Consider the following 144,179-nt stretch of genomic DNA (forward strand, 5'->3'; position numbering starts at 1 on the left):
CTATAGTTCCGGTCACTACAACTGCCTGGTGTCGGTCTAATCTTTCTGAGTTCAAAAAAATAAAAATAAAAACTTTTTTTTGAAAATCTGAAAACGGGTAGGGTTTTGTTGGGTCGATCCGGCCCAATTCAAGACTTCTTGGATGATCAGATTTCACCAAAAAAATAATAAACAAAAAAAATCAAAAATATGATAAATGAAAAATTTTCAAAAAAAATATATATATAAGTGGGGTGATGTAAAATTTGAAGTGTTCAAATTTGTTTTTCATTTGCATGATAAAGGACATTTTCAGGTTCATTGGGCCTCATTACCATGTTAGCTTTCTTTGGACCCGATTCTTTCTGAAATATAAATTTGAGTGAAGAATTATTTTGGCATGTTTGTAATTTCACATCACACCATTTTGTTTGATTTTTATTCCTTCTTCTTCTGCATTTTAAAAAAAAAAAAGGAAAAAAGAAGGGAATAGTGCTCGAGCCCATTAGGCCCAATGGCCTTCGTGGTTTTCTCTCGAGCCTACTTCTTTTGAAAAGATGTCAAAAATATTTTTGTTTTCACGTTTTTGCTGTTGAATGTTGTTTGTACTTTTGTTCAAATTGTCTTGTGTGATTTTCTTTGAATTTGTAACAAAAAATCTGAGAATGAAAGATGAACAGTTTTGAGCCCATTAGGCCCCGTTGTCATATGTGGTTTCTCTTAAACCAGTGCATCTGAATTTCTGAAAAAATAAAAAAGTGCTGTTTATGTAGGTTTTTGTTTTCAATTCATGATTTCCCTTTCATTTGTGTGAACAATTATTTGTGCAAAAACAAAATTCTTTCTTTGTCATCTTCTTGTGACAAGTTCACACGGCTCAGGTCATCTGATCCATTGGGTCAATGTGCCTGGTAAGTCCAACTTCCTTCTATGTTACTTCTCCTCAGGGCAGATCCGATCTGGATTTTCCTGTGTCAGAAAGTTGAAAAAAAAAACATTTTTCAAACGTTTTTTCTAAATCATATTTTCTCATATCATTTCCTGCATTGCTCACCAAGCCTAGTTTCTGCACTGATTCCCAAGCCTTTATTTCCCCACTGGCCCCTAAGCCCAGCTCACACTGGCCCCCTAAGCCCAGCTCACACTGGCCCATTAAGCCCAGTTCTCACACTGGCCCCCCAAGCCCAGCTCACACTGGCCCCCTAAAGCCCAGCTCACACTGGCCCCCTAAGCCCAGCTCACACTGGCCCCCTAAGCCCAGCTCACACTGGCCCATAAAAGTCCAGTTCCCACACTGGCCCCCAAAAGCCCAGCTCACACTGGCCCCCTAAGCCCAGCTCACACTGGCCCATTAAGCCCAGTTCTCACACTGGCCCCCTAAGCCCAGCTCACACTGGCCCTCTAAGCCCAGTTCCCACACTGGCCCCCAAGCCCAGTTTTCACACTGGCCCCCTAAGCCCAGCTCACACTGGCCCCCTAAGCCCAGCTCTCACTGGCCCCAAAAGCCCAGTTTTCACACTGGCCCCCAAGCCCAGTTTCCATACTGGCCCATTAAGCCCAGTCTTCACACTGGCGAATATTTTTCAAATCACAAGTTTCAAAAACTCTCAAAATTCAAAAGCCCAGCTCACACTGGCCCGTAAGCCCAGCTCACACTGGCCCCCTAAGCCCAGTTCTCACACTGGCCCCCTAAGCCCAGCTCACACTGGCCCCCTAAGCCCAGCTCGCACTGGCCCCCCAAGCCCAGCTCACACTGGCCCCCAAGCCCAGTTTTCACACTGGCCACCATACGTAATTTTCTCTTAAAAAAAAAAAAAAAACATGTTTTTCAACTAGTATCATCATTTTCATTTTACTTTTCTTCATGCATAAAACAAAAAAATATGCGAAAGCTTGAGTCATTTGTTTTCAATGCAAATCATCCATTTTATGAGATTAAAAAAAATGTAATGGATGTCATAATCTCCTGGAGTCAAATGATCAAATCACATATTCTTAAGAGGTATTTGTGTGTGCATTGCTTGGAATCATCGTCTTTCAGCCTTCATTAAACCAAAATTGACCCAATCATGTTCTTGAGCCCAATTGATAAACACCTAGTTTTACACTGGGGCAGATTTTCCTTTACCTTCACTAGCGTTCATTTGGGAGATTCCTGAATCCGTTAGGACAAAACAAAAACAAAAAAAAAAAAATGAATAAAAAAAAATGACTCTATTGAGATCAGTTAGTCTTTGTCTTCTAATTAATCTTTTGAAAATAAGGCAATCAAAATTTGAAATGATGTGTGGCCATCCTTCTTCATCCAAAAAAAATAATACATCCTTTGATACCCAATTTGAGCCAATAAGAAATTTCTTTTCAAAATTTTACCCAAGCAAGGGTTACCATCACAGTAGAAGTCGACTCAAATTGCAAAGGAACACGCTTAGTGATCAAATGAAAAAATTTTTTTTTTCAAAAAGTGAAAAAAAAAAACACAAAGAATCACAAAGTGATGGTGAACAAAGAGTGAAATTTGTAAATTAGCAAGGAAAGTCAACAGTGTTGACAAATGACTGATACAAAGTGCAGATGGTAACTCTTGTTTCAGATTACCCACAAAAATTTATTTGAGCCTTTATATCCTTTCTTTCAACACCCTTTAGCCCAAGCCACATTACAAGCCCAATAAAAGTCCACACAGATTGAATGATGGTTGTTTAATTTTTTCATGAAGCTTAATTTCGAGACAAGACAAAAATGACGCACAATGCAGTCGAAAAAAAAAAATAAAAAAATAAATGTCCTCGGATGAAGGGAACTCCCTTTTGATTAAGATTTTACAAAGGAAAATCAAACCGTTTGGGGCAATCTTTTCAAGCCAACCCTTTCCATATCCATCATAAATTCCTGAGCACATTCTAATCCAATTCAAACTCTTCCCTCGGATCCCAAAATTGGGGCAACTTTGTTTGTCTTAGATTTGTTACATCTGTATTCAGTTCGTACCAAGACCGGGGCATCCATCGTTGGGCCTCTCACATTTGTCCGTACTGAAATTCATGAATCCACCCTCAAAACAGGGGTAGACACTTTGGGGCTTTGTTTGATTTTGAGTCCATCTTATCATTCGTAAACCCCAAAATGGGGGGGCAGCCTTTTGTTGAACCTCGCTTAATTGACTCATACCCAAAACCAAGGCACCTTTGTGACTTTCAAATGTTTCGACCCATTCAGAGTATTGAGCAATTTTGTTAAATCTCAAAAATTTTCATCTGAACATTCAAAGCTCATACAAAGACTGGGGCATCCCTTGTTGGGCCTTGCATGATTTTGGTTCGCCCCGAACTTCAAAGATCTACAAACCACCAAAATTGGGGCAATTTGCAAATCCCACATGATATTCTCACTCCTTCATTCCTGACTTATTCCCTCTCATTTCAGATACATGTGTCCATACCAATACTTCTACCATGTTCCAGAGCAGTTTCTGGGTATCTACTACCTCACATTGGCCTTTGTAGCCGTTTTAAGGAGTAAGAGGCTCAAGTAGCCATCCCGGTACTCTCCAAATCCTTCCAATCATCCTCCACATATTTTTCCAACCCCTGATATCAAGCATGTACACACTAGTATCTCGTCAAGAAATGCGTGGCACACAAGCTTCATTTTGCACAATTGACTTTAGAATTGGACATCCATTGAAAGGAAATTGAAAGTCTAGATCGTCATAAATTTGATGATTTCCAAGAAAGCAAATTGACTCAGAAAAAAAATGTCATAGTTTCATAATATACCCATACATCATGTACATATTTTCATCAAACTTTGGATTTGCCTCCATGTATATTCATCAAATTTTCTTCTTCAAAAAGACAAAAAAAAATGCATCAAAGTTTTCCTCTCTAATTTCAAAATTTCATCAATTTTTTCTTCTTCAAAAAGACAAAAAAAATCAACATGTATCAAAGTTTTCTTCTCATTTCAAAATTTTCATCAACCAAGTTTCTCTTGCATATCAAGATTCCATATACTTGTACAAAAATGCAACACCTTGTTTCTTAATTTCAAATTTTCAAACAAAAAGAAAAAAAATCAATTAAAAATCAAAATCAAAAATCAAAAAAAATTCAAAAAAAATTTCTCAAAATTTCAACCAATTCCAATTTTCAAATTCAAAGCAATCAAACACTTTTCTCTTGTTTTTATCTCGGCCATCTGCTAGATAATGGTCGAGCGCACTTTTCTCTTGTTTTTATCTCGGCCATCTGCTAGATAATGGTCGAGCGCACTTTTCTTTTGTTTTATCTCGGCCATCTGCTAGATAATGGTCGAGCGCATTTTTCTCTTGTTTTTATCTCGGCCATCTGCTAGATAATGGTCGAGCGCACTTTTCTCTTGTTTTTATCTCGGCCATCTGCTAGATAATGGTCGAGCGCACTTTTCTTTTGTTTTATCTCGGCCATCTGCTAGATAATGGTCGAGCGCATTTTTCTCTTGTTTTTATCTCGGCCATCTGCTAGATAATGGTCGAGCGCACTTTTCTCTTGTTTTTATCTCGGCCATCTGCTAGATAATGGTCGAGCGCACTTTTCTTTTGTTTTATCTCGGTCATCTGCTAGATAATGCTCGAGCGTACTTTTCTCTTGTTCTTATCTCGGCCATCTGCTAGATAATGGTCGAGCGCATTTTTCTCTTGTTTTTATCTCGGCCATCTGCAAGATAATGGTCGGACGCACTTTTCAAATTTTGTTTTATCTCGGCCATCTGCTAGATAATGGTCGAGCGCACATTTCAGTTTGTTTTATCTCGGCCATCTGCTAGATAATGGTCGAAAGCACTTTTGAATTTTGGTGTCTCGGCCCTCTGTAAGACAATGGTCGAGCCCATTTTTTACTTTTTTCAAACGACCCTCTGCATGGCAATGGTCAGTACTTATGTTTTTATTTTCTCAAATGACTCTCTGCATGGCAATGGTCAAACCAATCAAATTCAAATTTCTCATTTCATTTAATTTTGTTCATTTTATTTATGCACTCAAAAAAAAAAAAAAAAACAAATGAAAAAAAATTCCATGTTTGATCCTGTTTCCTTTTCATTGAAATCCGAACGAAATTAATATTTCTATCTTTACTTATCTTTTACTTTGATAATATGAAAACATTGTTTATCATATGATCTAGTAAAATCTAAGTAAAGAGGGGCATCACTCAATTTCGTCCGGATTGATTAATAAATTTCTTTCATCAAAAAAATAAAAAAATATATTTCCTCGTTCACTGCATGTGTAGCTTTAGTGGACCCTCCACAAGGTTGTCACACTTCAATTCTCAGTTTTGTTTGTTTGTTTCATTCTCTGTTTGTTTCTTGTTTATCTTAAAATCCAGACGAAATTAGTATTTCTATCTTTACTTATCTTTTACTCTGATAATATGAAAAAAACTTTGTTTATCATATGATCTAGTAAAATCTAAGTAAAGAGGGGCAGCGGTCAACACTCAATTTCGTCCGGGTTGTTTAAATAAAATTTATTTTCACCAACAAAAGGAATAAATATCAAAAATACAAAAAAAAGGGTATATAATAACAAAAATTAAAAAAAAAATAATAATAAAATAATAATAATAAAATAAAAAAAAAAAAAATAAATAAAAATGAAACGTTCGTCCTCAACTGAGGGCGTTCGTCCTCTTTCGGAAAACGTTCGTCCTCAACTGAGGGCGTTCGTCCTCTTTCAGAAAACGTTCGTCCTCAATTGAGGGCGTTCGTCCTCTTTCAGTGACCGTTCGTCATTCCCTACTGTTGCTGCGACCGTCCGTTCTCACCTATTCTTACCTTCAACCGTTCGTCCTCAAGAGTTCATGATTTGACCGATCGTCCATTCAGACCTTTAGGACGTTCGGTCATGCAGAGGGTAAACCGTTCGGTCATAGAGTTTTAATGAACGTTCGGTCCTGGTATTGCTACTCTCTTTTGAACGCTCGTTCATCCATGATCAGCCTTCAGCCATTCTCATTGACGTTCGGTCATGCCGGGAGTCAACCGCTCGTCCTCAGGCGTTCGACAATTCTCACTCTTAGGTGTTCCGTCGTTCAACCATTCAGCCTCTCAGTTGAACGTTCGGTCTTGTGTGGTTTAATATTCGGTCTTGTGTTTCTTTAACATCCGATCTGAGCGTTCGACCTACAGTGTGAACATTTGGTTACAGCGTTCGGCCATGTAATTTGGACGAACGTCCAGGAGTTGGGGGCTGCATTTTTAAAATGGTCTGAGCCTTCCACCAAAGATTTCCACCTTCAGCTGCTGCCACTGTCCACCATTAACCGTCTGAAGAACAACTGGCAGTATGGGTTCCTGCAAGAATAGTTTTGGCTGGCTTTCACTTTTGAATTTTTTAATTTAGAAAAAAGTTAGATGCATGGCTGGAAGCAGACGCAATCTGGAAGCATGGTGGCAGCGACGTGGGCAGCTCCATATTCAAGGCCTGGCTGGAAGAGAAGCACACCAACACATCACAGAATTGCTGGGAGTACATGATCAAGCACTCCACGTGGCCATGTGAAAGCTGCCGACGGTATTGGGCTTCGCGATTTTAAAAAGGAGAAACAGAGAATATTCTTGGCGGACTCCTTCTCTTCTGTTTGCCACGGGTGCCCATGTTCTGAAAAGTCTGGCGAGATCACTTCCTTCTCCCATGTGCTTCCTCTGGAACATGCGGCATGAGGTGGTGGTTGGACGTCCATGTGCAGGATGGGCCTTTTCCATTTGAATAATTCAGGAGGGATCATTTTGAACCAGATTCATCTGCCTGGGACAGGATACTACGAAGAGGTAACCAAATGGACATGGGGGAATATGGACACAGAGCCAATATCATCACTTTCATCTCCAACATGACGGGACTCACCATCATTTTCATCCCCATTCCACTAGCTCCATTTCTCATCATCATTCACCTTTATCTCCTACTCATCTTCAACTCCCATGGCCATCAACCTAAAAACTCCATTGCCTGCAACCATCATGCAGAGGCATTGACCACATTACTGAACACCATGACCTTCAACTCCAACATCGCGTGACCACCACCCATCACCAACATCTCACGGGTCAGCCACCCAAAGGCCACCTTCACTTCCATATTCATATCCTCACGGCCCACATCACCATCTTCAACATCTTAACTTCACGGTTTTCATCCCTACCTTTCGGCCATCACCCTTACCACCAGCCACCGTGAGTGTCACCATCATCCTCATCCCTCTCCATTCTCTGTCAATACCGAAGAGCCCCAAGAAACAACTCACGATCTAACCTCCGAACGGCCAACATCACCACCAGCCACCGTGAGTGTCACCAACATCCCTATAGCGCCTCCACTGTCAAACAACAGAGACTCCAACCTTTGTTTCCCTCCCTCTCAAGCCACCATCTCCAGCATCTCATCCCTATCCTCACAACAATCACTAACTCCATTGCTTCCAACCCATACTCGACATTCAATCACTACCTCCACTACATTTCCCGATACCATCACTCACCATACTTATCATCATCACCATATCCAGCATCTTGACCTCACAGCCAACCTCCATCATCCTCACCGGAACGAAACTGAATCTCCAGCAAAGTCACCGGGGCATATTCAAACTGAACTCCACCACCAACATCATTATCCATTCACGCCAATCCTTCAATCACGACTTACTCATCAGTCACCGAGTTGCACCTCCACGGGACCACCAGGAACCCATTTTTGAGTCACAGCCGTCATCATCCCAAGCCCCCTCAGCCGCCATTGCCATCCTCAATACTACCGTCTAGCTCCTTCATCACCGTTGCACCACTGTAACTCTCCACCACCCATATTCACCCACTGTCACGGAAAAACCAGACACAAGCTTCAGCTTCGTCACTGCTGATATTCCTCTCGAACCCCATCCACATAGCAACTCCAGCTCCATCACGCTTATCTTCATCCAGCAAGCATTCATCCATATTGAAAACGCTTTACAACATTCCAGCAGGGAGCATCCAACGGCTAGAGGAGTGCTCGGGAAAGGTGTTGCCAGCAGCACGTTACGCCGTCACTCCCAACGACCAACAGACCACTACAACACTCCACATTCAGAGGGAGGAGCACTTTATCGAAAAAGGCAAGCCAGCTGCGATGAAGAAGAAGACATTGGACGCACGGGATTAGCAAAGAGTGAACCAAGCTTCAAGAGGTAAGTAATGTATTCCGCTCCGTGTTTTACTGAGTTTGGTTAATGGACCTTGAACATGTCTCTGTCACGTTACCCTTGAAAATGTCTCTGTTATGTGGTTGCTACGTTTGCATGTGGATAAGTTTGCATGTATTAAGTTAAATAGATGTTGTGTGAATATTCGTACCAATCCATTGTTACCGAACAACCATCTTGACACCCACGGCCACTGCTAACACCCACGGCCAAACACCCATACTCGTCCACTCCAGCCCACCAACTTCATCATTACCATTCGACCAACTGCATCACTTCCATCTCCAACACTGTTCCAACACTGGACCTATAACTCTTATACACATCAACATCATCATCTTCATCCGGAGACCTCACGGCCATACCCCCTTCCCTCTTCGTTTTCACAGACAACGCCCATTCTCAGCTTCATCCATATACCAACTCCAACATCATCTCTTCACCCTTACCCCTTATACACAACCAACATCACAATCTCCATCCTTACACACGGCCAGCATCTTCAACTTCATTTCCACCTCCAACTCCACTGCTACTGGGAACACCCATCATTTTCATCCTTTCCTATTCATTTCCACCCCCAACACTTGACCTTCAAGCCACCACAACCATCGTCTACACCACCTTCAAACCAAATCACCCAGCCACCTTGCGCCATTATCACTGAGACTACTGGCTCATCACCATTACCTCCCACCATACACCAACCATGAAACCCGATACTGTCGGCCACTAACGCCACCATTGGAAGCCGTCAGCTTCCTTGCGCCACCACGGCCTCACATGCGCAGATAAGAGAAAGAAAAAAAAAAGGGCAGTGTGCGATCAGAGGTGACTCCCTCTCGGCTGGGATGGGAGAAGAAAGAGTTGGTTTGAGTTTGGCCAATGAGAAGAAGAATGGAGGTGTAAGCAGACCCCTAACAGATCCAAAGTTGGAGAAGAAGAGTATTGGCCCAATTAAAGAGGGCCCCCCTTTTTTTAATATTCTCTTGTTTTATTTTTATGTTTTTTTTTTGTGTGTGAAATTTATTGGTTTTTATTGTGTAATCCCCTTGTAAGATAACCCCATCCCTCTGTATTGTATTTGTCTTGTTTATTTGTTAAACACTGCACACACTCACTTTTCTTTTTAATTGAACTGAAATCACAAAAAAAAATGAATAAATAAAATAATAATATTTCTCTTTCTTCAAAATACCAAAAATACGTTTTAAAGGTTTAGGCACATGTGTGATCGCACGCATCGTCCTTGTGCCAAAAACCTTTTCTCCTTTTTCAAAATACCAAAAATATGTTTTAAAGGTTTAGGCACATGTGTGATCGCACGCATCGTCCTTGTGCCAAAAACCTTTTCTCTTTCATCAAAAATACCAAAAAATACGTTTTAAAGGTTTAGGCACATGTGTGATCGCACGCATCGTCCTTGTGCCAAAAACCTTTTCTCTCTCTTTCAAAAAATGCCAAAAAATATGTTTTAAAGGTTTAGGCACATGTGTGATCGCACGCATCGTCCTTGTGCCAAAAACCTTTTCTCTTTCTTCAAAATACCAAAAATACGTTTTAAAGGTTTAGGCACATGTGTGATCGCACGCATCGTCCTTGTGCCAAAAACCTTTTCTCCTTTTTCAAAATACCAAAAATACGTTTTAAAGGTTTAGGCACATGTGTGATCGCACGCATCGTCCTTGTGCCAAAAACCTTTTCTCTTTCATCAAAAATACCAAAAAATACGTTTTAAAGGTTTAGGCACATGTGTGATCGCACGCATCGTCCTTGTGCCAAAAACCTTTTCTCTCTCTTTCAAAAAATGCCAAAAAATATGTTTTAAAGGTTTAGGCACATGTGTGATCGCACGCATCGTCCTTGTGCCAAAAACCTTTTCTCTTTCTTCAAAATACCAAAAATACGTTTTAAAGGTTTAGGCACATGTGTGATCGCACGCATCGTCCTTGTGCCGAAAACCTTTTCTCTTTCTTCAAAAATACCAAAAAATATGTTTTAAAGGTTTAGGCACATGTGTGATCGCACGCATCGTCCTTGTGCCGAAAACCTTTTCTCTTTCTTCAAAAATACCAAAAAATATGTTTTAAAGGTTTAGGCACATGTGTGATCGCACGCATCGTCCTTGTGCCGAAAACCTTTTCTCTTTCTTCAAAAATACCAAAAAATATGTTTTAAAGGTTTAGGCACATGTGTGATCGCACGCATCGTCCTTGTGCCAAAAACCTTTTCTCCTTCTTCAAAAATACCAAAAAATATGTTTCAAAGGTTTAGGCACATGTGTGATCGCACGCATCGTCCTTGTGCCAAAAACCTTTTTCTCTTTCTTCAAAAATACCAAAAAATATGTTTCAAAGGTTTAGGCACATGTGTGATCGCACGCATCGTCCTTGTGCCAAAAACCTTTTCTCTTTCATCAAAAACGCCAAAAATATGTTTTAAAGGTTTAGGCACATGTGTGATCGCACGCATCGTCCTTGTGCCAAAAACCTTTTCTCTTTCCTAAATAAAAATAACAGAAATATAAAAATCCTCAAAAGCCAAAAACATCAACTTTTTCAAAACTACAAACAATATCGCCTTGCAGAACTACGTGATCCTTGATTCTCCACCAAAAGTGGAGATACGTAGGAGCAAGGCCAGTCCTTGTCAGGCTCACTTTCCCAAAAAATCCAAATCATTTTCCAAACAAACATCTCAAACAGTTTTCAAAAGAACTACGTAACCCTGATTTCTCACATGAGAATACGTAGGAGCAAGGTCAATCCTTGTCGGGCCCCAAAAAGCTAAAAAATATTGTTTGTTTCTTTTGAGTTTTATTTTAAGGGAAAGTTAAATACTTTGAAAACCACATCCACATTCGCACTTTTAGTTAAAGGTACTGCCTTAGGGCAGGCGTTGTAGGGTGCTGATACCTTCCCTACACGTAACCGACTCCCGAACCAAGAATCTGGTTCTATTTGACCATGCCTTATCATTTTATGGTTTTTCCGTAGTTTTCCAGAATAAACTATGGTGGCGACTCCAAATCTCTCTTTTCAAAATGATTTATTCTATTCTTTTTATTGGATCGTCGTCCCGTCGCGATTCCGGTTGCGACAGATGGCGACTCCACTGGGGAGTATGACAGAGAGTCAGGCCATTTAATTAGATGTGCGAATTTAATGTGGTTTTTCTTTGTGTTTTTCTTCCCTTTCTTTTTCTTTATCTTTGTTTGATTTTTGTCATAATTGTATGTGTGTTTGTTTTGTTTATATTGAACCCTAGGGTAGAAAACATGTTATATCTGCCTGGGATTTTTCTGGTTGTTTTGCAGGTGAGGGTTTGGGGTGTATAATTGCATTCTCCCTTCACACACACACAATATGCATATCATGAGTGGGGCCCTATACCCGGGTCTGAGCGCAACTTAGAAATAGAGGGGTTGTGTAGCGGTGTCATTTGGGACATACTTCCTGTTTGGCTATCGTGAGAACCCCAGCCAGAGTCTGTTCTCTTCATTTGTGTCTCCACATCTAGTTGATTACTCTGACTGTTGTGGAGAAACAGTGAAAAGAGCCATAGCTCTGGTGGCCTGATTTAAGCATTAGGAAGCTATCCTTGTGAGTGCATATATTTGGCCTTAGAACTTCAGTCATCCAACCTTTGATAAGGCACAAAAGGGAGAAATGTGTATTCTTATAACCCTCATGTTCGCTTAATAAAAATCACGCACCTTGTACATATCCTCATATCTCTTTATCTTCTTTCTTTCTTTTGCTTTTTCCTTTTTCTTCGCTCATTGTTTTTCTTCATAGTCTTGTCACGTTTTGTGGATTCTAGTCAAAAATTATAAAGTTGTGATTAAGGCCTTAAGCTAAAAAAAGGGGAATTAACATGGAATTTTGAGTCAAGAGGTATTCGAGTTCATAGATTTTGACGAAAAGATGCACGTCGAGTAAAGGAGGATAATATTGGTGGGGTATAAGAATTTGTTGAGTCTGTTAGAGGTGGAGGTCCAAACATCAGCAATTACTACTTTAGCCCAGTACTATGATCCACCACTAAGGTGCTTCACTTTCCAAGATTTCCAACTAGTTCCACCAGTGGAAGAATTCGAGCAAGTCTTAAATGTGGAAAAAGCTACATACAACTACCTTGAGCAGTATATCCTTGTCTTGCAGTTAGCGAGGATCAGGAAAGTACACCCAATGAAGTTGGAAAGCGAGTTCACAATCAAAAGCAAAGTGAGGGGCCTTCCTCAAAGATACTTATAGGAATACCTACATCGCTTGGCTTAAGAGGAAAATTGGGAAATGTTTACAGATGTATTAGCCCTTCTCCTCTATGGTGTCATGCTTTCTCCTAAAATGTTAAGAACCTCGTCGATTATGCCGCTATGAATGCATTTGTGGGAGATAAAGAGCGCTGTGAGAATCTAGTCAGTGCCATCCTGGCTGAAGTTTATGGGACCCTTAATCGTTGTTACGAACTTAAAGAGGGAAAGATGTTATGTTGTCTACCAGTGGTGTATTTGTGGTTCATTTCCCGTGAGACTGGAGACGCCTTAAATTCCCTGTACCCCATGGACGAATTATTGTAGTATGTAATCGATTACAAGGACATTGTAAACGATTACCCGAGAGAAAATTGGATTTTGTACAAAAAGTCCATCACAGGTACTCAGTCAGGTGAACATGGGTCACCATTGGAAAAAGAAGTGACTTTTAGGCACTTTTGCGCTTGTCTTAGGCTGTTCCTTGTGAACCACATGTGAAAAGAGTAAATGAATGGGCGCAACTTTGTGCAGTTTAAATCAAGAACAAGTTAAATGGTGTGTCCCTTGGGAGCATAGATCGCAGATTACATATCATTCCGGGAGGTATCCTAATGCACCCTCATGGGTATTATCCTGTGTTAGCGCAAAAAAAAATAATTTGAGTATCCTGAGAGGATCGCTAACACCTGCATCTCTCGCCACATTGCAGATCATATGAGGCATGAATCTTTTGCTGAAATGTTTCATCAAGTTAAAGACACTCGGGGAAATGTTGTTCGTTTCAAAGAAAGGTCCAAGATCATGGACTGTTAGTGGAAGTTTCCCTTAGCCAATGAATCACAGAAAGGGTTAAGACAATCAAGTTATAATTAATTTCCCTTACCCAAATTGCGAAAAGAAATTTCAAAATAATGAGCAGTGGATAGAAGCAGCAGTGACAAAACTAGAAGGAATGTTGCCATTCAGCTAAAAGGGGACATAAAGATTGATGAGTCAGATGAAGGAATATGTCGTTGAAGAAGGACAAGTCACTCACAATTAGCTTTCTTCATCAATGAAGTCATTGAAAATGTTCCTAAGCTATTAGCTGATGTTGGGTCTGTAATGTCAATCATCAACCCGCCTAAGGGGATTGAAACATTCCTCAATTGCTGCGAGAAACTGATCAGACAAATGAAGAATGTGATGACTAAAGCCTGCGATGGTTGACCAAGAATTCCTATGTCTCGCATTTTGGGAACTTCTGAATGATGAATCACCTTATTGACTCTGTTTCGTGTTAATTTCCAAAATTATACCGGGCCAAATATTTTCACAGCTTTATAGTTTCTGACTAGAGAATTTGAACTTGGTTTTCTTTTCTTTTCTTTTCTTTTTTATTTTTATTTTTATTTTTTTCTTAATTTGTTTCACAAAAAAAAAATACAGTTAAACATCTAAGACACCCTAAAGGACACGAACCAGTGGCAAAATCATGGAGAACCAAGTAGAAGTTCAAGAGGGAATGAAAGCCGATATCCAACAGCTGAAGGAACAAATGAGACAGGTCTTAAAGACCCTGGATGCCTTACAAAGTCCTGGATGTTTATGCACACAACGATCACAACAAGGAGTTCCAGAAGACACAAACTTTCCCTTCCTATGGTCTTCCCCCGAATTATACTCCACCCTCAGAAATGGACTCGAGACATCTTGACGCTCAAAAAAGTCAAAGGGGACATAGTTGAAGTAGGAAACGAGTTTGGGGGGCAACCGTTTGGATGGTCCTTAGGAGAATTATTGTAAGCACTAGGAGGACAAAGCCACCTGAGTTGAATAAATCTGGTCACCATGTCATCACATCAATGTTGAGGTTGTCAGGCACAAATTTGAAGAACTGTAAAAATTGTGAAAGCCATAGAAGGTGGATGAAATGCCAAGTTTGAAAATGTTGCAAAGTTTGAATAGGCTCAGATCTGATGGTACTTCCAATATTCAAGTTTCCAGAGTTTGACAAATATCGGGAAAGAGCTTATCCCCAAAGCCATCTATGGCAAGAAAATAATGGTTCATGCATGTGATGGAAAGTTATTAATTCTTCTGTTCCGAGAGATGAGCTGGCATTGCCTCTAATGGGAGTACTCATCTCGAACCTTGATGCATCGGCCTAGGGAGAATCTGGTGGATGGTTTTCTTGAGACAGCGCAAATATAACATGGATGAAACATCTCATAGAGCATGATAGAGAAGGAGTATGAATTATTCAAAGAATATGCCCAAGGTAGAGAGAAATTTTCTTCTCAAGTAGAACCACCTCTGAGCAACAAGAAGGTCACTACTGTACTCTACAACCATCATGAACACATGATAAGCAACGAGAGGTTGAAGGTGGAAGAGTCTCTGACAGGGTGCGGAGCTGAACCAAAGTACAGAAACGCTCGACACAAGCACACGGACAATCACCCTATGGACGACAGGGAGTACTTCGCTAAGAGCACAAGTGGACGTTCGCCCAGTGAACAGAAGAGGACGCTCGTCCACAAAGAAGAAGTGGACGTTCGTCCTGTGAAGTGGACGCTCGTCCTTCAGCTAGAAGTGGACGCTCGTCCAAAATGAGGCAGCCGCTCGTCCAACCAATGAAAGCGAACGCTCGTCCTTCAGCTAGTAGATGACGCTCGTTCAAGAAGCGCACGCCCGTCCAATACAGAGAATTGGACGCTCAAGTGGACGTTCGTCCACAAACTGAAGAAATGGAGGCTCGTCCAGCACACACAATTGGACGCTCGTCCGTAAAACTGAGTAGAACGCCCGTCCAAGAAGTTAACGCTCGTCCATAATGGAAGTGGACGCTCGTCCTGCACGTGATCGTCCAGGGCGTTCGTCCTATAAGTGGACGCTCGTCCTTCAGGCTGAAACGGACGCTCGTCTATGCTGAAACGGACGCTCGCTCGAGCACAAATGGACGCTCGTCCAAGCGAAATAGACTCGTCCAAGCTGAATTTGACTCGCCTCTAACGCGCTAGTCCGTCCGAACAGAAGTAGACGCTCCGCCTGCCTTTAGAAGAGAACTCTCATTGACGAGATGGAAGAGGACGCTCGTTCTCCAATGAGAAGATGATGTTCCTCGAGAGAAGCGCTCAATTGACGCTCGTCAAGATATCGGTCCGTTAAAATTTCAGTGAATTCTCGTGCGCGATTTTCCAGAGAGCTTCAAGCCCGGGCGCGAATGAGAAGGTGTCAGGCACGACGTTTGCAGATGTATCTATTTAACCTCAAAACGCGAAGGAAAAACGGGTCTTTTGGTTCATTAGAGGCGCAAATTTTATGAGAAAGATAAAGAGAAGAGCTAATTCACATTTTACTGCCTATCCTCAAATGTCGTATTGAGGAGGTTGCCAACTTCACTCCAATCCCTATGACCTATGCAGAGTTACTGCTAAATCTTCTCCGCAGTAACCTCATAGAGGTTTGTCCAACTAGGCCTACACGACCTCCGTACCCAATACATAAATGCGAGGTGTGATTATCATCGAGGAGCGCGTGGACACTCAACAGAAGCATGCAAGGCTTTCAAACATAAAATGCAAACTTTGATTCATTCAAGATATTTAAAGTTTGAAGAAAGTTAATCCAGCACTGTGGCGAGGCGTGAGTTCATCTCTACGAATGCCATGGACGAGTGAAGAGGACTCTCGGATTATTTGGAAAGCGTAAGCTATTGTCGAAGTTGGAACTGATGTTGTTTTACTCGAGCTTTAATTTGTCTCACTATGAGGTTTACGCTCATTGATATCACGCTTTCATCCATGTGAACTTTCATTACTTGGTATCTCCAAGGTTTACTGGAAATCATGTCCTAATAGGGTGTCGCCAAACAAAAAAATGATGATATAAAAAAAAAAAAAGAGGTTTGTCGAAATTTCAAATTGTGCAATTTTGTTTACGAGTTCTTTGTTCTTCTCCTCCCATTTCTTTGTCTCATATGCATAATGATTTCAAAATTGTGTTCTTCATGCTCATGGCGTTCATTTCATTCGAAGTCTTTTTTCCGTATTTTCTTTGTAAATAATTTTATTTTCTTTTGAACCTGGTTTTCCCTCATTTTGTTTAAATTAGAAATTTTGTTAGACTGAAATAAAAAGAAAAACCATAAAAATATTTTTCATTTCATCATTGGAGCAGAATTACAGTAAGGTCGGAGATATTTTTGAACAATGACATCATTCTGAATACACTCATACGATCTTAACTTTTGATAAGTGAAATAAAAATGCATAAAAAAGAAAAAAACAGATATAACAAAAGAAGTGCAAGGTCACAAATTCAAATAAAAAACAAAAATAAAAGCAAATAAAACAAAAGCAAATAAACAAGTTCAGGGTTCGATCACTGGTGATCGTTAATATTACAGACCATAATGCAAAAAAAAAAAAACATTCAGCGAAAATATTCCCGAGCTGGTTGCGGTGGTCTGAGGGAGAGCTCCGTCGAGGGAGCTCTGGTCCGGAATGTGAGAAGCATGGGTGGAGCGATTTGTCGTCCGTCCCTATCGTCGTCAATGATGATCGGAACCGGGAACAAGTTCAGCAGCCTCGGCGCCCTCATGATCACCCAGTCGTTTTCTTTCCAAAAAAAAAAAAAAACAAAAAAAAAAAACAAAAATTGTCAATAATAAGATGAGGAGAAAATTTTCAAAAAAAAAAAAAGAAAAAAGATGGAGGTGATCAGGATACTTACCATACATGTATAGCGGCAGTTGTGAAAACTGAGTGCCAGTAGGGTCTATCTCCGCTTGCCAGCGCCTGACCCGATTGCCGTGGTTGTTAAACCAGCAGTGCACATTGTATTCAGTAGCGTCTGCAAAAACTCTTAGTCGAGACGCAATCTCGACAACTTGGGCTCTGCTGGGATGTGTGACCCCGTAATTGTAGATATGGGTCATCATTTTGACCTGATCTTCAGTAGGTCTCCACCGCTGACTGGTGTACCTCTCCATCTCCATCTCGTTCATCTTTCCTCTCTAAGTTTTCTGAAACAAAAAAAATATGAAAATAAAAAGAACAAAAAACAAAACAAGCATAAAACAAAAAAAAAAGTATTTTCAGTGTTTTCTTTTTTCGTTTTTATTTCCTTTTAGTTTATTTTGTCCAGTTGGTCTTTGTTATTTCAGTGTCCGGTCTCGGATCTGTTTCACGGTCCTCGCAAAGGTTCCTAAACGGATCTATGTCCTTTTGTCCTTGTCCATATTGTCCATGTCCGGTTCATCATTTAAATTTATCTTTTTAAGTTTTCTGATTTTATGGGGTACGTGGCGTTGTTCTACCCGATTGTCTCTGCCATACCTTCAAACGAAGGGAGATGAACGTCTGGTTTCCAGCCTATATACCCCTTAAGTTTAAGACAGTTGTGTTTTTAAGTGTTTTAAGTTTTTAAAAATTAAAATAAAAAAAAAGAGAAAAGAGGACTCAGAAAGAAAGGCAGAGAAAGGCGAGAAAGAAATAAAAGCAGACAAAGCGGAAAGCATAAGAAAATAGAAGAGCTTGCAGAAAGGAAAGCAGAAAAGAAAAAAAAAACATAAAGGGGAGAGGGGAAGGAAAGAAAAAACAGAAAGCGAAAGCATAAGGAAAGGAAAAACAGAAAGGGAACAAGAAAGAAAAGGAAGAACAGAAAAACGTAAAGGAAAGCAAAAAAAAGGAAAGTGGGAAAGCATGAAGGGAAGTGAAGAGGAAGAGCAAAAAAAAGCCTAAAGGAAAGGAAGAGAGATTTAGAGTTCAGATGACTTACCTGGAAGGAGAAGGGCTTGCAGAAGCCTGTCGGAGGACTCAGACGCCTTCGAAGGCACACGGGGACAGAGGCTCCTAGCAGATCCAGACGCTCAGAGAAGAGAGAAGAGAGGAAGAGTGAAGGATAGACAGAGAGTAAAATCAGAAAATGTCGCCCAACGCGGAGGAACTCTCAACTTATACTTGAGCAAATCCACTGTAGCTATAGTTCCGGTCACTACAACTGCCTGGTGTCGGTCTAATCTTTCTGAGTTCAAAAAAATAAAAATAAAAACTTTTTTTTGAAAATCTGAAAACGGGTAGGGTTTTGTTGGGTCGATCCGGCCCAATTCAAGACTTCTTGGATGATCAGATTTCACCAAAAAAATAATAAACAAAAAAAATCAAAAATATGATAAATGAAAAATTTTCAAAAAAAATATATATATAAGTGGGGTGATGTAAAATTTGAAGTGTTCAAATTTGTTTTTCATTTGCATGATAAAGGACATTTTCAGGTTCATTGGGCCTCATTACCATGTTAGCTTTCTTTGGACCCGATTCTTTCTGAAATATAAATTTGAGTGAAGAATTATTTTGGCATGTTTGTAATTTCACATCACACCATTTTGTTTGATTTTTATTCCTTCTTCTTCTGCATTTAAAAAAAAAAAAAGGAAAAAAGAAGGGAATAGTGCTCGAGCCCATTAGGCCCAATGGCCTTCGTGGTTTTCTCTCGAGCCTACTTCTTTTGAAAAGATGTCAAAAATATTTTTGTTTTCACGTTTTTGCTGTTGAATGTTGTTTGTACTTTTGTTCAAATTGTCTTGTGTGATTTTCTTTGAATTTGTAACAAAAAATCTGAGAATGAAAGATGAACAGTTTTGAGCCCATTAGGCCCCGTTGTCATATGTGGTTTCTCTTAAACCAGTGCATCTGAATTTCTGAAAAAATAAAAAAGTGCTGTTTATGTAGGTTTTTGTTTTCAATTCATGATTTCCCTTTCATTTGTGTGAACAATTATTTGTGCAAAAACAAAATTCTTTCTTTGTCATCTTCTTGTGACAAGTTCACACGGCTCAGGTCATCTGATCCATTGGGTCAATGTGCCTGGTAAGTCCAACTTCCTTCTATGTTACTTCTCCTCAGGGCAGATCCGATCTGGATTTTCCTGTGTCAGAAAGTTGAAAAAAAAAACATTTTTCAAACGTTTTTTCTAAATCATATTTTCTCATATCATTTCCTGCATTGCTCACCAAGCCTAGTTTCTGCACTGATTCCCAAGCCTTTATTTCCCCACTGGCCCCTAAGCCCAGCTCACACTGGCCCCCTAAGCCCAGCTCACACTGGCCCATTAAGCCCAGTTCTCACACTGGCCCCCCAAGCCCAGCTCACACTGGCCCCCTAAAGCCCAGCTCACACTGGCCCCCTAAGCCCAGCTCACACTGGCCCCCTAAGCCCAGCTCACACTGGCCCATAAAAGTCCAGTTCCCACACTGGCCCCCAAAAGCCCAGCTCACACTGGCCCCCTAAGCCCAGCTCACACTGGCCCATTAAGCCCAGTTCTCACACTGGCCCCCTAAGCCCAGCTCACACTGGCCCTCTAAGCCCAGTTCCCACACTGGCCCCCAAGCCCAGTTTTCACACTGGCCCCCTAAGCCCAGCTCACACTGGCCCCCTAAGCCCAGCTCTCACTGGCCCCAAAAGCCCAGTTTTCACACTGGCCCCCAAGCCCAGTTTCCATACTGGCCCATTAAGCCCAGTCTTCACACTGGCGAATATTTTTCAAATCACAAGTTTCAAAAACTCTCAAAATTCAAAAGCCCAGCTCACACTGGCCCGTAAGCCCAGCTCACACTGGCCCCCTAAGCCCAGTTCTCACACTGGCCCCCTAAGCCCAGCTCACACTGGCCCCCTAAGCCCAGCTCGCACTGGCCCCCCAAGCCCAGCTCACACTGGCCCCCAAGCCCAGTTTTCACACTGGCCACCATACGTAATTTTCTCTTAAAAAAAAAAAAAAAAAACATGTTTTTCAACTAGTATCATCATTTTCATTTTACTTTTCTTCATGCATAAAACAAAAAAATATGCGAAAGCTTGAGTCATTTGTTTTCAATGCAAATCATCCATTTTATGAGATTAAAAAAAATGTAATGGATGTCATAATCTCCTGGAGTCAAATGATCAAATCACATATTCTTAAGAGGTATTTGTGTGTGCATTGCTTGGAATCATCGTCTTTCAGCCTTCATTAAACCAAAATTGACCCAATCATGTTCTTGAGCCCAATTGATAAACACCTAGTTTTACACTGGGGCAGATTTTCCTTTACCTTCACTAGCGTTCATTTGGGAGATTCCTGAATCCGTTAGGACAAAACAAAAACAAAAAAAAAAATGAATAAAAAAAAATGACTCTATTGAGATCAGTTAGTCTTTGTCTTCTAATTAATCTTTTGAAAATAAGGCAATCAAAATTTGAAATGATGTGTGGCCATCCTTCTTCATCCAAAAAAAATAATACATCCTTTGATACCCAATTTGAGCCAATAAGAAATTTCTTTTCAAAATTTTACCCAAGCAAGGGTTACCATCACAGTAGAAGTCGACTCAAATTGCAAAGGAACACGCTTAGTGATCAAATGAAAAATTTTTTTTTTTCAAAAAGTGAAAAAAAAAAACACAAAGAATCACAAAGTGATGGTGAACAAAGAGTGAAATTTGTAAATTAGCAAGGAAAGTCAACAGTGTTGACAAATGACTGATACAAAGTGCAGATGGTAACTCTTGTTTCAGATTACCCACAAAAATTTATTTGAGCCTTTATATCCTTTCTTTCAACACCCTTTAGCCCAAGCCACATTACAAGCCCAATAAAAGTCCACACAGATTGAATGATGGTTGTTTAATTTTTTCATGAAGCTTAATTTCGAGACAAGACAAAAATGACGCACAATGCAGTCGAAAAAAAAAAATAAAAAAATAAATGTCCTCGGATGAAGGGAACTCCCTTTTGATTAAGATTTTACAAAGGAAAATCAAACCGTTTGGGGCAATCTTTTCAAGCCAACCCTTTCCATATCCATCATAAATTCCTGAGCACATTCTAATCCAATTCAAACTCTTCCCTCGGATCCCAAAATTGGGGCAACTTTGTTTGTCTTAGATTTGTTACATCTGTATTCAGTTCGTACCAAGACCGGGGCATCCATCGTTGGGCCTCTCACATTTGTCCGTACTGAAATTCATGAATCCACCCTCAAAACAGGGGTAGACACTTTGGGGCTTTGTTTGATTTTGAGTCCATCTTATCATTCGTAAACCCCAAAATGGGGGGGCAGCCTTTTGTTGAACCTCGCTTAATTGACTCATACCCAAAACCAAGGCACCTTTGTGACTTTCAAATGTTTCGACCCATTCAGAGTATTGAGCAATTTTGTTAAATCTCAAAAATTTTCATCTGAACATTCAAAGCTCATACAAAGACTGGGGCATCCCTTGTTGGGCCTTGCATGATTTTGGTTCGCCCCGAACTTCAAAGATCTACAAACCACCAAAATTGGGGCAATTTGCAAATCCCACATGATATTCTCACTCCTTCATTCCTGACTTATTCCCTCTCATTTCAGATACATGTGTCCATACCAATACTTCTACCATGTTCCAGAGCAGTTTCTGGGTATCTACTACCTCACATTGGCCTTTGTAGCCGTTTTAAGGAGTAAGAGGCTCAAGTAGCCATCCCGGTACTCTCCAAATCCTTCCAATCATCCTCCACATATTTTTCCAACCCCTGATATCAAGCATGTACACACTAGTATCTCGTCAAGAAATGCGTGGCACACAAGCTTCATTTTGCACAATTGACTTTAGAATTGGACATCCATTGAAAGGAAATTGAAAGTCTAGATCGTCATAAATTTGATGATTTCCAAGAAAGCAAATTGACTCAGAAAAAAAATGTCATAGTTTCATAATATACCCATACATCATGTACATATTTTCATCAAACTTTGGATTTGCCTCCATGTATATTCATCAAATTTTCTTCTTCAAAAAGACAAAAAAAAATGCATCAAAGTTTTCCTCTCTAATTTCAAAATTTCATCAATTTTTTCTTCTTCAAAAAGACAAAAAAAATCAACATGTATCAAAGTTTTCTTCTCATTTCAAAATTTTCATCAACCAAGTTTCTCTTGCATATCAAGATTCCATATACTTGTACAAAAATGCAACACCTTGTTTCTTAATTTCAAATTTTCAAACAAAAAGAAAAAAAATCAATTAAAAATCAAAATCAAAAATCAAAAAAAATTCAAAAAAAATTTCTCAAAATTTCAACCAATTCCAATTTTCAAATTCAAAGCAATCAAACACTTTTCTCTTGTTTTTATCTCGGCCATCTGCTAGATAATGGTCGAGCGCACTTTTCTCTTGTTTTTATCTCGGCCATCTGCTAGATAATGGTCGAGCGCACTTTTCTTTTGTTTTATCTCGGCCATCTGCTAGATAATGGTCGAGCGCATTTTTCTCTTGTTTTTATCTCGGCCATCTGCTAGATAATGGTCGAGCGCACTTTTCTCTTGTTTTTATCTCGGCCATCTGCTAGATAATGGTCGAGCGCACTTTTCTTTTGTTTTATCTCGGCCATCTGCTAGATAATGGTCGAGCGCATTTTTCTCTTGTTTTTATCTCGGCCATCTGCTAGATAATGGTCGAGCGCACTTTTCTCTTGTTTTTATCTCGGCCATCTGCTAGATAATGGTCGAGCGCACTTTTCTTTTGTTTTATCTCGGTCATCTGCTAGATAATGCTCGAGCGTACTTTTCTCTTGTTCTTATCTCGGCCATCTGCTAGATAATGGTCGAGCGCATTTTTCTCTTGTTTTTATCTCGGCCATCTGCAAGATAATGGTCGGACGCACTTTTCAAATTTTGTTTTATCTCGGCCATCTGCTAGATAATGGTCGAGCGCACATTTCAGTTTGTTTTATCTCGGCCATCTGCTAGATAATGGTCGAAAGCACTTTTGAATTTTGGTGTCTCGGCCCTCTGTAAGACAATGGTCGAGCCCATTTTTTACTTTTTTCAAACGACCCTCTGCATGGCAATGGTCAGTACTTATGTTTTTATTTTCTCAAATGACTCTCTGCATGGCAATGGTCAAACCAATCAAATTCAAATTTCTCATTTCATTTAATTTTGTTCATTTTATTTATGCACTCAAAAAAAAAAAAAAAACAAATGAAAAAAAATTCCATGTTTGATCCTGTTTCCTTTTCATTGAAATCCGAACGAAATTAATATTTCTATCTTTACTTATCTTTTACTTTGATAATATGAAAACATTGTTTATCATATGATCTAGTAAAATCTAAGTAAAGAGGGGCATCACTCAATTTCGTCCGGATTGATTAATAAATTTCTTTCATCAAAAAAATAAAAAAATATATTTCCTCGTTCACTGCATGTGTAGCTTTAGTGGACCCTCCACAAGGTTGTCACACTTCAATTCTCAGTTTTGTTTGTTTGTTTCATTCTCTGTTTGTTTCTTGTTTATCTTAAAATCCAGACGAAATTAGTATTTCTATCTTTACTTATCTTTTACTCTGATAATATGAAAAAAACTTTGTTTATCATATGATCTAGTAAAATCTAAGTAAAGAGGGGCAGCGGTCAACACTCAATTTCGTCCGGGTTGTTTAAATAAAATTTATTTTCACCAACAAAAGGAATAAATATCAAAAATACAAAAAAAAGGGTATATAATAACAAAAATTAAAAAAAAAAATAATAATAAAATAATAATAATAAAATAAAAAAAAAAATAAATAAATAAAAATGAAACGTTCGTCCTCAACTGAGGGCGTTCGTCCTCTTTCGGAAAACGTTCGTCCTCAACTGAGGGCGTTCGTCCTCTTTCAGAAAACGTTCGTCCTCAATTGAGGGCGTTCGTCCTCTTTCAGTGACCGTTCGTCATTCCCTACTGTTGCTGCGACCGTCCGTTCTCACCTATTCTTACCTTCAACCGTTCGTCCTCAAGAGTTCATGATTTGACCGATCGTCCATTCAGACCTTTAGGACGTTCGGTCATGCAGAGGGTAAACCGTTCGGTCATAGAGTTTTAATGAACGTTCGGTCCTGGTATTGCTACTCTCTTTTGAACGCTCGTTCATCCATGATCAGCCTTCAGCCATTCTCATTGACGTTCGGTCATGCCGGGAGTCAACCGCTCGTCCTCAGGCGTTCGACAATTCTCACTCTTAGGTGTTCCGTCGTTCAACCATTCAGCCTCTCAGTTGAACGTTCGGTCTTGTGTGGTTTAATATTCGGTCTTGTGTTTCTTTAACATCCGATCTGAGCGTTCGACCTACAGTGTGAACATTTGGTTACAGCGTTCGGCCATGTAATTTGGACGAACGTCCAGGAGTTGGGGGCTGCATTTTTAAAATGGTCTGAGCCTTCCACCAAAGATTTCCACCTTCAGCTGCTGCCACTGTCCACCATTAACCGTCTGAAGAACAACTGGCAGTATGGGTTCCTGCAAGAATAGTTTTGGCTGGCTTTCACTTTTGAATTTTTTAATTTAGAAAAAAGTTAGATGCATGGCTGGAAGCAGACGCAATCTGGAAGCATGGTGGCAGCGACGTGGGCAGCTCCATATTCAAGGCCTGGCTGGAAGAGAAGCACACCAACACATCACAGAATTGCTGGGAGTACATGATCAAGCACTCCACGTGGCCATGTGAAAGCTGCCGACGGTATTGGGCTTCGCGATTTTAAAAAGGAGAAACAGAGAATATTCTTGGCGGACTCCTTCTCTTCTGTTTGCCACGGGTGCCCATGTTCTGAAAAGTCTGGCGAGATCACTTCCTTCTCCCATGTGCTTCCTCTGGAACATGCGGCATGAGGTGGTGGTTGGACGTCCATGTGCAGGATGGGCCTTTTCCATTTGAATAATTCAGGAGGGATCATTTTGAACCAGATTCATCTGCCTGGGACAGGATACTACGAAGAGGTAACCAAATGGACATGGGGGAATATGGACACAGAGCCAATATCATCACTTTCATCTCCAACATGACGGGACTCACCATCATTTTCATCCCCATTCCACTAGCTCCATTTCTCATCATCATTCACCTTTATCTCCTACTCATCTTCAACTCCCATGGCCATCAACCTAAAAACTCCATTGCCTGCAACCATCATGCAGAGGCATTGACCACATTACTGAACACCATGACCTTCAACTCCAACATCGCGTGACCACCACCCATCACCAACATCTCACGGGTCAGCCACCCAAAGGCCACCTTCACTTCCATATTCATATCCTCACGGCCCACATCACCATCTTCAACATCTTAACTTCACGGTTTTCATCCCTACCTTTCGGCCATCACCCTTACCACCAGCCACCGTGAGTGTCACCATCATCCTCATCCCTCTCCATTCTCTGTCAATACCGAAGAGCCCCAAGAAACAACTCACGATCTAACCTCCGAACGGCCAACATCACCACCAGCCACCGTGAGTGTCACCAACATCCCTATAGCGCCTCCACTGTCAAACAACAGAGACTCCAACCTTTGTTTCCCTCCCTCTCAAGCCACCATCTCCAGCATCTCATCCCTATCCTCACAACAATCACTAACTCCATTGCTTCCAACCCATACTCGACATTCAATCACTACCTCCACTACATTTCCCGATACCATCACTCACCATACTTATCATCATCACCATATCCAGCATCTTGACCTCACAGCCAACCTCCATCATCCTCACCGGAACGAAACTGAATCTCCAGCAAAGTCACCGGGGCATATTCAAACTGAACTCCACCACCAACATCATTATCCATTCACGCCAATCCTTCAATCACGACTTACTCATCAGTCACCGAGTTGCACCTCCACGGGACCACCAGGAACCCATTTTTGAGTCACAGCCGTCATCATCCCAAGCCCCCTCAGCCGCCATTGCCATCCTCAATACTACCGTCTAGCTCCTTCATCACCGTTGCACCACTGTAACTCTCCACCACCCATATTCACCCACTGTCACGGAAAAACCAGACACAAGCTTCAGCTTCGTCACTGCTGATATTCCTCTCGAACCCCATCCACATAGCAACTCTAGCTCCATCACGCTTATCTTCATCCAGCAAGCATTCATCCATATTGAAAACGCTTTACAACATTCCAGCAGGGAGCATCCAACGGCTAGAGGAGTGCTCGGGAGAGGTGTTGCCAGCAGCACGTTACGCCGTCACTCCCAACGACCAACAGACCACTACAACACTCCACATTCAGAGGGAGGAGCACTTTATCGAAAAGGCAAGCCAGCTGCGATGAAGAAGAAGACATTGGACGCACGGGATTAGCAAAGAGTGAACCAAGCTTCAAGAGGTAAGTAATGTATTCTGCTCCGTGTTTTACTGAGTTTGGTTAATGGACCTTGAACATGTCTCTGTCACGTTACCCTTGAAAATGTCTCTGTTATGTGGTTGCTACGTTTGCATGTGGATAAGTTTGCATGTATTAAGTTAAATAGATGTTGTGTGAATATTCGTACCAATCCATTGTTACCGAACAACCATCTTGACACCCACGACCACTGCTAACACCCACGGCCAAACACCCATACTCGTCCACTCCAGCCCACCAACTTCATCATTACCATTCGACCAACTGCATCACTTCCATCTCCAACACTGTTCCAACACTGGACCTATAACTCTTATACACATCAACATCATCATCTTCATCCGGAGACCTCACGGCCATACCCCCTTCCCTCTTCGTTTTCACAGACAACGCCCATTCTCAGCTTCATCCATATACCAACTCCAACATCATCTCTTCACCCTTACCCCTTATACACAACCAACATCACAATCTCCATCCTTACACACGGCCAGCATCTTCAACTTCATTTCCACCTCCAACTCCACTGCTACTGGGAACACCCATCATTTTCATCCTTTCCTATTCATTTCCACCCCCAACACTTGACCTTCAAGCCACCACAACCATCGTCTACACCACCTTCAAACCAAATCACCCAGCCACCTTGCGCCATTATCACTGAGACTACTGGCTCATCACCATTACCTCCCACCATACACCAACCATGAAACCCGATACTGTCGGCCACTAACGCCACCATTGGAAGCCGTCAGCTTCCTTGCGCCACCACGACCTCACATGCGCAGATAAGAGAAAGAAAAAAAAAAGGGCAGTGTGCGATCAGAGGTGACTCCCTCTCGGCTGGGATGGGAGAAGAAAGAGTTGGTTTGAGTTTGGCCAATGAGAAGAAGAATGGAGGTGTAAGCAGACCCCTAACAGATCCAAAGTTGGAGAAGAAGAGTATTGGCCCAATTAAAGAGGGCCCCCCTTTTTTTAATATTCTCTTGTTTTATTTTTATGTTTTTTTTTTTGTGTGTGAAATTTATTGGTTTTTATTGTGTAATCCCCTTGTAAGATAACCCCATCCCTCTGTATTGTATTTGTCTTGTTTATTTGTTAAACACTGCACACACTCACTTTTCTTTTTAATTGAACTGAAATCACAAAAAAAAATGAATAAATAAAATAATAATATTTCTCTTTCTTCAAAATACCAAAAATACGTTTTAAAGGTTTAGGCACATGTGTGATCGCACGCATCGTCCTTGTGCCAAAAACCTTTTCTCCTTTTTCAAAATACCAAAAATATGTTTTAAAGGTTTAGGCACATGTGTGATCGCACGCATCGTCCTTGTGCCAAAAACCTTTTCTCTTTCATCAAAAATACCAAAAAATACGTTTTAAAGGTTTAGGCACATGTGTGATCGCACGCATCGTCCTTGTGCCAAAAACCTTTTCTCTCTCTTTCAAAAAATGCCAAAAAATATGTTTTAAAGGTTTAGGCACATGTGTGATCGCACGCATCGTCCTTGTGCCAAAAACCTTTTCTCTTTCTTCAAAATACCAAAAATACGTTTTAAAGGTTTAGGCACATGTGTGATCGCACGCATCGTCCTTGTGCCAAAAACCTTTTCTCCTTTTTCAAAATACCAAAAATACGTTTTAAAGGTTTAGGCACATGTGTGATCGCACGCATCGTCCTTGTGCCAAAAACCTTTTCTCTTTCATCAAAAATACCAAAAAATACGTTTTAAAGGTTTAGGCACATGTGTGATCGCACGCATCGTCCTTGTGCCAAAAACCTTTTCTCTCTCTTTCAAAAAATGCCAAAAAATATGTTTTAAAGGTTTAGGCACATGTGTGATCGCACGCATCGTCCTTGTGCCAAAAACCTTTTCTCTTTCTTCAAAATACCAAAAATACGTTTTAAAGGTTTAGGCACATGTGTGATCGCACGCATCGTCCTTGTGCCGAAAACCTTTTCTCTTTCTTCAAAAATACCAAAAAATATGTTTTAAAGGTTTAGGCACATGTGTGATCGCACGCATCGTTCTTGTGCCGAAAACCTTTTCTCTTTCTTCAAAAATACCAAAAAATATGTTTTAAAGGTTTAGGCACATGTGTGATCGCACGCATCGTCCTTGTGCCGAAAACCTTTTCTCTTTCTTCAAAAATACCAAAAAATATGTTTTAAAGGTTTAGGCACATGTGTGATCGCACGCATCGTCCTTGTGCCAAAAACCTTTTCTCCTTCTTCAAAAATACCAAAAAATATGTTTCAAAGGTTTAGGCACATGTGTGATCGCACGCATCGTCCTTGTGCCAAAAACCTTTTTCTCTTTCTTCAAAAATACCAAAAAATATGTTTCAAAGGTTTAGGCACATGTGTGATCGCACGCATCGTCCTTGTGCCAAAAACCTTTTCTCTTTCATCAAAAACGCCAAAAATATGTTTTAAAGGTTTAGGCACATGTGTGATCGCACGCATCGTCCTTGTGCCAAAAACCTTTTCTCTTTCCTAAATAAAAATAACAGAAATATAAAAATCCTCAAAAGCCAAAAACATCAACTTTTTCAAAACTACAAACAATATCGCCTTGCAGAACTACGTGATCCTTGATTCTCCACCAAAAGTGGAGATACGTAGGAGCAAGGCCAGTCCTTGTCAGGCTCACTTTCCCAAAAAATCCAAATCATTTTCCAAACAATTTCTCAAACAATTTTCCAAACAAACATCTCAAACAGTTTTCAAAAGAACTACGTAACCCTGATTTCTCACATGAGAATACGTAGGAGCAAGGTCAATCCTTGTCGGGCCCCAAAAAGCTAAAAAATATTGTTTGTTTCTTTTGAGTTTTATTTTAAGGGAAAGTTAAATACTTTGAAAACCACATCCACATTCGCACTTTTAGTTAAAGGTACTGCCTTAGGGCAGGCGTTGTAGGGTGCTGATACCTTCCCTACACGTAACCGACTCCCGAACCAAGAATCTGGTTCTATTTGACCATGCCTTATCATTTTATGGTTTTTCCGTAGTTTTCCAGAATAAACTATGGTGGCGACTCCAAATCTCTCTTTTCAAAATGATTTATTCTATTCTTTTTATTGGATCGTCGTCCCGTCGCGATTCCGGTTGCGACAATTAGCATAACTCAGTGAACACATCAACAATCAATGCTCAATCAAATAAGCTATTTCCACACGTTCAATCACACACAGAAAGCATAACAACCAGATTTTCACACATCAACTCATACTGTCAAACCAAATGCATAAAAGATGTTTATGTTCAAAAATTTAAAGTACCTAAAAGTAAAATAACGACTGAAAAACAGAAGAAAAAAATAAAGAAAAAAAAAACGACTCCTGCTGTGATGGCCATCAGTCAGTCTGAGACCTCGTCCTCGTCTACCTCGTCATCGTCATCATCCTCATCCATAGCAGCAGTGCCAGCCTGAGGTCTACCCCCCCCAGCAGGAAAGGACTGGTCCCCAGGCCAAGCAACGAAGGCGCTGTATTGATCCGAAGTCATGAAACCTGGATGGGATGCTGCATAAACATGTCTCATCATCTCTGCATGGGCCTGGCCAATCCGGTTCACCGCCTCCAACTTGGATTCAATCAGTGCAAGTCTCATGTCCATCATCTGGTAGGGATCGGACTGAGGTGCTGGTGGTGGTGTCTGAGGACGTCTGGGGATAGGGCGCTGTCTAGCATGTATCCTCGGCGATCTGGGTGGTGGACTGGCAGTTCCATCATCTGCATCCAGACAAAATTGGGTATAATAACCCATATCAATAGGTCTCCTAGGATGCTCGAATGGTGGAATAGTGATGTCCACTCCTTCTTGTTTGCAGAGATGGGTGATAAGAGAGGGATGTCCAAGGGGAGCTTTTGTGGAATTTGCACAGTTGCGTATCTCATTAGCTATTAGTTTCCCCAGGTTTACAGAGCGTCCAGTGAGAATGGCATATAAGATGACAGCTCTGTTAACCGTGACATCAGAGACATGTGTGCACGGGGAAATGTTGGAATGCACAAGAGGCATCCATAGACGGCTGAGAGAACTGAGGTGTACCCTCTTGATATGAAGTGGTTGTTGCTGCCTATTTCTTTGAAATGCGCCTCCTGTAATACATAAGGCTTGCTCAATCTCCTCATGGTCTAGCTCAGTCGCCATCAACTCGGCGTAGCCACATATCTCATCATCATCTTCCCACTCCGTGTTGAGGAACTCATTTATAGTGTCAGCATCGAATGAAATCCGCTGACCACGCACATAGCTCCAGAAGGGTTCTGTGTCCGGAGAGAAGGATTTGGCGTTGGCATAGAATTCCTGGACAATGGCTATATTGGCAGGTTCTGGGTATGTGGTTAAATGGCTCCATTGCCTCTCCATAATCTCATTGGAGAAGTCTGGCACATCTTGAGGTAGAAGGGTGACTTTCCTCTCCATCAAAAGTTTTCTGTTCTGGACATTGGAGAAGTGCTTCTTATGGTCCTTGGTTAAGAAGATATCAGAGTATATCTTCTCTTTCCTTTTGCTTTCCCTTAGACCAGCAGTGGTCTTAATCCTCTTGGACCCAGATGAAGAAGCCATATCTGCAAAATAAGGTAGGATCAAAGAAGATAAATGTGTTTAGATTCATGAGTAAATTCATCATTAGCTTACATCATGATGTACCAAATGCTTTCAATGGTATGCACACAAACCACACAGTCAAAACATATCAAAGAAAAGCCCTGATCAACGAAGAAATGAAGCCAAAGCAGTAAAACAAAAAATTTCTGGTTGCTGTCAGGGGTGGTCACGCCAGGCGCCTCACAAGTCAGTAGGCGCCGGGCGTGACAGCATTTTATGCAGATTCAAGCTTTTTGGCTTCTCAGCTGCTGGCTCAGTTTGTGTGAATGAGATTAAGCTTAGATGATGTAATGATGCATAACTCAGTGAAAACAAATCATCAATAGCCAAGGCACAAGCAAAACTCCATGAATCAACACACTTTTGCTACTTTAATATAGGTCAAACTCAGATATCATCACAGCTCAGTCAAAATTTCATCAAAAACAACATTTAAACAACAAACAAAAGCTGCCGGACACACCACAACAAAGTTCCAAACATGGGCAGAGGAAGTCGCGCCCGGCGCCGCATCAGCCAGCAGGCGCCTGGCGCGACATGCAGAATTGGGGCAAACCCAGATTCTGCATTCCAACCACTGTGATTGTGTGTGTGTGTTCGAATCTGTCTATGAAAGCAAGAATTTGAGTCCTAACCAGCAGCTATCACATACAACACTCTAATTGAACCGAAATTAAATTACCCTAGGTCAAAATCAAAGCTTCTAAATGCTAAACAACCAAGATCAGGCATTGTGAAAATTATGGCCATAGTAAAGAGTGAACAACCTACTTGATATGCAGAGAAGATGATTAGCTAGATTTTGAGACTTTTGAATTTGGAGAGTGCTTGGATTGAGATGGCCCGAGAGTGGTTAGGAATGATGAGCAATGGAGGCAGTAGCAATTAGGTGTGGAGGTTGAAGATTTATGATAATGGAGTGAGTGTGGTGGTGGAGAGTGAAGAAATAGATGAGGCCGTGAAGTGGAGAAGAATTAGAAGGAGTGATAGTGTGTGTGAGGAGTTTCTGAACTGAGAGGAGTGTTAGGGTGAGTGTGGGGTGAAAAGAATTTGATGGGCCAAGCCCACTGTGCACTCAGACTTAACTGAAAAAATCTGCTGCAGAAGTCGCGCCGGGCGCCTGTTAGGTCATGCGGCGCCGGGCGTGGGGTCGTGACCCAGCCAGATGCTGAATCTGAGAGGTGATGGTCAGAGTGTGCAATCTGGAGCCAGGCGCCGACCAGCAGGAGGCGCCGGGCGTGAGTTTCTGCAGAATTATGCAGAAACTGGTTTTTAAGCTACCTAACTCGGGTTTTTGAGAATTTGAACTTCAAATCACTTGAGATGCTCCAGAATCTCATATTATCATTAAACAAACTTGTTCAAAACCTAAGGAATTGAATTTGAGCATTCAAGTTGCAAATTGAAGTCATTCTTTCAAAACTTTAAAATTCCACAAGTTAGGCAACATTTTTGGCTTTTGGCTTGAGTAAGGTATTTTGAAATCATTCCAAAACAGCCCAGAAAATAGCCAAAACAGTTTCACATCTCCTATTCACATCAATTCACTATAGCCTTCACATATTTAATAATCAACTCTACAAATCACCTTGGTTGTTCCTCACACAAACATGCTTCAAAAACAATTAAATCACACCACACATTACAACATACAATCACACAATCAATCACACTTAAAATTTGAAAAACACACAAAAGAGAAGGTTAGAAAGCTAGGTTGCCTCCCAGTAAGCGCTTGTTTAACGTCATTAGCTTGACACCATTTAGCTCAAGGGTCAGAGAGGTGGATGATTGAGGTGAGACGTTGGATCTCACCACCCAGGTAATGTTTCAATCTCTGCCCATTAACCACCCAACTTCTTGCTGGATCATCTGAAGTAGGGTCAACCAATTCGATTGCTCCATGAGGTTTTACCTCCTTGATGGTGAAGGGTCCAGACCACTTTGACTTCAACTTTCCTTGAAAGATCTTGAATCTAGAATTGAAAAGGAGAACTTGTTGGCCAGGTTGAAATTCTCTCTTTAAGAGCTTTTTGTCATGATACAACTTGACCTTCTCTTTGTAATTCTTGGAGTTATCATAAGCTGTCAATCTCATTTCTTCCAACTCCTGTAATTGCAGCTTCCTCTTTTCTGCCGACAAGGTAGAATCAAAGTTCAAGAACTTCAGGGCCCAATAAGCTTTATGTTCCATCTCCACCGGTAAATGACAAGATTTGCCATAGACTAGTTGAAAGGGAGTCATCCCAACAGGTGTTTTCATTGCAGTCCTGTAAGCCCACAGAGCATCATCCAGCTTTAATGACCAATCCTTCCTTGAAGAAGAAACAGTTTTCTCAAGAATCCTCTTGATTTCTCTATTTGATACTTCCGCTTGCCCATTGGTTTGAGGATGATATGGGGAAGCAACTTTATGTTTCACCTCATAGTGTTTTAGTATCTTTTCAAGCTGATAGTTGCAGAAATGTGATCCTCCATCGCTGATAAGAATTCTTGGCACCCCAAATCTTGAGAATATATTTTTCCTCAAGAATTTAATCACAGTGGTTGCATCATTCTTCTGACATGCTACTGCTTCCACCCATTTGCTGACATAGTCTACTGCAACCAGAATATACTCATTAGTATAGGATGAAGGTAGGGGACCGACAAAATCAATACCCCAGCAATCAAAAACCTCAACTTCCAGGATGCTTTGTAGTGGCATTTCATGCCTTCTTGAGATAGTGCCCACTCTTTGACATTTATCACAACGCTTGGCATGGGCATAAGCATCTTTGAATATAGTAGGCCAGTAAAATCCAGATTGGAGGATTTTGGCAGCTGTTCTTTCACCATTGAAGTGTCCTCCATAAGGTGAGTTATGGCAATGCCACAAGATTCCTGCTGATTCTTCTTCAGTAACACACCGCCTCAAGAGATTGTCAGCTCCTAGTTTGAATAAATAGGGGTCATCCCAAACAAACTTCTTAGCATCATTTAAGAATTTCTTCTTTTGTTGCCATGAAAGATCATCTGGAAGGATTCCCGCAGCTTTGAAATTAGCTATGTCAGCAAACCAGGGCCTTTGTTGGACCATCATCAGGTTCTCATCGTAAAACTCTTCACGGATTTCTCTTTCTTTAGTTGTAACTTCATCATTGACAAGTCTTGAGAGATGATCAGCAATGACATTTTCACTTCCTTTCTTATCCCTGATCTCCAAATCAAATTCTTGCAACATAAGAACCCATCTTATCAATCTTGGTTTGGAATCAGGCTTGGTAAGCAAATACTTGATAGCAGCATGATCAGTGTAAATAATCACCTTTGATCCGATGAGATAAGGTCTGAACTTCTCTAAAGCATACACTATTGCCAAGAATTCTTTCTCAGTTGTGGCATAGTTCAATTGAGCTCCATTCAATACCTTGCTGGCATAGTAAATGCTGTGAAACACCTTTCCTCTTCTTTGGCCTAGGACAGCACCTATGGCATAATCACTGGCGTCACACATCAACTCAAATTCTTGTTCCCAATTTGGACCAATTATCACCGGTGCAGAAATTAACTTGTCCTTGAGAACCTTAAATGCCGTTAGACACTCTTTATCCAACACAAAAGGAGTGTCTTTTACTAAGAGGCTGCAGAGTGGCTTGGCAATCTTGGAGAAATCTTTGATGAATCTTCTATAGAAACCGGCATGACCAAGAAAGCTTCTGATTCCTTTCACATTTGTTGGTGGTGGCAGTTTTTCAATAACTTCCACTTTAGCTTTGTCAACTTCAATTCCTCTAGAAGAAATCTTATGACCTAGAACAATACCTTCAGTAACCATGAAATGGCATTTTTCCCAATTAAGAATAAGGTTTGTTTGAATGCATCTTTTAAGCACAATATCCAGGTTTGATAAGCACAAGTCAAATGAGCTACCAAACACTGAAAAGTCATCCATAAATACTTCAATGCATTTTTCCACTAGGTCAGCAAAAATGGCTTGCATACATCTCTGAAACGTTGCCGGTGCATTGCATAATCCAAAAGGCATCTTCCTATAAGCGAAAACACCAAAAGGACAAGTAAAAGCAGTCTTTTCTTGGTCTTTAGGATCTACCACAATTTGGTTATAACCAGAATAACCATCCAAGAAACAGTAGAAAGCTTGACCAGCTAACCTTTCTAACATCTGATCCATGAAAGGAAGGGGAAAATGATCCTTCCTTGTAGCCTTGTTCAGCTTTCTATAGTCAATGCACATCCTCCACCCAGTTACTGTTCTCGTGGGTATGAGCTCATTTTTATCATTACACACTACGGTCATACCACCTTTCTTTGGCACTACCTGTACTGGACTCACCCATGTGCTATCAGAAATAGGATATATGATTCCAGCTTCTAGTAATTTCAGAACCTCTTTTCTTACTTCTTCTTTCATTACAGGGTTCAATCTCCTCTGCGGTTGAGCTACTGGTTTGAAATCATCCTCCATGAATATCCTGTGCATGCAGTAAGAAGGACTTATTCCTTTTAGATCAGATATTGCCCACCCGATGGCTCCCTTATTGGCTTTGAGAACTTCAATTAATTTCTCCTCTTCTGCAGGAGATAAAGAATTGCTGATGATGACCGGTTTGCTACCCACTTCTTCTAGAAACACATACTTCAAATGAGGGGGTAACATTTTCAACTCAAGTTTGCCATCTTTGACTTTTTCCTTGAAATTTATATCTTCAATCATTGCTTCATGAGGGGGAACTTCCTTCAGAGCATCCAAGTTAGTCAGGCATTCATCAATCAATTTTTCTTCTTCTTCATTAAGAACTTCACAAGCATCAATAAGTGTCTTCTCCAGAGGGGATGAAACATACGCTATTTTCTCATTATTTGAACATACCTCATCCAGAACATCAACTTGAAAGCATGCTTCATCGTCATTGGGGTGAGACATAGCTTCAAAAACGTTGAAATTCACTTCTTCATCCTGTACTCTCACCTTGAGTTTGCCATTGTCTACATCAATTAGAACTCTTGCAGTCTTCATGAATGGTCTACCCAGAATGAGAGGAACCTCAGTATCCTCCTCCATCTCCATTATAACAAAGTCCACTGGAAAGACAAATTTGTCAACTTTAACAAGCACATCTTCCACCACCCCATGAGGGTATTTAATAGATCTGTCAGCTAATTGTAAAGTCATCCTTGTAGGTTTCAGATCTAACTCTCCAATCTTCCTGAACATAGAGAGGGGCATTAGATTGATGCTTGCTCCCAAATCAATCAGAGCTTTCCCAATAGCTAGATTCCCTATAGTGCAAGGGATAGTAAAACTGCCCGGATCTTTGAATTTTGGTGGGAGAAGCTTTTGGATGATAGCACTACAGTTGCCTTGTACTTCAATGGTCTCTGCTTCAATATACTTTTTCTTCTTCGTGAGTAAATCCTTCATGAAGCGAGAATATGCTGGAATCTGTTGAAGAGCTTCAGAGAAGGGAATTTTTATTTCCAGCTTCTTGAATATATCTAAGAATCGCTCAAATTGCTTCTCCTTCTCCTTCCTTGTATACACCTTTGGATATGGAAGGTGTTTCACTATTTCTTTTTCTTTTTGAGGTATTTCTTTTTCTTGTCTTTTATTAGTCTCTTCTTCTTTTCTAACATCCTCTTCTTCACTTTCTCTTTCTTTTTGATTTTCTTCTTCTATCTGGTTCTTCTCTTCTCTTCTTGTACTTTCTTTCTCAGTTATTCTTATTTCCTTCCCGCTTCTGGTGGTTATAGCTTTGCATTCTTCCTTTGGATTTGTTTGAGTATTAGCAGAGAATTGACCACCCTGTTGATTTGCCAATTGCTTGGCCAACTGACCTACTTGCACTTCTAAATTTTTTATTGAAGCATCAGTGTTTTTCTGATTTTGGATGGATTGCTGTATAAACATCTGCAAAGCATCTTCTAATTTTGCTGTTCGGTCATTTTGAGATGCATACTGTTGCCCAGGTTGATAAGGATTTCTACTACCTGAAGCTCCCTGTGCTTGTCTCCATCCTTGATTTGCAGGATTAGGAAAAGAATTGTTGAAGAAATTTTGACGTCCTTGGTTCCCCATATAGTTGACTTCTTCAGATTGGGAACTACCGGGAACTTGACAATGACCATTAGGATGATCATCTCCACAGAAATCACATCTCATGACTTGATGATGTGGTTGTGAATTAGCTTGCAGTGCTTGTAACTGCTGAGGTAACTTAGCCATGCTTTGAGTTAACAGCTCCATTTGTTGAGAAAGAAGCTTGTTTTGAGCAAGTAATGCATCTTGAGCACTAAGTTCATATACCCCTCTCCTCTGTGCTGGAATCCTCCCATGTTGACTTCTCATGTCAGTAGAAGCCATATTTTCTATTACAGCAATGGCTTCCTCAGCAGTCTTAAAAAGTACTGAACCACCAAAGGATGCGTCTAATATCATCTTTGTATGAGGTTGCAAACCATTACAGAAAGTTTGCACTTGCATTTCTAGACTGAATCCATGGCTGGGACACTTTCTCAATAAAGATTTAAATCTTTCCCATGCTTCACAAAGTGGTTCATCCACTCCTTGGACGAAAGTAGCAATGGCAGCCTTCACCTCTGTGCTCTTTGATGGTGGAAAGAAGCGTGCTAGAAATTTATATTCCACATCCTCCCAGCTCGTAAGACTTTGATTAGGTTGTGACTGGAGCCACGCCTTTGCTTTGCCATTAAGAGAGAATGGGAAGAGTCTCATGTATAATGCTTCTTCGTCCTCCCCTTGTACACCCATAGTACCACATAACTCATAGAAGGTGACCAAGTGCGCATGAGGGTCTTCATTGTCCAGGCCAGAAAATTGGTTTGAACTGATGAGCTGGAGCAGAGCAGGCTTCATTTCTGCCAGCTTGTCACTCATAATGGGCCTCACAATGCTTGAGAAATTTCTCGGGCTTGTGTAAGTGATTGAGTCCCCTATGGTTCTCCTTGGAGGTGGTCCTGCGCCAGCCATCCCGTTCACAGAAGAAGAATCAAAAGACTCTATGTCTTGATTGTTGAAAGAAGATGAAGATTCAAAAGCAGCTTGTGCTACTAGAGCTTTTCGTTTCCTAGTGTCACTATTGTTCCTTCTAGCTGCTTTCTCAATCTCAGGATCTACAAGGAGTGGTTCAGATGACACAGTCCTCCTTGTACGGATGTTTCCCTGCATACACTAGAAATCAACCAAACTCCTGCGCCACAAGTTAGCCCAAAAATAAAGATAATAATTACAACAAAATAGAAAATTATACACAAAAAGATAAAGTCTAAAACGGTTAAAAATCACACAAAAGTCTAGTTTAACACGGGTCCCCGGCAACGGCGCCAAAAACTTGTTGAGACTTTGGCAAGTGTACCAAATCGTTCAAGTAATAAAACCGGTAAGACCGGATATCGTTTCCCAAGAGACTCGTGTCCTAGACAATCGTATAATATCTAACTAATTTAGACTAAAGAATGATTCCATGTTTTTGTGGTTTTAGTGCAATTAAATTAAAGAAAAAACATGAAGTGTAAAAATGATCTTTGATAATGCAAACACTTAGGAAATGCAAGATTAGAAATGATATGGAATGGTATTGTTGGGGATATGATTTCACCTACTTCACTCTTATGTATAGAAAATCACTTCCTCTTCATTAATTAGCCAATGTCAATCTTCTAATTTACTCAAACCCAATCCCTTGGTAGAGAGAGCCTAGACTTACTTCTTAAACTCCAATCCCTTGGAAAACCTAACAAGTTCATCTGCTTTAAGAATTGAGATTCAAGACAACCAAAGGTCCTAGTTCTATCCCTAGATACAATTTCCTTTAGGTGTTTAATCCAGTTCTAGATTCACCCAATATTTCCCAATATCAAGCAAACCCTAAAATCATGAAATGGTTGAATCAATCATACAAGCTTTAAGCAAAGGAATTAAACACTAACAATTAATCAAAGAGGCATATAATCATTCAAAACAACTGTAATTTACATAAGAGATCCGTGGTTACATCAATCCCCAACAATAATGAAACTAGCTCTCCATGAATGGAGAGCTTGATCTTACAACAAAGGTGGAAATGGAAGAAGGAGGAGGACCCAAGGATGAAGAAGGGCTGTTCCCACAGCTCCTAGCTCGCCTCTGGACGCTCCAATTGAGAGAATTTGTGTCTGGGATGCCAAAGATGCAAACCCCTTCGCGTTCCAGAACTAAATAAGCTGTTTCTGCCAGATCAGCAAAAGTGGCGCCCGGCGGCCCGACAGACAGGCGCCAGGCGCGTCCTCGGTCAGCATTGTCACGCCCGGCGCCGCATAGGTCAGTAGGCGCCCGGCGTGACTCTCTCCAGCAGCCTGGGTTCTTCATCTTTTCAGCTACTCTTCTCTCTTTTCTTGGGTTTTGGCAATGTTCTTTGGTGGGTAGCTTCTCCCAGCTTCTTTGAATGGGGATTAGCCATCAAAAGGGCTAATTACAACTTATGATGTAATCACTTACAAAAAACAAGAAATTGAGTTAAACAAGACTAGAAGTAAAGGAAGAGTTGACAATTTCCATCAATTTGATGTTGGATAATGAAGTAAAATTGGTCATTATCAGTTATGTAGACTCGTTGGGCCACCCATGTATGATTTCTGTAACGCCCCGGCAACTCACAGGGACCATCGACTGTCCCCACAGATCACCACCAGGCTTTCCAGTGTGCTTTGTCCTCACTCGCACACTTTCCGGGAAAACTTCCCAGAAGGTCACCCATCCCAGAATTGCTCCAGGCTAAGCACGCTTAACCATGGAGTTCTTATGAGTTAGGCTACCGAAAAGCAAATGCATTTTTTTTGGTGATATGAGTAGTCAAATCAATTCCTTTAAGCTATCCTTCAACCGTATAATCCCATACCTATACAGTCTCCAGATCCCTCTCATTCCGGTGTATGTTCGATTCGTCCATGTACCCCTTCCACTCGAAGCTGCCAGGAGCCGCTCCTTGTCTGTGCCCCCTGCACCATGCTTCTTGCACCGGCGTCACTCACCGCCCTCGTCTCCGTGCCCAGGTGTCACATGCCCACCAGCTTCCGCTTGGTTCGTCCTCGAACCACACCGTACTGGGAGAGGCTAGGCTCTGATACCATCTGTAACGCCCCGGCAACTCACAGGGACCATCGACTGCCCCCACAGATCACCACCAGGCTTTCCAGTGTGCTTTGTCCTCACTCGCACACTTTCCGGGAAAACTTCCCAGAAGGTCACCCATCCCAGAATTACTCCAAGCTAAGCACGCTTAACTATGAAGTTCTTATGAGTTAGGCTACCGAAAAGCAAATGCATTTTGGTGATATGAGTAGTCAAATCAATTCCTTTAAGCTATCCTTCAACTGTATAGTCCCATACCTACACAGTCTCCAGATCCCTCTCATTCCGGTGTATGTCCGATTCGTCCATGTACCCCTTCCACCCGAAGCTGCCAGGAGCCGCTCCTTGTCTGTGCCCCCTGCACCATGCTTCTTGCACCGGCGTCACTCCCCGCCCTCGTCTCCGTGCCCGGGTGTCACATGCCCACCAGCTTTTGCTCTGGTTCGTCCTCGAACCACACCGTACTGGGAGAGGCTAGGCTCTGATACCATCTGTAACGCCCCGGCAACTCATAGGGACCATCGACTGCCCCCACAGATCACCACCAGGCTTTCCAGTGTGCTTTGTCCTCACTCGGACACTTTCTGGGAAAACTTCTGATAATGCTAAATTATACCATATTTTAAGCATCATTTTAATGGCAAAATCAACTCCTTTCTAACTTATAACTTGCTTAATCCTCTTGTTTTGTCTTGTTTTCTATATATTTGTGTTTTTGGCTACCTTGATGTACTTTCATCAATAATCCCTTATTTTGTAGCTAAAAATGAGCTTGGAAGAGTCTCCAACAAATTATAGAGCAAACCAAAGCATGCACATGCAGAAACGCTCGTCGCCAGCAAGAGTACGCTCGTCCACGACGTTTAGAGGGGACGCTCGTCCAGAAAAAGACAAGAAAGGACGCTCGTCCAAAAGAGAAGAGAGAACGCTCGCCAGAGAAGTGGACGTTCGTCCAGCAAAGAAACAAGTGGACGCTCGTCCTGAGATAAGTGGGCGCTCGTCCAAGCTAACAGAGAGGACGTTCGTCCCAGGAAGAGGACGCTCGTCCAGAGGAGAGGACGTTCGTCCCAGGCAGTGGACGCTCGTCCAGCCAGGCAGAAGTGGACGCTCGTCCAGCCAGGCAGAGGACGCTCGTCCAAGTTGCAGAGAGGACGCTCGTCCAGCCAGACACGAGGGACGCTCGTCCATGCAGAAGAAACGAGAGGACGCTCGTCCATGCAGAAGAGGACGCTCGTCCCAGAAGCGGGCGCTCGTCCAAGATAAGAGGACGTTCGTCCAGCGAGATAAGAGGACGCTCGTCCACCCAGGACGCTCGTCAGTGGACGCTCGGCAGCGAGAAGTGGACGTTCGTCCACTTTCAGCTTCCAAAGAGTTTCACGCCCGGGCGTGAGAAATGGGGCGCCCGGGCGCGACTTTTCGCCAGTTTTCAATTTTTCCAGAGAGTCTCGCGCCCGGGCGCGACTAACAGAGGGCGCCCGGGCGTGACTTTTACTGATGTGGCAGACAGCTTATTTAACCCAGAAACGCGAAGGGTTTCGGGTCTTTGGTCATTTGGAGGCGCGATTTCACTGAGAGGAGAGCTTGGAGGGCTGCTAGGGTTCGTGGGAACACTCCCTTCTTCCTCTTGGGTTCTCCTTCTTCTTCCATCTTCCATGTTGTAAGCTTTAGGGTTCTCCATGGAAATGGAGAACCAAACCCATCTTGTTGGGATTATTTGTAGCCTTCGAATTCTTATGTAATTGTTGAATGATTTGATTATATATATGCCTTTTTTATCAATTGCTAGTATTCTTGTTTCCAATCTTAAAGCTTGCATGTAATGGGAACGTTCATGGCTTGATTTTGGGGTTTTATGGATTATGGGAACGTAAGATGAAACCCGGAACTGAAATAGGAGTCCTTGTGGGTCATTGATTCTAGGAATGGAAGATGATTCACATGTTGTCTTAGATCCCAATTCTTTAATGCGGGTTTTGCTTGTTAGATTGCCAAGGAATTGGGGTTTGATAAGGAAAACCTAGGCTCTTTCACCTAAGGAATTAGGGCTAGAGTGTTTTAGTGGATTGACTTTAGTAAATTGATAGAGAGGAGACGAAATTGGTTATACACAAGAGTGCATTGGTGAAAACTAGCCTTAACAATGTCATTTCATACCATTTCTAGTCTTTTCCATTTCCAAGTGCCTTCAATACCAAAGTCCAACCTTGTAATTATGTGTGAATTTACATTCCTGCACTTGTTCTGTATATTGATGTTATGTTATTGAGTCTATATGAGTTGTTAATCGCACAATTCTCTAGTATTACGAGTCTCTTGGGAAAACGATACCCGGTCTTACCGGTTTATTACTTGAACGATTCGGTGCACTTGCCGAAATCGAGCCCAACAAGTATTTTTTGAGCTAACAAGTTTTTAGCGCCGTTGCCAAGGATTTGGGGATTGAACCCGAGTCCTAGCAACGGCTAACAAGTTAAATTGGGCCTCATCAACTTCCCAGAAGGTCACCCATCCCAGAATTGCTCCAAGCTAAGCACGCTTAACCATGGAGTTCTTATGGGCTAGGCTAACAAAATGCATTTGCTTTTCGGTAGTGTAACATCCCGATTATATAATAACCAATATTATATAATAAAGACGTTAACATCCAAATATAGAGAACAGTCGGAGTATGACGTGTAATTAAATGTAAAATTACAATCATCCAAATTAAAGGAGTGAAAATTTAAACTTGAACAGTCGAAAGGATTGATCACTACCAGTGTTCAATCAGGAAATTTCTACGAAGACTACTCTGCAACATCAACAACCTCCAGCTCTTGCTCCAAGGGACTCTCCTCGACAACATCTGCTCCCATCTAAGCGGATGATCATCGCCAAAGAATCATACCCAAACAGCACATAACACAAACAATGCAAAGGTGAGCTAGATATATAAAAAAAACATGTTATACATACCGCACATTTATTTCATGCAATCATTCATATATTCATATAAAAGAACAATTAAAGCATACTCATTGATCCATATTTCACACCCTTCCATGATATGTAAACATTCATCCACACATGGTAAACTGACATCACAAGACTTGTTACTTTATACCCCGACTTGTTCCTTTATAGACTGACTCGTCCGGACTAGAATGATTACCGAGCTATGGCGGGTCTTGCACTCGTGGTGGCTTTATGAAACTTGGGCACTCCCACCCTGGCACTACCGCCTTGTGGAACATTAGGCACTACCGCCTGGTGAAACATTAGGCACTACCGCCTGGTGGAACATTAGGCACTACCGCCTGGTGGAACATTAGGCACTCCCGCCTGGTGGAACATTAGGCACTCCCGCCTGGTGGAACATTTGGGCACTCCCGCCCGGCCACAATCACGAGGTTAATCCGTTATTACTCACCTTGGATCATATGGAAGCATCCAAGACTAGGACCTCCTGCTACTCCTCACCACATGTTCAATCCTCTCTACATGAGAAGAAAGACCATTGGAGTTTCAGGATGACCCCCAAAACTGAGCTACCATGTAATCATTCTATACAACCCCAAAACACCACCATGTATCCTCTCCTTGAGGATCATGGAATTACGTCCATGAATCATATTGTTACCGACAATTACCAGATATCCCCATATATTACAGTAAATCCAACATACCTGATAAATTCACATAATTCATTTCATCATATAAATAATTTCCAAATATTGCATGTAATCCAATTCAAGAGAAAAAAACAATTTAAAACTCAACATTTTCAAATCACCAAAACGGACGAGCACTGTTCACTGGGAACAGTGAACGAACGTTCACTGGAAGTACACGGACGAACGCTCACTGGACGAACACGGACGAACGCTCAAACTGGACGAACGCGGACGAACGCTCACTCTGGACGAAAACGGACGAACGCTCAAACTGGACGAATACGGACGAACGCTCATTCTGGACGAAAACGAACGAACGCTCAAACTGGACGAACACGGACGAACGCTCATTCTGGACGAAAACGGACGAACGCTCAGTTTGGACGAATGGACGAACGCTCGCAGGTGAAATCAAGGACGAACGCTCTCTCACACTCACTCAAAGGCCGAACGCTCGATCGAACCATTTAGACGAACGTTCACAAGTTGAAGTCATGGACGAACGCTCTGAAGTCATGGACGAACGCTCACTCACAAAAGCAGGCCGAACGCTTAACTGAGAACCAAGGGCCGAACGCTTGATAGAGTAATTTGGACGAACGTCCAATGTGGCCCAATACGGACGAACGTCCAATTTGAGTCAAATTGGACGAACGCGCTCCGCAGCATCGCGCGCTCAGGCGCGAGAGATGCAGAATGCAGAATTCTGCAGAATGCAGAATTCTGCAGATTTGAGGTCATAACCTCTCTTACCATTTTCAACCCTTTTTAAATAACTTCTAACACCCTTAATTCATGTTTTATACCAGATTGAACTTACCTAATTGATTATAATCGTTCCTTATTCAATTCTTAAGGGATTCATACTCCAATTCAACCATAAAACACCAATTTTCACAACTTAGATACCCAAAATCCAATTCTACCACTTTACACCTATTTTGATCAATTTGATGGCTCTAACAAGTCATAATACAGTGGGTGAAACTGTTCCAAATGCTCAATAACACTCTAGACCCCAAATACTCAAAATCACTACCTCACTTCCTCTCCAAAAGACTAAAAAGCTATGAAATTCCAATTTCCTTCAATTCCAAAAACATACAAGATTACATACAGGAATCAACACATCAATTTCAATCCAACCATACATACAACCACAATTTTCCAGCATTCTACTCATGCAACCACTATCAACATCCAGAAAATCCAACTCCCCCTTACCTCTTGAAGACCTCCTAGCAAATCTTGAACCAATCTTTGCACTGTGTTCCTCTTCCCTCTGCTGTTCCAGTCCTCTGTTACAATGCCAGCTCTCCCTTTCCAGATTTTGCAGCAAGCCTATTGCTCCTCCAGATGCAGCACCGAACACCCCTCTCAGAGATATGGCCGCAAGAATTCTATTCTTCCCGAAGTTCAGAACCAACCCCCATGAATCCATGGCTTCTTACTTTTAAGGGAAAACAAATAAATTGGACCCTCCACTGCTGGAAGAACCACAACCGTTCCCTTCTACTCCTTGGTGCAGTGTCCATTAACGAAGGAGATGATGGTGTCTCCCTTAGTGGCTGAAGCACTCCAAAGTGGGAAGACCCACTACCCATTTTGATGCTGCCGAAAGAATGGAGCCCCCACCACTTACAGTTGTATCATCTGCTGTTAGGTAGCCGCCCCTCCCTCTTCCAGAAACGTGTAGCCACCCACCTGAGGCCCACCTCCACCACAATTCTTTTCCAAAGAATATACGGTCCTTACAGGTAGCCTAACTCATAAGAACTCCATAGTTAAGCGTGCTTAGCTTGGAGTAATTCTGGGATGGGTGACCTTCTGGGAAGTTTTCCCGAAAAGTGTGCGAGTGAGGACAAAGCACACTGGAAAGCCTGGTGGTGATCTGTGGGGGCAGTCGATGGTCCCTGTGAGTTGTCGGGGCGTTACAATTTCAATGTTAGTATTTGATTACCATGCTTGATGCTTGCTTTGGTTTGGCCACCCATGCATGATTTGTGGTTCTTAAGGTGTTGAAAAATGTCATTTGGACTTATACTTGAAATTGAGTGCCTAGCTGAGGTTGTATCTAAGGATAAAACATAATTCATTAGTAATCTTAAGAATCTTTGAACTTAATGCATGATTGTTTGTTGAGGATTTAAGTAATCGAAACTTGATAAATTATCATAAGCTCAAAGTCATTAGGAATATAATTTGAGTATTATTGTGAGTTGATTATGAAATTGAAATTGAAATGTTTGTAAATGCATAGAATAAAATGAATGAAATCCAATCTTTACAATTATATGTACTCTATGTTAAATTTTTTATGGACACCAACTATGCAAGAGTTTCTTTGTGTTTTTATTACCTATTTGAGTTGTGAATTGCAAGAGTTACCATGTGTTACACAAGTCCATGTGGAGAGAACAATATTTATTATTTTTTACATGTAATTCGGACAATTGTGGTTTTGTCTTAAGAATAACTTACAAGCAGGAATATGAGAATGTGTTTTGTTTATGATTTTTTTTTTGAAAGTATATTAAAACTTTTATATTTAGACTTTGAATTTGAATTTGTATATATACCTAATTTAATTATGTTGTTTTGGATTTGTCGACGTAAATAGAGAATATGATACTTTTTTGAAGAATAAGGTTTGGTTTGGGTGAAAAAAATGTTTTATTCATTTTGAAGTTGACATTGTTATTCGTTTGAATTTAGGATATGATTACATTGATTTGAAATTTGAAGATTGGTTGTGAAATAAAAAAAACTAGCATATTCTGTAACTTGGAATATGATTAGTTTGATACTATAAACCAATTTGATCTATGACTTGTGGAAATTATGTAAGATATACTCTGTTCACATGCATATGAAATTGATGTTAAAATAAATGTAACGTTTAAATAGAAATGTACGGGCTAGAAGGTGGCAAAGTTATGTAGGAAATTGAAATATTGTTTTTATGTGAAACATGAGTTTTGATTATTAATCAATATAAGCTAGAAGCATTTTATTTATAATAAAACGTATAAAATAATTTTATGTTAGAATTTAAGTTATATTGGAATGGTTGAGACCAATTTTTAGTATATTTGTTCAAACGATAAAATCTAGGTCAAGTGAAAATCTATATAAGACAACTCTCTTTCTTTTCATAAGAATTTTTATTTCAAATGATAAATTTGATCTAAAATAAAAATATCAACAGTACGAGTCTCTTATGATAATAATAATATGAAATAAAATTACTTTTTTTTTAAAGTACTCCATAAAATTACTTTTTTTTAATGAGACTCAATTTAAAAGGCCAAAATTTATAAAATACCTATTGAATCTCTTTGTTCTTAATTTAGTGACATTGTAAACCCAACTTGACAACATCATAATAAAGCAGATTTTAGACGAGTATTTAATTATATATTTAATTGAAAGGATTTTTAACCAAAAGTTCAAACAAATGTATTTAAGGAAACCCTAAGCATTTATGCCCCTTTTGCATTTACATCTCAACCTTCTACAATTACCTTTCTCTCACCCTTTTATTTGCATCGATAATACGTTTCAGCCTTTTGTCCAGTAGCAGTTTCAACGCTTTCGCTCCAACGCTTATTCGCCAAAAATTGTCAGACTCAGAGGCATACATTATTGCCTTGCAAAGGTGTGTTCATCTTTTTGTTCAAAAACACGTAACGGACGTTCTCCAATGTCCCCACCACGCATTCATTGCCTTCAATGTGCACTCATCTTATTATAAGATTTTACTCATTTATGCAATTTAATTAGTGGACTTTCTCACAATTAATAATCCACTCTTTCAATATTTTAACCTAGTCAATCCGACAACTCTAGGTTTTATCTCAAACCACTAACAACCTTAGACACTTTCCCACCATGGAAGCATACTTCTGCAATGTTTGGATATCCGTTTCCAACAACACAAACAGAGTTTTACACATTAAGGAAGTATTTTACTAAAACTAAAATTACATTTAATAGAAAATTTTGAATTATTCCTTTGTATAATTATGTTAAATAGAAGATTTAATAAATTAAAGTGACCCTATTCACTTTAACAGGATTGTCCTTTGTTAAAATGGTGAATGTGAATGTGAATGTGATTGTGAACATGGAACATAGCCCACCTAACCAGAAGTCAGTAGCAATACTGTCCCAGTTTTATTACAAAAGTAGAAACATAAAAAACGTGACTTTTACTGGTCTGACAATGCGCAAAGCATCAACTTGAATTAAAATAACCTTCCCAACTGCTTTCATTAAGTACATTTTATATTAAAGTCCATGCATTAATTTTATTTTAATGGCTAACCTCATGGAAAAAGATAAAGAAATAATTTTGTTGTGTGAACATTAAATTTACTAACTTTATTTTCTTCGACTTTGATCGGATGCATAAATGTATAATTATTAAACTTTGCAGACCCAGCCTGCACAATAAAACTTCCTCAGTAAGACACAGGAAACAAAGGTTTTTAGCCAATGAAACCAGATAAACACAGAGGCTCTTTTACCAAGGTGACCCATTTGTCTTACTCTTGGACTGTACATATTGGTTAGTTACACGTGTTTCTTTTCTCACAGTTCCATTGATATATATTTCTGTGGGCAGGGAAGGGTGAGAATGAAAATTGAATCATTCAAGATCAAGATGTTAAATTTCTTGACCAAAAGGGAGAAAGCTTGCAAGGCAGAACATCCTTTGGACCTTAAGGAAGCCTTTTCCAAGTTTGCGAGAGGAGGGAGCCAAATGAACAAGGATCAGCTTCTTCGGTTCATTGTGGAGCACCAGGGAGATAATATCAGCGGCGAAGAGGATTTGGATAAAATAGTTGAGAGTTTTTTAGTAGCACGGAGTTGTAGTTCTAGCTCTAGAACTAGATCTGCAAGATTTCCTGATGTGTACAGTAAACAAGGGTTAACTCTCAATGACTTCGTCGATTTTCTGCTTCTGCATGATTTCAATGCCGCCTTGAATGACAAGGTTTGCTCTTTCTTCAAGATGCCAACATTTTGTTTCCTACTTTATTAATTATTTGCACAATGCTAAAGTCTACCTTGTCTTGTCTTGCTTTGTTTATTTTCTGGTTTCTACGTATCTTTATTGAGTTTCATTTACATGTAATAATAATGTCAACATTGTCGTTCAATGATAGATTACAGTATATGGAGAGTTTGTCTGTTTTCTGTGTATTGATAGTGTAACAGTCTTTACACTGACTGTGTATGAAAAATTAACTCGGGTGATACCAAAGACTAGACAAACATAGATTGACAAGTGGAAATTTTTTTGCCATATATAATATAACTTGCTTGATTGCAGAAAATTGTCTGGTCACGGGAAAGTGTTTGGAGCACAGAAATTTTGCTGAACACAGAAACGTGTGCTTATTCAAAAAAATTCTTAAATCACAAAAGTTTATAGCAACATATGTTCTTTGTTTCATATGGTATCTTTTATTGTCAATATCTGTAGTTTGCATTGGACTTTATAAATGGGTTTGTAAATTTTAACCTTTCCTGACAATTAATAAGAAATCACATGTGTTTCCAGGTTCATCATGATATGAATGCTCCCATGTCACATTATTTTATGTATACGGGACATAATTCCTATCTGACTGGGAATCAATTTACTAGTGAGAGCAGTGACGAGCCAATTATTGAGGCTTTGAAACAGGGTGTACGAGTAATTGAACTAGATTTATGGCCATCTAAATCTTCAACTAAAGATGGCATTAAAGTGGTTCATGGAAGGTACTCGCTGGTTATTAAAACCATATCTAGTGAGAGTTCTTAGCAGAGGAAAAAAAGGAATAAGTAGTTCGTCTTATAGAGTTGGATGATTGTTTTCTTACGTATATTTTTCATCAATGCAGGACTTTTACCACTCCAGTCGCCGTACGCACATGTCTAAAATCCATAAAGAAATATGCATTTTATAAATCAGATTACCCAGTAATTCTTACTTTGGAAGACCACCTAAAACCAAAACATCAGGATAAATTTGCAGAAGTAAGCACTCATTGTCAATTACCCTCTAAATAAGAAAAAAAAAACTAGGGATCTAGACCATTTTTTATTGCTTTTTTTCTCTATTCATGCAGATGGCATTTGAAATATTTGGAGAAATGCTTTATTGTCCCCAAACAGAGTCTTTGACAGAATTCCCCTCACCAGAATCGTTGAAAAAACGGATAATTATATCAACCAAACCACCAAAGGAATTGCAGCAATCTGATAGTATCAGCAAAAGCAAAGCTGGGCCAAATGAATGTGAAACCCCTGACGAAGAATTTTGGGGACTGGAATTGTCAGATTCTGTGTCTAAACCAACTGAGGACAAGGTGAGTGAAAAAATACTTTCATCACTTTTAACCAAGGTGTAGTAAAAGTAGAAAAATAAAATTATATATGCTAAACCAAAGGTGAAATTTCAATTGTTAGTCCTTTGAATTCACGTTCTCTGGTTTGACAGGGGAATGCACGTGATGCAGATCAGGAAAATATAAACACAAGCAATAACATTCCAAACAAACAAGGTGTATTGCGATACAAACACTTGATCACAATCCATGGTGGGAAAACAAAAGGTTCCATCAAGGATCAACTAAAAGATGATACTAAAGTTAAACGGCTGAGTTTGAGTGAGAAGAAACTAAAAAGTGCTTCTGAGTCTCATGGAGCCGACCTTATTAGGTACCTATCAAACTTATTTGAGCGTTACCAGTAGCTGAAGAGATTATCAGCAGTTCTATACTTGACAATACCCATGGCACACTTACACACGGTTTGATAGAAATTGTTGTCCTTTCCAGGTTCACACAGAAAAATATCCTCAGGGTTTATCCTAAAGGAGAACGTGTCAAATCCTCAAATTTCAGGCCACATTTAGGGTGGATGTATGGAGCTCAGATGGTTGCATTCAATATGCAGGTTGGAAATTCATGATAGATCTAGAAAGCAAAGTCTCAGATAAAATTCTGTCTCAGCACATTTTAATTTGATATCATGGTGCTAGTGCTATACAATATGCATGCTGAAGTATTATCGTGTGATTGTTATAGAAAATGTGTCAAGGAGTAGTCTTTTTACCTAAAAGTTTAAGCTCTTGGGTTAAAGGCAGAGTCTTTATCCAAATATACTAGAAAGATCGGGAATATAAACCTTTCCGACATTAACACTTGTTGTCTTATGACAGGGGCATGGAAAATCACTCCGGTTGATGCAGGGAATGTTCAGAGCAAATGGAGGGTGTGGTTATGTTAAAAAGCCTGAATTTATAATCCGAACACTTCCACATGACGAGGTGTTTGATCCTAAAAAACAACTGCCAGTGAAGGAGATCTTAAGAGTAAGCACATGCCTATTCACTTTGCTAAAAGGAAATTGAGTTGTTTCATAACATTCGCATATTTTCATATTCAACAACAGGTAAAAGTCTACAAAGGAGATGGTTGGAATTTAGATTTCAGTCCAACACACTTTGATCGATTCTCTCCACCAGACTTTTACACAAAGGTCAGTTGCACAATTATTTGATAGATTTGGAGCACTGTTGTTGCAAACTAAGGTGAACCTAATACCATAAATGATCTTTTACCATCAAATTCAATGCTAGTTTTTCATAATTGAATATTGATCTTGACTACTCTTACTTATAACAAAGTCGACAAAAACATCAAAATGGTGCAATTTTTACTTCAAAATTACCAAAATGGTGTAATTTTGAAGTTGTACCACTTTGATACTCTACTCAACTAAAAAAAAATTATAACAAACTGAAGTCGTGTCGATTTGATACATTTAATTTATATACAATACACTGAAGTTGTACTAAGGTGACTCGACTTCAATTTATATTACAATACACTGAAGTCGTATCAAGTTAACATGACTTTAGTTTATATCACAATACACTGAAGTTGTGTTATTTTGGTACAACTTTAGTTTATATCATAATACACTAAAGTCGTATCAAATTGACACAACTTTAGTTTATATTACAATACATTCAAACCATACCAAGTTGACAAGACTTCAATTCATATCACAATACACTGAAGTCTTTCAATTTATATCACAATACATTGAAGTCGTACCAAACTGACATAACTTCACACAAGACGGGACTTAAATTGTACCAAAATGACATGACTTTTATAAAATGAAGTCGTGCCAGACTTCAAAATTACACCATTTTGATAATTTTGAAGTCAAAATTGCATCATTTTGGTGCTTCTGCCTAACAAAGTGTCAATGTTTGAACAAATTGTTGGACAGGTGTGCATTGTTGGAGTGCCAGCTGATTGTGTGAAGAAGAAAACAAAAGTAAATATGGACACATGGTATCCTGTTTGGGATGAAGAGTTTAAATTCGAATTGAGGGTTCCTGAGCTTGCTTTACTTCGGATAGAAGTGAAGGACAAAGATAAGGGAAAAGATGACTTTGCAGGACAAACTTGTTTGCCAGTATCAGAGCTCAGGCAGGGATTCCGGTCAGCCCCTCTGTTTGACCCCAAGGGAAAGAAATTGAAATCTGTGAAACTTCTAATGCGCTTCAAGATTGAAACTTTAAATAACTCGTCGATATCACTCATTTAAATATTTTGTATTGTTTTAAAACGCAATCCATGGAAAGAACCTTTAATCAGCTAGAAACAGTAGCAAATTTTAGGCAAATTTGTCAATGTTCAACATCACATGGTTCAGTGTTTGTAGTTTATACAGTTAATCAATGAATTATAGCAGGTTTCTAACTTATTTGTAGCTGTTTTTCATCAAATACTCAATCTCGCAAAAATAAACCAGACCCATGCGTTGTGTTGCATGAATTTGTTTGTAGTGATTTTTTTTCATAATATTATATATATATATATATATATATATATATATATATATATATATATATATATATATATATATATATATTATATTTAATTTGAAATATTTGATATTTTTTGAATTGAAATTTGGTTGAATATTTACCTATATCATATATAATATATGTAGTTCAGATTTTTTAAAATAAAATGAAAAAATAAATATTAGATAAATAATTAAAAAATTCATTTTGAAGTTGAAGTTTAAATTTATGTTATATGCATTGTTATGATCAATATAATAATTGCTTAAAAACTATATTTACAGCTATAGTACATAATTATTATATTAATATATATTTTTATTATGATGTATAACATGTTTTTGAAAAAAACAAAATATTCTAATTTTGAAATTTATGAATTAAAAGTCTTAAAATAAATTATATTTATGTAAATTAAAACTATTATGATCTCACTTGTTGATGTATACGTTTTTTATATATTTCAGCTTCAACTAAATATACATATATTTTTCAAATACTAACGGTTTATTATGATTTTATAGTATTTATAATTAAAAACCCGCGAAGAATGATTGTGACCAGGTTTTGTGGAGTAACATATTAGAAGCTGTCATTGTTACAATAAATATTACTAATTAATTTAATTCTCTATTAAGGATAAATTTGATTAAATAAAATCAAGTTATTCAAATCTCCTTAACATATAGATACGATGTTTTATTATACATAATATGTTATCTTCACTAATACAAAAGTATTATTTTATTGTTCATATATAGTTATAAATTATAATTACAGAGAAAATTGTAAACTTTTTTTTTAATTATACATTTTTTTTCAATAGTTCAAGTCTCTTTTAAATAAAAAAGGTGGAGTTATTTTCTAAAAATATATGGTTTACATGTATTAATTTCAAATATAATATATTAAAAATTTAAATAATACGTATTAAAGCTTAGACATTTAAAAACATTTATCCTGCTAACAAGTTAAAGTGTATACATTTATAACAAGTTACTCTGAGCATTAACTATAACAAATAATCTGTTAAATATTAATAAATTTAAGTTGTTTACTGGTTAAACATTATTAAGAATATAAATATCCATTGAACTGAGTAAACATAACAAAATTAAGAGATATTTAAAGAAAAATATAACACAAACTTGATTAGAAGTGTTATGATATCTTAGATAATTAACTTATAATTATTAGTGTTAAATCTTCCTATTATAAATCTTTTAAAAAATCAAACAAAAAAGTTAGACAGTTTAGATCTTAACAAGTGACTTAGTAAAATATCAGACGCATAAGAAAATCATCTAAAAAATAAATATTTGCTTTATATTTTGAGAAACTAAATTATAACATTGTAATATTTGTATTTAGTTTGCATAGACTTTGTACTTTTCTATTAAAAATGGTCTATTATTTATAAACTAACTTATAACTCACAACTATTATCAATAAATAATGTAAATATAAATATTTGTTTTGAATTTTTTATATGAAGAGACGATTCTATCGGTTTATAAAATAATTAAGTTTTGAAACTTCAAAATTGAATGGTGTAATAAATTGTATTGATGTGTATAGAGATTGATTATTTGTGTATGTTGAATATTATTAAAACAAATTTTTAGTTGTGATACTGTGTGTTCTTGAGTTGTAATCTTTATATTTAATTTAATAGTATGTAACTGATACTTTTACTTTTAATCTAGAATAAAATGTATATATAAATCATTTTAGGTTCTTGTTGTAAAAGGTTCAGAGAGAAAGAGGATTTTTAATGAATTTAAAATACTTTTAATGTATTAAAATGTTGTTTCAGTGTGCCTGAAACAAAAAGAAGAGCTTTTTGATTAGTTAAAAGCTCATTTTAATTAGTTAATTTCACTTAAAAGCCTTTTAATTTATTATACGTTTTAATGTTTCAATTTGCTTGAAATAAAAAGAAGAGTATTTTGATTAGTTAAAAGAACACTTTAATTAAATGATTTCACTCAAGCCTTCTAATTTACTGTATGTTTTAATCTATAAACTTTAATTTATTAAAACCACTAAAGACAACTCTTTTAATTATTTTAATGAATTAAAATCGTATTTGTTTTTAATTTTGAATTTGTGTTAGAATGAAAACTGCATATATCATGTAACTTGTAATTAGTCGTCTGAACCATAAGCTTTTATTGGGACCCCATCTAATTCCTATATTTGACCAAACGATGCTACTGAAAAGCACTTCTCTTCAACCTCCATTAAAATTTCTGACCACGACATGGCTCCTAAGCAATCAAACATCATGCAATGCATAATTGCGACCTAAAATGCTACATAAAAATAAATGTTTTTGACCAAAGAAATAGGATAGAAATAAATTACAAAGAAAATAGAAAACAAATAAGTTAAAAAAATAAAATAAATATTATTTTAATTTTTGAATTTTTTGATAATGTATAATTAAATAAAAAAATAGATAAAAAAATATTTTAAGAGTAATTTAGTTTGATTATTTTATTAAAAAATAAAAAGAGAGAGAAAAATATGAATAGAAGTAAATGAGAATTCTCATTCCTAATATATTATTTTAAAATTATTAAATTTTCATATTCCTTCAACCAAACAAACAAAATTAACCTTTTTTTATACCTCCTTCCACCCCTCCCTTGCTCTTTACCAAAAAGAAACTAGAACACAATATTTCACTTTTGCAAACTTTGTTTTCTTTATAAACAAGCTCGAAATAATTCGTTCATTTTTTAAGTCCAAAATTATGTTTGAAATTAGATAGTGGACTTGGGTGTAAAAAAAATCTTTTATTACGATTTTATGTTGAATTATTTGGCAAAGGAAAAGGTATGATGATTGATTTAATTATAGATTTATCTGCCGACACTAAAACCGATATTCAACGATTCAACATGTTAAAAATTGGTAGGACCAACTAATAAAATATTTTATATTTTATTGATTAGCTCAAGACTGGTTAAAATTCAAACCATAATATCTAGTCTAAATCAGTTAGTTACATATTTAGTACTCTTATTTTTAAATATAAAAAAATGTAAATCATTATTAAACATGCACATTAAATATATATATTTTTTATATTGTATGTGTTGAAACATTATCCATTATTTTAAAATTATAAACCAAAAGTAGACAAATTCTTTAAAGCTTTTAAACCTTTTAATAAATTAACTTTTATGTGGCGGAGAAAAAAATATTTGAATAGTAATTATAAATTATTTTGAAAATATTAAAAATAAATATTTTTCCATTAATGGCCGTGCGTGTCCTTCGTTTCTGTCCTGATGTAACCTTCACACTCACACGTATTATATTACAATTCCATTAATGTGATCACTCTGATCGCCATTTCTTTTCTGAAACACACCAAATCCAAGAACGCTCTCTCCTCTATTTTATTCATGCCATTAGATTAGGTTTCATTTCACCATGGCCACTCACAACTACAAAGTATTTAGCTGCTTCAACAGAAAGTTCACCGTCACCGAACCGGAACCACCGCCCGACGTCCAAAAAGCCTTTTCTGAATTCTCCCAAGGCGCCTCCTCCATGTCCGCCGACCACCTGCTCCGGTTCCTGGCGGAGCATCAGGGCGAAGTGGACTGCACCGTTTCCGATTCCGAGCAGATCCTCCAGCAATCGAGGAAAGAGGACGGGGAAACTGGATTCGATCTCCACTACTTCTTCCATTTCCTGCAAGACAGCGATTTGAACGTCCCCTTGAAATCTCAGGTGAGTTCTTGTTATTCCTCTTTGTTTCCCAGAAAAGTTAAGTTTCCAATCCTTTTCTTTAGGATCATACATTTTTGCCCTACTCAACGTCATGATTTGATTTATTTTACTAGCCGAAATAGAAAAGAACCATCAAACAAGAGAAAATAAATTAGACTTTTTTCTTTTTGAATTATTTATATTGTATTCTTTTGCATGATTTTTTAATTATTTAAAAATAATATTACTAATATGTGTATTGTCATAAATATTTTTTGTAATGTGCAATTTGAAAATATATAAAGGAATTAATATATGATCCAGATTAACTTGTGTTTGGGGGATGTTTGTAAAAATAATTTTTAATGAAAATAATTTTTAATCAAAATTTATTTAAAGGGAATAATTTATATTTAAATATTTTGAATTTAAGAGAATTCGATAATCTCTTTTGGATAATCTTCTTTGATAAAAAATAGGTTAAATTTATTCATAAATTAAAATTAATTTACGTACTTTGAAGAAGTTAAACAATGTTTAATGAAAAATAAATCAATCAATTAATTTAATATATATTAAAATCTCAATTTAATTTATCTCCGTGTATATATTTATTAAAAAGTTTATGCAAGTCAAGTCCAATTTATTTTTCACTATCCAGAAGAAATATGGCATCAAAAATCGATTATACTGTTGATTTTTTTGCACTTTCTTTTGCTTTGCATGAACAGCGCAATTCACACTTATATGAGCTAATATTTAAAATTTGGGTCCTCTTTAAAAAATATAAAACGATATTGTTTATTACGTCATACTTTGAATTATTTTCGCACAGTGAGCATACTACTCTTGTAGATAAGAACTGGGACCATGTAAACAAAATAATTATGAGTATGTTTGGAAAAAGTTGACTATGGCGTGATAGTTTGGTTTAGTACTTTTTATTTAGGAAAGTGCAAACCAACGTTCGTTGGCTTTGAAACGTAGGTTTTTTAACCAAAAGACAGGTTCATGTTTTTTTTAATGTTATACATCTGGGTTCTTTTAAACACGCGTTAGTTTTGAAGAAGTTTTTATAATAATTAAAGACTTTTTTATATGAAACTGAAGTTGAAAAAGTATATGATAACTTATCTGTAAATTAAAGTTTTGAAAAATTCATAAATTATGACAGTTTTCGTTTAAATTCAATCATATTGAAATTGTCATAGAAAATAATGAGTTTGTAGAAGTCGTTATCTACTTTGACAACTATTTTGACAACTTCATCCTGATTGATAATATTTTTAAAGAGAATTTAGATTGGTAATTCTGAAAAAAATTGATCCCGTTTGATTAAAAATCCTTAAAATATAATATAAAAGAATACATTTTTATCGATTGCTTAATGACTATCACTTATACAAAAATTAAAAGTGAAGAATCTAAATTTATTTATCTCATATTAAATATATCATATGACTAGTCTCTTCAAGTGTCATCAAATTTCATATATTTATAATAAATCTATTTAAGTGTTATAAATTTATAATAAATATAAACACAAATAAGTAATAAGATATATTTAACATCCTATTTAATTCAAGACTTAAATCATTATCATAATATAAAAATCAAGGATTAAAGTGAGTTAAGAAAAATTATATACATATACCGCACTTCATTAGGTTTAGACGAAAAAAATTTCACTTCCTCGTCTCACCACATTGATGACTTAGTTTACATGATTTAGACTATGAGATATGGAAAACATCTTCAATATATTAGATTATTCACTTGATACATATTGATGTAATTTTGGTTAACTCGATTAATATAATTAAAAGACAACATACCATACACTAAATCAAGTCTTATTTTAATTTATATACTAATTAATCATCATCACACAACATTTTCAAGATAAGCCATCAAAATTCATAGAATTTTATCACAAAATTTTCTTTTTATAAAAAATTATACTAAACATATGATTTTTTTTTTCGCTTTGATTTTTATTTTTGTTTGAATGAGAACTATTTGCTTGAACAAAAATCATATTAAAAACAAAGACTTGTCTTGCTTTGATTTTTACTTTAGGTCGAAATTTGAAACGTTTTTGCTGTAATATTTGTTTGAGTGAAAATTTAAATAGAAATCATATAGATCTTACACATAGCACACAAAACCTGCCAAAAAAATATATTAATTTATTAAATATACCATAAATTCAATAACAACATGATACTATATCAAATGATACTATATCAAAGCCAATCTATTTAGTAAAATGTCAATTCAATTTTATATAAATATTTCTTTTATAACAATTAAAATTATAGTATATTTTTATATCGCAACTCTTACAAAAAAATCAACTCAACTAAAATGAAGTAAATTAAATTAACTCTTTACAAATAAAAATACTTGAAGCTTTTAACTAAAAAAAAATAATAATCAAAGTACCAATTAAAAATAATTTTAGAAATTAGTTGAGATGATCAGATTTCAGCAACTAAAACTAGGAAAGATTGAAAAGATAAATTTTATTACAAAGCGAAAATGAACTTTGCTTCAAAAACCAATTAGACGTGTCTTCATGGTAGGATCATTGTGAAAAAGATAAGAATGGAAGTAAGAATTGGAGGAAGAGTTAGAAAAGGTAAGGACGATATCGGAGAGTGTATGTGTGTTTGATTATATGAGTATGAAATTTGTGTTTTGTTCCTGTCCTTGTCATATGGATACACTTCTATCGACTGTTGCAATGTCTCAGATATTAATTACATAATTTTTTTACAAAATTAAAATCAATGATATTATCAATAATTTAATATTAAATCTTAGTAAAGAGTACTACCAAATAATAATTATAAAATTGAATATTTTCAGTTGATAAATATATCCATGTGTTAAACAATAAACCATAAATAAAAATACAAAAGAAGTAAAAAAAATTAAATATATGTTTTAAAAACAATTTAATTCGATAAAATTGATAATTACCTTTCTTAACATACAATACATCATTTATATAATAAAATTACAGAAAGAAAAATATATATTTGATGCTCTGTTAACAGATAATGTATTGAATAATTTTAATCATATGTATCTTAGTAATTATATACATACATACATACATACATATATATATATATATATATATATATATATATATATATATATATATGAAAATGGAAATGAAAATTTGTGTAGCAAAAGAGACATTCTTCGTATGAAACAAAACAAGTGATAAAAGAAAATAGTGAAAAAGAATTATTTTAAATAATCTAATAAATTAAATATATTTTAATAATTTAAACAAAAACAAGAAATCTATAATATATACATACAGCTTACTATCCCGTATTGGATTAATTTAAAAGATTGAATATTATCTGTATTTGTGTTTAATCAATGGAAGGTTTCTTCCTAAACCAAAATAAGAAATTGAATCAATAATTATAAATGGGAGTTTATTTGGCATTCTTAAGTGAGAGAAATTCATGCAAAGATTTTGTTTTGAAGAAAATGAAAGAGAGAAAAAAAAGAAAGATTAAAAGCTATCTCTAGACAAAATGATAACTCTAAGATCAATGGGAAAATATTCATAAAGTACTCATAATATAATTAAATTATAATTTAAAATCAATTATATAACTAATTGTGTAAACTATATTATTAATTATAATTTTATAATCAACATATATGGATTAAATTTTTATAAGTTGATAATTAGTTATGTAACTTTTGTATATGTTTTTGCTTATTTTTTACTTTTATCTCTTTGTTCTTCGTAATTGATAAAACGCATTTTTACTAGAAACAAAATGAAATTACCTGACAACTTCTCAGCTCTTTGTTGACCTCTTTCGCAATTAGAAAAAGAAGAAGAAGAAAATATGTAATCGAGAGCATAAGTGTTCTCTAATTTATAATAGTATTCACACAGTTTTCTTCTGTCCATGCCCTGTTTTCAAATCCAGCAAATCCCCTGGAATATTTGGAAGAATTGTTGCATATACTGCGCACATCCCAATTAGTCTTAAATTGCCATCTACTGCAAGAATCTCTCATGAATTGGATCAAACTTTAGGAATTGTGGTGTTTCATTTGTTAATCTGACAATGTTAAATGAACAATCAACATGAACAATAAAATATGGAAGGAATCCATTCAATAAATATCAAGTACAAAATTAGTGGTGCATTGTGCATTTATTTATTTTGGTGAATTTAGTATTATTGTCTTATTCTTTTGCATATAGTACGCATATGTTTTGTCTTCCCATTTCAATGGGGAGTAATTTTGGGTTTTAATGCATATTTGCTACATGATATGAATACAACCTAACAATTCCAGGTCCATCATGATATGAATGCTCCAATATCACATTATTTCATATACACTGGGCACAATTCCTATCTGACAGGGAATCAACTGAGCAGTGACTGCAGTGATGTGCCAATCATAAAGGCTTTGCAACGAGGTGTGCGAGTAATTGAACTAGATTTATGGCCAAATTCAGATAAAGATGATATCGATGTAGTTCATGGAAGGTGCTAGCTGATCCTCTGTTCAATTGATTGTCCTTTCAAATATTTCGATCTTTGTAGTTTTTTGAGATATTTATTGTGCAACAATATAGTAAAACTACTTAATGCAGGACTCTTACCACTCCTGTCTCACTCCTCCAATGTTTGAAGTCCATAAAAGAGTATGCCTTTGTTAAATCTCAGTACCCACTCGTTATAACTTTAGAAGATCACCTTACTCCAGATCTTCAAGCCAAAGTTGCAAAGGTCGGACTCCTTTTTATTCTCTTCATCTACTTCACATCCCTATTTTATTATGTGTTGAATGCTGAGTTTCCATCTTCTTGTACGTAGATGGCCTCCCAAGTATTTGGAGAATTGCTTTATTATCCTCAGACAGATTCCCTGACGGAATTCCCTTCACCAGAATCATTGAAAGGTCGAATTCTTATATCAACAAAACCACCAAAAGAATTTCTTGAATCCAGTGAAAAGGAATCAGCTGACGAGGTTTCCTCATTGCGAGAAAATGCTAATGAACAAAGAACGGATAATGAGGTGAGCATATTGACAAAATTTGATTTATAGTTTTTTCCTATATCCATAGAATTGAGACATATGACCTTCTGATAAAATCATCTTTAAGAAAGCAGAGGAAGATAAGAAAAATTATTAAACTTTTCAAAGTTTCTTAAGAAATGTGTAGAGTCTCTCTCTACAAGGCTTCATCTTCTTTTATTCATTTTGTCAATAGTTCTGTGAGTTGATGGTTTCGATCACTTTCTGCCTAAATTTTAAGTTCCCAACTACTTGAGCTGTTATATTATATGTTTTGCATGTTTACGTAATCCTTCCCCTCCTAACTGAGGATGATTTGAATGCATATATGATGAAAAATCCCTTTACCAGAGTGCACCTGAGTACAAACGCTTGATTACAATCCATGCTGGGAAACCGAAGGGTGAAATACAGGATGAATTAAAAGCTGCTGGTAAAGTTAGGCGCTTAAGCTTGAGTGAGCAAGCACTTGAAAAGGCTTCTGAATCTTATGGAGCTGATATAGTCAGGTAGGTTTCTAACGATGAAGTTTCGTAATGGCAGATGCAATTATTTATATATTTGGTAGTTTAAAACTTCTGACTATACCACATACTTTTATGCCTTTTTATAGATTTACGCACAACAATATTCTCAGAGTGTACCCAAAAGGAACACGTCTCACCTCCTCAAATTACAAACCACACATAGGGTGGACGTACGGAGCTCAGATGGTTGCGTTTAACATGCAGGTTTGAGACTAATGATCATCGTGTCCTTTTTTCAAAGGGTTATTCACTCTATATAACTTTAATCCGTACTACATGTAGTATTTATTATATATGTGAACTTTAAAGCATGAAACTAACGAGCCAAAGTTAATTCTTTTGACAATTCTTTATTGTGAAGCAATCTTACATGTTTATTGAAATAGAATAAGTTGCGTACTGACCTTTGCTGATACGGTGTTGCCTTTATTAGGGGCATGGTAAATCACTTTGGTATATGCAAGGAATGTTTAGATCAAATGGTGGGTGCGGTTATGTGAAAAAGCCTGACTTTCTAATTCAAAAAGGTCCGCATGATGAGGTTTTTGATCCTAAAATAGCATTGCCAGTGAAACAAACATTAAAGGTGAGATATTATATTGAAAAGAAAAACATGTAGTTTGGTGACATGTTCTGAACATCTTCCTCTGCCTGTAGGTAAAAGTCTACCTGGGAAAAGGTTGGAGCTTAGATTTCAGCCCATCAGACTTTGATAGTTACTCACCACCAGACTTTTATGTTAAGGTGAGTGGGGCAATTATGCTAATATTGCAGATTGGGAAGTATGAATATCACAATGGAAATAGTTGAACTTTCGTTGGTGTGAGGAGACATTTTACAACTGGATTTCAGGATTTGCTTTGTTTATATTTGTTTTAATCTCCTCTACAACTGCATTTACGACTACTTAAGGGATTTTATATACTTCTGATCAGGCTACTTCGTAAAAAAATTTGGTTGACCATGACTAGAATTTTGATAGAAGCTATACACGCAAGTTTATTGTCCATATCCTAAGCATTTGGTCAATTCATTCACAGATTTGTATCGTTGGAGTTCCGGCTGATATGGTCAAGAAGAAAACAAGTGTAATTTCAAATAATTGGTTTCCTGTATGGAACGAAGAGTTTGATTTCCCTTTGACTGTTCCAGAGCTGGCCTTGCTCCGCATAGAAGTTCGAGAAGAAGATAAGCATCAAAAGGATGATTTCGGTGGACAGACGTGTTTGCCAGTCTCAGAACTGAAATCTGGATTCCGATCTGTCCCTCTGTATGATGAAAAGGGTGACAAATATAAATCTGTGAAGCTTTTAATGCGATTTCAGTTTAGATGAATTATACGACCAGCCTTACAATAATCTAATATAATGGATATGAGGTCGTTGTAATGATAATTATCTTTATCATTAGTCGCTTACTTGCAGTTGTATTTTTGGATTTACTGTGTCATGTTTTCTGCATCATCAAACATCAAGCATCGTAAATGAGTGTAACTCTTTTACGATGCACTACTGATGTACTTTTTTCAAGGTTACTGCGGTTACTGCAGTGGTTCCAAAGAGTGCTCTATTGCCAGTATGATTGCTAAAAACCAGCTCCCACGTCTTGACAGTATTTTGCTAACTTTTATCATAGATTCTCGTGATAATGGTTTAGAGTGAACACAGTTCATAGAACTTAGTTTTCTTTTTCTTCCTCCAAGAAAATATCACAGTTCATTTTTTTTGGTGGACATATCATCACAGGACTAGTATGATCCGAAATATAAATTTGATTTAGTGATAAAATTAGTTCAATAAATTTGTAAAAAAAGATGAGAGAGACTGTGAGTTCAATTGATAAATAATAACAACACTAACAAATATTAACAAAACATAACTAGTATGATCGCAATTATAAAATTGGATCGTGTGATCCTTCAAGACAATGTGTTGAAGGGTTGATCATGAATTGAACAAGAGAAAAAGTCACTAGAAGATTTTTCGACGCATATATATAAGTGTTATCTTGTTCACGAAAATTGAATTTATCATGTAATCCTTATCAATAAATGAGCATCTTTTGATATTTACTTAAAAAAAGTGTTGAAGATAACAATAAGATTTCATTCCATATTTGGTTTGATATGAAGAGTTGAACGAGTGAGCCAGAAGGAGACGGCAGATTTGAAGAAAATGACGGAACTGCCAAGTGCCAAACATCTAAAAGATTGGAGGTTGGAAGTGGGTCCCTCTCATGCATGCTGACTCTGGAAACGTATCCACGACAAGACAACCTTTTCATTGCCACCTAACACAAGAAACGTATTCATTCTCCGACCAAAGTGTTATCTTCTAGACACAGCTAACACGCACACGCACTCATATTCGTATCTACAAACTACACGCTCCGTTGGCGTTCACCCCATTAGTTATATCTTCTTCAAGGAGTTGGGTTGGGGGGAGACACACACAGAGAGTGAAGAAAAACAAAACATTGATTAAGACATGACCAAACAGACTTACAGCTTTTGCTTCTGCTTCCGCCGCCGCTTCAGTCTCCCCGTGTCGGAGGCCCCTCCGGAGATAAGGACCCTTTTCGACCGTTATTCCGATGAGAATGGAATCATGACAGCCTCTCACGTCCGCAGTTTCCTGGTTGAGGTGCAGAAGGAGAAGATTGTCACTGAGGAGGAAGCACAGGCCATCGTCGATGGCCACAAGCATCTCAGCATCTTTCACAGGAGGGGTCTCAATCTTGAGAGTTTCTTCAACTATCTCTTCAGTAGCAATAATAATCCACCTCTCTCGCCTTCTCTTGGGGTAAATTTATGGTTTCATATACTTGTGCTTTCCGTTTCTGAATGAATACATCGTTTTCTTGTGCTTTGCTGTTTAGATACTGTTAATCACGTCCTTATAGCAGCAAGTGTCTCAAGACTCTGACCGAGTGAATTTTTATATTAGAAATGTACAGTACACACTACTCTGTAATTTCTAATGCAATTCCAGCAATACAAACTTTTTATTTGATGATCTCTTAATTTAAAGCACCATTAAGCAGATTTTTTTTTTCTTTGTTTGCCCTCTATGTTCTATCCTTTTATAGTTTTGTGTGTTGGTATCATCTAAACACCTGCTGTTGGTCTACCAACACATTAGTCCCTATAGTTCTCAAGCTCAATTTTCAACAGTTAATATCGTCTCAGCTCAGTTTATCGAGTCAGTTTCATTTTGGTTATAATTCTACATCTTCCATGCTATAGAAATAATTAGCTTTGCATAGGTATTGGACTATTGATATTGTATCATGTATTAGATTACTGTGAACTTTGCCTTTTTGGCTGTAGTGCTTGTGTGATTATGTTCTTTCTGCTCTTCCATTTGCAGGTGCACCAAGATATGTCTTCACCGTTGTCTCATTACTTCATTTATACTGGTCATAATTCCTATCTAACTGGGAACCAACTTAGCAGTGACTGCAGTGACCTCCCCATCATCAATGCACTGCAGAAGGGTGTAAGGGTGATTGAATTAGATATATGGCCTAATGAATCAAAGGATGATGTGGATGTTCTTCATGGAAGGTTAGTTTACTGGCTCAGTTTTGCTGACTTCTAAAAGGGAATTTAACACAGCTCCCTTGTTTCCCTTGCTCCTTACTCCCCTTCCTCATGTATTGTTTTAAAGAAATCAATCCATCCAACTTAAGCATTCATTGCATGGAGAAAAAAAAATTGCAGAGGAAATGGTATTTCCTACAATAACATGAAGACTTATTTATGTATTTACTACTTGCAAACAAAGATGATCCAATATCGCTTGGCAGGAAAATGATTCTATTCTAATGTATTATTACTGATGACAATCTGAATTTATATTTTTCCCTAAACAGTTTGAAAATGTCTGTTATTTATTCTATTTTTTTGCAATACAGGACATTGACATCTCCTGTGGCACTCGTCAAATGTTTGAGGTCTATTAAGCAGTATGCTTTTGTTGCCTCAGAATATCCAGTTGTAATAACCTTAGAAGACCACCTTACTCCCGATCTTCAGGCCAAAGTGGCTGAGGTTAGTGACGTGGGGAAATCAAAATGCTTCTTTTTCTTATTCTTATATTTGACACTTATGAGTCCTGTTCAAACTTTTAGATGGTTACTCAAACATTTGGAGACATACTATTTTCTCCTGGTTCTGAAAGCTTGAAGGAATTTCCTTCTCCTAAATCGCTTAAAAGGAGGATTATCATATCAACCAAACCACCTAAGGAGTACATTGAGGCAAAAGAAGTTCAGGAAAAGGGGGAGGGATCACAAAAGGAAAAGCCTGTAGATGATGAAGAAGCATGGGGGAAAGAAGTCCCTAGTTTGAGAGGTGGCACTATTTCTGATCACAAGGTCTGAGACTCTAAGTCAACGTTGCATACTAATTAACACTGCATTTAATTCTGTAAGGGAGGGATTGGTTGATTCATAGTTTAGCTAAACATCTTTTGTAGAACATCGAGGATGAGGATGATCTTGACAATGAAGATGATACTGATGAAGCAGAATATTCACGTCAAAATGCATCAGACGAATACAGACGTTTAATTGCCATTCATGCTGGGAAGCCTAAAGGTGGATTAACGGAATGCCTCAAAGTGGATCCCGATACAGTGAAACGTCTAAGTTTAAGTGAGCTACAACTTGAAAAGGCCGCTGAAACTCATGGCAAGGAAATCATAAGGTATTGCCAACTTTTTCGGTTAGTCCTTACTCATTTGTGTTGTGAGTGCTTGGGTGCTCTCTATTTGTTATGAATTGGATATGACATACCTAATGGTTTTCCTATTTGAAACAAATCCATAGGAGGATGTTTTGTTTATTTGCAAATGAAAAGAGAAGTATTACTTTCTTGGTTGTTGGCAGGTTTACTCAGCGGAATATACTGAGAGTGTATCCAAAAGGCACTCGTATTGCCTCAACAAATTATAACCCATTGATCGGGTGGATGCATGGAGCCCAGATGGTTGCATTCAACATGCAGGTTTCTACTTCTTCCTTCCCCACTCGTTTTGCTTCATTTTTGTATTTGTAGGATAAATTGTACAATAAGTTCTACAAGAATGGGAGAAAATATAATTCGTGTGATAAATTAAACAATGTATTCTACAACAATGAGAGAGAAAGAGACAAAAGAGAGAGAAGTGTGAGATGTAATGGGTGATTTAATGGAGAGTGGTATAGAGAAAAGGTCTTAAAACGAGTTGTATGAATAACAGAATAAATAACAAGATACAACACTAAACATTTGAAGTCTATCTAGCACTTTTGTCTTTGAAAGTTGAGAAAAGCTTGTATGATAGGAGATAAAATGTAATAAAAGAGATAGATAGAGACACACAATAGTTCATATGGAGTTTCTGATATGTAAATACTTTTATATATCAGAACTATTTAAATTCTGGGGCTGTAGTTTTTAGGATGACTAGTGTTTCGCTGTATTCTGGGATTACCCCATTTATATGCATGAAAGTGGGTGATGTTGGATTGTCATGAAATTTTAGAAAGTAAAAAGGGATAGAGAGGTAGCAGAGGGAGAGTATAAAAAGAGTGAATATTTTCTTATTCAAAATTACTTAAGTTATACTGAAATGTAACATGATGCAGTGTGTTATTGACTAAATGATATTGAGGTCATGGAAGATTTTCACTAATCAGTTTAGATTCCATGACAGGGATACGGTAGGTCTCTCTGGTTGATGCAGGGAATGTTCAAAGCGAATGGGGGATGTGGTTATGTTAAGAAACCAGATTTTCTGTTAAAGACTGGTCTTAATAATGAGGTCTTTGATCCTAAAGCTCGTTTGCCAGTGAAGAAAACTTTGAAAGTAAAAGCTCTACTACCAGGAGAATTGAATGATGATCCTTTCTGTGTCTGTAGTCTAAAATATAGATCCTAATAAAGCTCATACTTTTGTTACTCTTATATAGGCGACCATATACATGGGGGAAGGATGGTATCATGATTTCAAGCACACGCACTTTGATCAATACTCACCCCCTGACTTCTATGCAAGAGTATGATATGATAATCTACTGAATCATTATGTTACATTGATTTGATATCCATATTTTCAATTCATTTTTCCTTTCTTGCGTGTGGTTATTATCTGAGAAACTGTGATGCAGGTGGGGATTGCTGGAGTCCCTCATGATACTGTTATGAAAAAAACAAAGAGCGTGGAGGATAATTGGTCTCCATCATGGAATGAGGTATTTGAGTTTCCACTTTCTGTTCCAGAACTGGCTCTGCTTCGTGTAGAAGTTCATGAGTATGACATGTCTGAGAAGGATGACTTTGGTGGCCAAACGTGCTTACCTGTGTGGGAACTGAGAAGTGGAATTCGCGCAGTTCCATTATATTCCCGTAAAGGAGAAAAGTACCACAATGTGAAGCTTCTGATGCGCTTTGAATTCATTTGATTTTTGCATCCTTCTCCTCCGTTTTTGTACAGTCTTTGAAATCTTATAGTAAGAGTCTTTACGTAGCTGTGTGGTGTAAATGGTGCTTATGTTGAATGATGATTTTTATTTATTTTGTCCTTCACTGAAAATATAAGGGTGTGAGTCAGAATGAGACTTGAATTGCTTGATTTTGATTCCTCCAACTAGATTATCTGTGCATCATATGTAAGGGAGACAAATTACAAACAACAAACATAAAAACCGAAAACTATTGGAATCATAAATATGGAAAAACTAAATGGAAAATTTATATTACAGTAAATAATCAGCTATCTCTAGTCAAATTTACCTTCACTTAGTACGGTAGTTTTATGTTTTTTTTATATAAATTATATATAAAATAATAAAGATTTTGGTATAAAATCAAGGTCAACTTTCCATTTTCAATAGATCGTGTAAGAGTTTATCAATATATTTAACTCTAAGTCTAATTACCAACTGTCTACTTACAATTCAATTATTAATAATCACATTTTATCTAAGTTGTTTATTATTAATGTTAATAATTCTGATGGTTGATCAATAGTTCAAACTCCTCAATAGTAAATTATATATAAAATAATAAAGATGTTTTGGGGGTGTAGGTTGATATCAATGTTGCATAAATTTTTTAAGAGTCCAATATTATTTTTAACTCCAAGTCTTCGTAATTCCAAATCGTCTTGTAATAGTTAATTTAAAACCTTTCGGATGATACAACGATATTTCGATGTCAAATCAGTTTGAGCGTTCGATAAATCGTATATTAATAATACGTTATCTACCTTTTCATGTTAGAATGAGTTTGTGATTTTATATTTATAAATGTTAGAAAGAGTTTGTGATTAGCAATTGTTTACTTATAGTTCAATTTATTCTAAATTGTTTACTATTGTTTTTTATAGTTAGCTAATCTATTAGACTCCGCAATCATTTAGGGTGTGTTCATTTGGGGTTGATTGGAGAAGAGTGATTGAATGGATTTGAGTGGATTTAAGAGTAATTTTTTTTGTGTTTATTAGAGTGGATTTGGAGGTAATTGAGAGTGGATTTAGAAGTAAAGTTTGTGAGAATTAGTGTAGAATTTGATTGATGTGACAGTTTTAAAAAATTTATTTAATTGATAGAAATTGAAGATTACCAAAATATTCCTAATTATTAAAGTAATATAAAATTGTAATTATTAAAGTTATATTTAATTGTAGAAATGTTTATAAAGAGTAAAAATTAAAATTAATTATTAAAGTAAATTTTAAAAATGTAAAAAGATTATAAATTAGTAAAATAATAATTGTTATTATTATTATTAATTATTATTATTATTATAATAAAAAAAATATAAAAAATATAAAATACAGTAAGGACAAAAATGAAAATTTGCTCTAATTCCTTGCAAATCATCGCATATATACGATGATTGAAAAAAGGGAGTATCTCCCGATTTCTCTCTTTTCCTTCCTAGCTAATCTGTGCATGTGAACACAAATAATCCCTTCTTTCCATCCATTCAAACAGTAAATTCCTCTCCATTCCTTTCAAGTGAACAGACCATTAGTTTTAATTTATTTATCTTATCGTCAATTAATTGTTTAATCTATGACTGAGTAAAAAAACACACAATACAAAAGATATACATTTTCTAATATCAAATATGAAATCTCATTGTTAAGCATAAAATAATAGTTTTTATTTAAATTGAAATTAGAAAATATAAAAACCAAAAATACATTTAATTAAATGTTATAAATTCATCTAAGAGAGCTGTGTGAGGAATGTTATCACATCTTATAAAAATATCATTGTGGATCTACTCTTCATTCTATAGAAAATTTTCTTTTATAATGATCTTCTTGACGTAATTTATCGAAAGTAGAGCTTTAATAAATTTTAATTATAAAAATGAAGTGTTAAAATAACCGCTTTCCTCGTAGTTGTTGTGAGGTTAATTTTATTTTGATTCTTTAATTTTGATTATTTTTGTTTTAATTACCTTTTTATCTCTATAATTTAAATATTTCTGTTTTGATCTTTGTAATTGTTTTATTAGTTGTGATGAACGGATCGTTTTTTATAAAACTGAAATTAGAAAAAAAGTTATGGAGATTAGAAATTTATTTTAATACTTAAAAGAGTACGTATTACTACATCTAGAGTAAGATCGTAGGATTTAAAAAACCATTGCACTTTTAAAATCGAAACAAAAAATGAAAATACAGAAAAAACAGTGTTGAAGTAAGAAGACAATAACATCAATAGCGTAAAGAATCTGAGGCAGAGTCCCATCAGACATCACTGCCAACATGACATCAGCCTGGACTCTTCCCCACTCTCATCCTTCCCCGCCGCCGCCAACCGTACTCTCGGACTCTGATTCCGACGCAGACGGCCTTTCCTCCGGCACGGAGGCACACCGCCACTCCGACCTCTCCGACTCCATATTCAAGCCATACCTCGAATTCTCCGGCCACTCCGGCGCCGACCTTTCGAAGATCCAATCATTCCTGACGTCCTCCTCCGCCGGTGCTCTCTCGTGCCTCATCTGCCTCGAACGGATCAAACCCTCGGATCCCACTTGGTCATGCTCCTCCCTCTGCTTTGCCGTCTTCCACCTCATCTGCATCCAGAGCTGGGCCCGCCAGGCATCAGACCTCGCCGCCGCACGCGCTGCCACTCGCCTCCCCATCTCCACCGCCACGGCCTCCGACACGGCCCTCTGGAACTGCCCCAAATGCAGATCGGAGTACCCCAAATCTCTCATTCCCAAAATGTATCTCTGCTTCTGCGGGAAGGTGGAGAACCCTCCCAACGATCCGTGGGTTTTGCCACACTCTTGCGGTGAGGTTTGCGGAAGACCCTTGAAGCACAATTGCGGGCACCATTGCTTGTTACTGTGCCATCCCGGGCCGTGCCCCTCTTGCCCCAAACTCGTTAAAGTAAGATGCTTTTGCGGGTGCATTGAAGATGTTCGACGATGTGGATTCAAGGAATTTTCATGTAATAATCCGTGTTCCAAGGTTTTGGATTGTGGGGTTCACCATTGCACCGAGGTTTGCCATCGTGGTGCTTGCCCTCCTTGCCGGACACGTGGCGTGTATGCTTGCCAGTGTGGGAAGGTGAAAGAGGAGAAGGAGTGTTGTGATCGTGTTTTTCAGTGCGATCATCCGTGTGAGAAGAGGCTTAGCTGTGGGAAACATGTTTGTGAGAGAGGGTGTCATTCAGGGGAGTGTGGTGAGTGTCCCCTCAAGGGGAAGAGAACATGCCCTTGTGGGAAAAGGATTTATGAAGGAATGCCGTGTGATGCTTCTGTACAGCTTTGTGGGGCTACCTGTGATAAGATGTTGCCCTGTGGCTACCACAGGTGCCCAGAGCGGTGCCACCGTGGACAGTGCGTTGAGACTTGTAGGGTTGTTGTGAAGAAGTCCTGTCGATGCGGGAGCCTCAAGAAAGAAGTAAGTGATTTCTGTTTTTGTTTTTTTGTAATTTGGATGTGTTTTGGTTTATGGTTGGTAAGGTTGATTGAACTTAGAGTAGGTTCCTTGCTATCAAGATTTGGCATGTGAAAGGAAGTGCCAGAGGATGCGTGACTGTGGTCGGCATGCTTGCAAGCGGCGCTGCTGTGATGGGGATTGCCCTTCCTGCTCAGAGGTGCGTGCATGTTTTGTAGCTGCTTTGTTTTGGCAAGAGACTTGTGAGTTGTGATAGCGATGACATTGATTATTTTTTCGTTTATGAAAATTGTTAGATATGCGGAAGGAGGCTTCGATGTAAGAACCATAAATGCCCTTCTCCATGCCATAGGTATGTCCTCTGTCTGTGTTACCTGAGCTGGATCTGTAATCCTTTAGGCAACTAGGTGAATAACTGAAATACTACTTTCTTTGTTTTTCAAAAATTAGATTCATGATTCCCATATGATATTAGATCTGAGCTGAAATCAGGTCACCCTGTTCATTTTTTAGTCTGAAACCCATGGTAGGTCACTTTTAGGCTGAGATCGGGCCATCCTGACTGCCTTAGGTCTGAATCCTGTTATCTGCCCTCAACAATAAGCTCTTCTTATCCGTATGCTGCTACCGAGGTCTTTTTGGCACATGAATCTCAATTCATGTGTCATAAAATGTGATCACAATAGGAAGGAACATAATATTATTATTATTTAAAAAGAATATAGGAACCAAAAGGATCTCTTATTATTAACTCTTTGGTAAACGTACCAAATCATGCAAGTAGTAATTGGTAAAACCGGATATAGTTTCCCATGAGACTTGTGCAATACCAAATAATTGTACAATTAATAACTAATTTAGACTACAAAATATTTTCATAATTTGAGATTATGCACAAGAAAGTAATTTGATGCATATATGATAAAGATGAACTTTGGAAGTTAAAGACACTTAGACGATGGAAAAGACGAGAAATGATATGGAGTGTTATTGTTGGGATTAAATTTTACTGAATTTACTTTCATGCATATAAAAACTCACATCCTCTCTATTAATATACTAATGTCAACTCACAATTCTACTCAAACCCTAATCCCTTAATAGAACGAGCCTATGTTTCCTTATTAAGAGTCAATTCCTTGAATCCCTAATAAACAAACCCAACATCACTCTATGCGTATAAAAACTCACATCCTCTCCATTAATGTACTAATGTCAACCCACAAGTCTACTCAAACCCTAATCCCTTAGTAGAATGAGTATAGGTTTCCTTATTAAGAGTCAATCCCTTAAACCCTTAATAAAAATACCTCCTTTATGAACTAGGGTTTAAGACAACTAATGGGTCAAGCTCTATCCTTACATAGAAGCTCCATTAGGTATTTTGTTCCAAGTCTAGGTTTCAAAAGATATTTTCCAACACCTAATGAACCAAGTATAAAGCTATGAATGACCAAATCAAAGCAAAAATTAAGTAAAGAAACAATAATACTAGCATTTAATGGAAGAGGCATATATATATTTCAAATCATTTGCAAAATACACAAGATTTCAGTGGTTTCATCTACCCCTAACAAAATGGGTTTAGTTCTCCATTGTCATGGAGAGTCCAAGCTTACAAAATGAAAGGTGGAAGAAGATAGAGATACAAGAAAGAAGAAGGGATGGTTCCCACGAGCCCTAGCATACCTCCAAGCTCTCCAAGAGTGTATTTCGTGCTCCAAACATCCAAAGATTCGCTTCTCTTTGAGCAACCAAGTAGAAATAGGACAAAATTGCCATGTCAGCATAAGTGGCGTCAGTTGAGTGGCGTTGGTGCTGGCCAGCCCTGGAATGGCCTGAGCACTCTGACTTGCTGGCACCCGACGCTGTGTAGGTGCTGCCTGGCACTAGCCAACTCTGGAGCTCGGTTTGGTTTCTGACTTTGTGGCACTGGGTGCAGCTTTTGTGGCGCTCAGCACAACTACACTTCTCTCAATTCATGTTCTTGATTTCTTCATCATGCTTCTCGAGATAGCAAACTTATCTGGTTTGAGAGAAAATCTTCTTGACACAATCAGCACCCCACAATGTAATTATTTACAAAAGCAAGATAAAAATGAGAATTAAGAGGATTAAAAGTTAGATAAAAGTTGATTTTGTTAATAAAAGATAGCTAAGATAATGGTAAAAATTAACATTATCACTTCTGCATATTATGTGTACAGAACTATATTTTAATCTCTAACTTGGGAAGAACACATCATCATGATACTTAAGTTTGTTCTTGCAGAGGTCCTTGTGCTCCTTGCCCGATAATGGTGACAATTTCATGTGCATGTGGAGAGACACGATTTGAGGTATGAATGAAAGCGGACATCTGGAGTTATCCATGAGAGTATGAGTACATCTTAATTGTTGCATGATCTTATCCTATTACATGAAATATAATTATTCAAATGTGCATGTTTGTGTTTATTGGAAAGGCCAGTTATAATTGTTTTTCTGAAACTTGACATTCTTGAACTTAAATTATTGTTTAATTGTTAACACGCTTCTGTAAAATAATACTATTAACTGATTAATTCATGGAAGTCGATGGCTAGATGATGTTGGACTCAGGAGTAATTTGATAACTTTCAGAAGGAACACTTAAGAATAATTTATTTTACATGTTTGAAGCACCAAAAGGGAAAACCTCAACTATTTCAGGGCTGTGACTTGCAAACTTTTTTTATATGAAAAACAGAAATCAGAGCTCATAAGTGTCATTAACAGGTTTGATTTAATTGTGGGGAGGTCTCTTTGGTGTTGAACAGTTGATTAACAAATATCATCTTTGTTTTTGAACAACAATCGTGTTGTAATACAGTGGTAATTTAAATGACGGAAAAGTCATTTAAAGTTTTGAAAATATTCTGGGAAACGTCAAAGGTAAATGCATAGCATCAAATATGGAGGTTTATTAGTGTTAATTTATGTGTTATATTTTGTAGTCAGTGTGATGTTCCTATTTATATATTACGTGTGAAACCATCCTTGTTTAGTGCATTTTCATTTAATAAATTGGAAGTTCAGGGATCATGTAAACAATGTGTTACTTATTGCTATTTCCTTTGGACTTTTGTATTTTAATATAAGTAAATTGATCTTAATCTTGCCGGTTGTTTGGGTCAGTAAACACGCACATAAAAACACTGGTATTCTTTATTACTTCTTCCTTTGTGTTTGTTTATGGTGGTCTATTTTCTCTTTTCCTTTGGTCAAAATGGCACTGTTATCTTATGTGATATTGTGGAACTTGATCCTGTGTGCTTGGATTTCTTCAACTTTTAGTAAAACTGGCCTGAAATGTATTATGCTGAGTAGTGGATTTTCTACCAGGTTCCTTGTGGTACGGAAATGGACCAAAAACCTCCTAGATGTCCCAAACCATGTCCTGTCAGTCCTTTATGTCGACATGCATCAAATTGCAAGGTACCATTTAATATGACTTGTTTTTACTCAGACATTTACATTTTCAATCAGAGATACACTTTATTTATAGTATGCTGAAGCTATGGTAGAGGAAAATAATTTAGAAAAAAAATTCTCTTTTTTATTTTAATGGTAATATGATATATTTAATAGGGTGTCCATCCCCATTCTACTGTGGTATTTTTATAAACCTTTTAGAGATTTAAAATCAAATAATTTTAATTCCCCATTTTGTTCTTGGGATTTGATCCCTGGTCTCGTATACATGGTTGTGCTCTCGATATAACAAACAAATAATCTTTTTGTACAACTGTATAAATAATTGGAATATAAGGGAAAGTGGGAAAAAATAATAAGATTTAGCTCTCCGTGAGGTCTAGAATTTGAAGTAGTGCTTACTGTCAAAGATAAAATGTGCATTTGACATTTAAAACTTTATGTAAAGAAGCTTATTTCATCAGAATCATCATGAGTATCTAATTATCTACACATTATGGCTGATTTCAAATATTAAGGCAAGACCCTTAGTATTTGAGCAGAAGTTAATTATATGAAGTATAAATTTGTCTTTAAGCTCTAATTTAATGGATTTAACTTGAAGTATTATCATTTTACAGTATGATCGTTTTCTACCAAGACAAGCCTGTTGTACAGTATGATATTGTAGAGTATTTTTGAATGAGTTTGGAGCAGGTTTCTGTTGTACAGCCCTTTCATTTGGTTTCTGTTGTACAGCCCTTCCATTAAATAATAAAGTTGATGTCCTTCAATGCTTGGTACAGTTAAATTTGAAAATGGAGGATTACATTTCACTATGCAATTATTTTTTATAAAATAAATATTCACAGTATATATTGACGACAAGTTTCTAGTGTTGCTTTTCTCTAAATCTGAATGATTAGAAAGCTATCCATAGATATCATTATTATACTTATATTTTCTTTAGTTTTACGAAAGGAAGTGTATTCTTAATTTTTGTTGGTTCATATTTTTTATTTTTATGTTGTTAACAAGTTATGTTTCTGTGTAGCCGCATAAATGCCATTATGGAGCCTGCCATCCTTGTCGGCTACCTTGTGCCAAAGAGTACCAATGTAGCCATACATGCAAATTAAGGTTTGATAAAAATTTCTCTTTATTTATGATAAAACTAATGCCTGCATGTTAGGACTTTGGATTTTTTGGACATTTAGCATGAATGGAAAGTCCTAAAACAAAGATTCAGCGGTCTCTACTCATGTTCTTGAGTCTTGGCAAAGTAATGCATGTGGCTCATTAGAGTCTAGTATCACGGGTTAACAACAAGTCCATACACTTAACTTTTAGGTATATCTTTCCTAAACTCTTGTCTTTGTGAAGGTGTCATGGTCCTAAGCCTCCTCCTAAACCAGAGTTTACTCTGAAACCAAAGAAAAAGAAGATTATACAACAAAGTGAAGGTGTTCCTGGCACTCCATGCCCTCCTTGCCCTGAACTTGTGTGGAGATCATGTGTTGGACAACACATTGGAGCTGACAGAATGGTTTGTTTTGCTTATCTTCAAAGCTCTATATGAACTTCGATGTGCAAGATTTGATTAATTTGCCCAAAAGCAACTTCTTTTATATTGCTAATACAGCTGCTGTTTTCTTTTCACCCTATTATCAGATGGTTTGCTCTGATAAATCACAGTTCTCCTGTGAAAATTTATGTGGTAATCCTCTACCATGTGGCAATCATTATTGTACAAAAACCTGCCATGCCTTGGATAGCCAATTACGAGGAAGTGAACCATGTGAAGATTGTTATCTTCGTTGCCAGAAGGTGTTACATCCTCCTTAATTCCATTAATCCATTTAATTATACTATTTATATTGCACCGGTGGCTTTATTTATGGTTTTTTATGTAATCTCTATTTTTATCACTGGATTTATGCTCAATGAAGTTTCTCATTTGTCTTCCTGTGTGAAATTGAGAAACTCTCCTGTATGCTTTCTAAAATTAGAACTGATAGTTTGTTGGTTTATGTGTTAACTGCATTGATCAGGAAAGAGAGCCTGCATGTCCACACAATTGCCCTCGGTCATGCCATCCTGGAGACTGTCCTCCATGCAAGGTGCTCATTAAGCGGTCATGTCACTGTGGTGCAATGGTTCATGTGTTTGAGTGTATATATTACAATAGTTTGTCTGCAAAGGATCAAGAGACTGTCCGTTCATGTGGTGGGCCATGTCATAGGTAATAAGAGACTAGCGATTTTTTTTTTAAATCTAGTTTAGCCCTTGAAACCAACTGTAAGTTCTAAATCTCTGTTAGACTTTGGTTCCTCTCTCTTCCTTGTTTCTTGTTCTATTAATTGGTTGGTAAAATTATGACACCCCTATTTTTTTCATGGTTTGCAGAAAGTTGCCAAATTGCACGCATCTATGCCCAGAGACATGCCATCCCGGTGAGTGCACAAATGCAGAGAAATGCTGTAAAAAGGTACTGCATGACTCAATAGTTATAACACAATTAGCTCAAGCGATGTTTTTGTACTAGTTTTCTTGCTACTGCATTCTAAACAAATGAATACACCTATTATTGATTCAATTTGACTTCTAAAATATGAAATCATTCTTCACAGGTCACAGTTCGTTGCAAATGCCAAACACTGAAAAAGGAGTGGGTTTGTCAAGATGTTCAAGCAGCGTATCATCTTATGGGTTGCCATCCAAGGGATACACCAAAAAATCAATTTGGAATTGGACTAATTCCTTGCAATTCTGATTGTAAGAGTAAAGTGCAGGTTGTTGAGTCAGAACTACAATTGCGTAAATCTAGGGTTACTGAGGTAATCATGATTCTGACAGAACTTTCCACATGTACTCTATAATCTTTTTTATACTTTATTTATAAGGTTTGTTCACACTTCTAAAATTCTTGCTTTTGTACAGGCATCTTTGTGTTTGAAGTGTCATTTATGGTCTTAATAAATTTCATAACCAAGTTAGAGTTATATACCAAACCACAAATACATATAGATAGATGTTGCTGTCTGGCAACATGTAGTGTTATTTTTGGTTGCTCTGTTGTTTCATCAAATTACAAATGTGATACTTACTCCTTTAAGAGAGGGATGGAAACAACGATAATGAAAGAGTGAAATTCTTCGTGTTTTTCTACCATACACGTTCATTTTGCTGAAACAAGTTTTGTCAATACCTATAAATATTATACGTTCATTACATTGTGAGAATGTTGGCCTCATTTTATACATTGACAATACCCCTACATAGATGCATACATAAGAAATCAAAGGTTCTAAAATTAAAATTTCAACCAATACGATATAAAAGTTAATAAACATACCATTTAGGTCTATTTCTGGTTTGATGATACTTCACATTGTCAGTGCATAAACTATCTACTCTAATTTCTAAATTATGTTGTTTTTCTTTGTTTTCATTAAATTGAGGAGACATGCTTTTATTGAGATGTGCCGTGGCAGTGTCTAATACTTTAGTAATTATTAAAGGTACAAGATCAAGATGCAGAAAAATCAGTTCGAAAGCGAAGAAAAAGGAGAGAACGGGTTCTTGAATCCAAAGAAACATCAAAACTTCAGGTAATGTTACTTTCCTTAACAATCGAGCCATATTTAAGTTCCAGTTGTCTTTTTTCTTTGCTGACCCACTTGAGAATCATTGAACAGAAAATAATTTCCGGAGCGAAGCGGTTTCTTCTGTTTGTGTTTATATTGATCATTCTTGTTGCTGCTACATATTATTGCTACAAGGGACTTTTACGGCTCTCTGATTGGATGAATGAAGTGGATGAACAAAGACAAAGATATTCTCGAATCAAATGATTATCAGTTTGATTACCCCTTTTTGTTATTATGATTACATTATTTTTCTTCCCTTTCAATGTGGATATGTCTGATGTAAGTTTAATGTGCTTTTTATGGTTCCATGCATTCTTTAATCCTAGACTAGGAAGAATATTTAGACATCCTGAGCGTTTCCGAAGTGGAAATTTTAGGAAATTATGGTCGAATGAATTCATTGATTTTTGAGCCACTGAAGCATTTTTGAGTTGGACCTTCGGAGTTTATGTGTAAACAATTTTGTTTTATGTATCCAAATCTTTAAATATTTATTTAGAAATGAGTACTTGAAAGCTAAAAACTAGGTAGTAGAAAGTTAAGGTGAATTATTATATCATAAATGTTTAATGAAATTATTAATTAAAATTGCTGATAAATGTAAATAAGAAAAAAAGGCATGTTTATATGATATTTTTATATAAATTTTTATGCTATGTGAATACCATAATCTTATATCAACATATTAATTTGGTTAATGTATTATATTAGCTTAGTTTTAGATCTACATAATCACACATACAAGTTAATTTCTTATCGTGAAATTAGAGAATTTAGTATAATTAATATAAATAAAATTTTTAAACATTATATATAGAGAGAGAGAGAGAGAATATATCATAATTTTCTGATTGATTGAGAGTAACAAAAGTCTGTTACATATCTTATGCATCATAATAAATATCAGTTTTCGTGTGAAATCACTTCAAGTCTTCACATCATTCAAGATTTTTTACTCAAAAAAATCCATTAATACATACACACTGATACGTGTTATCTACTATTTGATTATTTGGTATAACTTAGATAGAATAATAGATATTATAATTTTCACATTCCATGAAGGAATGCTTGAATCTTCTCCGAAACTTCTCTCATGGCATTATTGACTTGGGAAGAAAAGTCACTGACATTGAATGCTCCCAAGTATACTCCAATACTTTTAAAAAGCACTGTTTACTGCCCAAGTAAAACATGGAGGTGCAGCTACATCTCTACTACAGATTGAGAAAGTGAAACTTTAAACCGTTTTCCTAGCCCAATGAAAGAGACCCTCTCCTAGCTATCTTTCTTACACACCGTCTCTTCTGGGTAATCAATAACCATTAATTTGCTGTCATTCCTTGCTTGCGCCAAACTTCTGCCATACGTCAACGTGGAAGTCAGCGACGACCTTCAATACAGACAAAGTACAGCTTGTGCAAGGTGTCGCTGTTAAATTTGATCGAGACATAATGGTCTAATTTTAATTTTTCACTACAAAATTAAAAAATAAACACATAATAATCAACATTGTGCAGTGTGGAGAGGGGAGAGTGTGCATTGAGAGGGGCTGCCCCTTCCTGCACCCCATTTATTTCTTTTGCACCTCCCTAATTTTTAATACCCATTCTATCCCAAAGTTAAAAAAGAAAACCCTATCTTTAATCACCATTTTCTGCGCCACCCCGCACCTCCTCACTTCCTTTGTTGGGAGGGAAACACAGCTTCACTGGTGCGACAGACCTTTCTGGAAAGGAGAAGAAGCTCACGCGATCCAGCAGAAGGGCGTAGGTGGTGCCACCAGCGCCGATGGCTCCATTTGGGAGCTCTGCACAGAGAGTGACGCGAAGGCGACACGACCAGTGACAGCTACGAGACGATGGTCGACGGCGAGTGCGATGGCCAGAGAGAGTGACGCGATGGCGAGAGGATGATGTCGCTCAGGAGAACGAAGAAGAAGGGGCTTAATATTAAAAGATTGGAGCCCTAACCAGGTGATTTTTCCCCTCCAAACGTACTTTGATTTGGCTTCATATTTTTCTTCTTTCGAACTCGCCAAACCACTACAAACTCGCGAGTTCGAAACATTCCACCGATTTCACATCCGATTCCATCGATTCTAGTTGGAAAACGAGTTTGCTTCCGAGTTGACTCGGAAGCCATGACTAGGAACGTAAACTCGTCCGAGTTAACGAGTTAACTCGCGAGTTTGATAACTATGTTAATAACTAATGCAATGCTAGGGATCCCCAACTTTCACTGGAAAAAAATTGTCAAAAAATGTTAGTATTCAGCGTCATGATACTGTAATGAGTGATGGCATGTGTATATACATTGTGTAAAATTAAATTGTCATAAATAGTGCAAATGGTCTGTTTTTCTGTTATCATTGGCAAGTGATAAAGCTGTCTCCAAATTGGCCACTACCTCTGTCATAGTTGGCCTATCTTTTCTGTTCAAATTTACACAATTGACCGCTGTATGAGCCACTAATTCCAGTGCCTCTGCTTCTTCATTTCCATGGGGTGCTCCAACCCTTGGATCCAAAATGTTCACCATTTTCCCATCCAAAATAACATGTCGTGCAGTGTTCACCATACGTGTGCACCTATATGTCCCATACTTGAATGTAGTTTTCTTTCCTGTTAAAAGTTCAAGCAGCACAACTCCAAGCCCGTACACATCACTCTTTGCGGTAAACATACCCGTGTAAACATACTCAGCTTCTGGACTCATGAAACACGACGATTCATAACCAGATACTCTTGCCGTCCAATTAGCATCAAGAAGAATGTTAGAAGACTTGATATCCCTGTGAATAATAGTTGGAACTACATATTTATGAAGGTGTTCGATTCCCCGGGAAGCATCCAAAGCAATCTTGATCCTCATTCTCCAAGAATTCAATACACTGCTCTCCTTGTCCACATTGTTTTTGTCATGCAAATGATCATATAACGCCCCATTCTTCATGTACTCATACACCAAGAACCTTTTATCTTTCTCTTTACAGAACCCAACTAGCCCAACCAAGTGATTATGCTGTAGGCAGGGCAAAAGGGATAAATAGCCAAATAACTCTTGAAACTCCTTCATCTTAGAACTGGTTTCAGCCCTTTTGATAGCCACCTCACGACCATCAAAGAGTTTACCTTTGTGCACAACACTAATGCTTCCAGCACCAAAAATCTTGTTGTGAAGTGAGAAATTGTTGGTGGCCGCTTTAAGCTCAGCTAGGGTGAATAATCGTGTATGAACATATCCTATCCCATCCGACACTGCTTGTGATAGTCGTGCAGCAACAATTCTTTGGGTCACCGCAGAAGCAAAAGCAAAACAACTGATAGGGGATGTTTCAAAATCCGCTTCAGTAGCACTGCTACTCCTTATGGCACTGTCCACTACCGAAGCAAAACTGCGGACACGAGATTCTCCCATATCTGACGCACTCTCACTCGCTATGGCACTGTCCACTGCCCAACTAAAACTCCTTGCGTCTACTGTGATATCAGCCATCTCAATTATTATTCGTGCACTAGCTAAGTGAGTTTATGTATGTTGTAGAACACCTATATACACAATTACACTGATATACCGCGTGGAGATATGAATACGTGTACCTGTTAAGTACCATGTATTGGTTGAGAAGGTTCAAGGAAAGGAGAATATAAATACGTGTTACACGGATATACCGCGTGGAAATAATTATATATATATATATATATATATATATATATATATATTTTCATTTTATCTGAGTGTTAAAGAGTATTGATAGACATCTAGTTTTGATTAATTATTAGGGACTTAGTTCTATTCCCCCCGAACGCATCCAAATCAATCTTGATTCTCCTTCTCCAATAATTCAATACACTGCTCACCTTGTTCAATAACGCCCCATTCTTCATCTTTTCATACACCAATAACCTTTCATCTTTCTTTTTACAGAACCCAACTAGCCCAGCCAAGTGATTATGGTTTAGACGGGGCAAAGGTTGGATAAAATAAAATAAAATACACATATAAAATAAAATTATAAATCCCTAACATATCCCTTATATTTCCAAACTATATTTTTGAGAAGCCATCCACCCATAATAATACGATAAGATCTACCGTAACAGATGGCCAATGCTCTCTCCAAACAGATCACAATATCAGCCATGGATGGTCTATCTTTCCCTTTCCGATTCACACAATGGAGGGCTGTTTTGGCCACCAACTCCAATGCCTCTATCTCATTCACATCCGGTGGTCCGACCCTAGGATCCAAAATGTTGACCAATTCTCCAGCCAAAATGGCAGGCACTGCAAAGTCCACCAAACGGTGCACACTTAAGGTACCTCCATCTTCCCCATCAAGGAATATAGCTCTCTTTCCTGTTAAAAGCTCTAGCAGTACAACTCCCAGCCCATACACATCACTCTTTGCTGTCAACATATTTAGATCATAGTACTCAGGATCAATGTATCCAACTGTTCCTCCTAACTTTATTCGTCGGTAATCACACTCAGCTTCTGGACTCATCAAAGAGAATTTAAAATCAGACACTCTTGCCATCCAAGTGGCATCAAGAAGAATGTTGGAAGACTTGACGTCCCCGTGAATAAATAGTGGAACTGCGTAGTTATGAAGATATTCTATTCCTCGGGAAGCATCCAAAGCAATAGTGATCCTCATTTTCCACCGATTCAACACATTGCTACCATTTTCATGCAAATGATCATACAAGGTACCATTCTTCATGTACTCATACACCAACAGCCTCTCGTATTTCTCTTCACAGAATCCAACCAACCCAACCAAGTGTTTGTGGTGTAAACGGGACAAGAAGGTCAATGCAGATTTAATTGATGAGGTCTTTTTCTTTTGCCAGGTTTCAACCCTCTTGATTGCAACCTCACGACCATCAACGAGTTTGCCTATGTACACAACACCAAGCCTTCCAGCACCAATCTTGTTGTTGAGTGAGAAATTGTTGGTCGCTGCTACAAGCTCAGCCTGGCTGAATAATTGTAAGCCTTTAACAGCATGTTCTGTGACGTTGGACAACACTGGTGATGACCCTTCAGCAACAGTGGTGGAGTGGACCTCAGAAGTAAAACCAGGCACAGGAAAGGTTTCTAAATCTGTTCCTCCAGTACTACTACTACTACTCCTGATCACATAGTCCACTCCCGAAGCAAAACTGGAGACACGTGACGTTCGAAAATCTGCTTCAGAAGCACAACTACTTCTCAATGCATAGTCCACCACCGAAGCAAAACTATGGGGAGGGGATGCTCCGAAATTTGAGGCAGTCTCACTCCTTATGGGACTGTCCACAGCCGACCAAAAACTTGTTGCATCACCCATGTAACGAGCCATGTGAAAGTATGTACTTTGAAAGAACTCCCTTTGGATATTTATACAGAGACACTACGCTTCTCAGTTGAGAATGTTCCAAGGCAATGAGAAGGGAGAATCCACTTTAATTATTAATTATAAATTAATAGAGATTAAGTCACTCACGCTGCGTGTATCTATAGGTCCCACCTCTGTACACATCAACAAAACTTCCAGAACCAATGAATGATGTGATCATTTGAGAAATTGTTGGCAGCTGATACAAGCTCGGCCACGACGAATTCTTGAAAACCGTGTACAGAGAAAAAGGGCGTCTGGAAACATATACGAGACAATTTTATATTTATAATAAAGTATTCTTTTATCATAATTATATTCTTTAATATAATTGTTGATTTGATAAAGTGCTTTACTATAATTTAGAATTTGTTATTATATATAAGATATTATAATAAAGAGAAACAAATATCTTATGTCAGCCATATCAATTTCTCTACATTTCCACTCTCTTACCTAAGTGAATGTTTGTATGTTATACAAACAGCACGGATCCAACGCCAAAAATTCTCTTTAAAAGGTACCAATAAGATCGTTTTGCCAGATAAAAAAGAAAGTTTAAAAGAGTGCATACCAGTTAGATAAGTTATTGTTCTTCTGAGTTTATACTAATTTGTCAATACATAAATATTAATCATTCACCTTATAATAATATTATATGTTTCTACGCGTAAAGGTAAGTAACTACTTGTCAACGACTGAAAACAAAGAAAATTTTAAAATATATTAACTCTAGAACACATGAGCTTTTAAATATCAAAACCATATATCTGCCCTTTTAATATATGCAAATTTAAAATGCTGCTAAAAAATGATTAAAAAATATTTATACTTATTTTTCTGTTATGACCTACCTAATATAACTTTATTTTATTTTTCACCCAATAGAAAGTTTTATATTAACTCATTTGAAAAAAAAAATTAATTAAATTAAAAACGTTCAAAATAGTAGAATTAAATTAAAAAGTATTATGATAATTGAAAAAAAAAAGTTAATAAACATTAAGAAGATAATTGTATTGGGACAATGGTTAATAAACTGCGGACACGAGATTCTCCCATATCTGACGCACTCTCACTCGCTATGGCACTGTCCACTGCCCAACTAAAACTCCTTGCGTCAACTGCGATATCAGCCATCTCAATTATTATTTGTGCACTAGCTAAGTGAGTTTATGTATGTTATAGAACACCTATATACACAATTACATTGATATACCGCGTGGAGATATGAATACGTGTGCATGTTAAGTACGATGTATTGGTTGAGAAGGTGCAATGAAAGGAGAAGGTCAACCTTAGTCATTGATACGTTAAGTGTAATTTAAACAATTCTTGGTCAAAGATTATTATCAACAGAATATTAGTAGAATAAATCGAATCAATATTAATAGTTAATATTACCTTTATTTCTTTTCAATGGATCCTATTTATTAATTTACATTAATATCATAGTTTGTCGATGAAAAATTATAAATAAGAAAATAAATATTTTCTTTAATATGACATTATTATTTTAATTGATAACTGATTTATTATATTTTGATTATAGATAGAGCTGTCAAAACAGATAACTCGGCTTAACTCGGCTCAACCCACTACGGGTTGGTCATTTAATGACCTAACTCAACCCGATTCATTTATTAATAAGTTGAAAAATTTAAACCCGGTCCGACCCACCATGAGTTGTAGAATAAATGGGTTGGTTCATTAGCTCACTTAATTATAATTTTTTTAAATAAAAAAAATTATATATTTTTTAATTCAAATATAAATAAATTTCACTTTAAACTCTAAAGACAATTCAAAATAAAAAAAAAATCATACAATCCAAAAGCAAGCATAAAAGACGAACAAATAAGTTTTTAATATTAATCATTTTTGTATCATTTGTCCAGTTATAATATTAGAGTCTTGAATAGATAAATTTATAATAGTTTTTTCCCTTAAAACATTTTTTTTATTTCATCTATAATATAATAAAAAAAATGCTAACTAATAATATTGAAACACAAAATAATAAATAATTAAATTAAATTAGGTGGGTTCGGCTCATTACGGATTCAACCCGGATGAGTCAGGTTCTAAGTGAGTCGGATTGAAAACTAACCCACATAAAAAAAAAATTACATTTTTTTCAAAACTAACCTGTCTCAAATCCATGGTTTGCCGGATTGTCTCCTAGGTTACAACTCATTTTGATAGCATTAATTATCGATACACTTTATGCTTTTTAGTCTAATTGAATGGATGTGAATGTAAATGGAAGTTAATGATATTAATGAAGGAACCATCAAATTTTGAAAAAATAATTTTGATTAAAATTAAAAACCCTTGGCCATAATAAATTGAAAGAATGAAGATAGAACGTTTTCTTAAATAATTTATGATGACAATTTTATCATAATTTGGGTGTTAATTCAAAACTTACAAGGAAGAAATAATTATATCATTTTTTTTTCATTTTATCTGATTGTTAAAGAGTATTGATAGTCATCTAGTTTTGATTAATTATTAGGGATTAGTTCTATTCCCCTGAATGCATCCAAATCAATCTTGATTCTCCTTCTCCAATAATTCAATACACTGCTCACCTTGTCCAATAACGCCCCATTCTTCATCTTTTCATACACCAATAACCTTTCATCTTTCTCTTTACAGAACCCAACTAGCCCAGCCAAGTGATTATGGTTTAGACGGGGCAAAGGTTGGATAAAATAAAATAAAATAAAATACACAAATAAAATAAAATTATAAATCCCTAACATATCCCTTATATTTCCAAACTATATTTTCAAAATCCATCCACCCATGAATGATATGATAAGAACTACCGTAACAGATGGCCAATGCTCTCTCCAAACTGATCACAATATCAGCCATGGATGGTCTATCTTTACCTTTCCGATTCACGCAATGGAGGGCTGTTTGGGCCACCAACTCCAATGCCTCTATCTCATTCACACCCGGTGGTCCAACCCTAGGATCCAAAATGTTGACCAATTCCCCAGCCAAAATGGCAGGCACGGCAAAGTCCACCAAACGGTGCACACTTAAGGTAACTTCATCTTCCCCATCAAGGAATATAGCTTTCTTTCCTGTTAAAAGCTCTAGCAATACAACTCCCAGTCCATACACATCACTCTTTGCTGTCAACGTATTTAGATCATAGTACTCAGGATCAATGTATCCAACTGTTCCTCCTACCTTTATTCGTCGGTAATCACGCTCAGCTTCTGGACTCATCAAACACAATTTAAAATCAGACACTCTTGCCAGCCAAGTGGCATCAAGAAGAATGTTGGAAGACTTGACGTGCCCGTGAATAAATAGTGGAGCTGCATACTTATGAAGATATTCTATTCCTCGGGAAGCATCCAAAGCAATAGTGATCCTCATTTTCCACCGATTCAACGCATTGCTACCATTTTCATGCAAATGATCATACAAGGTACCATTCTTCATGTACTCATACACCAACAGCCTCTCGTATTTCTCTTCACAGAATCCAACCAACCCAACCAAGTAGTGTTTGTGGTGTAAACGGGACAAGAAGGTCAATGCAGATTTAATTGATGAGATCTTTTTCTTTTGCCAGGTTTCAACCCTCTTGATTGCAACCTCACGACCATCAACGAGTTTGCCTATGTACACAACACCAAGCCTTCCAGCACCAATCTTGTTGTTAAGTGAGAAATTGTTGGTCGCTGCTACAGCCTGGCTGAATAATTGTAAGCCTTTAACAGCATGTTCTGTGACATTGGACAACACTGGTGAGGACCCTTCAGCAACAGTGGTGGAGTAAACCCCAGAGGCAAAACCCGGCACAGGGAAGGTTTCTAAATCTGTTCCTCCACTACTACTACTCCTGCTCACATAGTCCACTCCCGAAGCAAAACTGGAGACACGGGATGTTCGAAAATCTGCTTCAGCAACAGTGGTGGAGTATACCTCAGAAGCAAGACCTGCCACAGGGAAGGTTTCTAAATCTGTTCCTTCACTACTACTACGCCTGATCACATAGTCATCCACTCCCGAAGCAAAACTGGAGACACGGGACGTTCGAAAATCAGCTTCAGCAACAGTGGTGGAGTAAGCCTCAGAAGCAAAACCAGGCACAGGGAAGGTTTCTAAATCTGTTCTTGCACTACTCCTGATCACATAGTCCACCACTCTCGAAACAAAACTGGAGACACGGGATGTTCGAAAATCTGCTTCAGAAGCACAACTACTTCTCAATGCATAGTCCACCACCGAAGAAAAACTATGGGGAGGAGATGCTCCGAAACCTGAGGCAGTCTCACTCCTTATGGCACTGTCCACAGCCGAACAAAAACTTGTTGCATCACCCATGTAACGAGCCATGTGAAAGTATATATGTACTTTGAAAGAACTCCCTTTCGATCTTTATACACAGACAATACGCGTCTCAGTTGAGAAGGTCCCACCTCTCTACACATCAACAGAGCTTCCAGAACCATAGAATGATCTGATCATTTGACAAATTGCTGGCGGCTTATACAAGCTCGGCCACGACGAATTCTTGAAAACCGTGTACAGAGAAAAATGGCGTCTGGAAACATATACGAGACAATTTTATAATATCATATATAAGATATTATAATAAAGAGAAACAAATATCTTATAATTCTTGGTCAATGCATACCAGTTAGATAAGTTAGTGTTCTTCTATGAGTTTATACCAATTCGTCAATAGATCAATATTAATCATTCACCTTATAACAGTATTATATGTTTCTACGCGTAAGGGTAAGTAACTACTAAAACAAAGAAAATTTTAAAATATATTAATTCTAGAACAAATGTGCTTTTAAATATCAAAACCATATGTCTGCCCTTTCAATATATGTAAATTTAAAATAATGCTAAAATATTTATTTTAAAATATCAAAACTTTGTTCTATTTTTCACCAAATAAAAAGTGTATGATATATGGGATAGACGGAACGGTCAAAACGGACAACATCCATAATTGTTCGGTCTGTTACTTTTGTCAACGGTCAAAACAGATTTAATGTTGGGCCAGTACTTAAGTTATTGATGTTGGGCCTGCATTTAAGTTATTATAATTGGCCGATGGTTTGAGCAAATAAGCAACCAATAAATTAATTAAAAATATTGATAACAGGATAAAGAAGTTGTTTATGAGTAAAAGACCGAACATTATTAATATTATCATGTCAGTCACTTATTTGAAAGTGGCAATATCTTTTACAGATGTCCTCCCCACGGCTCAGACTAGAAGAAACTTAGAACACGAGATTCATAGGTCAAAATACAGAAAAAATATGTCTCTCGATCCTACACAAATATATACCGAAACAGAAATGTTCATGTTAATTCATTAAAAAAAATAAATTAAAAACATTAAAAATAGTAGAATTAAATTAAAAAGTATTATGATAATTGAAATTTTTTTTATTAAACATTAAGATAATTGCAATTCATATCATATAACTTATTATTAAAATATTTTGATAAAAATAAATATAGTTCATTTTATAAAATTTATTATTTTTCTAAAAATAAGAGTATTCTTCCACCTCTATTTTGTTTCTAGAATTTTTAATTCTCTATTATCGGAGCACACTTATGACTATGAGACCTACTTATTCATCTAATTATTTTGTTAAATAGACTAAATTTTTATTTTTATTCTTTTATAGTAGTGTGATCTTTGTTTTATTAAGATCATTAAGATATGAAAATTGATCTAAGTTTTCTTTGTGTTGATAGTTTATATTATGTTCTCTATGTTTATGAATGCTTAGAGATCAAAGAAGTTATGTTGTGTTATTAAATGAGTAAGGAAAGTTAATTAAATAAATTTGATTGTGTCTTGTTATAGAATCATGGTTTAATTTTGATTTGTATTAATTGGATTTGATGTATGGTATAAATTGGTTAGTTGAGAACGTGAATTGAATTAATGATTTGGGGATAAAGGTTGTTATGTGAAATTCTGAATTTAAGATGATTATTTTTTAGGAATTGATAACATTATTGATGAAAGCTATTGACGAGGGATTCTTACAATACATGAGACATTTGAATGGTTAAATTGGTGCTTCTTAAAAAGAGAAAGTTAAATTGTAAAATATATGTTATATTTAGTGATGAATAGTTCAACAAAAATTAAATGGATTAATTAAAGCTTATAAAATCAAATCGATTAATTTGTCATAACTTTTATGAACGGATTTCAACTTGTTGATATATTGTAGATAAAGACAATTTTTTGGGGACGAATTGAATCATTTTTGAACGGAAAAAATCACGTAATTTTGTACTTAAAAGGGGATGGTCAATGAACTATTTTTTAATTAATTTTTTTAAATAAATAGAATGTTTTAATAGCATTAAAGTTACTATATTACGGAGTTTTATTCTAGTGACATTATTGGTGATGAACTTTTTCATTAATTAGCATCTTTCAATAAAATCATTCTAATAATTTACGCAAAAATAATATTATAAGAAAACATAGTATAGTATATTTAAATTGAAATTTTCGGAATATACCGAAAATATTAATGAGAAATTCATATAGAAAAAAAATGAAAATATTAAATAGTTTACAAATATATATCAGAATGAAGTAAATATGAAATTTAGAAAGAATGAATGAGAACTCAGAATACTTCCCCCTAGCACAAGAAATAAGCTAAAGCCCTCTCCAAATTGACCACAACTTGAGAAATGGTTGGTCTAAACTTCCCTACCACATTTACACAATTCATGGCAGTATGAGCCACTAACTCCACAGCCTCTGCTTCACCGAGATAGGGTTCTCCAATCCTTGTATCCAAAATTTTCACAAAATCTCCACCCAAAATAGCAGCCTCTGCAAAGGGTACATGTAATATGGTGCCTCTATTTTTCCTACTTTGCCCATATGCAGCTCTCTTTCCTGTTAGAAGTTCAAGCAACACAACTCCAAATCCATACACATCACTCTTTTCTGTCAACGCACCAAAAGTTGAGTACTCAGGATCAATGTATCCAATGCTTCCTGCTACCTTCCCAAAGTTACACACCTTTGCCGTCCAGGTAGCATCAAGAAGAATGTTGGAAGGCTTGATATCTCCATGAACAGTATATGGAATTCCATACTTATGAAGATATTCTATTCCTCGGGAAGCATCCAAAGCAATTTTTATCCTTATCTCCCACGAATTCAACACATTGATCCGCTTGTCATGTAAATGATCATTCAACGATCCATTCTTCATGCACTCGTACACCAACACTCTTTCATCTTTCTCTACACACAAGCCAACCAGCCCAACCAAGTTCTTGGGGCGTAAACCGGGCAAAAAGGTCGAACTAGACATTCTCCTCCACCAGAAGGCCTCTTCAGGCGTTCTACTCAACCCCGTTTCTACCCTTTCTATTGCAACCTCACTACCATCAACGAGTTTGCCTATGTACACAACACTATAGCTTCCAACACAAATCCTGTTGCCCGCTGAGAAATTGTCGGTGGCTGCTGCAAGCTCAACTAGGCTGAATAATTGAAAATCAGGCACGGGGGAATGAGACATTCCCAAATCTCCATTGGCATTCTCCACTGTCGAAGCAAAACCATGCTCGGGCAAGGCTCTAAAATCGCCTCCAGTACTTCTCATCGCATTCTCCACTGCAGAAGCAAAACCATGCACGAGCAATGCTCCCAAATCTCCTCCTGTACTTCTCATCGCATTCTCCACTGCCGAAGCAAAACCATGCACGGGCATTGCTCCCAAGTCTCCTCCAACACTTCTCATCGCATTGTTCACTATAGAAGCAAATCCATGAACAGGTAATGCTCCAAAATCTCCTCCAATACTACTCAAAGCATTCTCCACTGCCAAAGAAAAATCCTGCAAAGGAAATCCTCCCAAATCTCCTCCGATACTTCTGAGAGCATTTTCCACTATCGAAGCAAAACCGTGCACAAGGGATGCTCCTGAATTCGCCATATATGCAATGTATTTTTCTTTTTCCTCTTGCCTCAACTGTGAAACTAATATATTTATAGTTGCTACAAATTTTCAGAAGATTAAATACTACAACTGGAAACAATATAAGTCAAAATCACTCAAAAGATTATCACCGACTTTGTAAATGGGCGGTGGATGATTTAACTTTAAAAATAGCACTACCATTGTATGGGTAAGGGAGAAAAGCAATATTTTTTTTCTTTTTCTACAAGGTATCCACAGTTAATATAGAATGTTTTACCATATTTTAATATAATACATATATTATATTGGATTTAAATATATTAGTATAATAATAAATACATAATGAATTAGTAAAAAAAATACACGTATATTATATTAAAATATTGTAAAAAGTTTAGGTTAAAATATTTTTTTCTTTGTACAAAGATCCTCAAAAGTCCTAAACTAAACTAATCAAACGCCAATAAACATTAACGTCATTTAGCCTTCACTGTTCTTTATTTTTTTTTATTTTTCAAATATAAAAGTTAACTTTTTCTTTTACTATTTTAGTCATACAATATGGTATAGTCATTTTCTGAAACACTGACAGTGACTGAGCCAGGGCGAATTTGTTGAGAAGGTTCGAGCCAAAGCAAGGGTAACCTTCCAGCAGTTTCCTCGTTCATCGTTGTGGAGGCCAACTGCTCCCACCACCCCCCAAGTTACTAAAACAAAAACCAACCTACTCATTGGGATGAAAATTCATATTTAAGAATTTTAACTATGCGGTCAATTACTACTAAATTATTCGTAATTTTTTTAAATGTTAAAAAATTAAAATTTATAAGTGTTTAATTTTGAAAATAAGTTGCAAATTATTTCCATTTAAAAAGTAGAAAAAGCATTTGTAAACAAATTACCTAATTTTATTTTTTCCTTATCGAGTGTTTCTCTGGGCCTCATGCATGGGCCTGGACACGGATCAACTCATTCTTGGTTGGGCCAATATCCCCTGTCTTCGTAAATAAATTTACTTTCTCCACCCTATCAAATTTCTTGGTGCGCCCCCAAAAACCTTCAAGAAAATTATTTCCGTAACGGTGATTGTCTACCGGAAAAAAAAAATTCAATATTTGTTTTAATGTGTTCCGGAAAATGAATCCGGAAAGATAGGATTGAGGGATATGGTTAGTAACAGTCATAAATTTATAATGAATATTTTCTCAACAAAATATATTCTTATATTTAAAATTGGAATATACAATATACAAATGTAAGTCACCTTCTTCTCCTTTTACCAATTAAAAATTCTAAATATTTTATTTATTATTTCATTTAAAGGGACATTTCACAACTTTCATAATTAAAAAAAAGTCTCTTGATCATCTAATATACATACACGGTGTGTATTATATATATAAAACTTATAGAATCAAATTCATTTAGTTATTCTGAATTTTATTATAAAGAGTTATATATTCGATTTTATTTATTAATTATAATTTTAACAATATAAAAAATATTTATTCTGTACCATGCACACAACGAACTGCTAATTATGTATATGTGTGAGTATTATCCGTAGAAAATAAAATTTTGAACTTCTCATTACACATGAAGAGGATATATTGCAGATAAGAATATATCGAATAATAAGTCTCGAAATAAAATAGAATGTGAAACATGTTCACATGTCAAACATTAATGCAAAGCGTGGTAAACATTGAAATGGGTAAATATATGTAGCTCAAACTTGACTTGTTCTTTTAAGAAAGTTGAGTCCTGTAGCTTCCAAAATGGAAATAAGTTGATTAGGGAGGAGTGAGGAAGAGACAAAATCAGAGTTGAATTTGTAGTCTGATAAATGAAGAAGACCAAAATGTGAGACCAAGTCCTGAAGATATAGAAGATAAAGGGTAGATCAGAAAAGCAGAGGCAGAAAAGTGAATTCAAAGGTCGTTTGGTGGGTGGCTCGTTTATATTACAAAATTATTGCCGTGTAATAAAAAAACAATTAATAGGCATTAATGAAGCCGCTGCTTAATTTGGTGTTTCATTGCGCTGCGTCAACGTGGAAGTCAACAAAGACATTTCAAAGAGAGCCAAAGCTACTAACCTGGGGACCATGCTTAGAATCGTGAAAGGGATTTATCATAATGCATTGCAAAACTCAACTTCTCAAATCAGACCGCAACTTTTCTTCTTCACTCTGCAACGTTCCCCTAATCCCCACAAATACATTTGCGTTCTATATTGTAAATTCTACAATCTACAAATTACAGCATAATATACTCTAAATCTTTACAGGCACGGAATACCCATATTGGAAAGAATGAATCAAGATATGAAATTGAGAAAAATGAATAAGAATTCACAAAATTTTCAATATTTTGTCCCCTTTCCCGGGGCTGAACTTTTATCATTCTGAAACAACAGAGATAGAGCCACTGGAAATGGTATCGTGGCTACTCTCACAAATATCCAAAGCTCTCTCTAAATTGACCACAATGTCAGCCATGGTTGGTCTATCTTTCCCTTCCAAATTCACACAATGGACAGCTGTATAGGCCACTAATTCCACTGCCTCTGCCTCGTTCACATCGGGTGGTCCAACCCTTGCATCCAAAATTTTCACCAATTCTCCAGCCAATATACGAGGCACTGCAAAGTCCACCACACTTAGTGGGCTGCCTCCATCTTCCCCATACTTGAATATAGCTCTCTTTCCTGTTAAAAGTTCCAGCAGTACAACTCCCAGCCCATACACATCACTCTTTGCCGTCAATACATTTAAACCGTAGTACTCCGGATCGATGTATCCAACGGTTCCTGCTGCCTTCATTGGTCGGTGATCACGGTCGGGTTCTGGACTCATCATAGACAATCCAAAATCTGATACTCTTGCCGTCCAAGTAGCATCAATAAGAATGTTAGAAGACTTTATGTCTCTGTGAATAATTGATGGAACTGCATAATTATGAAGATACTCTATTCCCCGGGCAGCATCCAAAGCAATTTTTATCCTCATTTTCCAATAATTCAACACACTGTTACCCTTCTCCACGTTGTTCTTGTCATGCAAATGATCATACAGCGCCCCATTCTTCATGTACTCATACACCAAGAGCCTCTCATCTTTCTCTTCGCAGAACCCAACCAGTCCAACCAAGTGCTTGTGGTGTAGGCGAGACAAGAAAGCCAATTCAGACTCGAATGCACTTTCCTTCTCTTGAAACTTCTTCATCTTGGAACCAGTTTCACCCCTCTTGATTGCCACCTCGCGTCCATCCGCGAGTTTGCCTTTGTACACAACACCAAAGCTTCCAGCTCCGATCTTGTTTTCTGGTGAGAAATTGTCGGTGGCTGCCACAAGCTCGGCCAGGGTGAACTCCTCGGCCCTGTCTGGGTGCTTCGTTGATGACGTTCCACTCCTCTGGCGTCTCATTATCATTGAAGTCTGACGCATAATCATAGACGATATTGAAGAATTGCTATTATTAGAAGCACCCCCACCGTTTGAACCACTGCTACCTCTTGTGATTGTAGGCTGCACAGAATTGTGAACTTTCTTCTTCCCAAAACAAACTCCACTCCACAAGCAATAAACTATAGTGCATATTCCAGCAAAAGCTCCCACAGAACCGATAATAGCAAATGCCAATAACCCGTTTGTCAAGGTCTTTGATCGCGTTGACGAAGGTGGTGGCGGTGGTGGTGATGGTGGCGGCGGTGACATTGATGGTGGAGGCGGTGACGGTGATGGCGGCGGTGGAGCTGTTGTTTGAGGCTTACAAGTCATTGGTTTACAAATGTTACCAGAGCCAGAGCATAGAGATTGAGAATCAAGATATGAACCACACTCTCCACAGGAAGATTGAACACAAGACCCTGGAAGAACAGGTGGAAAAGGAAGCTCAAACGTCGAACTATTAGACCAACCAGGACCCCAACACACCACTGTCAAATTGTTTGTTGTCAATCCACAAACAAAATTAGACCCAGAAACAATTACCTCAAAGGAAACTCCATCGGTAACATTAGTCCCCGAGAATCCCCCATTGCCACCCCAACACACAACCGAACCATTCAATCCTCTTATAGCACAGCCATGTTCGGCTCCAAGCGCCACCGCAGAATACTCAAAAGCCCCACCTTGAGGAAAATCAAGTTGTCCAGAATCGTTATTTCCTCCACATGCCACAAACCCCGTTGAGTTCAATCCACAAACATGTGAACCACCTGCGACAAGACTCAGCATGGACATGTTCCCAAATGCATTCTCAATCCGTCCCGATAAATCCGAAACGCTGGTGTCTCCCCAGCACCGAACCCGTGAATTATTCCTCAAAATTCCGCAAGAGAAGCCAGACCCAGATGAGATTGAAGAGAATGTATCAGTCACAGAAGGAAGCCGAAACGTGTCACCGGTTCTCCAGCACTTGGCCGTGCCACCACCCACCTCGGTGGCGCAAACGTGGGTATCCCCAACGGCCAGATTCTCCAATGGAACAGAACTATCGTTGTAAAGCCTTCTCCTTTCGAAGGAAGAGCTTGTGTTCCAACAAATCAAATCGGAGTTACTTGACCTTAGGCCACAGAAGTAGTTCCTCCCACCCGAAATCATTGAAAAACTAACGTTGGGAATGATGTAGACATTCTGCCCCTGACGGTAACACTGAATGCGGCGAATGGACTCGCCTGCCACGACGGCGCACACGGTGGTGGAGGCGTCAGAGACGGCAAGGGTAGCGCCGGAACCGAGGCCATGGGAAGAGCGTGGCAGAGAGAGTATAAGCAGGGCGGCGACGACGAGACAGAGGGGCACGGAGGAGGAAGGTAGTGTTTTCATTTAAAAGAATGGAAAATTATGCAAAGTTGATTTTTCTGCTTCATTGGCAGAGTTGGTTTGGTTTACGAGAAGAAGGAAGAAGAAGAAGAAGAAGGTATATGGTGGGAAATTTGAGGGAGTAGTTGTGGACTCTTGAATCTGTAATATTGCAAAGACATTTCTTCTCCTCTTCGTGTTCAATCTCTCTACTCCTTTTCGTTTTTTTCCTTGAGTCCTGTTTGGCTTTATAATTAATAAAGCCTTTATTCATTTTTTTCTCTCTACTTTTTATCTACTACAAATTCTATATATATAAGAACCAAAAAATTAAGATTTAGAAGAGGAAAAAATTACGCCGATAATATACGTTTATTACATTTATAGCTATTTAGAGATCATTATTACATGTGCAAAATCACAGAGCTTGTTTATTGTTAATAACGTTAGTTTACAGTAAATTGGGGGTCTGAGGTATAATTTAATTATTGAAAAAAAAAATTGGTTCATTTTAAAACAGGTAAAATATATAAATGAATCTTTAAAGTATCATAATCTAAAGGTAAAATGTTTTAAATTAAATTAAATGTAAAATTAATTCATACAATTATATTACGATAGCCAAATGCTTTTAGAATCTTATCTACATGATGTAGCGGTAAGAACTTTTACATTGAAGCTAAATCTAAGTACTCCATAAATTCAAGAATCAAGTTTGTGACCCCGAATTGAATTAATTGTTTGTCGGATTATAATTGAACCAAACATGGCCTTTGGGACCAACAACGAACGAAGAAGGGCCAAAAGGACTTTCGAGGAAAGGAACGCAACGTGTCAGTTTTATAGTTATTTGAAATGCAAGGCGTTACCATCAGTTTCTATTTTTATTTTAAGTATAATTGTCGTGTCACATATTTTTAACACTTTATGTTGTTTGGGTTTTATCAGATTATAATATTATAACTTAAAAATTAAGAATGTGTTTACATTATATTAAGATTACAAATATTCTTTTAAGTTATAAATTTATAATCTTAATATTACTGGTATGACGTCCACGTGTCTCTCTCTAATGGGAAGAAGCAGCGTGAAAGACATGGGTTTAATTATCACAGTTTGACCGTAATCATAGAACGGAAAAAAAGGCTGCTGATTTTTTTATTTTATATTTAAATCCCGTATCTTATTTTTTTTTATTTTACTTTTAAATCCTACGTTTTAATTTGGATGATTGAGGTCTTGCATGGATTTTCAAATTTGGTACCTAAACGCAATTATTTAATTAATCTCCTGTTTTAATCTATCATTAATTTAATTAAAATTGACTGAGATGAATATTCTAAAGCAATAGCAATGGTTTTATTATCTTTCAAATTCAAACAGGAGACCCAGACTCAGAATGAGAGGGTCAAACTAAACGACCGATTCTTTAAAGTGTTTGGTCGCAAATAGGTATCACACCCAAGAACTGCTACCAGTTATGCTATAATTATCTTCCTTTATAAGGTAAAAATTTACAATTATTCATGTCTTTAATACTTCATAATATAAAATTCGTATTTGATTTTCATTTTAATAGAATAATAAATATATCAAAAGCGTAATTATTTAATGAATATTTAAATGTAAAAAATGTTATATTACTTAAAATTCAATATTAGTTTTTTTTAAGTTTAAATTAAATGATAATCAATGAATTATAATTATATAAATTTTTATAGAACATTGAAATGGATATCTGCATATACGTATATTTAAAGATATATCAAATAAATAAAAGATATTTTAATAATTTAAAATAGAATAAAATAGTTCACATATATATATATATATATATATATATATATACATAATTTTAAAATTTTGATATTATTTCTACGAAATTCTTATTCAATCATCTTTTTTTACGATTATAAAGATGGAATTGAATAATATCTGTTATTATATGTTTATTTCACATTTTAGTTACACTAAAAAAGCAACTACGAAGAAAATGAGAGGTTGGAACTTTCCTAGTGGGTCACTTCAAATTTTGGGTTGAAAACCAAATCTTGATGAGGATGAGTCAAATAAGTACAACTAAGGGCTCAAAATTTAGTGCTAAAGTTGATTATAGTGAAAAACAGACAACATTTATCCTACTTATGTTCTTTAAAAAAATGCTCAAAATGAATCACCATTGCACGTGCTTCGTTATTTAAAACTTTTATTTATTTTTTATCAGTTTATTATATTCAAAGAGGGATGGTCTGAATCCTCTTTAAATTAATAATAAACAGGGTTTATTTTATGAATGCGTCGTGTGTATGATTTTTTTTTTCTATACATATAGGTATAATTTAAAAAAAAAAAAACATGTTCCAAATTGGAAATAGTACATATATGTTAATTTTTCTTCAGCGAGCTGAGGTAGAATGTTGCGGAAAACACTAAATTTTCTTTGTTTGGTGAATTTTTAAGAACGAGTCTCTCACACTTGTGAATTACATTCTGATCCCTCTCCACTTGAATAAACAGCACAAGAAATGAACTAAGAAAGGAATTCAAAAATCCAACCTATCAAACAAGATGTGCGTAGAAACTCTTATTTTAATCATACAAATTTTAACATTATAATTTCATTGTAAATACGAGGAAGAGTCAAGAATAAAACATTAGATAGGTCTTCAGATAACTATTATTTTTATCTTACTTAATTTGTCCATCTCCATCAACATTAGTCTATCCATGGATACATTTTGGGTGAAGGAAAGTCCAAATTTGACCAGATTAATCAGTCTAGAAACCTTATTTTTGTTTGTTCTAAGTTATTTTTGCTATGTATGGATAAAGCTGCAGAAAACAAAAATGTTTTCCTTTTCATCTTGCTTCAAACTGAAACAGACAACTACTGTTACCTTATTTTGACAAATTTCTTTGTAATAATAAAGAGATAAAACGTATAACTCTCTGCATATTTAATCGGCTAAACATGTGGGGTAATTAATATTTTCGTACAGTTTTTCGCATAAACATAAAACATTAAAGAAAATGTTTTTATAACAATTTTTTTTCAATTTTCTTACAACAGTTTATATAACAAATTATGATTAGTCTGTTTTAAATATATAAATCAATAAAATAATAATACATAATTCATTATCAAAAAGTTGATAAAAAAAATTATTAATACGTCGGGATCCAAACATTAATATGTAAAGACACTTTATAACTTTAAGTTATATCGTATTTGCAAAACGAAAAGAGGAAGAGAAAAAGAGAACAGAAAACACGGAGAGATTAATCTAGATAAGGTTGAAAAAACAAAACCAAAAGTACCCTTAGAACAGTTTTGTATGAAAAGTGCGATTCTGATGTGCATGTGTGCGTGCCATTTTTTTAAGGTTAAAGTAATGGGACAAGAGGTAAGAAAACAGCAAACAAAAGGCTACAAGACAGTATGGTGCGAGTATAATCATAGCTGCTGCAAAAGTTTAGCGCAATGACAATACAAAAATGAAGTATAAGTTAACCATAAATCTTTACAAGTTAGATTCTACTAAATAAATTGTTAAATACTACTGGAATACAAACAACCTTTGCAATCAAAACTTCGATGTAATCAATATATGTTATGTAAATGTGCATTTGTTTAATCTTGTGGGCAAATCATGTCTGCAATCGATGCACAGACCATGTTCGTGTGTCATTTTCAAGGGTAGTACTACTTGGGTTTGAATCTAAAGTACTGAATTTGAACAATCATAACTATAACCCACAGAGCAAAACTAAATCAATGCCTTTGGTACCACAAATCACTCAATATGATATTCATATATGTGATATACCAGCCTGACGTGTAGAATAATTAACAATTGAAAGCAGTCTTTGAAGTCAAAAGAAGACGTTCTGACACCAAAATTGAATTATTGCCCAAGATTAAATAAAAGCTATATAATCAATACTATTTAAACAATAAAAAAAGAGAAAAGAACAAGAGCAACATGAAATCTTTGCACTTTTTTTTATCAAGGTATTAAGGGATTTTGCATAGAACTACAGAGACAGGCGAAGCTGGAAATAGTAGCTTCCCTTTTGAAAAGAAATTGTGTTAGGTTGCAAAGCATTCATTAATTAATGGTTGATTCTTTCACAGAACTGTTAGTATAGATTAAATTGACTTCCCACTGATTAAGTGTGTTTGAATCATAATTTAAAACTTTGTCAAATGGAAAAACACATTTCAAATGTTAAAAATTGAAAACAGGTATTTTGTTTCATTGATATAAACATCAGGTATGTTGAGCTATCTTTGTTCAAACACATCCAAAATTATTGGAGGCCTTAAATACAATTTATGACCAACAAATACTATGAATTAAAAATATGTTGAAGTTAGGCATCCCAAATTAGTGCTTCCATGTCAATAAAACGAGGGTGAGTTTTTATTTTATAAGAAATTTATTTTATATTCCTTGACGTCGGTAGAAGAAAATATAACTAATAATATATAGATCGATGTCTCATGTTAATAATTGCAAAGGTCATAATTCTAAATTTCATAAAGCAATGATGGTTTTATATTGGAGAACACTTTGATGGCCGCATTTTGATGCACACCATCCCAATATTATAAGAAGAGTGGACAAGGAATAAATTGGAGAGTTTTCTATTGTCCTTATTAATGAAAGACCGATGAAAAGGTTAGTGAAATAAATATATACTAGCTAAATTAGGTAAGTTACTTAAGTGTTTAAGGTATCATATTTTATCATAAAAATATGAGAAAATCAAACTTAAAAACATCATGTTGTGAATTGTAATATGAAAATAACTCAACGGATAACTATTTTATTTTTTTATTCTTTCATTACATAAAAATATTGTTATATAGAAGTAACCTCTGAGTATAAATACAACATAACATTCTCCCTCTCCTTTTTCTTTTTCACCCCATAAATCACTCTGTTAATTTAGAATATTATCACAGCAAAATTTTGAAGAAGGGTCAAATTACGGCCAAAAAAATAGACTGGAAAAACAATTTTGAATTTTAAAGTAGAGTAATATAATAGTTTCAAAAAATATTTAAAGGTTCTGTGGTTATTTTTTATTTTTTATATTGAATTCCCAGATAAACTTATTTGTTTCGTTTTGTTCAACATATTTTTTTTTCGTGGGTGTTTTTATTTTAAGGTAGAATGGTGATTTTAAATATTATGGAGGTGGAGTTTAAAATTATGGAGTGCGGAAAGAAAGGTTCAACAAAAGAATAGTGCTTAGAGGTGGACCAAATCATTATCATTGAAGGTTTCTTTTTGCATCCCACGTTTTCTTTTCCTACACTCCAAAGATTTTATAAATGCTTCAGAACGTTCCTTTATTTTGATTATAGGATAAAATTCTAATTTTTCTCGGTGTTCACTTACGGATGACAACGGGTCGGGTCGGACACAAATAGTGTCTATCCAACACCCAATCCGACAAAAAAAATTCATCCACTACCCACACGGATATCCGCTTAAAAAATATTTGCGGATATTTTAAAATTCATGGATACCCGCAGATACCTACAAATATTTAAAAAATTATATTTTTATAAATTATTAAAATAAAATTACAAAAAATATATAAAATATAATATAAATTAAATTAAATATAAGTTATATTTTTATTTTAATTAAATATAACCTTATAAAATATAAATTAATGTTAATTTTAATTAAATTTAACTTAATAAAATATAAATTAAATTTTTATTTTTATTTTTTGCAGGTAACGTCGCAGATACTGATAGTATAATATCTGCATCCGATCCGTTTAGAAATGGATATTAAAATATCTTCAACTCACGAATATCAACTATTCATCGCAAATTTTATCCACAGATATCCGTAGCAGTAAAATTTTTTTGCCATCCCTACACTCACTCCCTCACACTTTCAGCCTAACTTTCACCTTAACTTAGTACTGGACTCACTTCTTTCTTTCACTCTCCCTCCACACACCATCATGCAACTCACAATTTATTTTTTCTCCCTCCCACACTCCACCCGCACAACCTCGTCCCCTTCCCTTTCTTGCTGCATCACAATGTTCTTCATCTTCTCCCCTTATACACTTGTCATTTCATCTTTTTAATTGTTTATTTGGAGTTTTTTGCGATAAGGTAAATACATAACAGATTTTGAAATAGACAACCTCTTTATAGTTTGATAAGAAAACCAAATTCAGAAGTCTTGTTTAGGTCATAAAATTCGTTTAGGTGTATATTTGATTTTGAAATCAAGTTTAGGTAAGTACAAGATTTCATAATTTAGTTTTTCTAGTATCAGATTTCGAAATTTATTTAAGAAAATAATCAATTTCAAATTAAGATTAATATCGAAATCAAATTAAGATTTGTATTGAAATTCGAAATTCAATTGTATTGTTTTTAAGCATTGTGCTTTTGTTATTTTTTTATTTTTAGTTTTTTTAGAAAATTAATTATTTAGTGTGTTCTTCTTTTTTTTCTTTTCTTTTTAAGTTTAGTTATTTGGTGTGATGCTTTTAATATTGATTAAAATTTGTTTATTATAAAAATAACACGGACTTTATATATATATATATATATATATATATATATATATATATATAAAGAGTTCGACACAAAGAAAAACTAGAAAAAGATCTATTTCTAAACTGAATTTGTATTATTAAATTTTAAAATCCGGTATATGAACAGAAAATGAAAAATAATTACGAAATGTAAGAAATTCTTCCCAAAAAAAAAAATAGTGTAAATGATGAAGAACAAAGTACATGCATACCTATAAACTTCAACCAAAACAAACTTAAGATTAAATACAAAACCCCTTAAAGAAAAAGAAAGAAAAAGAACGTTCTGAAAAAGAAAAATGTCATTGAAGTTATGTATACCTCTAAACTTCAACCAAAACAAACTTAAGATTAATTACAAAACCTGTTAAAGAAAAGAAAAAGAAAGAACAAGAACATTCTAAAAAAAGAAAAATGTCATTGAAGTTTGTTTGATAAAAATGACTTGTCACTTGTGGTACTAAAAGAAATAAATATAGCAATGACAATAAATATGAATAAATAAATAGTAATCATAACTTATCTAATTAATTTAATAATTTATATATATATATATTCATAAAATTGAGATTGTAACAAGAAAAACATGAGACGCATAAAAAAGTCCCTTATAATTTGGCTGAGGTAATCCAAGGGAACCTTAACTATCAACATTAAAACCAGTTTTTTATACAATTTCATAATTTCAACCTGTATACCTCATAAATTTTTGTATTCTATATTTTTAATATAGAATATAAATTTTCTTATTTTAAATTGTATATTCTGAAATATAAATATAAAAATTAATTTTAAATTATACAGTTCAAAATATAAATGTTTTTTAGATTTTTATATTTCAGATTCTATATTTCGAAATATAAAATAAATATAAAATTTTGAATTGTACATTTTAAAATATAAGATTTATATTTTGAACTGTAAAATTTTAAAAATCTTAAATACAGTACAAAATAAAAACTTTATAGGGTACAGGTTAAAATTATGGAATTGCAGGAATAAATTTCTCAAAGTTAATAGACACCCTCAGTCTTATTTTCCCAAGCCCAGTCACTGTCTCCTAATTCCGGAATAGGTTTTAGGTCGTACCAATGGCACTCCCTAAACTGCTAAACTATAGCAGTTTATTTAATATAAACTTGTTTTTATGAAAATATCTTTAATATTTTAGTTCATCACAACAAAAGGAAAGGTAGTTTTTATCATAGGGTACATGCACAAAGAAAATATGATTTATTGTATTAAAAAAATCTTGTACAATGAAAACATATTTTCATATTATATTTCAACAATATTGTCTACATTTCAACAATATTTCAACAATAAAGAAAAAACAATTCAAACACTAAGCAAAATCGTGTCTTTTTGATAAAATTTTGGAGTCATAAAAGAAAAAGAAATACTTTGTAGAAGTATTAAAATGTGGGACACCTAAAGAACACATTTATTAAATGATTAATTATATTTTTAAATTTTAAATTTTAATGTGAAATTAAAATTCGTTAATTTTTAAAATTGTGTATATTTTATTTTTCAAATTTAAAAGTGAATAAATATAATTATTTTAACTTAATTATGTTAAATTTATTTTATTTGTTAATCGTATTTTTTAGTAGATATTAAAATGAGAACATGTCGAAAAACAATTTAAATATGTGAGATGTATTTAATATGACAAAAAAAATTAATATAATTGAGTTAAGAAATTATATTAATTTAATTTTAAAATTTGAAAACTAATTTGCAAAAAAAATTAGAAAAAAAAATACTTTAAGGAACTATATATATATATATATATATATATATATATATATATATATATAATTTTTTTATTAAAAGAGGAAAGTTTTAATAACCAATTTGGAGTGTCAATATTAATCTCTCAAGTCTTTCACTTCCCAAAGATGCAGAAGTGTTTTAATATCATAATTGGGCTTGGGCCAAAACTGAGCACATTGTGGGAAATGAATATGTACAAGGATAGATACTGCACAAATCTTAGTTAGTATGAGATAAGAGGGAAAAAAATATTAGACAGTGATTTCAAATTTTATTTTTGTCGTCTGAGAGATGTTTCTAAAACTCACTCACTCATGGTGCTGTGTTTGTCACGAGTCCATTTTCACATACAATGAAAGATGAAATAAGATTCTCTGTTACATGAATAGTTCGCATAAAGCAAGACAACAAATTTGAAATAATTCATAAATTTCTGTAACATGTTTTTTCTAGCCTAGTAGAGTAAAATGTGTCTTGTCAATACTGTCTATTTCATTTGAAACTCTTTTTACATTTATGAATCTCTTACTCCAATTAAGAAAAAAAAACTATGGTGGTTTTGAATATTTTTGTTGGATCTAAGAACATGAAAAATGACAGGCAGAAAATTTCAGAAAAATGATGTTTGAATGGTTGGTACTGCCATTGATATTTCAAAGTTTATACCCACGCTTGTGGTCTGTCAGAAAAAAAAAACCCTGCTCTGACACAGGTCACAACAACTACTTGCCAACAATTTAAGGTACTGAATAGCAGTGCTCATATCAAATCAATAGAAATAACATCATCTATTATTATTAACTTGAATTTTATAAACTTACTATTTTCCTTTTCTTCATAAAATTAGTTTCAGGTAAATAGAAAGTCTATTTGTAATAATTTTTTACTTTTTACTTTTCTCCATTACATCAATTATCTTATCACATATATCTGCTCCTTTGCAAATTACTGTGTAAAAATTGATATAAAACTTAATTTCTCTATCGAAGACGATAAGAGAAGAAAAACAAAGAAGAGAGACAATAGCATATGTAAATCTATACTGCTACCATGAAAAAGTCAAACAAAATTTTGATGATAGTAGTGACCAGTGGCGTTGCAGGAGCACAGATGCAAAGCTTTCTCTTTAGAATCATAAGGAAAAAGAATAACGAAATTGGAATTATGGAAGAAACTTAAATTTATACGAAAAAAAAACCTTAAAAAAACACTATTTGAAAATGTTATTGAACTGAAGAAAAAAAAGAGAGAGGTAAGAGGGTCCTGCAAGATATTTGAGAACAAAGAGAAACTTCCTATTTATGGTAAGACATAGGAAGAGGAAGAAGCAGGAACACGAAGGAAGTAGGGCACATTATGACCCCATTGCACTGTTTCACCTTTTGTGTGTCCCTGGAACAACCCTATTCCTTTCTTTCATTTCTCTAGTTATGGCATCTTAGATCCACAACATTGCCAAATACTACATGTTACATCTTTATACATATATATTTATACACATCATATGATAAACATCGTTTTTGTTTCTTGCATAGGATGTATATATGTGAGTATGACCTCTGATTTAAATAACAAGTACAACTACATGTTGGATTTCATTTTATTATTTATCATATTTTCACATGTATGTAATAATCCCTACCGTTTTGCTTCAAATTCAATTCAAATCTTATATTTCTTTATTTTTAGAAAAAATAAGTATCTTATATTTGTAAATAGTGCAAAATATTTATTTACGATGATTGGATTCTACAAAATAATTCATAATTCATTCCAAATAATTTAGTTTGAATTGTTCTAAAATTATAAACTAGGATTTTTTTCTCTCTCTTAAAACTATTATCTTAAGGAGTGTATTTAAACATATTTGAATACTGTACGGCTGCTTTTTCTCTAATTCTAGAAATGAAAAAAAAAAATAATGATTCAATTTAATTAATCATTCGAACCTTTTGAGCTTCTTCCTACATACTTTAGAAAGAAAGAAAAAATGATAAAAGTGAATTTTTAAAATTTTATTTTTAACTTTTATATATTTTTCTTTTAAATTCTTAAATATTTAACCCAGACACCCCAAATTGAGATATATACACAATAATAACATATCAATTTATCTCTTAAAACCCACAAGTTGTGATAGGTGGGGCATGGTAGGGCAAATTTGAATTATAGACACAATTTTTCTTTATTTTCCTTCTTTTTTTTCGATTTCAAAATCTTTGAGAAATTTGAATAAAAACATGTTATTTCATTTTAATGTTTTTTTTAACGAATAATAAAATTGTTTTGCAACTTTTTTAAAAAGGTTGAAGTGAAAGGAAGAAGATGCAACCGTAAAAAGAATATGAACAATAGAAACCCCAAAGAATTTCTCTAGAAATAATCTAGTTTTTAAGTTTAAAAGCTAGAAATATATGTTTGTTTTGAAAACAGTTTTCAAAAGTAAACTTAAAAAAAAAATACCTTTTCTTCTTAAAAGAACGGAAGATAGTTTTCTAAAATCATGAAATAAGGAGGCTCCACATCTCACTCCATCGCCATCTCTTAATAGTTATAATTTTTCATTTTTTAAATTTCCTCATTTACATGCGTTTATTCTTTACTCTTTGTTTGGATAATGTATTTGTATAATTGCAAACGATTGAAAAGTAAGATATTTAAATTCTTTATAATTTAATTTTATTTATTTTTAAAATGGTTTATTTGGACAGAGTAATTAAAATATCTTAAATTTGAAATTTTCTAATTTAAATGCAATATTTAAATTTATCTTTTGATATAAGATTTTATTTTTAAAATATAATATTGAAAATTTTATAAAAACTATTAGACAAATTTTAATATTTAATAATTTAATTTTTTTTCACTGTATAATATATATACACACACACTTGTGTTTATATAAAGAGAATAGAATTATTTTTTTAATTTCAATTTTCGATTAATTTTATCATTTAAACAACTTATTTTAATTGAAAAATAAATAAATTCACCAAATAAATAAATTATTCTTTTAAATTATTGCATCCAAACATATTATTAGGGATGTGTTAGGTTTCTGATCCATTTTAAAAAAAATAGTCAATCTATTATCGTCCCATTTTTTTTTCTTTTTTGAGTCAAATATACCTTTAACATGTCTAACTCCTACAGTTGATCTAAAATTAAAATTAAACTTCATAAACAGACTATAAGAATTAGATTAATCTTGTAAGTGGGTCACTCACATGAATGGTTGCTAAATTATTTTCCAGCCACTGTGTTTGTCTTTTCTCCAAGTTTTGGATGCAAATCACACGGAAGAAGAAGAATATATTAAAAAAACATCATTTTACATTCCCCTTATCTTTAGCAACTTGTTGTGAAAACATAAAAATAAAAAAGTTTGGCGTTGAAATTAGACAAAGAATAGATCCTCTCTTTTGTGCAAATCTAAGTCTAGTGAAAAAATAATAATCAGAGGATGACCAGATCCAGATTACTGATCATTAATAAGAAACTCATATTTGTGGAATTTTATATATAATAGACCCTTATATTTTTTAATAGAAAATAAATTAGTGAATATAGATAAAGAAGAAATTGAATTAATTGATAATAAGTTATTATGAGTTTGGATTATTCTGATGATGATGATGAGAAGCATAATTGAGTTATACATATCTTGCATTAAAGATATTTGGCCCGGTAGAGAAAACAAAAAAGGGACAAGTGCAATTAATAAAATAAAGGAAAAAGGAATAAACTTTTGACGAAATAAACGTAATGTGGTGAAAATGATTTAAGGCATAGGAAGGGGAAAAGCAAGAGTGGTTTAAATTAAATGTAAATTTGGAGAGATGTTTTGTTTTGGTTGTCCTTTTATATGTTGTTTTCATATTTTTTCTTGTTTACTCGAAAAAGAAAAACTTTTTCCACAGTTCATGGACACATCCCTGTGCTGGGACATGATCCCACGCATACCAAAGAATAGGAATCCTCAGAACGCAACCACATTCTCTCTCTCTCTTTGTGTTCTACTAAAAAATAATTGATGTTGCTGAACTTTAGTGATTATATTATGAAAGGGTGATGAGTGTGGGGACAAAAACCACTATAAACACTTGGATCCTACATAAGCAAAAGAAGGAGGATAGAAGATACTGGTGATTGTGTAAGTCTAAGTGAAAGGGTTAATAGTAATAATAATAAGGTGGTGGAGGTGGTGGTGATTGTTTTGGTGATGAAGTGGGGGTACCCTTGTCTGGTGCCCTTATCAAATTATTAGTATTGGTGTCATGTCTTGCTCTCTTCACCTTGTTCTCCTTCTTTTGGTGCTCATTCTCAGGGTCATGTCAGCAGTAGGGGATCCACTTTTGGCAAAAAAAATTAAACACAAAATTTGGAATTGCATGCCTTGGCCTTCTTCATTATCTAAGAAACTAATCATCTCGTTTCAAGATATGCTTCAAGCATATCAGGACATGTTTTCGGGAAAAGCGAATCAATATTTTTGAAAGAGAAAGAGTGTAGTCCTATCTCACTCGCCCTTTATCAGACAAGCATGTTCTGCAATGGTGCTTCAGTGAGATTATTCAATCCTGCAACTGAGAGTCGTTTTGAATATATTCCTCCTCACTTTAACTCCACCCTCTCACCATTACAATCACCACTGATTCATTTAGCATTAGCATTTTCCTTTCATTTTCTATGCTTGTTCGCCTTAGAATAGACCCATCTTCACTTTTCGTAACATTAATGTTTTCTCCCTGCCAATCACTTTCATTTCTCTGTCACCATTACATATATCGGTTTAATTTCTTGATCAACCACCCCTTTTGAAAGAGTTCGTATGTTAACAAGTCTAATGAACAGAAGAAACACTTAAACAAATAAGGTGCTCTTTTGTGTTTAGTTAGGATTGTAGAATTGAAGCACTAACAGTCGCAAGCACATCACAAAAGGCAGTGGCATCTGTGGCCTACCCCACTTTCTGGTGAATGTATTGCCACGAAAAGGTAAACCTATAGCACATCACGTTCAAAAAAATATACAAAATCCTTAGTGCTGCCGAAACGTCAAACTCTGTCTCTCTCGTTGCTTCATAATTAATTTACTATATACATGTAATTTATTTTTTCATCCAATCACAAACCCCTTTTTCATATATAATCACTTCTGTAAACTTATGTAACTCACGTTAAAACTAGCACAAAAAATTAGACATGTAGAAAGGCACTCTTCTAATAAAGTACTATAAACTTTTAATTCTGTCCATTTAAAACGATAATCTATCTGTAGTTTGTCACCTACATGCAATGTTTTTATTCATTCTACAGAAAGAAGGAAACTGTACATACATATAAAATATATAGAATCACTGTACAACTTTCATTTCTTGTATAGTCAATTATTTATAACATTTGATTCTAGTAAATCTGCATATCATTCACTGACGTATTATTCTTTTGGAATGCAGCTACTCATTTTTTAGCAGAAAAATATTCGCTCCACGCAATTGATATGGACACCAAAAGAAATTTGTTGATCACTTAATCATTATGAGCAAATTTTCCTTTCAAAAGGTCAAAATAATATATTATACATGATGAAAAAGGGAGTTTCTGCTTAAATGGACTATCAAATTACTTTTTTGCCACGATTAAATTGGCCGTGAGAAAATCATCTGTATGAATATCATAAAATACAAAAAATCCTGTCCTGATTATGAATAAATAAACAGAATCTTATACCGGATTTTTTTCCCACTTTTTAAAGGCATAATTCGGAAAGATAGCTTTAATAACATATATGGGCACTTCTTTAGTGGTGGTTTATAAATAGGTTCAAGTGATTGCCATTAACAATGAGGAGGCAGGAAAGTAGGATCAGAGTAAAGGCTTTTTGAAAAGTTTGATCGAATATTAGAGTTGGGAAGGAAGAATTTTGCATTATGACAAGTGACAAGTGGGTTAGAATTAGAACTCTGACTTTGGATTTCGTTTCTGAAGATGTATCTAATCTTATATTAACCCTTGTAAAAACATACAGAATATTTTCAATTTAATATTAAAGAAAAAAAAGGCTACATCATAGAGGATTCAAATAAGCCTCATGAAAGAATAAAAGTCAGCAGAGAGAAAGAAAAAACTTAGGAAAAGGGGTGGAATTGATTAAAAAAGCAGAGAAAGTGCATTTGGGAAAAAAGGCATATAGAAGAAAGGAGACAAAGGACTTAAGAATACAATTCATGCGCACTAGCCACTAATAAGAGATGGTCCATGGGCCATGAAGAAGGTGAAAGTCAAATATTATCACATCTTTATATCAAAAGTAACTTAGGAATGCAACTGCAGACTCCTTTCAACTACAAAGGATGGTGGAACTTGTAAAACAATCTCTCCTTTTTTTCTCTTTTTCTTGTTTTTCAGTTTAATCATTTGCCTCGGTTGCACATTCCCCTATTTTTAAATTAGGCTTAGAACCTACAACAAGACAAAATTATAAATTGTTGTCTTTCCATATACCCAATTCAATAAGATGCAATTATATACATGTTTTTATTCTTTTCTAATTAAAATAGTTTTGATAAAATATTAGACAGACATCCTTAAATCTCAGGTCTTTTTAAGGTTTACCATATCCACTGTATATCAGTCACCAAAACTAGGTGGCTGGTATATGATTAAGTTGAAAAGTCAGACAATATTTGGGGTAGGAAGCACTCTATGCTTTTTACCTTTAGAGGTGGATGCAGATTTTCTTTTATGAAAGAAGCAGCCGGTTGAAGACCACATAACAATGCAAAAAGAAAACAAGAGAGACACTCAGTAATCATGCATATAAAAGGATAAACAGACGGATGAAAACTACACTTTAACTTCGAATCTCACCAACGCAGGCATAAAACTGACATTCAATAAAACTCAGGAACAAATTCATATCAACTTTAGAGATACGATCAACTATATATTTTCACAAAAAATATATTTATTTTTGTGCAAAAATAGTGATGTAAATTTGTAATTTCATTTTGCTGTATATATTTATTAATAATGGGCATAGAATTGATTTGCATCATAAATGCAGATGCTGTGATATATGCTGATAGATTATATAATTCAGCGGTATGGTATGTATGTTTGTTTTATGCTGGTGTCATAAATATGTATAGTATAACATAATAATTGATTACAAGTGATGATTAGTTGATGACAAACACAGGAACTTTAATTTTAGTGTGAAAAGCAAGGCAACAGTTAGAGATTCGTGAGCTGAGAGATCTTCCAACTGCAGATTCTCTTCCTTTTAACTTTCTTCATCAGAAAATTATGCAGATCGTTTGTTTCCACAGAAAATCTTAGCCATTTATATTCGGTGGGACAAAGAATGTATGTCTTTTTGGTCCCCTCAGATGCCACGAAAATGACACTGCCAAGAAGCTTGTACGAAACTCTATTAATAATAATAATATTAATAATACTATAGTAGTAATAATAATATACCTTAATTGTTTTGCCATGTGTTTGTGTATATATCATTTCATTTTTGTTAATAAAACAGACCAAAAGGATTTGTGGACGCAATTCGCTACACGTATCATGTGACCCTGTTCATCCTAGGCAGAAAAATATAGTGCCCAGTTAGTGGACAATCGTTTTTTATAGTGATATAGATTCCAAGGATAATGTAAATATCTCCATCATAATAATCTAATTGGTAATTTCACAAAAGTATATATTTTGGAGCTGGATATGAATTTCGTTATGATGTTATATTATAATTAATTAACAAAAATAGTCAAACCATTTACTTAGAATATTAAGCACTACAAATTAACCTCACCGAGCATTAAGAGGCCTTTGAATTAAAAAGAAGTAATTTTTCAAGTGGATAGCCTAATCTCATTATTTGGTATTGGATTTAGCAGTGATGAGGAAGTATATGTTTTTCACTAGCGTTTAACTAAAAGGTAAGCTTTTTTTTTTTTGCATGAAATAATAAAAAAAAACATGGATATGAAACATTTTGGAGTATAGTGATGTGGTTCAAGAGCTTAACGTCACATGTGTGTTTTGGTGTGCTTGTAATGTTTCACAAAAATGAAAAGAAGTAGTATTGTACGTGGTAATCAAAAATACTTACCAATACACAAAGATCCAAAATTCAAATACGTTCTTGCCCTTTAGTATGGGAAACTTAAGTGCAGAAATATTGGGCAGTTGCATTATTAAAATAATTTAGTGGGTGCTACCTGCCAGGGCACCAATATTTTACTTTTTACTTTCAAGGGTAGTCAAAGTCACACCCATATATTTTTATTAAAACATTATTTTTTGATAACTTTTACGAAAACGACATTCCATATATCATTAGAAATCACTTGCCTTTTCTATTATTTTATTTTTCAATAATTTGACTCAAAATAACCAAAAAGTGTTTGATTAAGCTAAATATTTTTTGTGAACACTAAAAAGAGTGTCTCCTTGGCTGTAATTGTAATTTTAGCGTGTTAAATGAAAAACCTAAATAGCTAAAAGAATTGTGTGGGTACAAAAGTGCCAACAAAGTTAAATATCTACATTGATGTCATGTGAAAATGACTATTCATGTTACTACCATACAATTATTTGCATAGAGGCTTCAGCAACAACAACTTGGCCTAACCCAAAAACATATATGCAGCAGCATTTTGACTGGAGAATGATATCTGTAATGAGAATTTATATGTAATGGTAATAAGATAAATTGATCAGAGGTGATAAAAAAGAGAAGAATGGCAATAATAATAATAAGAGTGTATAGAAGAAGAAAGAAAGGTGATGGATGTGTTGTGCCCCCTGGAGCAGTTAATTTGTGGCAGGACACTTGGAAGTTTTGATACATATGTTGTTGTTTGTTTGTGATGATGAAATCAATCTCCCTGTGGATCGTTATCAAACATTGTCCTACGAATCCTATGCTGCTCTTCTTTCTCTCTCACTCTCTCACGCTCAACAATTCATCCGATTGCTGTCAATCCCATCATCGCGGTTTCCCTCATCTGATTGAACATTATTATTAGCTGTATGTTCCCATTTGTTTTGTAATTCTCTTAACATGCATGCACCTCCACCTCAATTCATCTTTGGTGGACATGTGCAAAAAAGAAGAAAAGTAAAGACAAACCACATTCAACAGGATTACATTTCTGTTGCATGTGTTTAATTCATCCCACCCAACTTACACATATACTTTATTTAACTAATCCTTCCTTCTTCCTATAACGTAAATAACAAAAAAAGAAAAACCACTCACGTTAATTAGAACATTTCATATAGACTTTACCATGTTGACGATGGTATAGTCAATGGAGTCAAACAATGTTACTTATATTTATAGTAAAAGTGGTATGAAAATTGGAGAGGGTGTGTTGTAGTTTGGAGTGAGGAAGAAAAAGGAAAAGGTTGGAAGGTTAGGAACAAAAATGGACGTCAAATCCATAGCTTTTTTAGCTTTGGGTATGTGTGTGTGAGTTGGGGTGGGGTAAGAGAGAGAGAGTGTAAAAGGAAAGTTTGGTGATGGAGGATGCTTGTTGCTTCAAAACCATTGGCTTCATACCCTAAAAATATTGCGCTCATGAATGACATGTGTGCGGTCCTCCTTCATTCTATTCTACCCCAACACACCTTTCACCCTTTCTCCTTTTTCTTTTCATTTTTTCAACCAACTTTCTTTGAGGTTTTCTCATAAAGAACCCACTTCAAAAAAAAAAAACTTTTTTTTACAATTTCATGACATAAAAATCTAATCATACTCCCATATGTCTGCATCTTTTTTCATATAAATCCTTTTTTTTTTCTTGACTATAATTTATTAAAAATCCATAAAAAATCTTTGCCACATCTCTAACACGTTATCAAAGATAATAAAAACGAGTATCAATCTATGAGTTAATTTGGATTACTACAAGTTAAGCAAAATTTTATCCTTTTAAATTTAGGTCAAGTTAAATCCAACTCAATTAACTTGTGAGTTAAATGAGTTCGACAATCCTTTATTAATTTTTTTATAATTTTAATTATACTTATTTACTACATCTAAATTAATACTTTAATCAATATTTTAATATTTTTAAATAATAATTAAATAATTTATGTTTAATTAATTTCTTTTTAAGTTATATAAGATAAGACTCTAATGTTTAGTATTATTATTTTTATAATAATATTTGATAATGTAGATATTGATTATACAATTATAAAATAATAAAGTGAATCAATTTACTTTTAAATATAAATATAATATAAATTAAAAAAACATTTTTTAAGTGAGTTAAATCACTAATTTACCACTTTGTAATGAATGAGGTTGGTTATTACAAAAAATTTAACTTAAAAAAATATAATTTAAATTAAATTGACTCTTTTTTAGATTAATCCAAATTGATTTAATTTAACATCGCTATAGAGTATTGGAAACATTCCTACTTAATTACTTAAAAACATATAAAAATATATAAACGCGAGTTTTTCGTAGTAAAAAAATCATGAGAAAATAATGAAAAGCATGAGACTTTTTTCTCATTCTCCACTCTCAAAAGTTACGCAATAGTGGTAATACACATTGACTTGGACCTCTGACCAGTGTGAATGCTAGCCACCATTGACTCAACGAGTCCATTCCATTATCATAATTTGGAGACACTCATACGCATTATCTATAACTTTCTACATCACTCACTCAATTTTAGTGTAAGATTTTTCCAATTTATAAAATCTTTGTTACTGTTCATAATTTATGTCATACACCTTCTATCTCAGATGTTTAAGTGGACAAATATTTATTTTTGTGAAGATTTTTTCATACATCAGTGGGCAACAATAGCTTGTCTCGATTTAAAAATTAAAAGAAAAGGGTCTAATCTTACTTTAAACATTTTTTTATGAAAGGGTTGATTTGACTTTGGGTATTGGATTAGTGGGTAATAATAAACTCAACAACTTGATTAAAAAAAATAGAAAATTCTTTGGACTCTGAGTTGAATTCCACATTTTAAAAAATGGCATTATCATTTGAGTAAACGCAAGTTGTAAATCAGTAAAATAGCAGTAAAAAAGGAAAAAAAATAGCATCTCAATGCTTAAATGATGGCTCTAGCTAGGGATGCTTGTTAGATGTACTCATTAGGATTATGACTAGTATTAATAGAGTTTTACATGTCCACGATTCTATCATTTCGTAATTTTTTAAAGATTTTTTCACAAATAAGTCAAAGAGTTTTGTATAAATTAATTTATACAAATATCTCTAATATAACTTCTTCAAATTATTATTTTTAATATACACATATATTAATTATAAGTTATAAAAAATTAATGTATTCTTTTTTTTAATTATATACCGAATGTTACAACACCATTGCTTCTGTTATGGTCAAATGCCATAAAGCAATAAAGTGATTGGTAAAAGAAAGTTTTTAAACTTTATTATTAGTCGTAAAACCATTATTTTTAAAATTGGACTGGAATCATTAGTTTGACTTACTGGTCTTGCAGCTAATTTAAATGGGCACGGTGATTAATTAGTTAACCCTAAAAAATTCAGATTGTTGCTTCCTCCATGCTCCCTCTACCTCTTCAAATTCTTTAATTTTCAAAATTATCCTTAGGTTAAATATTAAAACTTTTTTACTTTTACCATGAATTTTTAATTTATTTTTCAAATCCTAATTTTAGGTTATTCATATTTGAAAATAAAAAAATTTGAGGAAGTACAGAAAGCATAACGTGGTGGTGGAGCGCTCAAAAATTCAAGTTTAAATAACCAATCAGTTTCTTCCAACACTATTAAAAAAATCAATATATTTGTACAAAAAGTAAGTGTTTAAAAAATATTTTGTTATTCATTAATACGGTTATTCATTTTCAAATATATATGATGATAAGATATTAACGATCTTGAACAGGTTGGAAATAAATATTGGAAATAAATAATTTAACTTTAATTTGTAAAACTCAAGTTTAAAATAAAATATATATACACATTTCAAAACAATTACAATTCTTCTAAAGTTATACTTGAGTACGATCACTAATATATAACTAAACATAAGTTTGAAATAACATTTTACTTTGAATGAATTCATATAATTTCTACATTAACGAAAGTTAATTTATAATTGGGTTTTTTTTTTCTTTAAAAAGTCTTATTTTCTTTTACTCTTGTGCTAGTATTTGAGCTAAATTTTGATTTGATTAGTTGAGAAAAACTAGTTTAACTTTCAATCAAAGTTTAAATATGCTTAATTATATTGTTATAATATAAATACTTGTGCTCTCCAACTCTCCTTTAGATATTGTTTAGAGTGCAAATCATTTTCAGATAAAAAAAAAGTATTTTTTGACGAAATATAGTTAAATGATTTGACTAAAGAATTTAGTTAAAATTGAATTGGTATATATATATATATATATATATATATATATATATATATATATACACACACGTGTGTGTGTATGTATAAAATTTAGGAATTTGAGAATACCCTTATGTATGACTTTATGGTAATTGAAAGATAAATATGAATTTACTAAACTTAATTGAATGTTGGATTATAATTTTCTTTTAAGTGGATGTTCGAAATTGAAGAAAATAATTAAATTACGACTTATGAAATTGTAAATGTTTTGAAGTCTACATTCAATGAAAATGAATGCTATATTGAGATTGGAAGTAAAAATATTGAATTGAAATAATTGGAACAAAATGTTTGACCAATTTAGGGTTCATGGAGACTAAGAAAGTTGCAGTTTTTCAAAAGATGCATGTGTCATCCAAGAAAAAAACAAAAATTGAGAACTTGCCACAAATTCACAATCAAAAACTAAATGATCTATTTTTCATTTAAAAAAAATGCAGTCTCCAAAATCTATTTTAAGAAGGATAGAAACTACTTTAGGAGAGAAGGAAGAGATATTTTAGTTTTGTTTTAAGATTTAGTTTTTAACTTTCATAACTCTTTATTTAAGTTAGTTATCACGCAGTTTTTAAAACAAATATGAGGATCATTTTATCAAAAATATATACTTTTATTAGTAAACAAAAAGTTGACTACTTTTAAAATTATAAAGATACGGTGGTTATTTTATTGAAAAAGTAATGAATGTGATTTATCATAAAATCATATGACTAAGTGTATGTTCTTGTCATAATCACAAATTAGGAACCGTTTATTTGACCCACAATTTCATAGGTAACAAATTCGATTTAAATATAATTTTCTTAGCTTTAGTGAGTTTAATCATGGGTTAACAAGTTGTTCGAAGACTGCTATATTTTTTAACAAAAAAAAAAAGTTTAGTATTTTCTTTATTTTACTGAATATTTGACTAATGTGTCAAAGATATTTGATGTTTGTTTATTATTAATGAATAGTTATGTAATTTATCCCCTCTTCGTTGTCTTATTAAAGTTATTTATAATTTTTTTATTAACTATTTAGTTTTAAAGTATAAATATATATATATATATATATATATATATATATATATGTATGTATATATATATTCTTATGATTAAATTCAATAAATATATATATATATATATATATATTATTAAATAAATATGTATATATAAACTATTAACGAATAAAAATAACATAAAGAACTAAAATAACCAATTTAATTGAGAATTTTTTCTGGTGTTAGTTTTTTTTAAAAATAGTTTATATAAAAATTAATTTCAAGTTATAGATTTTTTTTAAAGGGTGAGTTTGTACGGTAAAATGTTATGCAGTGTAAAGTAGAGTTGAACATTCAGTATACATAAATTAGTTTAAGGAATTCTAAAGTTTTCTTATGTCACATTTTCACAGTGTTCATCCAAACCGTTTGAAAAACATATATGTAAAATATATTTTAACATTAAATGAATTTTAATATTTGATAATTCAAATATGAATAATATAATAAATGTATTTCTTACTTCTTTATTTAAATCTATATTTATAATTATAGTGATTTATTTAAATATATGGTAAACGGTTCATCGTTTTATACATAGCTGACAAGATGTTTATATAATATAAGTTATATAAAAATTAATTTGAATTTGTAAATTATTTTAGAAAGGTTACTTTGTACTGGTACATTGATGTTGGGCCAAATAATCAGATACAAAATTAGGAAATGAAAAAACTTGTATTTTTTAAAAATAGTAAAAAGGTGTAAAATAAACGTTGAAGGAATAAAAGAAATATATTGTAACAGGAGGTAAGTGGAGTGCGGAAGGTGGGGCAGAGAAAGTAAGTGGAGGCAGCATCTCTCTCTCTCTCTCTCTCTTTACTGTGAGAAAAGAAAAGCAACAATAAACATGATCATGAAGACCACCACGATGCAGACATTTGATACTCAAAAAAATCTCATAGCCTCCTCTACTCTGTTTAATTATTTATATTACTATGTATTTACGGTTCCGAATATATTAATCTAATATTATTCATTAATTAAATATTCAAGATTAATGTTTTTTAATATACACTTTTCCAATAGAGATATCTGTAAACGGTGTTTAAAAATTAGAGGTTTAATGTCATAATAATATCTATCGTTTCTATGAAAAAAAACTTGTGTTCTTGATAAATCTTACTTTTATTTGATTATTCAAACCGATAAGAATCATTAGATGATGGTTAATTGTTGTATTGAATGAAGCGATATTATTCTTAGATTAATTAAAAATTAATATCTTGATTTAATATATCCATTAATGTTATTATCAGTTTAGTCCGTCATTTCATATCAGGCATACTTAAATAATAAGTTTTTGTACGAATATACCCAACCATTAAGAGGAAAAAGTGATGGAAATCCATTCCAAAGATCAACAGAATCGTCTAACATAAAATTTGTCTAATTCATACTGGTAATTTAGTACCATTAATTATTTCCCTTTAATTAACTAAATAAGTATATAACACTCTAATCTCGCGTCTATATCTAATTTGTACGTGTATCTAATAACCATCGTAGAAAATAACATTTCGTGTGAATAATTACTTACAAGTTAGTTGAAAAAAATCATGTAAACATGAGAGAGACCCAAGAAAACTAAGAACATGAATAAAAAAACTAGTAATAAAAATCATTAAAATAATTGAGAAAAAAAAAAGCGAATGAGTGCAAAGAAAAGAAGGGAGGAAATTCATGTAAATGAGAAGACTGAAAAAATTAATTTAAATACATGGGCAAAAGAGGCGTACCAATTATTGTGTTGAAAAAAAAACTATTAAAATAAGTATGACACGTAATGAAAACGAGTAGAAATAAATCATCAATGAGAATAAATAATTCAACAATTTATTATGGATAATATTTTTTTCAGTTTTTTTTTTAATTCATGGACTGTAGACATTATTATACAATTTATTATTATTGAAATGCATTATTAATATATAATATATATGATTGCACTACTATAATACAACATATAAAATAATATACTTTTAAATGAATATTAGTTGATGTAAGAATTTTATCGTTGATATAAATATAAGTTATTAAATTCGGATGTCATATTTATTAAAGTTAAATATTTTGTTTTCACATGCAATAGCGCCTAACGGAAGTGCAGAACCTAACTGAACGGTTATTCATAGGTCATCATATCGCAAACAAATTGACTAATTAACTATTTTTCTACCTTAGTTACAGGTTTTAATTGCAGTGTTTTTTTAGAAAGAAAAGAAAATAAGTTATAATTATTTTTGAAGTAGATATCAGTGAAGAAGAAAATAGTGATGCTTTTAATCAACGACTAATTAAATCTGTAGTTTAATGAATATGGTTAGAAAACAAATGAATTAAATCAACTTGAAGTTAGCTAAACTTTGTCGCATTAAATATATATGCGTATATATATATATATATATATATATATATATATATATATATATATATATATATATATATATATATATATATATATATATATATATATATATATATATATATATATATATATAGTTTACGAACTAAATATTATAATTGCCAAAGTTGTTACTGTAAGCATTAGATTTGTTAATGAAAAATGTGAGGTTCAATTTTATTTATGGTGTGTTTATTTATGTAGATGAAAACTTTGTAACCACACAAATATAAAAAGAGTTAAAAAAATTGAGACAAAAAATTATAAAAAAATAAGACAAAATTCTTTATTTATAGAGAAAAGTTACACTTTCTTTAACTTTTATATTAATTTGTACTAAAAAGAAATATCATAACTATTAAATAAATAAATTTAACTGATTAAAATTAAATAGAATATAATAAATCAAATTATGATTATAATAAAATAAATTATTCATTAAAAGATTTTTTAATCTATTAAAATCATCTAATTATTTATTAATTTATAGAAACTTTTATCTAAAATTTCTTAGAAGGTAGGTAAAATTAAATTTATGATGGAGTTTGATAATACATAGATGCATTTAATTTTCAGTGAAAATAATGTTACTTAATCCTTGGTTTGTTAATGGTAAGCAGCGTTACGCTAATATTTATAGAAGCTCTGCAAGCTAAACGCAAAATTACGAGTCCCCACTCTACACACTGAGTTGAGAACACGACACAACACAAAAGCCCTTTTCAAAATTTGCATTCCCAAAATAAAAGGAGAAAAAATCTCTCGTTAATGTTTTTCCCCAAAAAGGAAACTCCATCTTCGCCCAATTCCACTCAATCTCGCTCCCTCCGATGCCCACGCCCGTCGCAGCGGCGCGTCAATGCCTAACCGCCGACGCCGCCCGCGCCCTCGACGAGGCCGTCTCCGTCGCACGCCGACGGGGCCACGCCCAGACCACCTCTCTACACGCTGTCTCCGCCCTCCTCTCCCTCCCATCCTCCTCCCTCCTCCGCGACGCCTGCTCACGCGCCCGAAACTGCGCGTACTCCCCACGCCTGCAGTTCAAGGCCCTCGACCTCTGCCTCTCCGTCTCACTCGACCGCGCGCCGTCGTCGCACAGCCACCTCTCTTCCGACCATGATCCCCCCGTCTCCAACTCCCTCATGGCCGCCATCAAACGCTCACAGGCCAACCAGCGGCGCCACCCTGATAACTTCCACTTCTATCACCACCAACAAACTCACCATAACCTGAACTTAAACCAAAACCACCAACAACCCTTTTCTGTTTCTTCCGTCAAAGTAGAGCTTCAGCATTTGATTCTGTCAATCCTGGACGACCCCGTCGTGAGCCGGGTCTTCGCCGAAGCGGGTTTCCGGAGCTCCGACATCAAACTCGCCATCCTCCGCCCTCTGCGCCCTCGCGGGCCACCGATTTTCCTCTGCAATTTATCCGAGCCGCCGCGGCGGTTTCCTTTCTTCTTCGGCGGGGAAGACGGTGGCGGCGAGAATTACCGGCGAATCGGGGAGGTTCTGGTTCGGAGCCGGGGGCGGAACCCGCTGCTTCTTGGAGCGTGCGCCGGCGACGCTCTCCGGAGCTTTGTGGAGGCTGTGGAGAAACGGAGGGAGGGTGTTCTGCCGGTGGAGCTATCGGGGCTGAAGGTGGTTTGCATTGCGGATGAGGTAGCTCGTGGGGATGCGGAGGGTGTGGGGAAGCGCGTGAGGGAGATTGGGAGCTTGGCAGAGCAGTGTGTGGGACCTGGTGTTGTTGTGAGTTTCGGGGACTTGAAGGGTTTTGTGAGCGACGAAGAAGGTGGCGGTGAGGGTTTGAGGGGTGTGGTTGGGGAATTGGCGAAGCTGTTGCAGGTTCATTATGATAAGTTTTGGTTAATGGGTGCTGCTGCGAGTTATGAGAGTTACTTGAAATTCGTGGGGAAGTTTCCTTGCATAGAGAAAGAGTGGGATTTGCAGCTTCTGCCTATCACCTCTGTCAAGCCTTCTGAATCCTATCACCGCCCCAGGTCCAGGTAAAACGTGCTTTTTTAAATATTATAATTATTATTAATATTATTCCATTTCTTGAACTTTGATGTCGCATTTTTTTTATCAGCAATAAAAAAAAATGAAAGGGGACAATATATAAAAAAGATTAAAAGAAAAGATGTGCATGTGTTGATCACTTTTTTAATTTTTTATGTTTAATATTCAGCAAAGTTTTAAGTTCGAGGGGTCTGTTAACGTCAACGTGTGTCAAGTTTGTTTATTTATTATTCTTTTTCACGGGATAAGTTTTATTAATTTGACTCTGAAGTGTTTTTCCATACATACTGGCAAGTGGCTGGATTGAGTTGTGATGGGTTCGGGTTGCAAGTATTGGAGACTTGATTGTGTATGGAAAAAACCTGATTGTATGGAAGTAACTTACTTTTGAGTAATTAGTGTGGTCAAAAATCAATTATACTCCTTGGAATCATATGCGTAAAAAAGTATTTTTAAAACGTTATTGTTGGCATTTTAAAGCCTTTTGGGTCAAAAAGTTTGGATTGGTTTGTTCTGGACTTGAAGTAAGAGGTGTTAGGTGATAGTTTTACTGTTATTTTGAATGACGAAGTGGATCTGGATTTTTCACGCAGTGATTAGTTTTCTGCATGTTTTGTCTAAACTGTAATTTTTTGTTTTACAGCTTAATGGATTCATTTGTGCCATTTGGTGGCTTTTTTTCGTCACAGTCTGATTTGAAAGGTCCACCTAATGGATCGTTTTATTGTGTTCCGCACTGTCATCAGTGTGGTGAAAGGTGTGAACATGATGTTCTTGGTGCTTCCAAGGAAAGGCTTTCTGCTTCTTCAGCTGCCGATTCTCATCATTCTAGCTTGCCTCCGTGGTTACAGATCGCAGAATTTGGCACATCAAAGGGATTGAATGTTAAGGTGTGTACCATTCAGATACGTCAATCTGATTCATTATAAATTTATTTGTATAATCTGCACAGATAGGGCATTTAAAAAAACATGAGTTTGGTTATTTACCAACATCGAAAAGGAGAAAATTTAAAACAAACTAGATTTAACGTCAAGCTATAGCCAGGGGTGTGGAATTGCGAGCAAGTTAGAATGGGGAGATGGACCTCTTTTGTATTGTGAATTTTCAAATTACTTTTTCCCGCTAAAAAAATGTTGTACACAATTATCGTAAACCCTAAGCTTGTGCAATTATTGAAATTACAAGCTTTTTGTTTATTTAAAATAATTGGTCAGTCTAGTAACATCTGCTTAAATTTAATGTTTCAAAAGCCTTAAAACCCCTTTGACCAGCTCTTTTTAAGTTGTCCGGGTGTGTGGTATTAATAGCTGATCAATAAAAATCGAAACGTTGTTTTTGTATCAAATATTTCATGCTGTGATTTTTTGTTTCAAGGATGTCAAATGACTGGTTACACAAAAAAACAGTAACTACTTTTGCTTTGCTGGGCTGACGAGTAAATTTTTTATAAGTATTCCACTGATGAAGTGTTTAAGATGGGTTGATTATTTTTCTCTACAGTTGGGGTGAGTATCTGATAACTTGTTTAAAATGGGAATTGATATTTTTTTCACAGGAACGGAAATGAGACTAAACAAGCATTTGTATGTTTACTTACTGATCCTGATTGTGTTTAAAATGAAATGGCTCACATTTGCTACTATAACCGTATTGTACTTTGTTTGATGTCTCTCTCGGCCTTTGGGCTAAGTTCAAGTGTAGTATCGGTCTGTTATATCTGATAGGTGGACTATTGGTTCACGTGATATTAAATTAATTGAAAAAATAACCGTATTGCATTATAGTCTCTTCTATTCCCTCGTTTTGCATTGGTAGTTAATAAGTTAGCACATCTCCTAAGAGACATCCTTGCAGATCACTCTTCGAATGCAGCTGTAGTTCTGTTGATTGTATTGTAAAACATCTGGAATTGATTTATGCTTTATCAATGAAGTCCTTTTTGTTTTGTTTGTGTAAAAACCACTTTTCTTTCATTCAGTGCAGACCAAAGATAATGACGTTTTGCTCGATAGTAGTGAATCGGGGCCACTGCGTAAGAACTTAGACAAGTTATCCCAGCATCTGCACCAGCAAGATGCAAATACCTTTCCAACTGTTGTGGGGTTTCAGTGCGGTGCTGACAAGAAAAAGGAAGATGCTGACAATTACAGCAGCAAAATGACAGACAAATCACCCAGTGACTACATCAATCTCAACTCCCATGTACCAGTTGGCATGCAAATGATGCCTGCGTCACACTCAAGTAGTCCTTTTCCTGCAGTTTTCAAGGCAAAGCAGGAGAAATATACTTCAAAACATGCTGAGATATTTCAGAAAGTGGAAGATCACGAGTCAGGTGATCTAAGATCGTGCAACATGTCCAATTCAAGCGTGTGTGATGGAAGTCAAATGTCTCCCACATCTGTAACTTCTGTAACCACAGACCTCGGGTTAGGAATATGCTCTTCTCCTACCAGCAATAAGCTAAAAAAACCTCCTGTTCAATACACAATGGAGCCTCCAAAGGAAATCCCAAGTCTGTTTTCTTCAAACTTAAATTTGGCTGATGGGAATATCTTGAAGCATCCATCGCAGTCTTCCTCCTGCTTAAGTTTTGACTATTGTGGACTAGTCGACGCAAAAAATCCCAAATTTCTTTTTGAAGCTCTTTCCAAGGAGGTAACCTGGCAAGACGAAGCTTTACAGGCTATCATCAAAACAATAGTTTGCAGCTCAACAAAAAGGGTCAAACACCGTGGAGTAAATCAGCCTGGAGACAGCTGGATGAATTTTGTTGGACCTGACAGACTTGGTAAAAAGAAAATTGCCGTTTCTCTAGCCGAGTTATTGTATGGCAGCCGGGAAAGCTTTATTTTTGTGGATCTAAGTTCTGAAGAAATGAAAGGATGCAATGCGAAATTCAGAGGGAAAACTACCCTTGATTTTATTGTAGGGGAGTGTTGCAAGAAACCCTTGTCTGTGGTTTTGCTTGAAAACGTAGACAAGGCTGATATTCTAGCTCAAAAAAGTTTGTCTCAAGCCATCAAGACAGGAAAAATAACAGACTCGCATGGAAGAGAAGTTAGTGTAAACAATACTGTGTTTGTTTTATCTTTCTCAGATTACCAAAATAGTTGCATTTCAAATGGTGAACCTTCCAACTATTCTGAGGAAAGAATACTGAAGGCAAAGAGGGGAGGTATCAAGCTACGCGTTAAACATGTGCTTGGAGACCACAGAAGCCAAAGCATCGGTGTCACTAACAATTCAATGGATGCCATTCCTAATCTAAATTTCCTAAACAAACGTAAGTTGATTGGTGACAAAGAATTTCATGATCAAGATATACCCTCTGATACAGCTAAAAGGGCACATACATCAGGCTGGCAGTTAGATTTGAATCTCCCAGCCGAAGAAAATGAACAGAAACTAACCAATGAAAAAAACCCCGAACATGTGACAACCGAAAACCAAAGCCTTTGGTTGCAAAATTTGTGTGATCTGGTTGATGAAACAGTTGTTTTTAAACCTTATGATTTTGATGCACTTGCGGATAGATTGTTGAATGTGATCAGAGGTAACTTCAAAAAGATTCTTGGATCTGAGTGTGTATTACAGATCCAGACAGAAGTGATGGACCAATTGCTTAAAGCTCAATATGTCTCGGACAGGGATTCGGAGGTGGAGAACTGGGTGGAGGAAGTTCTATGTGGAGGGTTTACAGAAATACAGAGAAGGTACAACCTCACTGCTGGTTCTATTGTAAAACTTGCTACGTATCCAGAACAAGCTCCTGGTGTACACCTTCCCCCAAGGATAATTTTAGATTGAATTCCAAACACCAAATGTTGTCTGTTTCTGCATGGATGTATAATTTAGCTGTAGCATATAGTAAAAACTAATTTAGCCTTCAATCCTATTATTTTGTTGGGTTTGTTTGTCTAGGTTTTAATTGTGTATAATATGTAATCTGCAGCTAGTGCTTTGTGTGATTATCCTTTGCATATTTAAATCAAATGCCTTCTTTGTTTTCCTTCTAAGCTGTTAGCTGGTCTAATTGATTAATAAATATACTAACCAATCCGTTTAGACCCGAAAATGTATGTCTTTACCAGTTCTAATAAATGAAATTATGCATTTTTAGAGAATGTGTGAATATAATTATTAATAAGAAAACTAGCAGTTAAATTTTTAACTATAATTTATTGTTCATGTATGTATTTATTGCATACATTCAATCATTGATTCTCAGTACTCATCTTTTAATCTATATTTTTTAAAGGAAATTACTTTTTAAAACATGGAAAGGAGAAAAAAGAAAGAAAATTTCTCATCCGGCACCATCCAACAAAAGCAACCCCAAAAGCTTGGGAACAGAAAGGGCTAAATTTAGAACTTGTAGAGTGAAAAACCCTGACAATTCTCTTTGGTCGACTACTTAAGAATTTTATTTTATTAATTTGTTTTTGTTAAATATATTATATATTAAAAAAGTAAACTTTAGATGTGACTGGAGAAGAGTACTTACAATACTTATGGTATTCTGTACGATTTTCAAATCCTTGATAACATATATCTAACTTTTAACCTAGACATGAATAAAAATTATGTGACAGATGTGCCTTGGCTCATTAATCTAAACTTAATAGGTTAATAAAAAAGTTTTCTCTATAAGTTGACATATTTAGATAAAGGTAAACAATAGTATATTGTCACCGATGTATTTTTTCTTTTTTATTTCTTGAAATATTACTTTAATATGCATCAACGTTTGACTTTTTTAGCTTGTTTAAAAGTGAACTTACTGAGTCGTTTAAAGATGGTATTACAGAATAAAGTTTTAAATAAGTTTTTGAATTAGATCATATCAGTTCTTGTTTTTTACTAGGAAAATTGGACCAAACTTCTATTGTAGAAAAAAGAAAAGTTGGGCTTATATGGACTCTCACCGGAAATTCGAGATCCGTAAGAGAAGATTATTTTGCACACAGACTCTTGTCAGTGCCATATCAACTAATAAGTGTATATATGAAGAGAGTCAAAAAGATTTATAAATATGTTTGCAAATCTTATATTTTATGGTTTTAATTGTATTATCAAGTGAAAAATGATTACGTTATATAATGAATTAGTGGTCATTAAAGAATATGTTTTAAGGAGATATGGGGGATGTGGTTTTAGTTTAAATGTAATATGTATGTATTAAGGCTTTGTTTCACTTGGAAAAGATGATTAGGGGTAGGATGAGTGGATAGATTTGACGAGGGTAAATTTTTTTGTTGTTTATTTGAGTGGCTTTAAAGCTAAGTGAGAGTGAATTTGTAAGTAAAGTTTGTGAGAATTAATGTAGGATTTGATTGATATGACAGATAAAAAAAATTTGTTTAATTAGTAAAAATTGAATATTATCAAAATGTCTCTAGTTATTAAAGTAATATAAAATAATAATTGTTAATGTTATATTTAATTGTAAAAATATTTATAAAGAAAAAAAAATTAACAATAATTATTAAAAATAACTTTAAAAATGTAAAAAAATATTATAATTTAGTAAAGCGATTTTTTTTAAATTTAATATCTTTAAGTTATAATTTGATTTGTTTTTGAAGTAAGATTGATTCAAAAATTTTCAAATGCAATGCCAAGTAGCTTCCCCACACCAATTAAACAAAATAGATTTTAGTTTTGTATTAAAGTTTAAAATTTAAAAATATATTTAACCTATAAATTTATCTTATTTGATTTATAATATTATTATTATTATTATATATATATATATATATATATATATATATATATATATATATATATATATATATATATATATATATATATATATATATATATATATATATATATAAAAGGATTTGGATTGATTGTGTAATGAAAGGAAGTTGAAGAGATATAAATGGGACATCTTCTCTCCTAACATGAGAAGGATGAAGAAATTATAAGAAGGACATTGCCTTCAATTCACCCCAAATCAACTCGTATGAACGAGTGATACAAAATCCGATATCTCGTAAATCTATACTATTTTGTCTTCGCAAATCCTCGAAAGTAAACACCACTTATCTCTCAAATCAGTCTTTCTTTTTCCTTCTAAATAATACAATCCTCAAAAGTGAACACAGCCTAAATGATAAAATATATAGATGAAATATTTAAACTTTTATTATGACTATAAGGTAATAAAAGATCAATGGGACACCAACCACTTGTTATAAGAGATAACCAAATTTTAATTTATATTTATTGATCGACAATCAAGAAAAATTAAAAAGTTAAAGAAGATTTATCATTATTTTAAATTAGAAAATAAAAAATAAAAATAAAAATAAAAGTTTATAATAAAAAATTAAGCAAGAATTTTTCATTCAAGAAAATTATTCAAATTTCAAAAACTATTCTAAATACGAAAGTTTAAAAGAAAACCTTTTGTATTATACACTTTACTCTCAAAAGTCCAATTACTAATAATATTCATCCAATAAACCTCTTAAAAAATTCACGTCTGAAAATCTCTAATTATAAAAATTATAAAAAAACAGTTATAAAGCCTAATACAAAAAAAAAAACTGCAAGGCATGGTATTAAACAAAAATACAAATTCTTTTTGTCTTCCATCTATGATTTCATCACTAAAAACTAAATGTATGTTTATGAAATTATACTGGAGTATGAGTGTTACCTTTTAGGATCAAAGTTAAAGGATAATTTGGTGATAAGTTACACTTTATATCGTAAGTATTACTCTTAAATATAATCTTCCACAAGTTATATGATAATATGATTTGTAAGTTTTTAATTGATATTTTTTATAATTTCTTTTTTTGTAAAATTGAATGTATTTGATTATTGTAGCAAAATGTTTCACATGATTTATATAAACTATTTATTTATTATTATTATTACAAACTTACCATATTTATTTATAATTATTCTATAACTATTATTATTGTAGGTTGACATATAAGTGAAAAACAAATCACGTTCAGAATAATTTTACTGAGAAATGTCAATTATAACTTTTTGGTTGACATATTTTTTGGTTTATTATCATATTTATAATAATTTATTGCAAATAATAGCAATAATTGTTGTTAAGTTACCTTAAATACTAACATAATAAAAATTAATTAAATCTGATGTCATGTTTTATATTTACTAGAATAATACAATAAGGCTTTTTACTGTTGCTGTAGAAGATTTCATTCTGTTAACTGATATTTTAAAATGATTTTTTTCAAACTTAAGAAAAATATATTATACCAAAATTGTCAAAATTGAATTGACTCCACCCAATAGGGCAAGTTGGACAATCCAACTTTAACTTAAAAAAGGAACTAAGTGCATATGAGTTGAAAATATTGCCTTTCTATTACTGTTTATTATTTTTTTTGAAAAGTTTATATAAATGTAAATTTAGAAATATATTATTTTGATATCAATCAACATATCCTACTCTCCCAGTAATTACAAATAAATTCATCATGATCAGAATTATTCAAATTCAATGATGAAAATCTGTACATTAATTCAATATGATATAAATATAGATAAATACTTTATTTTTTTATTTTTAAATGGTATGAGTGTCTATTTAATTTAATTGTTTAAATTGAGTATAAAAGAGTTTCATTTTTTTATATTCATTTTAATACTCGTTCGCATATCCATCATATTTTTAATTAGTAAAACATATTAATGTATTAGGAAAAATAGTAAACTCATTAATTTTTTTGTAACTTATTTTTAACACAAATATCATATTTTTTTTTATTTTTTAATTATTTAAATTTTATTTAATCGATATTTGATATTTATATAATTATAATTATTTTTTTATATTAAGTATGTAAAAAATAAAATGTATTTCCTTTTAAAGTTGAATATTGAATAGTATCATATTTTATTTGTTGTAATTTTTATTTTTATAAAAGATATTTAATTAATATTTAAAATAAAAAAATTTATTTTTTGTTAAAAATAAAAATGACAAAAATTGTATATCCATTAAATTAAATGTAAATGATTTTTATCATCAATATTTTTCCTACATCGATCATATTAAAATAATGATTTTTAATATAATTTTTTTCCTGTTGTAACAAATGTTCAATGTTTTCCCTTTCTTTTTGTTGACTTAATGTAAATAACAATTTAATAGCACTTTTCATCTCCATACTCATTATTATTGTTCAATGTTTTTTCTCTTGTTGGCTAGTAGTTTCTATATTTTCTTAAAAATTTAAGAAAATATTTTTCATTATATAAACATCGTAGTTAGAGGATGAGGAGTTAATATAATCATTCATTTATTTTAAGCGTTTATTATTCAACATTAATGTTGATTTAACGAAAAATATCCTGTTAAAAAAATATATAATAAAATATATATAAAAGAAAAATATATAATAAAAAATAAATAGAAAAAATATTAAATTATTACTAATATATAAAGATAAAAGATAGTACTAAACTTAAAATAATTCAATTTTAAATATTAATTCATCGCGTATCATTCTACAGTTCTTCGAACTTATATGATAGATAGTTTATGATAAAATAATAGTATAAAAAGCTTTGCATTATTATTGTATCTCGTTTTTTTTTATCAAAAGTAAATGATTCAATAAACATGTGCTGCTAACAATTATACTAAAACATTGATCCAATCATTTAACAACCGATTATTAAAATCTGCATTAACCAGGTTTTCATAAATAAGTTATTTTCTCTAACAATAAACAATTATCAGCATGAGATTTTCATATATATAACCAACCACTTTCATTATTTGATATATTTTTTTCCATAAAATGTGTAACAACTTTTAAGGACATTGTATTGCTAAGGTTTCTTAATTGTTTTGCATTAAGATGCCATCAAAAGTACAGGAATAATTAATTTTGTTGGAGAGTCCACTTGTTTGAGATAATTAACATATTACCTAAAGAAAACTGAAAGAGAAAAATTAGTTTAGGAAAAGTATGATATACACATATCTCCACACTGATAACATATTATTCGCTTTGGGCTAATGATAAGATATTGCCTGCTATGAGTCAAGTCCTCACGGATTTGCTTTTGGTACCACTCCAAAATGTCTTTTACCAATGAAGGTATCTATGTGTATATAAACTCATATTTATCTCTTCTTTTAATCGATGTGAGACTTTGTTTGTATCCCAACAAAGTATGCATCTTTAGTTTAGGGGTGAGCTTTGTAATTCTGGTAGTTTTTTTATTTTCTCAGGATTGGATCATCCTTAATCACTTAAAAGGTAAAAGCCCAACAAGAAAAATTAAAAATAGGTAAACATCCAAGGTTAAAGAGGATATGTGTTTTCTTTTTAAGAATGAACTATTAATACTAACTTGAGCATTGAATTTTCTTTGCAAATATCCCACAATTCGAGACCAACAATCCATTTTTTAAGATTAAAGATGATAACTAAAAAACTAAAGATACTCGTAGCACTTGGAATGAAGACCAAATACTAAAGACAAAGATGGTAGAGGAAACCATTATTAAATTTGCAATATATTCCTTTTACTTCAATATTTTTCATTTTTTCTTCATCTATTAAGTAAGAAGTTTGTATTTTCATTATAACTTTGTTTGATGAAAAAGGTTGCATTATTAATTGATTCATTTTTTTGGTATAAATTTTGATTTGATTAATGAAATTTGTGTAAGTATCTAGAACTTGGATGCATTTTTAACTCCTAGTTATTAATTGGAATTCAAGTATTTATCGTGCAAAGATATTTAAATTGAATTTGATTTATTGACAATATAAAAGTTATTATTAGTGAAATTATTTTTATTATGATTCTTGTCAATAGATTGTTTTAGATTGAGTATGGCACCTATTTAGCTTTTGAACTTGTGATTAGTAGATTCAAATTGAGGTATAATGGTTATAATTGACAAAATTGTACATTTTGAGTATGACCTGAAATTTTAAACTTAATAGGATTAATAGAATGAGTAAAACATAAGTTGGAAACATGATGTGGATAGAAAAAAAAAATGTTTTTTCTATATGACTAGCTGGACACCTAAGCAATAGAGTAATGTATAATAGAAATTAGTAAAATATATGAATTTAGTAATGTAATATTAAGAAAACTACAAAAAGAACCCAAACAAAGTACACTGTATTAAAGAAAATGAAAGGTTGGTTATTTTATTGATTAAAAAAATAAAAGACAAAGAAAGGTTACCCACATCAACAACTGCTTCCACCATTACTGAATATAATTTGGTACTTTGCTGCTAACAGCCAATTCAATTTCGCCAAATTCAAATTCCACATAAGAAAACTGCCCAATCATATAGCTAATGTGACTCATTTTTCAAAATACTTTATTTGCAGTTTTAATTAAGCACGTGATAATATACAGTATCTATGATTTTTCAAACCTTTTATATAATTTACGATGTTAATTATTTTATAATGAATATGTGATAACTCTAACTCTGGACGTCGTCGGCATTTAGAAAATTCAAATCAGAAACCTTTAATTTTAGTTTTAACTTTGGAGAAAGCTCAGTGGCGACATGAATATGTCACATTCATTTGTTTATGAAAGGATCGCACATAAAATAATGTTTTTTTACATAAGGCATAAGATAATGGTAACTCAATAAACATGTTTGAAAATGATGGTTGGTTTATTTATTACTATTATTAAGATAGAAAAACACACATCTAGAAGAACAACAACAACAATGCCCACACTTCAAATGTTTATTACAATTCTTGTATGAGTGCTTGTGCATGCATGCTTTGATGGGATCATTTATATTTTTAATTTGGATTGATTGTAATTTTATTTTATAAATATTTTGGTTTTTTTTATCATTTTAATACTTTCCATTTTTAAAATCCTTAATTTTGATCTAATTTTAAAATTTTGTATACTTTAATTGCTTAAATGAATATGCTAAATCTATAACTTAATTAAATAATAGTAAACAAAATAAACTATGTATAAAATTAAATATGAAAATTAAAATATGAAAATTAAAAATCGATTATCACACATTAAAACTAATAATATAACTTAACATTTTATTTTCTAGTTTAAAGTCTAATAGAATATGTGAGGCTGATCTTGATAGAATACAGTTTTTTCAATTAGTCACTTAGGACGAAAGTGAAAAGAAAAAAAAGCACATCAATTTTTGTGATGTTGGTATCGTTAAGAGTTTTGTTTGAGTGGCGGATTCAAAATATGAATTGCTTGAATTGAAAATATGTTGGCTGATTGATATATTATGTTATTTTATGGTTTTGTGTTAAATGATGAATGAATAAATATGAATTTTGTATATTTACATAGTTGTGTATTTAAATTATAATATTGTTATATATTTTTTTATTTTTAAAATTTTTAATTTAAAAGACGGATTAACGAATAAGTTTATCTTATTCTACGTTTGACATGTTAGCTTGGCGAATTAAAAAATAAAAATTAAAATAAACTGGTGAATTGAGAACTCCAATCTAACTTTTCAATTTTTGATAAATTAACAAGACGTGACTCACTTTATAACTCTTAACCTTGTTATGAATATTGTTTGAGATTATAAGATATATATATATATTACAACTCGGATATTACGAGTCAAAAGTGATGAAAATATGATGTATGTATGGAAAGTTACCGTATTTTATTAGTGTAATTGGTGTTACATAAAATAGGTTAACTTTCAAGTTTGAGCTTAATATAATACCGAAAAAATTACCTCACTTAAGTTTTTAATTGATGTTTGCATAGAAAACAAACGTATTTAATTTTTATTGTAAATTAAGTTTTATAAAATGTCAGACTGAGATAAAATGCTAAAAAAACAAACAAAAGTCACGTGAAGCTCCTTCTAAAAAATTATTATGCATGTATAATCTGTTTTCACATAAATGAAATTTAATTAAATAAACTTATAGAGTATAAAAATAATAATATTTCTAAAATAGTGTTAAGGAATGGTGCCATCAAGGTTGCGTGTTACGAGCGTCTGAGTGAAAAAAAATAAAAAGATGTCAGAAGTAAAACGAAACCCATAAGAATTTCAAGGTTAGAAAAAGACTTTGGAAATTAAAACTTATATATAAAAAAATCATTTAAACATTTAATGAGCATACAGATACAAAAAAAAGCCCTACAAACTATAACTAATGTAGCCAAAATAGATAAAATAAACAAATACTCAAATGGTTGTTTTCCTAATAAACTTAATTATACCTTTTTCAAGTTACTATATAATTATTTAGTCAAACTAACTTATAATTACTCCACTTAACAAACACGTGTATCGTTAAAATTTTAACAGATGTATGGATCAAAATATATAATTTTAAAAGCCTAAGACCAATTTCAAACTTATAGAATATATTTTATCTAACTAAAAATTTTCGAATAATATAAATATGCATGTACATTAACCCAGTTGCACGTACAGTAATGCAAATTGTTGGAGGAAAATGAATTAAAAAGGGAAATATACTCTTTTTACAAATAAGAATAAAAAATTGGCAAGGAAAGGAGTGGAAGTTGCGGTATTTGATGAATTTAAAATATGCCTTTATAAAGCAGACAGCAATGAGTACATTAAATAAGGTAGATATGATTTAAAATTATGGCGTGCTTAGTTATCACCACAAATAATCGATTCAGAAGTGGGGACAAAACAAAACCCAGCTTTATTTAGACACAATCAAATTTTCGACATCATCGTAAACCAAAGAAGAAAACAACTTGTCCAAATAATTTCATACCAAAATGTCCAATCTCCATTTCATCATATCTTTGCTCAAGGCCTCAATGTGCAAACAAATACCTATCTCTTTACTAGATTTTGTAGCACGTTTGGGAGTAGTTGAGAAGTAATAAATTATTTCTTAAATAGTTATAACCAAGCATGGTCCAAACTAATTATTATTATTAATTATTATTATTATTGTATATTACATTTGGAAATTTGGAAATATAGAGTTGGAATGTGAAGAATGAATCATTTTGGAGACTTTAGAGATTCAACTTGAGATTTTCCTCGAGGTCCTCTCATTCTAATGAAGAGTCTATATTCATCGAAGGTCATTGGTGGATAAAGTGAAGGTGTATTCACTGTTACCAGCTCCTTTATTGGTTCTATGCGTATATCACTTTTCGGGTTGTAGAAAAAAGCCAGAGAAACTCTCTCCTTATCTGAGTTTACTATCACTCTGTGTTCCACACTCTTGTAAATTGCATTGCTCAGTACCTACTCAAACACAAACAAACAAAAAACAACCAAATCATTCACCAACACCGTCTTATGATTTCGTAATTAACCATAATGTTATTATTGTGATGAGGATGTGAGATGGAAAGCATTTCATGTTTTGCAAATTAAATAATATTCCACCTGTCCAGTTGAGTGAGAGTGAACATGTTGGCCTATGGGGCCTTCAACAGTTAAATAATTTGATAGTGATGCTGCACATGACCAACAACGGTTACTCTGTTTTCATATGCTCCTCGTATAATTGGTCACTTTTTAGTTACATCACTGTGCAATTTTTACAGTTCACACACATAAAAAGCATAACTCACCTTTTTCCGTATTTCCTTTTCACACAGACCTTATATATGCCAAAAATAATTTTAACATGTTTCAAATTACAAGATAAAGATGACAGGATTATAACTTTAAACCTAATAATGACAACGTTAATTTATTTTATTTCTTATGTTTCTTTTTCTTTTCTTTATCTACCTTTAACTGAATCGTAAGTTGCATACTCCTTACCCTTTAGCTCGATGGGCCATTTTGATATATTTTTCGACACTATGAAGGAATCTTATCCCTTTTACATTAAATCCTATGACTCTATCCTTAAACCTTTTAGGTCAAATGTTTATCTACTTTATGTAAGTGCGTAGTTTTCAGAATTTATATTTTAGATGTCGTAAACTTGACGAAAGTCTATCACTTATTATCGTTTTTATTCCAGAATAAATTATTCATCTAAAATAATTAAACATGTAAATAATAAAGTAAGAATCCAATTAAAATGTAATGATATCATCATCCAATTATTTATTTCAAAGGCAAACATCTGAAATATTTTGAACCGATTAATGCTGTGTAGTCTTTTAATTAAAACGGTTGAAAATATGACACGCTAACAACATATTTTTAGCATGCTTGTTAAAACACATTTTTATATACATTGAAAAACAGTGAAAGTCACACATTTTTTTTAGATATTTCTTATTTGAGTGTATTAACAAAACTCTTCATTTTTAATTTCATCCTTTGACAATAGTGGTGTGGAAAATTATCTTAAATGTTCAAAAAGATGATAAAGGAGTTGAAAAAGGAAAAACTAAAGTAACAACTGAACTTCGCATGTGTTGTGTTCTCTTTAAGTGGGCATGGTAATGCAAACAGTGACAAATTAATGCAAAAATCTGTGAATATGGATAACAGAGAGATTGAAAATTACTCACCTGAATTTGATCGCCAATATTAACGATGAAAGCATGGCGTGCAGGCTTCACAGTAATCCAATTGTTGAATTTTCGAACTTGAAGACCAGGAACTTGATCATCTGGAAGCAACATGGTCATTCCTCCAGGGTCTGAGTGTGATGAGAGACCCAGTGTTAACTCTGGTCGTGGACACTTAGGGTAAAAATTCACTCTCAGACATGCCCCTATGTCTTCCCCCCCAAAAGCATTTTGAAGAGTCTTTTCGTCTAATCCAAGGTTTATCGACAAAACCTTCATCAACCTCCCACACAGCTTCACTAACTCTCTCCCATACTCATCAAACACTTCCCTACATAACACAATACGCTGTTAATTACTACCACACATACAAAACAAACTTCATGTCTTCTTTTTTGGACAGAGCTTACATATAGATGTTACTACTAACTTCATATCTCGGTATAATTACTAATATTTTAATTCGTATATGTACTATACTGAGACGAAACTCTGGTTTTAATTGGAAAAAACTTTAATCAGAGATAGAGTTTTATCAATTCCATCATGATATGGTTTTCATCTCACTAACATAATTGAAGTTATAGTATAGTAAGCATATTAAGAACAGAATTTTGTGTAAAGTTTTGTCGAAGTTTAGTATGGTGTGGTGAATTTACCTGCATTGGGGAGGCAAGTTCGGCCATTTGTTACAGTCCTTGAGAGCCAAGGGAAGATAGTGAAGATAATAGTAATCACTCCAATCAAGAATAGCACCTTTCTCGATTCCAAGTCTGCTTCCATAGCCTTCGTAAGTTTTGGGTGAGTTTGCGTATTGTTGCTTGACCTCCATGGGCAAGTGAAAGAATTGACGCCAAGTTTCCCTAACCTTGTCCATCAAATCGGGATCGACGCCATGGTTTGTGATTTGGAAGAAGCCCCACTCCTTGCAAGCGTCTGAGATTTGCTTAAGAATTGAGGATGAGACATGATGGTCGACGCCACCGAGACCTCCGAGGTCGATGATGGGGATGTTGTTGGCATCATCAAAATCAGAGCTTCCGGATGATGGTCTATCGGTAGAGGGCTTGATGTACCTTTCGGGGATTGAATCGAAGCAGCTTTCGGATAAAGACTGAACCCGAACAATAGGTTCTGGCCAATCTGGTTGGTCTTTTGACATTGCTAGCTAGATAGTAGTACAATACTAGACAGGGTAATTGGTCGGTTGGTGTTTATAAGAAGAAATATACAGTGAAGTATGAAAGGAAGTGGTTATTTTTTTAATTTGAAAGTTGAGAGACTTGGAAGAGAAAGATAATGGATTTGAATTTGAGGCAAAGAAAGAAAGAAAGAAGAGGAAGAAGAGTGTCGGGATGAGATATGGTGGAAGTTAAAGGAAGAGAAGAGAGTGGGACCGTGGAGGCATGAAAAGCGAAATGGACGTAATATAAAACGTGAAGTTTGTGGGTTTTTAAAGGGTGTTTCTGTGTGTGAAATGCTGTGCAAGTTAATTCCAAGACACCAGACACTTCGATGTGGGGACTATTTATTTATTCAGTCATCTTTCAATTTAAGTCTTTTTCATAATTTCGTTAAAAGAATTAATATATGTTAGAATGTTAAAAAAATCAGTTATTGATTGTTTTTCATGACGTTGACGTGTTGGTTTGAAATCTCTAAAATATCATTATTAAACAAATTTCTGTTTATTTAAAATAAAATCGGTAACCATCTTGGGACAGGGTTATGGTTGTCGCACCTTGTGGTCCATCACTAATACTATGTTCAGCATGTGAATTGGCAGCGTGATCCAATTCTATCACATTTTTTAAACATCCGTACTATTTATTCTATGAACTTTAATTATTTTTAAAATTTCCAATGATAAATATGCCAAATATTTATTTCAATAAACTTCTTCATAAATACCTTTTTCAGGCAACAAATTAACTTATCCACGCTCTAATTCTAATTTTACTTTATCAAAAAGTACACGTTAGTTTTCCTTTTTGAGTTTAATTTTGAAATAAGACATTTAATTGGAAACCTTAAAGTCTTATATGTTTAAATACATAACATAATTAGAAAACGTAACAAACAGCATGTGAATTAGGAGTATGGCTCACCAAATTAGGAGCCAACAGCAAATGATTTTGGTTAGAACACGCCTCTCCAACTTTGGACCTCATCAGCTCCCCCACTCTCATCAATGACATCACCTTCTGATTCCATTATAAATTATACTATTATCGTGTAATCATTCATTAGTTTGGTTTACCCTATTATATTCATAATTTCTTTAATTTTAAATGAATAAGAACATTTATCCATGTGCTTTTTAAAATAATAATAGTTTATATAATACAATTATATATTAATCATAGTATAATAATTAAAATTTATAGGGTTACCTTGAAAATGAGCGTCATATATATTATTATGAGTGATTAATAAATTTTATATTTAAATGAAATATATAGTCGTAATTATTTATCTTTTAGGGGAAATATTTATGACTTTAAAAAAGTGGTTAGTGTTAGGTTATTTTATTAAAATATTTCAAAATTTTAGATATACTTTTTTTATTAAAATTAATGTAATATTAAGAATAAGTTTTAGGCTGTATTAAATTTTGATGTGTGGATACGATAGAGTTTTAATTTAGGAAGAAATTAGATATGGGCTTACGAAGATAAGGGAGAGCGGATTTGTACTTATGGTTGGTGTTTGTTTGAGACTATTTGTAAGCATTGGAGAGCGCGGATCTACGGGATCATTTTCTCTTCTCATCTCGTCTCATGTGAAGAGATATGAGATGATACATCTTGTTTTACAATATTTAAAATTACATTATTTTCACAGGCATGACTGTTTTACGTAACCTTCTTATTTTTGGGTGGTATATGAGATTTTGGGAAGAATAGTGGAAAGGAATCGGTTCTATCGTGGAAGGGAATCATGACGGGGAGGATGAACTGTGTTTCACCACATGAATCTCATCTCTGTCTGGTGCTTGTCACAAACAATCTTATATACGTAATTTCATCACATCTATTTCAATGTTTTTTAATATTTGTTTACTATTTATATGTATATTTTAAATAAAATATTTAAATGGATGGGCCTAGATAACATAAAATGACAAGAACACTTAATTTTCTAGGTCATTAAAATTACTTTTAGCATTAAGAAACTACATTATTTAGTTGTAGTTGATAATCGATTTAATATATATTTTAATTATTTTTTAAAAATATTAGATTGATTGGTTCCTAATCGATTTAATATAAATATATATTAAATTAATTATACAACCAATTTAATATATTTTTGACCTATTATATTAACGTATATTGCATCCATCATGAAATTCTGAATTGTGAAATTAAAACACAACTTCACTTAAAATCAATTATATTTAAGTAAAATTATGTAAAAACAATACAACTTTAACATATAAATATTTGAACTAAATTCATAAATAGATAACACAATTTATTCAAAAATTCACTTTTAGTAGAAGGTGAAGAAAACTTATAATTGAATAATTTTCATATTAAAAATTAAAAAAAAATTAAAAAAAATTGATCAAATTTAAAAACGATGAAGTCGTATTTTGTATATACAACTTTTAATTTCTATAAAAATTTTATCATTTTTATTCACGACTTTTCAATCTTTATTTTATTTCTTCTATTTAAACTTTTATACGTTTTATTTCTTTTCAAATTTTTAGATAATTTAATTACTAAAATGATATATATACAATTTTTATATACTTTTTTAATTTTGATATATTAATCAAATTATAAATAAATATCTTAAAATATAAAATATTGTTATAATTTACTAAATTGATATTATATATATAGTTTAATAAGAAAATTTATATATATATATATATATATATATATATATATTATTAATCATTTTCAAATTTCAATTAAAAAATGTGATAATATAAAGATTAAAAAACATAAAAATAGTACTATATTTTCTAAATATATATCTATAATAAATACCGTATATAAATTTAAAAACTATTTTATTTAAAAATTGAAAAATATTAACATATAAAGTTAAGAAAAATAAAATAGTAAAAAACATTTAAACTTTTTCTTTTAATTTGTTAGTTAAATTATAAAAAAATGTCTCAAAGGAAAAAAATTACACAAAATTAAAAAAGTTTATATTTCATTTTAATGAAATTATTAAAAAAAATAGATATAAAATATTAAAAAAAAATGTGAAGTTGTTTAAATATCGTAAAATTAAAAAATATATGATTATAAAAAGTATATTAAAAGTATTATAAATTTTAAAATCCATTTATTAAAAGATTTATAAATTTTAAAATCCATCTATACTTTTTTTAAAGAATAGCGATATCGTAATTTTCAAACAAAATTAACGTAGATATCGGTACATTTGCAATTTGCCCTATCTTGGATTTTAGGAATTTCCTGTGTACCCCAAATGGTAAGAAAACTCTGAGTTTGGTTCCTGCCGCAACATTCACTCATTCTAATCCGTGTCGGTTTTTCAGAGCAACGGTCAAGTCACTGTTCAAGTGTCACCATGCTTACAGGTTTCTCGTTTTACCCATCTCGTGTTTTCGTTACCAGGTTTCGGCAAACTACCATTCCTTTTTGTAATGCCAAAAGGTGTATAATTTTTGGGCACTTTTCTTTTCACTTTGCTGTTCTCAACCTGAATTGCGCATACCCAGTCTTCTTGGATCTGCTATTGGGTTATCATAATTTTCTCACTCGTAAATGGCTGAATCACTAACAAACCCCAATGGCGGAACTAAATTGTCTGGTGTCACCCATCATACAATCTCCCACGAGCATTGTGTAATGCTTGCCACTCCAGTTGTTACCTGATATACTTGCCTTCCAGATGTTTGATTAAGTTCCTGCCTGAATTGATTTTGTTATAATCAAACATTAGTTTATGATGTCCTGTGAATTTGTCGAGACTCACTTTAGCAGTTCATTCATATATACTTGTTGCTGTAAACCTTTTTAACTGGTTTCTCCAGAAAAGAAAAATTATTGTTCATATTGGCTCTTCCTGCCCTCTTTCACAGTTAAGGTGAATTTTTAGGAATTGCAATTTTCAAGTCCCCAGTTTTCTTATTTTTGGAAACTTCTGTTGATTGATAGAGACAAAGTTATCCTAAAATTTCACAGAGCTCATATTCTTTTTTTGTTTTATTACAGTAATAAAAAAGAAGTTTCCTGTACATATGTCAAACCCTTCATTTTAAAAATAAAAATAAAATCTGCTGACCTTGCAAGATTTGGTGTTCTTTTTCAACAGGTTCGACCACTGGGAATTACTTCCTTCCGAGTCAGAGCAGCAAATTTTCAGAAAAGACCAATTTCTGCCAGTCCAATTCCTTGTCCTTTACCTACTCGTCGCAAGATTTGTATAGCATTTATATTCATGTCAGGCGGACTTAATTTCATGTCTTTGCTTGGATTGATCATGTTCGGTGACTAGGTCATAATTCATAAATGAGTCAATATTCAAATGTTTTAAAATGATTTCTGTAGGTTTAAGGGGACAGAAGTGGAATTTTCTCTTCTTAAGCATCAAGTTTCATGCAAACTCAACGATGCGGGAAATGATTCATGTTCCTCAAAGGAGCATGGAAAGAGTCAACCTTTGGTTAAGATGTGTGGCATTACATCAGCTAAAGATGCTGCAATGGCAGCTGAAGCTGGTGCAAATTTAATTGGAATGATCATCTGGCCTAACTCAAAACGTTCTGTTTCACTTTCGGTTGCAAAGGAGATATCGAAGGTTGCAAGAGATCATGGGGCAGAGCCTGTGGGTGTATTTGTGGATGATGATTCAGAAACAATTCTAAGAGCTTCTGATGCGTCAAACCTTGAATTTGTACAGGTACTTTTTTTGCCTAAGGTTAATGTGCGGTCTAGGACAATCAAATACTTAATTATACAACATTTGGACAATGTAGCTTCATGGACACGGTTCTCGGTTAGCTTTCCCATCTTTAATTCAGGAAAATC

At 34.6% G+C, this 144,179-nt stretch overlaps 12 protein-coding genes and 1 pseudogene across 16 annotated transcripts in view; 7 read left to right on the forward strand and 6 right to left on the reverse strand.

The window, feature by feature from the left end:
* The first annotated feature begins 48,472 nt into the window (after nucleotides 1-48,472).
* LOC108327843 (phosphoinositide phospholipase C 6) lies at nucleotides 48,473-52,818 on the forward strand. Its single transcript, XM_017561568.2, has 10 exons — nucleotides 48,473-48,573; nucleotides 48,668-49,039; nucleotides 49,610-49,812; nucleotides 49,935-50,070; nucleotides 50,163-50,402; nucleotides 50,534-50,754; nucleotides 50,874-50,991; nucleotides 51,257-51,409; nucleotides 51,490-51,576; nucleotides 52,339-52,818. The coding sequence occupies exons 1-10, from the start codon at nucleotides 48,538-48,540 to the stop codon at nucleotides 52,657-52,659; spliced, it is 1,887 nt and encodes a 628-aa protein (XP_017417057.1). The 5' UTR covers nucleotides 48,473-48,537; the 3' UTR covers nucleotides 52,660-52,818.
* A 3,406-nt stretch (nucleotides 52,819-56,224) lies between these two features.
* Nucleotides 56,225-63,678, forward strand: LOC108326859 (phosphoinositide phospholipase C 6). Its single transcript, XM_017560450.2, has 9 exons — nucleotides 56,225-56,668; nucleotides 60,992-61,188; nucleotides 61,296-61,431; nucleotides 61,519-61,722; nucleotides 62,074-62,231; nucleotides 62,336-62,453; nucleotides 62,683-62,835; nucleotides 62,907-62,993; nucleotides 63,290-63,678. The coding sequence occupies exons 1-9, from the start codon at nucleotides 56,366-56,368 to the stop codon at nucleotides 63,581-63,583; spliced, it is 1,650 nt and encodes a 549-aa protein (XP_017415939.1). The 5' UTR covers nucleotides 56,225-56,365; the 3' UTR covers nucleotides 63,584-63,678.
* An 836-nt stretch (nucleotides 63,679-64,514) lies between these two features.
* On the forward strand, nucleotides 64,515-68,847 carry LOC108329771 (phosphoinositide phospholipase C 2). 2 transcript variants are annotated; one of them, XM_017564139.2, is made up of 9 exons: nucleotides 64,526-65,050; nucleotides 65,618-65,814; nucleotides 66,165-66,300; nucleotides 66,381-66,626; nucleotides 66,728-66,957; nucleotides 67,140-67,257; nucleotides 67,949-68,101; nucleotides 68,205-68,291; nucleotides 68,403-68,847. In XM_017564139.2, exons 1-9 carry the CDS (start codon nucleotides 64,736-64,738, stop codon nucleotides 68,694-68,696), a joined length of 1,776 nt encoding a protein of 591 aa, XP_017419628.1. In that variant the 5' UTR covers nucleotides 64,526-64,735; the 3' UTR covers nucleotides 68,697-68,847. The 2 variants fall into 2 exon arrangements, with proteins under 2 accessions (XP_052728804.1, XP_017419628.1); XM_052872844.1 differs by lacking the exon at nucleotides 67,949-68,101 and having other exon boundaries at nucleotides 64,515-65,050.
* Nucleotides 68,848-70,909: 2,062 nt separating this feature from the next.
* On the forward strand, nucleotides 70,910-79,660 carry LOC108329397 (NF-X1-type zinc finger protein NFXL2). Its single transcript, XM_017563575.2, has 13 exons — nucleotides 70,910-72,166; nucleotides 72,249-72,362; nucleotides 72,460-72,515; nucleotides 74,436-74,502; nucleotides 75,527-75,619; nucleotides 76,650-76,735; nucleotides 76,979-77,141; nucleotides 77,267-77,422; nucleotides 77,647-77,837; nucleotides 78,002-78,083; nucleotides 78,226-78,432; nucleotides 79,117-79,206; nucleotides 79,294-79,660. The coding sequence occupies exons 1-13, from the start codon at nucleotides 71,018-71,020 to the stop codon at nucleotides 79,447-79,449; spliced, it is 2,610 nt and encodes an 869-aa protein (XP_017419064.2). The 5' UTR covers nucleotides 70,910-71,017; the 3' UTR covers nucleotides 79,450-79,660.
* Nucleotides 79,661-80,211: 551 nt separating this feature from the next.
* Nucleotides 80,212-82,743, reverse strand: LOC108328975 (putative serine/threonine-protein kinase-like protein CCR3). Its single transcript, XM_017562912.2, has one exon. It carries the CDS (start codon nucleotides 82,741-82,743, stop codon nucleotides 81,580-81,582), a length of 1,164 nt encoding a protein of 387 aa, XP_017418401.2. The 3' UTR covers nucleotides 80,212-81,579.
* Nucleotides 82,744-83,074: 331 nt separating this feature from the next.
* On the reverse strand, nucleotides 83,075-84,960 carry LOC128195570 (putative serine/threonine-protein kinase-like protein CCR3). Its single transcript, XM_052873558.1, has one exon. The coding sequence runs from the start codon at nucleotides 84,593-84,595 to the stop codon at nucleotides 83,261-83,263; it is 1,335 nt and encodes a 444-aa protein (XP_052729518.1). The 5' UTR covers nucleotides 84,596-84,960; the 3' UTR covers nucleotides 83,075-83,260.
* Nucleotides 84,961-87,174: 2,214 nt separating this feature from the next.
* Nucleotides 87,175-89,215, reverse strand: LOC128195569 (putative serine/threonine-protein kinase-like protein CCR3). The gene has a single exon (XM_052873557.1). It carries the CDS (start codon nucleotides 88,994-88,996, stop codon nucleotides 87,383-87,385), a length of 1,614 nt encoding a protein of 537 aa, XP_052729517.1. The 5' UTR covers nucleotides 88,997-89,215; the 3' UTR covers nucleotides 87,175-87,382.
* A 2,084-nt stretch (nucleotides 89,216-91,299) lies between these two features.
* On the reverse strand, nucleotides 91,300-92,613 carry LOC108327650 (putative serine/threonine-protein kinase-like protein CCR3). Its single transcript, XM_017561335.2, has one exon. It carries the CDS (start codon nucleotides 92,611-92,613, stop codon nucleotides 91,300-91,302), a length of 1,314 nt encoding a protein of 437 aa, XP_017416824.2.
* A 2,140-nt stretch (nucleotides 92,614-94,753) lies between these two features.
* LOC108328974 (putative serine/threonine-protein kinase-like protein CCR3) lies at nucleotides 94,754-97,641 on the reverse strand. Its single transcript, XM_017562911.2, has one exon. The coding sequence runs from the start codon at nucleotides 97,427-97,429 to the stop codon at nucleotides 95,000-95,002; it is 2,430 nt and encodes an 809-aa protein (XP_017418400.1). The 5' UTR covers nucleotides 97,430-97,641; the 3' UTR covers nucleotides 94,754-94,999.
* Nucleotides 97,642-122,288: 24,647 nt separating this feature from the next.
* LOC108329298 (protein SMAX1-LIKE 6) lies at nucleotides 122,289-127,688 on the forward strand. The gene is made up of 3 exons (XM_017563451.2): nucleotides 122,289-123,653; nucleotides 124,310-124,556; nucleotides 125,653-127,688. Exons 1-3 carry the CDS (start codon nucleotides 122,479-122,481, stop codon nucleotides 127,477-127,479), a joined length of 3,249 nt encoding a protein of 1,082 aa, XP_017418940.2. The 5' UTR covers nucleotides 122,289-122,478; the 3' UTR covers nucleotides 127,480-127,688.
* LOC128195692 (U2 spliceosomal RNA) lies at nucleotides 125,334-125,443 on the forward strand (annotated as a pseudogene).
* An 8,895-nt stretch (nucleotides 127,689-136,583) lies between the features above and the next one.
* Nucleotides 136,584-139,629, reverse strand: LOC108328347 (jasmonate-induced oxygenase 2). The gene is made up of 3 exons (XM_017562206.2): nucleotides 138,816-139,629; nucleotides 138,157-138,487; nucleotides 136,584-136,924 (listed from the first exon to the last, which is right to left on the reverse strand). The coding sequence occupies exons 1-3, from the start codon at nucleotides 139,316-139,318 to the stop codon at nucleotides 136,676-136,678; spliced, it is 1,083 nt and encodes a 360-aa protein (XP_017417695.1). The 5' UTR covers nucleotides 139,319-139,629; the 3' UTR covers nucleotides 136,584-136,675.
* Nucleotides 139,630-142,569: 2,940 nt separating this feature from the next.
* The window catches only part of LOC108328117 (N-(5'-phosphoribosyl)anthranilate isomerase 1, chloroplastic), a 2,227-nt gene continuing 617 nt past the window's right edge, over nucleotides 142,570-144,179 (forward strand). The window contains exons 1-5 of one of the 4 annotated variants that reach the window (XM_017561922.2): nucleotides 142,580-142,617; nucleotides 142,685-142,726; nucleotides 143,464-143,591; nucleotides 143,700-144,051; nucleotides 144,128-144,179. The exon at nucleotides 144,128-144,179 is cut by the window's right edge and continues 112 nt beyond it. In XM_017561922.2, the coding sequence (XP_017417411.1) occupies nucleotides 142,615-142,617; nucleotides 142,685-142,726; nucleotides 143,464-143,591; nucleotides 143,700-144,051; nucleotides 144,128-144,179 (577 nt within the window). In that variant the 5' untranslated portion in view covers nucleotides 142,580-142,614. Of the gene's footprint in view, nucleotides 142,727-142,747; nucleotides 143,236-143,463; nucleotides 143,592-143,699; nucleotides 144,052-144,127 lie in introns of those variants that run through there. The other 3 variants (XM_017561924.2, XM_017561923.2, XM_052873855.1) reach the window with 3 other exon arrangements.

The sequence above is a fragment of the Vigna angularis genome, chromosome 2 (assembly GCF_016808095.1).
Source record: "Vigna angularis cultivar LongXiaoDou No.4 chromosome 2, ASM1680809v1, whole genome shotgun sequence".
NCBI lineage: Eukaryota > Viridiplantae > Streptophyta > Magnoliopsida > Fabales > Fabaceae > Vigna > Vigna angularis.

Bases quoted from the DNA above. Each gene is read 5' to 3' on its own strand.
- LOC128195570 (XM_052873558.1), bottom strand. From the start codon at position 84,595: ATGGCTCGTTACATGGGTGATGCAACAAGTTTTTGGTCGGCTGTGGAC.
- LOC108329771 (XM_017564139.2), top strand. From the start codon at position 64,736: ATGACCAAACAGACTTACAGCTTTTGCTTCTGCTTCCGCCGCCGCTTC. The intron at 65,815-66,164 runs GTTAGTTTACTG...TTTGCAATACAG, and splicing joins GTGGATGTTCTTCATGGAAG to GACATTGACATCTCCTGTGG. The intron at 68,102-68,204 runs GTAAAAGCTCTA...ACTCTTATATAG, and splicing joins CAGTGAAGAAAACTTTGAAA to GCGACCATATACATGGGGGA.
- LOC108329397 (XM_017563575.2), top strand. From the start codon at position 71,018: ATGACATCAGCCTGGACTCTTCCCCACTCTCATCCTTCCCCGCCGCCG. The intron at 75,620-76,649 runs GTACCATTTAAT...GTTTCTGTGTAG, and splicing joins GACATGCATCAAATTGCAAG to CCGCATAAATGCCATTATGG. The intron at 78,084-78,225 runs GTACTGCATGAC...CATTCTTCACAG, and splicing joins CAGAGAAATGCTGTAAAAAG to GTCACAGTTCGTTGCAAATG.
- LOC108328974 (XM_017562911.2), bottom strand. From the start codon at position 97,429: ATGAAAACACTACCTTCCTCCTCCGTGCCCCTCTGTCTCGTCGTCGCC.
- LOC108327650 (XM_017561335.2), bottom strand. From the start codon at position 92,613: ATGGCGAATTCAGGAGCATCCCTTGTGCACGGTTTTGCTTCGATAGTG.
- LOC108326859 (XM_017560450.2), top strand. From the start codon at position 56,366: ATGGCCACTCACAACTACAAAGTATTTAGCTGCTTCAACAGAAAGTTC. The intron at 61,432-61,518 runs GTCGGACTCCTT...TCTTGTACGTAG, and splicing joins TTCAAGCCAAAGTTGCAAAG to ATGGCCTCCCAAGTATTTGG. The intron at 62,994-63,289 runs GTGAGTGGGGCA...ATTCATTCACAG, and splicing joins CACCAGACTTTTATGTTAAG to ATTTGTATCGTTGGAGTTCC.
- LOC108328347 (XM_017562206.2), bottom strand. From the start codon at position 139,318: ATGTCAAAAGACCAACCAGATTGGCCAGAACCTATTGTTCGGGTTCAG. The intron at 138,488-138,815 runs GTAAATTCACCA...TGTGTTATGTAG, and splicing joins AACTTGCCTCCCCAATGCAG to GGAAGTGTTTGATGAGTATG. The intron at 136,925-138,156 runs GTGAGTAATTTT...GTGTTTGAGTAG, and splicing joins ATATTGGCGATCAAATTCAG to GTACTGAGCAATGCAATTTA.
- LOC108327843 (XM_017561568.2), top strand. From the start codon at position 48,538: ATGAAACCAGATAAACACAGAGGCTCTTTTACCAAG. The intron at 50,755-50,873 runs GTACCTATCAAA...TGTCCTTTCCAG, and splicing joins CATGGAGCCGACCTTATTAG to GTTCACACAGAAAAATATCC. The intron at 51,410-51,489 runs GTAAGCACATGC...ATTCAACAACAG, and splicing joins CAGTGAAGGAGATCTTAAGA to GTAAAAGTCTACAAAGGAGA.
- LOC128195569 (XM_052873557.1), bottom strand. From the start codon at position 88,996: ATGGCTCGTTACATGGGTGATGCAACAAGTTTTTGTTCGGCTGTGGAC.
- LOC108329298 (XM_017563451.2), top strand. From the start codon at position 122,479: ATGCCCACGCCCGTCGCAGCGGCGCGTCAATGCCTAACCGCCGACGCC. The intron at 123,654-124,309 runs GTAAAACGTGCT...TTTGTTTTACAG, and splicing joins TATCACCGCCCCAGGTCCAG to CTTAATGGATTCATTTGTGC. The intron at 124,557-125,652 runs GTGTGTACCATT...CATTCAGTGCAG, and splicing joins CAAAGGGATTGAATGTTAAG to ACCAAAGATAATGACGTTTT.
- LOC108328975 (XM_017562912.2), bottom strand. From the start codon at position 82,743: ATGGCTGATATCACAGTAGACGCAAGGAGTTTTAGTTGGGCAGTGGAC.